Below are 144,179 nucleotides of genomic sequence, written 5' to 3' on the forward strand. Positions count from 1 at the left end.
ACATTGGCACTTCTCCACTACTTGAGACGAGCAAATTTTTCTATCATGTTATCTTTTCTAGTTTTTGAGTTTTCAAAGCCATCCTTAGACTTGGGAAGAAACTTAAAGATCCCAAAACCAAACATGAATGAATCTGCAAAGGGAGTAGGTTTCTGTAACATTTAAATGCATGATGTTTTGTTGGTTACTTTTGATAGACCCCAAGCTCCTTGACATGATGCCCTAGCTCTTAGCTTCATAATCGTGAGGTTGTGGGTTAGGAGCATCTAAGTCCAAATCTCTTGACCATGTAATCAGCCCTCCTTGTTAGCTCTTTTGTTCATTTGACTTGTGATCCTAAGGTTGTGCATTAGGAGCATCTATATACACATGGTGTTTTCAAGCAAGTCTAATTTCTTGACCACATAATCAGCCCTTCTTGGTAGGGTCACCAAAGAAATCAATCTCTTTTGTTCATTTGACTTGTGAAGCTAATCTATTTGCCCATAGGAACAATGCCAACACAACTTTTGTTCATTTTCTAGGCTAACATTTGCAAGGGAGGCATACCCTTGTGGATGTTCAAGTCTAACACAAGGAGAGCAAGAGGGGGCCGGGGGGGGGGGGGGGGGGGGGGGGGGTGCGGGCAGCGCAGCACGTGTGTGTTTGGTTGTCTTACTTAGCAAAAGAAAAGAGGAAAGGAAACCCCAATACTTGGAAAATCTTAGGGTTTAACACTTGGGACTCTTTAAAAATTGGCAAAAGAAATTCTCTACAATGCTGTCTTCTGCCCTATTGTTTGCTGAAATACATTATCATAGTGCAGGGATTGTAAGCTGCTTGTACAAGGTAAAAAGGTTTAATGCTACCCACCTCATAGCATTAGTTGTGGCCTTCTGTCTTTATTTCAAACACATTCACTAGTTTATCAAATTAGAAATGCCAATAAGTATTTTGTCTGATTGGCCATCTATTTACACACAACAAACAAATGCTTCCAAAAATATGTTAAGTACTTTAACTAGGCTGTTAGCCTGAATAATTGTTATTGCCCATCTAGGTTGCTAGACATTCATTGCCATTTGAATATATCGTGGAATACAAACAGATTATTTGCCCTACATTGCAACACTTCGTTCCAAGATGTGGCAAACGCTGATAGGTTAGAAATTTTCCAGGTTCTTGAAAGATGCAGCATCTTCTTCAGCAGAACCCTTTTTAATTTAAAAAGGCCTAGCTTTTTAGAACATTTTCTGTAAAGGATACATGTCATTCCAGAACCAAGCAATGGATCTGTTTCTTTCTTTCTTTCTTTCTATCTTTCTTTGTTACACATGCCCAAGCAATGCAGTAGTGTTGGGCACGGAGATGAAACTCCAGTTTTTCACATTGATACAACATAGCCAGTCACAATGACATGCATGGCTAAGAAGAGGCTTCCCAAATTTCTTTTCTGGGGGTGGCAAAATCCTATTTTTCTGCCAGTTGCTTTTTTTGAAGCACAAGGGAACGATCCTTTTATTGATGAATGAATCATCCAATGTGGATTCTGGTGTGTTCACCCCATTATTTTTACTGAAAGAATTGGTGGAATGTGAGCCATTTTGGCTTGTGTAAGTACTTTGCTTGCCCTGCGCAAATCGATCAACCATTACAGTTGATTGAGGGCAAGTTCAGCCACCTGTAATGAGTAAGCCATTTATGTAGAGGCTTTGTAATGACTATATAATCTGCAGTAATAGCTGGGCTGCAGAATCTTTTGCCTTTTTTACACTTGGCATTGGTTCACCAATGCATTCATCAGTCCAACCTCGCTCTGTAGTGAGAATACGGACTGAATATGTGAACCGTTTTGCATGAGCAGGGCCGCCTTCACTAACACACCTATAAAGAAAGGAAAAGGCAATATTTCAATCTCAACACGTTCAGGCTTCTTTACTTCAGACAGCATGTCATGTTAAGCATGGACCTGCACAAAGAGACAATGTCTAACATACTTGTACTGAGGCATTGGCCATTGACGCCTTAGACAAATGTCATTGAGTAATTGCCTGGTAAATGTTTGCACCACCTTCTTTGAATCTTCCCCATTAGGTGTTTCACCAGCTGCTGCTTTTAAGGCTTCTTTCTGCATAGCTTCTCTTTCCTTCAATTTGGCCAAAGCATTCCGTGCTGCTAATTTCTGTGCCATCTTCTTTTGCGGATTTTGAGCCAGTGCGACTTGCACACCATCTACAAGTACCTCCACAGTGGCAACATTACCTACCCTAGAAGACTTATACTCAAGGCCTTCTGCCTGCTGTTGACATCGTTCTTGAAGTTCACGCACAGGATGCATTGCAAGTGTATCTTGAGTTACCATTGGTTGCAGCAGTGGTTCAAAAACCTGAAAGGAAAATTTGGTGTCATCAAAAGAACATCCATAGAACTTCCGAAGCAAATGATAGATGTGCTGCCTATAATACAATGAAAATCTCAACGCACCCGCCAGACTTCATCTGCACAGAGACCATTATCAAGGAACATTGCACCAGCAATAGATTCTACAATATCCCCAAGAACTTTTGGAGCCTTGAAATCCCCAAGGCCGAAAGAATTGGCACCAGGCTTATCTAGCTCAGCCTTGATGTCTTTCACAAAGTCACGAATCTGCAATCCAACCTCCATTTAGCAAAAAAGGTGATTCAAACTTGTTACAATTAACTATAGCTTCAGATTACTGTGCACAAACGCTTCACCTGAGCTTCCAGAGCTGAAGAACCATGCCTCAAATGAATATGCAGTACATGTTTAACAGCAACACGGGCAAAATTTTCATTGTTGACTGCTGCAGCTCGAAGGTCGGTCAGTCGACCAGGGGGAAGGTCAGTGTACGTGAAGAAAAGATGACGTGTTATGAGATGATCTAAAACAGCATCTCCAACAAATTCAAGGCGCTGATAGCATGGGACACCTGATGCTGGACGTGATGCATGAGTGATAGCCTCCACAAGAAGGCTTCTTTCTGAGAAATTATAATTGAGAGACCTTTCTAGCCCATCAAAGTCAATGCTCCTAATTACAGTATCAGGAACAGTGCAACCTGCTCTTGCCCTTTGTCCCTCCTCTATATCATAATGTGATGGGATACCAATCCAATCCATGAGATGTGTCGCGGCCTTTTGGCCACTTTCTACATAGTATACACCAATTAATGCTTCAACAACATCAGCAAGAGTCTTACTAGATAGAACCCTATAGGAGCTCAAATCCCCTTCAATCTCACCATCCTCTGTACCATCATCTTCATCATCAACCTCATTCTGTTTGTCAATGATCTCTTTCTCTTCGCCATCACATTCCAATCCGTATGAATCATCATCTTTTGTATCTTCATCAAAAACTGGGGGCACCCCAGGAGCTGTCCAGCGACATGGGGCAAAACGGTCAGCTTGGATATATGCTTGAAGGCCTCGATGAAGTGCCTTCTGGTAAAGCACCATATTGCTGACGTTCTGCTGCCTCATGCGAGTGAGCTGCCCCTCATGTTTTTGGGGAAACTTCAAAAACAACCACCGGCTTACCACCCATTTCAAGTAAGCATCACCTAGTAGTTCTGCACGTTCATAGCAAAAAGTCTCTTGACAAGAAGCAGCTGTTAAGGCTTCTAACACCTGAGACAACATGATACAGTCAATAAGAATCTGCTCTTTCATTAAGTACAACTCATCAATAAAAGTGCTACCCATGTAACATCAACTAGAACAACACTCAATGTGTGCTTTATCACGCTGGGATTTTTTGCTTCACACTTTCTGGAATCTTGCTTATATCTTTCACCCTAGTAGAACACATTGCAGAGGAATCCTACACTTCTTAGATTCACCAGAATGTGATCAAGAAAATACCTTTGATGCAGGAATCCGGTAACCAATCTCATGCTTCAGTTGTATGGCCAGCAGCATGCTCTCCACTCTTCTCATGATTGAAGGTAAACGCTGAGCACCTCTAACCAAAGGACCAGGCAAGGGGTGTATTAAACAGAGTTCAGGGGGTAGCATCACATAATATGTCTTATCTTGGACCTCCTCAGTGTTCCCTGCTGCTCCTAACCATTGACAAGCGAAGTCAGGCAATGTTTGCTACTTGCACCCATTTGTTACCTGCTTTCAAAAGGCACAGCAAGCTCCACCAAAAAATATTAAATCTGACTAAAAAACACGAGTCAAATGTACCTTCTGTAGACTCAAACCGTGGAGAAAGAAGATTTTTACAATGTGAAACTCCCCTCCCTCTTATAAGTGGTTGCTTTTTGCATCTCAAATCTCGTCCATATCTGTACAAGAAACAAAAACTAAGTGGAAGAGTGGCAAAGGTAAGCCAAAAACAGACTGACAAATGACCGAGACGTTACTTTTGTTTGTAGTAATCTGCATATGAGCTATACTCTAGAGGCCCAAGGTAACCGTCTTTTCTTGGAAAAGAACTCTCAGCATTCAACTCAAATTGTATTGAATCCACATAGAAACGCTTTCCAGAATGGGCAGCTGTAAGAATTTTTCCAGTTAAATTACTGATATGATGAAAGCCATCTGCCATAAGCAACATTCCCTCTTTAGCAGGAATCTCCATCTCATCCTGTATAATGTCTGTTGAAGGAACCAGACCAGAAGCCTTCACTATATCAAACTCTGCAACTGCTCCCCTTTTACCGTAAGTGGGATGGGGGAGCCTCTGGCCACACGACAAACTTGAACGAAGCTTGGCAAATCCATATTCTCTGCGATCTCCACCAAGAGCACGTTCATCCGTGCCAAGAAAAACATCTGGGCGTGCACGCTGCAGCGGATTCTTCCAAGCATCGGTTGCCAAAGTTTCCTCTATAAGAGACCAATCAATTTGTATGGATGAGGATGATTTCTGATCCATAATAGGAACAAATAAATATGCTTTTGAAGAATCCCATGGTGTTGTAGAAGGTTCCACATCCACATCCAACACGATGCTCATTAGACGGACATGGAAACACTTCAATTTGTCCAACTGCTCAAAGTAAACAAATATCACATCAAAGATCTCACACACACACACACACACACACACACACATCGATTAATGGAAAACAATGACATTAATTATGAAGAATGTACAAGAGTCACACGACTATTGAGTATCACCCCCCTCCTCTCTCTCTCTCTCTTTTGTACTGACCTGAGTTCAAATCTCCCTTTTTATATACCAGATTTCTTCAATTGTGGAAGTTCAAGATTCGTTATTAGGGAAAAGTTTTCATATAGAGGCTGCTTATTGGGGGTCTTCCCATTGGGGATTTGCTGTGTGCTAGCAAGATCTCCATGGCCACTATATTTTTTACACTACATGTGATGAGACCTTGATTCATTTTTTCGTATCTTATCCTATTGTGAGACAGATATGGAACTTTATTTCCCATGTGTGGACCTCGGTGACACAGCATCAAATGGCCATTCGTTCTTGGGTCATGAGCAAGGTGCCTTCTTTGACCACTTTGCATCCCAATCAACTTTACCTTTTTCGTTTTTTGATATGGACTATTTCTCTGGCACATTTGGCGCACTTGCAATGCCTTTATTTTTTATTTGACCTTGGGTATCTGTGGTCATGGTGGCCTATGTTCGAGGATTACTGTTGTGGCAGATTTCTTCCATGGTTTTGGTTGCTGACTTGGTCCCCATGGAAGTGGTTGCTCCATGGTTGCATATTGTCACTCCACTCCTATTGTGGCCCCCTCATGATATTTGTGTGCTGTGTTTTGGTAGCCTTTTGGCTTCACTTGTGATTGCTATGCTTTTCTTTGGGGGCCAAAATGCCTGATGTAAATATTCTCATTTAGTTTAAGCTTCTCCACCTTGAGGAGTGGGGTGGGGTCAGGGGATAGAGAGAAAGTGGCAGCCTTCTACGTCGAGTCCTCAGCTCTGGTTTGGTGTGAGGGATTCAACACTTTTCACGTTTTTCATAGCTTAGGATTGCAGAGGAGAATGAGCACCTGCAGCCCTGGTTAACGTTCCAAAGACCAAGAAGACTTTTTGCGAGGGAAAAGACTGCAAAACGCATACTGTAGACACAGTGACTTAGTAGAAGGGGAAGGACAGCTTATATGCTCAAGGAAAAAGGTGTTATGACCACAAGCAATCAGGTTATGGGGGTCAAACAAAGCCTCTATTCCACAAAAAGGCTAAAACCACCAAGAAAATTGTCTTGAGGCTGCAATGCAAGTCTGCAAACATGTAACACATCATCATATTAAGAGATGCAAGCATTTTGAGATTGGTGGAAACAAGAAGGGGAAGGGAGCCATATACTAATAGTGTGTGGCTCATTTTAAGAGTTCCTACTGTCGTAGTAGTTATATGGCATGATCAATTTTGTTGCAGGTTTCCATGCCTACAGTGTGTGTATGGAATCAGAAACATGATGAGATGAAAATCTGAATTTGTTGATGGAATCCGTTTAGAGAGAGAGAGAGAGAGAGAGAGAGAGAGGTGTGAATCGGTGTGGAGAGAAGAGCGGGAGCGATGGGGAACGCGACGTCGCCGCCTGAGCGCTCTGCCCTGCCGTCCGCCGTCTAACCTCCAGGTCCTGGTCGCCGTTGTTGCCCGTCGGACATGCGGATCCTGGCAGCTGTCACTGCCGTCGGACCTGCCCGCCATCGCCTGTCAGCCCCCTGGCAGAGCTGACTCTTCGCTCGCCCCAGGTACCACCGCCCGTTCACGCCTTTGTTCACGCCTTCGCTCACACCTCGCGCCTGCTCGCTGGACGCCTGCTGCAACTTCGTCGACTTGGTCTGCCCGCCTGCATCGGCGTCTGGCGTCTGCCCCTCCTGTCGAACGCTGCCCTGCCTGACGACCGCCCTGACTGACGTCTGCCCTGCCTGTCGTCCGCCCTGCCTGACATCTGCTCCACCTGTGGTAGACTCCTCTGTGGCCGCGTGCGGGGCTGACACAGCCACATTTACGCCTCCCCCGTGTTTCTCCTGTTACCCGGCACCCCGGGTCATCTGCCCCTCGCCAGTCAGCCACCGTGGTGGTCGACCCAGACTTTTAACGCCTGCAACCTGTTCGTGTGACGTCCTGAGGGTCGTCCTCCGCCGTGTGTGAAACCAGCTTATAGGGGTGCAGATTTCTAACTCAGCCGACAATGACCTGCACTGTGCGTCAGTCCTCCTTCGAGATCAGCTCGTCATACAAGATGGCTGGTTTGGATCTGGATTTCATCGACCAAACGGTGGCAGCACTTGGCCCGGATTCTGATGCTGAGGAGGATATGGTTCCGTGCACTGAAGAGATGCCCCCAGGTCCTGACATCCAGCCTGCGGGTAAACGTACCAAGCATACCTCAGAAGAGATAGGTGTTATTCAGGATCGTTCCTATGCGCAGGTTGCTTCGGATTCTGTGGACTCTCAGGAGGTGGACTGGGAGCATCTGCTGGAATTTGCCAACACTCTGCTTGGCGAATATGTTCAACATAATCAGGAAGCCTTCTCTGACTCTGCACCTGACGATGTTCTGGAAGCTACCGTCGACCCAAAAACTGTCCTACGCTCCTTTTCGCTGTTTTATGATCGCGCTGTGATACTCTTCTTCACTGGTCGAATCCCACTGCTTTCCCGTATTCGCCAATGGCTGCAGAGTCTGCTACAAGGGGAATGTGTTGAAGAGATTTTTGTTGGGTCCCGAGGTTTTTTTGAGGTCCTCTTGAACACTGAGACGCACCGTGCTGCTCTCCTGTCTAAACTGCCTTTGTTTTTTGATCGTCGGTTGGTTCATGTGGTTCCATGGTGCCCGATGGCAGATTTTCAGCGCCTCCTGCAACGTGAATGCCCTGTGTGGGTAGAAGTGGAAAATTGTCCGGCTGTTTATTGGCCGCTATTGAAGGATGCTATGGCCGCTGTGGGCACGGTTCTGGTCCCTCCCAGTCTCAGGGCTGTGAATCGCAACCGCTTGTGCATGTTATGGGATACTGCAAGGAAAAGGCCTGCTTGGTTACGCCTCAATTGCTCTGGCATGCATATGTTACACTTTCGTTTGAAATGGGGCAATTTTGCAGGCCATTGCTTCTCCTCTGGACTGGACAGTTGGGACACTTTATGGCCGAATGCCCAAAGTAGCAACACATTTCAGATGCAGGCCATGTTGCTCCGCCCATGGAAGATATGGTGTGTGATGCTCCGTCGCTGGATACTATCCACCCGCCCCAAGTTTTGGCCAAAGGTAAACAACAGGTTTCGGGTCTGGATTCCCGTGTCACTGATTGGGTTGAAGTACGTGCAAAAAAAAGGCAACAGGATTGTTGCTGGCATGGAGAGTACTGTGCCTACTACCTCACAAGATTCCATGCGTACATATATGCGCAGGAAGGAAATGTTGTCTTCCGAGCGCTCTGCTCCTGCTATGGTTTCCTCAGCCCCCCGTCCTCAGCCCGCCAGGAAAATGTATTCGGATCGTCTAAAGGGTCTCTGCTCCTGCTATGGTTTCCTCAGCCCCCCGTCCTCAACCCGCCAGGAAAATGTATTCGGATCGTCTAAAGGGTCCACCTGCAAAGCTGGCTTTTGATACTAGAGGCAACGTCATTACCCCATGGGACCGTCGTTATCCACGTTCCAACCCCAAGCAAGCAGATATGCCGTCTACTTCCAAATCTGGTCCTCAGAACTCTTTTGCGGTGTTGGCATATTTCTTGGATGAGGGAGTCCTCGACATTCTCGCCGATAAAGTCAAATCGAGGCAAGCTGTGCCTCGTACCTGATTGTGTTTTGCGTACACATGAAAATAGCCATGTGGAATGTGCGAGGAATTTGTTCTCGACACAAGCAACATGCCATGTGGACTGCATTGTATGAGAATCAGTGGGATGTCCTGTGCGTTGTTGAGCACAAGAGTCACGGTGACGCCGGAAAAGTTGTGGATTGCCATGGCTTTCGTTTGTTCTATGCAGGAACACAGGCCATGCATTATTCGGGTGTGCTCATGATTGTACATGCCAAATATTAGCCTGTTCTTATTAAAAATGATGTTCATGGCCGCTTTTTGGTAGTTGAAATTTTATTCGAAGGGGAGATCTTATGGTTACTTGGCCTCTATGCTCCGAATGATTCATTCTCTCGCCGGGAGCTTTGGCAGACTTTGCAGACCTCCTTGTCACTTGGCAGACGGGGCTTCTTCATGGGGGATTTCAATATGTGTGTTGATTCTTCCCAGTCCACATCGGAGCACTCGGTAATGGATGCGCCGAAAAGTCGTATGTGGCATGAGTTGGCTCTTGCTGTTCTTAAGCAAGATCTCTGGTCCTGGCTACACCCGTCTTCTACAGGATTTACTTTCCATTCGGCCCAGTATGCAACAACATGGTCGCGGTTGGACCGTATATATATCATGCAGAATGATGATTTTTTGCCTGAGATGCTCGAAATAAAAGTGTTGCAGCAATATGCCTTGTCGGACCATTTCCCTCTGCAGTTCGAGTTGCTTGCACAACCTATTGCACCTTTCAAGCAATTTCTGGAGAGACTCCCTTTGCGTTTCAACTCGTCCTACTTGAAGCATGCAGTTTTTCAGGGCTATATGCAGCAATTGCTTGATAGATTCTTCTTGGACTTTTCCTCTCAGGGCACTGCGTCACTTGAAAGATTGCTCTCTAATGTGCAGCGGGTTGCTCGGCAGTATGGGATCTATCATGCCTCTCTCTGTCGGCGCCGTCGACAGGCAGCGGAGGACCTGTTGGTTTTGGTTCGCTCCCTGCTTGCGGACACTCCGGATGATGCATTTCTGCTTGCACTGGCCATGCGGGTGGCCGATCTTATTAAAGAATTCCAGTTAAAATCGTATCAGCAGGCCAAATTGCAACATCTGACAGAGACTTTGCAAGATAGTGCATGTCAGACCCATAAGTTCTTTCGAGCTCTCCATGCCTCTCCTGCTCGAAAGAATATGACCAGACTCGAGGATGCAGAAGGCCACCTTATCCTGGATCCACAGACTATTGTGCATATGTGCAGGAATTATTTCCGTGACCTTCTCGGTTCCGCTTCTCCACCTTCAGCCCAAATTACTCAGGCCCGTTCGGTTTTTTATGACCTGGTCCACAATCAGCTTCCGCAGGACATGCAAGCTACTATGGAGTCAGATATTGGTGAGGCAGAGGTTATGGACGTCTTGTTACACTTGCCCAAAGATAAAAGTCCGGGTTGGGATAGTCTCACCAATGAGTTCTTTGAAGCTTTTGCTTCCCAACTGGCGAAACCATTGCAGGCTTTGTTTCAGCAGGTGTGGGAAATGGGGATCATGCCTCCCTCATGGAAACAAGGACTTATTAAACAGCTTCCAAAAGTTCCTTCGCCATCTAAGTTGACACAATGGCGCCCAATTTCTTTGATGGGTTCAATGTACAAAATCTTTTCCAAAGTAATGGCGAATCGGCTCCATAAGCATCTCCCTGCCCTTGTGCACCCTCTCCAGTATGGTTTCATTAAGGGCCGAAATATTCTACATAATGTTTTGAATGCCCAATTGGCCATTGATTATGCCAGGCATTCTAATCAGGAGGTAGTACTGATTCAACTGGACCAGGAAAAGGCTTTTGACTATCTAGACTGGTCTTTCGTTGTTGAACTTATGTCTGCTATGGGCTTTGGTGCTCGGATGTCTCGTCTAATCTACACCATTAGTGCTGCGGCGTCTTTGCGAGTCATGCTGAACGGAGGTGTTACTGAGCCATTTATCCTTGCCCGTTCTGTCAGACAGGGGTGCCCTTTGAGCCCTTTATTCTTTGCCCTTGCGACACATCCAGTTCTTTCCATGTTATCACATATGGCCGCCTCTTCTCAGTTGGCCGGACTATCGCTTCCTACAGGACAACACTTCATTAGCCAATCCCTAGCGGATGATACCTTTATGATTTTGCGTGCGGACAAGGATAACCTTCGAAAAGCATTGGATGTTTGGGGTCTCTTTGGTCAGGCGTCAGGCCTTCGTATCAATGCGCTCAAATCAGCCATTCTAAGCTGCACGGAGTCGGATTTGCAATCCTTGGACTGGCAGGGTCTGGTTGTTCCTCGTGGCTCCATTGTCAGGCATCTTGGATACCCTTAGGATGTTGATGTTCTCCCAAAGCAGCTTCTGCAGTGGATTTCTCAGAAAATGGTGGCTAAGTTTATGTATTGGAAGTCTCAGGCCTGGCCCTTCCATGTTCGCCTCAAAGTAGCCCAGATAATTATGTTGCCAATGCTCACATATTTCTTGCCATTGTTGCCCTGGACTACTACGACTCTAAATGCTCTTACTCAGTCGATTCGCTTCATGCTATGGAAGAAGGACTCATTGCATGCAGGTATTTCCTGGATCTCGTGGTCGCATGCGTGCACCCCCAAACGCATGGGTGGCGGAGCTATTTTAGATCCCCAAACTCACATGCAGACACTTCGTTGGTCTCTTTTCCGCGCCATGTGCTCGGATCATCATTCGTGGGTCGCTATAGCCCGTTATTTCCTTGAGCGCCATGGGCTTCTGCATGGCAATACCCAAATCCGGAGTTCTTGGTGGCATGTTCTTAATGCTGATTCGCGGTTCTCCAGTTCTTCTTCATCGTTGCTTACTCATTTGGTATGTTCCTGGAAACACGTCCTTCAAAAGGCTCAGTGGCATCCAACAGAGGATCGCTTGGCTACTAACTCTTTTCAATTGGAATTACTGGCAATCTCGCGTTTACTTTCGTGGGAAGGTAAACATGAGCTTAGACCACAATTCAACCGGATGGCACGTTTGGACTTGTCTTCGGTTGCAGATGCCACCCTTGCCAGTCGCAATGTGCTTATATCGTTTCGTACAGCTAGGCGGCTTTTCAGGATCCCTCGTGGATATAGGCCTTTATGGGAACAACCTTTGACGGTGCTCCAGAGCAGACAACCCTTTCCTGCTCTTGCTTCGGATCATCCCCGGCAGGATTGGAATCTACAAGGCCGGCTGAATTTGAGCAAAGCTTCTGCTAACCAAGTGTATCATCTTCTGATTAAAGATCATCAATGGCTAGTTACTAAAGCGAATGCTTTGTGGGGATTGCATAAATCCCGGTCATGGTGGAGGGCAATTGTGATGGAGGGCTGGTTGAACAAGACACCCTTTAAATATAAAGTCTTTCTTTGGAGAGATGATTGGGGGTCTTCCGCTTGCTTCAGCTCTTTCCAAGCGACGAATCTCCAATGGCACCTGTTTCTTTTGCACCACTACTATGGAATCCGCCCGCCACCGATTTATTTCTTGCCCCGTCGCTAAGAAAGTCTGGTTATTTTTGTCGGCTGTTTGGCGAGGGGTGGTTGGTATCACCCTGCGCCCCTTTGATTGGGTTTTTGGCCAGCCCAAATACCCTACTCCCGCACAGCCACATATGAAGCTCATGTATCACTTTTTTCGATATTGGGGCTGTTGGCATAACTGGACCATTCGGAATGCTTTTCTGTTTGACTCCGCCTATAATGTTCAGCGGCATATTGTGAGGCTTAAGGGCCTCTTGTATTGGCAGTTAGCTCTTCTCCATCGTTCTGATTTGCTCTCTACGGAGGACTTCCGTCCTTGGCATATGGCAATTTCCTCCGCATCCTTGCCATGACATTGTAACTTGTAGTACTTAGAACCTCTTCACATGATGGCTTGGATTGTCGTCATGTATCTTGTAATCAAGTAATCTTGTATTTTTTTCGTAATTAATACAATTACCTTTTACAAAAAAAAAGAGAGGTGTGAATCATCCCCGCAATCAGGATAGGCTGCGGGATAATCCCATGCCACCTAATGCACGAGAGTTTAAGGGTTTTTAGACAGCACTGTTGTAAGTGGAGGCTATGGCAGTGCCTCTAGAAAGATAATTATGCCTCCAAGAAAGGGGGAAACTGTGTTTGTGTCTAGATTCTAAAATCCTCTCTAGACCTTGGTGATAACCTAGGATATGGTCCAAAGTACCAAGCTCAACCTCACATTTCTCTTTTAATGATTTAAGTAGATCACTAGTGAATTGAGTAAAACTCATTTCATTTTTTATGGGTATTCTACTAAGGGAATTTACTCCAATATTGTATTGCTGGCATTCACTATTTAGCACTCCTACACTCCGACTGGTGGTCACAGACTTGGGATCCGTCTCCGGTGGACGTCTCACTCCAACATTGCTCTGCCCTTGAGCACACTGTACACTCTTATATTCATTTACAGCATTCATTCACTTCAAAGTTGTGTTCTCTCTCTCCCTTCTTCTGTTTGTGTTTGAGTTTTGAGTTTTGGCCTTTGTGCTAGTGTCTGTGTCTGTCTCTTTGTGTTTCTATCATGGTCGTACACTCCGTGTGTCCTCGGTGCAAACCCTAGCAGTTTTCTTCACAACCCCACCCAACCAACGCAACCTATCCCTATAGGTAGACCCTTGATAAGAAGCCTCTATATAAAAACTTTCCCTTGGTAGGGAAGCTTAGCTTTTTGCAAGTGAAGCAATTAATCATGCCACTTGGCTTTACTATCTTGAGAAGACCAAACTTTATTGCTTTGTCAGTCACCCATCTCTTATCCTCGACCATCTTATGATAAACTAGATCACATGATCATTTCAAGAAATCATTTGACCACACAAAAGCCTAGTCCAACCATGGGGATGAAGGCTAGAATGCAAACAAAGAGGAATGCCACTGAAGCCATTCCTCCAAGCTGGTCCAAATCAGCATGTAACTCCAAGGAACCCGAAGTATTGATGGATACACCAAAAAGAATAAACTTCAGATTGACCAAGAATGACAACACATATCATATAGTCCTCAAACCCAATCATGCCATCCTTTTAGGCTAGTAAAGCAACCTAGATGTGACCAAAACCTCATCTTGCAATGAGTTAGCCTCTTTTCAAGAGTCATTGGGATGCCAAGTAGCAAAGTGAAGGATGTCCTTCCAAGAAGGAATCAAGCTTTTGTGTGTGTGTGTGTGTGTGTGTGTGTGTGTGTTACAACAAAGCAATAGCAATATGCACTTTCATTGCATACTGTCAAGATCTACAAAGTGTATACAAGCTAGGACATGAATCGGGATCCATGAGATATCAAGACTAATTAACAATAGCCATTGAAGGAACATGGAACATAATAAGTTATGGAGAGGTTGCACTTCTTGTCTCCAAGACAATTAGGTAGATGATTAGCAAGGACTAATGCAAGCAAACTTGTATTGCAAGTGTCGAAAGCACAACTTGGTTGCCATCCCTTTCACCATATCCAACCATATACCTTCTTCATGTCGATTGAATGATATACTTAGCTAAACCAACCATTGAACCTTATCTGCATGATGAAGGAGGGTGCATGCAATGCCTCCTCCCGGTTGTTGCATAATGATTTAAGAACCAGAGCTATATTGCATTGCTGGCTGCACTGAAGATGATTTCCTGTGGGCCCACAAGAATAGTCCCACGACAGCATTATATAGGAGTGTTTGAGGAATATGAAGGTTTGTGAAATATTCAAAGTGTATAAAAGGCAGCTGCAACTTGGCAAAGGCGATTACTCCCTTCGTAATGCCATTTGAGTTACAACTCACTTCTCCCCCAGGTCATTCCGTGGCATCACCCTGCAGAAATAGTTTTCATAGCAGCAGGGCAGGCCACAATAAATAGTGGCAAGGCTACTTTCTCTCACAAACCAGCCAAGCCTGAATAAAGGTGGTATCATAGCAGCATGTTATCTAAAGGACCAATGCCAAGCCAGCCAGTTTATGGCAGTGGGATTAACACAATCTTGAATAGAGCAGAAATTATAGTCAGTAGGTATTGTGACAGTAAGGTTTAGGTATACAGCAAATGGGACTCCTTTTTAAAGGTATAATGCCTGCCATTTAATCAGAAAAAGCCAGTTCACATGGCACAATTTATTGGTGCAATGAGGGGAGTTTGCATGGTAGTATTCCAGGAAAAACCTTGCAACTAGAGTTACAATGACTGTGTGTGACTCGTTCCATATTTAATCCAAGAAACATGCCACAGAATTGATATGTGTATAGCACCAAACACTTTTGTGCATGAAGAAAGAGTAAACCCACCAAACATCCTGTACCATCATATTTATGGGATCTATGCTTGGGAGAGGTGGAACCAAAGGGGACCACCTCCCAATATAGAGGTAGTCCCATGGTACACACCATTGTTGATTGTCATAGCAAGAGGTATAGATTTGGCTTGGCTTCATGGCCAATTCCCAAAGATTCTGCTTATAAGCATTGGTACAAAGTCATTGGATTATAAGCATGGATCAATTTTTATAGTAGCGCATCTCTACAATCATCAATTTTGTTATGGTTGAGTGGTAAATGACCACAGATAGTCTTTTCACTACTGGTTAGTGTTAGCATTAATCTTCTTAGGCATTGCAGAAGAATAATCTCCCGCCTTTTTTTAAGAGAGATCTTGACAAAGATGCACTTCAGTGATTAGGGCAAAGCAATATTTCCTTCACTTAGCGTAGCCTTCAGTGGGCATAGGACGACTTCAAGTCCTTTTTTCCATCCATCTTTCAAAGTTTGTAACAATTTTTCATGCAGCCCAGTTCCAAATAGGTTCTAAGAGCCATTACATAGTGTCAACCAGTCACACTGGTAATAGTAGCTGGGCTTATGCCTCTTGGCGCAAGTCAATAGGCAGCTGAGAGCTGCATTATAACATACAGCTTGGAAAGCAAGCTCATATCCTCTGGATGCATGGTGTTTTTTCCTGCAGTGTATACAGGGCTTGCTTCATCAAAGGACCATATCCATAGACCTTGTAGTTCTATCTTGTTTTCTGATTTCTAGTATCCATGCTTAGCAAGGCGTAGTCAAGAGACAAGGGACCGCTTATTTGCTTCACGTGCAGGGGAGGATTATTGACAGTATCTACCGACGAGTCAGGCAGAAACTATTATCGATGCTCTAGATTATGCTCATCTGTAATATTCGGACTTTCAGCAAAGTTAATAGGCAATAGTCATCTGCATGCGGATTTGAATATGGGGTGGTAATCTGGTAATGGAATGCCCATTTCCAGCGGGTTCCAACCTTTGATCTTTGATAGCTCATGGTGGATGAGGTAGATCAAGGAGCTATTTTCAAAATAAGTGTATTCACTATAAATCCAATTAGCTATTCGATTTTTATAATGAAATTCTCCTGCATAATTTCTATATGTATCTTTTATCGGTTTGATCAAGTCATTTGTTGTTAGAAACGACTGTGGAGTTAATGTGAGAATGATTCCATATGATATGCCAAAGCCTAGTCTGAATACAAGAAAATACCAAAGCTTAAGAACAGAGCACGACTACTACATGGCACCATACCCTTAAGTGCTACACGTGTGGGCGTGTGTGTTGTCATTGTAGCCATAGTGCTTATAGTAGTTGTGATGGTGGTGGTGGTAATGATGAAAGGAAAAACCTGGACTACTTGAAGGCACATAAATACTAAACAGGAGAATCAACGTAAACCTTTTAGACCATAGGAATCATGCAAGAAATCTGACTGGAATTAGTTGCATAGGAGTGAACAATTTGACAGCGCCTTCAGCCATAACTTATATCAGTTTGGTGTAATTGAAATTATTATCCTCTCTTATTCTTTTATTGTACTTGTGTGCAGTGTTATCCTGTATTGTGTCATATTATCTTTTATAAGAATTGTGGTGACTGTTATATTCTAATAGATTCCAAAACATTGATTGTGTAGTGGTCTTGTTCTCAAGTGCCTTCTTCTAAGAACACGAGCTCTTTTATACATGATTTTGTCTACTTCTAACGTGATAAGCGCCCCCTCCTTGCCAAAGGAATATGTGATGAACAGGCATGTGCATTATGAACACCAACTTTTAAAATAAGAATGTGGACTTTGTGGGCAATGCATAAAACAGACCAGAAAACAATATTATGTACTGACATTGCCTGAGATAACAATACAGCCTGGAGAGCATTCCCCTTGGAAGATCCCAACAAAAAGCAGGCAACATACTTCAAACCTGTGTCAACGAGAGGTCCAATGGGCCATGAAACTCAAGGGAAGCCCTCGTTGTCATTGTGCGGGCAACAAATAACTCCATCTCCATGCACAGGACCTGCAACAAGGGAAAAAGTTGAATGGTGCTACTTAAATGACTGCAAACTTCAGGAATGTGTGAATCTTTACCTCTGAGTCTAGCTCTGCTCCAAAAACCACAGCAAAATCTGAAGTCTGTGTCAAAAGGGCATCTTTTGAGAAACCCAAGTTTGGACATCTGATGTTATACATAAAAAGTCGCGTAACAGATTGTGATAAGCCCTTGTTCATCAAGATCCATTCACCCTGTTATAGAACAAGGTCGTTACCGTTTTACTCAACCTGCTAGAAGACATACTCCTAGCATATGTAATAGGCTAGCAAAATCAATGTAGTAGATAATACAGAAACCCATTCACAAAAAGACCACGCAGGCACTTATATTAACACTAGGCTAGAAAACAATCGGGTGTAAATCTGACATGCGAAAAAACATCTCACTCATTTTGACATGCATTAGTGTGAGCTATTACTTTAAGAACATTTGCCACCCCTTCTGGGTAAAATTCTCTATGGCGTGCTGTGCCAGGAACAGGCTCCCCTTCCTCAGTGCTTTCTAATTTGTCACCCTCCTCATTGCTACCAGTATCAGGAAGAAGAAAATCTGTGATTGCTCCCATCTCATGTAGCTTCTTGCAAGCCTCCAGGCAAACATACTGTGTGATGGAACAACCAGAAGAAGATTAAAAGTTTTAAACATAGGGTAATAAGCCGAGTTTTAAGAAAGCTAATTTTCACATATTAACTTACCTGCTGCGCCAGCCTCATAGAGCTACATACTGGACCTGCTATCTTTTCAAATGGTGCATTGCATGGCAGCTGCAGTTCACAGGAATACTCCACAGACCCGCCATCTTTTTCATGCTTTTGCATCCGAAATTCAGGCCGTAAGATTGAATATCTGATAGCCAGAAGAGAATTTGAAAACATACCATAAGACCTATGATAAATGGCAATGTTGAACAAGGTGATATTTTGTTTGCATCAAAGATGCACTTTTAAGCGACAAAACTAGCCAACTTTTATGAATCCAAGGCGCATGTTCATCTGTTGTTTCTACAAAAGATAATTGTTACCTATATTGGGGACATTACAAGGACTGTGAAACCATACATATACACAGGTGAATATACTGTATTTTCTAAACATCATCAACCAAAAAATTGTTCTCTTTTGCCAGGGAATGTTGCCTCCTAATAGGAGACCAGGGAACTTGTTGCATCCATCTTTCCTTTCAGACAAGAGATCTGGAGCAGATTACATCACTCCAAAAGCTTGAACTCTAGACCTGAACCTTATAAACTCCATGTCTGAGCTGAAGTACAAGGCTACTACCCTCAATGAGTATGCATATAGAGACCACACATAAAGGCAAATCATCTTTGAAGAGACACCAAGGTGCCATGTGAGGCATGGTACCCGTTACAATGTGAAAGATCTTGCTTTAGATGTCATCATGTGAGTGAAAAACATGATGGTATTTCCATCTAGTTAGTATGACTGAATATGCATTGAGTAAAAATTTTCCACTCACTGACTTGTTATTAATGCAATTCTTCAAATGGAATCAGTAAGCTGCACTTCCTGGTTAACAAAACACTTTTGGTCACTATGTGCTATTACTGTAGTCTTTGGAGTTGAATGAGTAAGCTGCACCTTGTGACTAACATAACACTTTTGATCACATGCTACTACAGTCTTTTGAATTGAATGAGTACCTTGAGTATCATGGTTAACATAACAGTTTTGGTCACTATGTGCTTAGTGCTACTACTGTAGTTGTCTATCTAATGCACCCAATACATTCTATCAACTCAACCTTTCTCCTCATGAAAGGATCCCTCTCTGAACAGACTGGAGACAGAGTGAACCCATCCTGTAGCATGCCGCTGACCAGCCCCAGCTGATGCTGCCTGTATCTCTCACCACCAGAGTCCTGTCACCTTCATCATTGCTGCAGCCTCCCCCCTCTTGAAGCTGCTTCATGTAGCTCCAGTCCACAGTTTGCTGCCTCAGCCCCATCACCCCTGACTATGCTACTGGTCCACGGCCTCTTTCCCTTTGTGTTTCTCAGCTCCTGCACGCCTTGTAGCTCCTCCACACAATCCTGCACCACTGCCTGCTGTGGCAATTGCCACAACAACCCCAAGCCAATGCAACTGCTGCCCCTTCCTGCTGTCTGCAACCCCCTCTAGCTGCCGCCCCTGCCAGTCTGGTGCCCTTGCAGCCTACTGGGCTTTTGAAGGCAGATCCACCTCTTCTTCTCACCTTGTCACCCTTGATCTCAGCTGTCTATGTGCTGCTCCCTTCCCTTGCAGCAGCCTTCCCCAAATCTTACAGCTCCCCCAGCAGCTTGCTCAGGATGTCTAGAAGAAGTGCACACAATGGAAACCTCTAGTTTGAGGCCAGCACAACCAAGGTTGCAACACTAGTCAAACATCTGCATGTGATCCTCTCCTCACCTGTCTGCTTCCCTTGCAAACTACTAGGCTTGTGGTAGCAGCTCTGCCTCTTCTTCCTGTCTCACCACTCCTACCGTCACCTGTCCATTCCGCAGCCTTGACATTCTCTCGTCACACCCAACTCCTTCACATTTCTATTGTTATAGGCCTTGGTAACGTGAGAGGTGTATATTTCATGGTGTAGGCTCTTTATTGGGCACCTTTACCGGTAGCTCGGGTGGCCCAGTTAGGGCCAGCCCATTTGTTTCAGATCTCATCCTAGAGCATGTACATACTCCAACCCTTCACTTATAGTATTGGGTCATAGAGTACTGCTAGTCATCACACGTGCCATAACCCGTGCTTGTCTTGCGTTATGGCTTCCATTGCCCATCCATTCATTTTTAAAGTTATCTCTTCACAGTTCATTCTTGTCAATGTTCAAAAAATTGAGTTATTCTACTTCTGTTGCTCATTCTCACATGGTATCCAATGAGCCAATATTGCTGGTTTTGTAGGATTGTAGTGCTGTTTTTCACAGTTTTCAGGTCTCCAATGCTGCATTTTAATATTTTCAGGCTTGCTGCATGGTGACTTGTATCTCAGCTGGGCGACCTGATTTGCTGCTCCCTGAGCTGCTGAAACTCTGTGTTTTCACTGCTGGAGCTGGATATTACTGTGTTTTGCTGCTGCAAGCTCTCGTGGAGGCTAGACGACTTTCTCCCCTGTTGGGCCAGTTGTTTTACATCTCTATATGCTGGAGACATTGCTTTTCTCCCTACCCCACCTGCGTTTCTGCTGTTTCTTTGGCTTCTAGATGCTGTCCCCTACCTGCCTTACAGCTCAAAGATCTTGTCTGCATGGATGGCCTACTTTGGACTTGCATTTTTAGGTTTTTTTCTGCAGAGAGGGTCTCTCCTATTGGTAGGTACGATTTTTCACTACACTCACATCATTGCTATCCCCAACTCTATACTTTGCTATTGCTTGTGTGTGTGAATTGTGTAATTGAGCTGTTGAACCTTCTGATTTTTCAAGCATGTTGACCAAAAATACCCGAAGTATCTCTTAATCTTTCTATTCTCCAGTCCGCTTGGCTTGAGATTTCTTCACCATGGGCTAGTGTTGATCTTCTTAGGGTTCCTTTTTGAGCTGAGAGGATGCTTGGCCTTTGGTTTGCAACTACAAGTTCTTCACCTTTTGCATTGACCATGTTTTGAGCTTCACGGATTCATTCTGCATGTTTGGTTGTCTTGGAGAATTCTTTGAAGGATAGTGGCTTCTTGCATGTTTCATCATGTCTTCTTGGTGGCTGCTTTCTAGTACCATTTGCAGCCACATTTGTATGCTAAAAAGATAAGATGGTGTTGATGCTTTAGTGGTGGTCATGCAGACCCATAGTTGATGGTAACCGATGTAGAGAGGGTGAAACATGCCTTCCTTCTTGGATAGGGTGGTGAATAACCTGACTAAGCACTAATTACAGCAAGAGTAAAATTAACATAGACTAAAGAAACAAATGTTACCACTTAATCTTGGATAGTAGACTCCCAATTGGCCCCAAAATTGGAGAAACATGCCTTCCTTCTTGGATAGGGTGGTGAATAACCTGATTAAGCACTAATTACAGCAAGCGTAAAATTCACATAGACTAAAGAAACAAATGTTACCACTTATTCTCGGATAGTAGACTCCCAGTTGGCTCCAAAATTGGCGCTCCTTGCAGTATTTCTTTAGCTTCCATTAGAATTAGATGAAGTACACTAAGATTTTGCTCCAATCTCCTTCACTACACAATGTCTCTCGCTATCAAAAATGAACAGCTAGCCTTCAATCTGATTTGTCCCTCAATCTAACAAGGAATTGATCTCCAATTGACCATTCACTAGTCAAAATGAACCCACATCCAATTGGGATGGCTAGCTTCTTGAAATCTCTGGCAATTCCTTGAATTCCAACTGCTTACTTCAAGTACTAAGCCTTCAATTTCCTAGCATGGGTCACGAGGTGGCTGGTAAACTTTGATTTCTGCTGTGAAATTAGGGTTTACAGAGGCAAACTCTTGAAGTCAGCACCTCCCAATAGTTGTAATGGTTGTGACTTACTGAGGAACTTTGGGAAATACTGGATAATGACAAACATAGCTAAGAAGAGAGAAATCTCAGATTTCTATTGCAAGAAAGTGCTCAAATTTGCTGTTGCCCTGCTAGAAATGGCTGAATGATTGTACCCCACCATGAATATGAGCCCCATATACAAACACATGGCCTTGTGGACCCCAAAATTGTTGTCACCTACTTGTAGATACCCTATAGCCTGATCAGCTACTAGTGGCAACTCTCTTTGATAGTCTCCAATGGCTAGGTTGATCACCAATGGCTGGAAAACTATAGTAGCAACTCTCTGTCCTCTCCCAGCCTCCACAACATTGGAATGAGGCTCGACAGCCCAAACAACCTTTCCCTCACTTGCATGGGAAGGTTTTGCCAAGTGGCAATCTTATAAAATTTCAGCCATTTAATTACTTTTAAAAAGCACTAACTCTGAGAATTAATTTCAGATTTGGTCCATGCCCAAAAAATTTGTGCACCCATCCACAATTAAAATGGCCAAGCCATTTTGACTCCCAAGTGGTCCTATGCATTAATTGACCTTGAGCTAGTATTAATCAATTAATTAACACCTACTTTCTAGTGTCACCACTTACACTTATTGGCCAATTAAATGCCTAGGCCAAAACCACCACCAATTACTTCACCAATATAACTTATTACAGCTTTTGCCTTTGACACCATGTGACATCTCAAGGTCCTTGGCCATTATTGTGACTTAATTGACTTGCATAACACATGTGCACCTCACATTTACACATTTGATTAATAACTAAATCAAGTGCTATGAAAAAGAGACCTCCCCCTTGAAATCATTGCGATCGTCCCCAATTGCATTGCAATGTGTTTTAGGCATCCATTGCCACTACTTGAAACCGGATACATTTGGCCTTGCATTCCATGCATTGGTCATTGCATACCATAAGGATTTGCACCATACAATCCCATATGCACTGCTTGACCAGCCATTGCATGGAAAATTGATCCACCTCTAAAGTATCTTGAGTGACCCACATTAGCATGCATGCCTTACTATCCAAAAGCTATTAGACTGAACTTTCAAGTTGGCCTTACATAAGCACCAATTGCCCCAATGGCATCATTTTCTTATGCTCATTACCCACATTTGGAACATCATGTTGCTGCATTGGCTCTTTCTTCGGTACATTTAGCTATCCTAGAGCTCATGAAAACGAATTCCTCTTCTTGCCTTTATTGCCCTCCTTTGGGGAGTTCAAAAAAGTGCATACATTGAGGATCATTTGCCAAGTGCACAAACATTTCAGCTATTGTTCTCAGCTCATCCTTAAATTTGTTTTCAATTTTCTCTTCCCCTTTTGTTGGTCATTAGCTTCAAGAGGCCTAGAAGGACCTAGATATTGGTCTTAACCAACATTAGCATTGGTCTAAACCAAAGTTAACTGCTGGCTGTCCATATTGAGTGCCTTGTCTAAGATTAGACATTACATTTCCCGCAACACTTTGTGAATGCTCACTCTGAGAGGCATCATCATTGCTTGATCCCATCTCATTGTATGAAGACATTCTTGCTGTAATGTTCAGCTGATTACAATTTCAACACTAAAGAAATGCTTTTAACTTCCAATTAGGTGCCTTGGGCCCACCAAATCAAAGGAATTGATAGTATCTTGGCAATGGAGCCATGAAACTAGCCTTCCTTCTTAGATGGGGTGGTAAATGATATAATTAAAGCACTAATTACAGCACGCATTAAATTCACATGAACTGAAAATACAGACGTTACCACTTAATCTTGGACAATAGAATTTCGGTTGATCCCAAAATTGGCACCCCTTGCAACATTTCTTTGGCTTCTATTAAAATTGAATGAAGTACACTAAGATTTGGCACCAATCTCCTTCACTACCCAACGTCTCTTGCTGTCAAAAAATGACCAGCAAGTCTCCAATCTGATTTGCCCCTTAATCTAACAAGGGATTGGCCTCCAATTAACCCTTGGCTAGTCCAAATGAACCCCAAATCGCAATTCAGATGGCTGGCTTCTTGAAATCTCTAGTGATTCATTGGGTTCCAACTGCTGATTTCAAGTACCAAGTCTTCAAATTTCTAGCATGGGACCCAAGGTGGTTGGTAAATCCTAATTTTTGCTGTAAATTACAATTTACACTAGCGAACTTTGGAATTTAGCACCTCCAATGGTATTGGCTGAGATTTGCTGAGAGAAGATTTGGGAAAGCAACAAAGAGAGTGTGTTGACAAGAGACAAGGGTAGGATGGCCTAGAATTGAAGAGACAAATGGAGGGATGGTGGAGACTGATCAAGAACCTTAGGCTGTCAGCCTATGCAGACCCACTGCAACCCCCTGTTGCTTCCATAAACACTCCCCTAGATGCCCAGAAGTCAGTCCCACAGCCCCTAATTGTGGCAACACCGCAGATTAATGTGATACCCCCAATGGAGGCAACAACACTAGTAGTCCCTTAGGAGTTACAACACGCTACAATCACACTAGTCTCCCAAATCATTGCCTCATCATGCTGAGCTTCTAGAGCTCAGCCAATCTTAGGTTCTTGACACTCAACAGGTAGAGGAGGCCATGATGGCCTAGGAGAGTGAGTAGGAGATAGAGGACTCACATGCATACTCTAAGAACTTCACCCTACTATTGCTTGCAATAGAGAGAGCGGAGAGGACACATGAGCTAGGAGGTAGCAAAGACAAGCGTGGGCTATAAAGCCATACCAGTCTGAGAGGTTGAGACATGCTCTAGGAGGATACTCTCATGGAATGTACGAGGTTTCGACAGATCACACTTTAGGCAGGTTTGGAGCCTTATGTAATAGGATTTGTATAGAGCTCTAGGAGGGTTGATTGATTTTCTCCTGTTATAGGAGCACCATCTTTCGGTAGATAGGATATCATGATGTTGTAAGAAGCTACTGCTAGGTCAGAGTCACACTTACTACTCCATGGGTGCCATTGAGATTTAAGTTGGAGTATGCATATGTGTTGGGGAGTAGTGGACTCGGTTAGTACAAGGTTAGGGTATTTTGATTCCAAGGAGAGCGATGTGGGCCTTGGTGACAGTGGAGGAGATACTCATTAGTCTATTGGTCATTTACACCCCCAAAATGGCTAGTGAGACGAAAAACAATTTTGGAATACTCTTAGTCTATCTGTGCCATAGGCCGATCACTCGATGGTAGGTGGGAACTTTAACATAGTGGAGGTTCTTGAGGTCAGGAGAGGTAAATGCACAACAATCATTAGGGGAAGAGAGCAGGTTGCTTGGGAGGAGTTAATATTCCACATTAGAGGCTAAGATTTGTGGTTCAAAGGAGAGTTTGGGAGGACTATAGGCTCACTCCAATTCTCCATGAGAGAGAGGGTGGTTGGAGTCACACCTTTCTCTAAGATTGACCGATTTTATGTGGATGACGAGGGCAGCAATATATGCATCATACTTGGCATGACCCTCTTGGACCATTCACCTATTCAAATGCTTCTTTTTGAGAGAGTAGGGAGATTGCACTCCAATGTCCAGATTCTAGAGTAGTTGTTCTATAAGGATGATCTTAGACAGAAAGTCACACAAATTTGGAGATCTAGATCCTTCTTAGTTGGATGGACAACCAATTACTTGAATGAGAGCCTAGAGGAGATTAGTCATTTCTAGCCACCAAAGCATCATTGGCTACCTTATAGAGAGAGGAGAGAGAACCAGGATGCAGATGGACAATTGAGAGGATGCATATTACTAGAGCAAAGATTGATGCCATGAAGGAAGCTAAATCAGAGTACATATTCCACATGAGACCCTCTTCGTGGACTCAATCTAGCGACAAGGCTAACAAAGATTTTTTTCGCATCACTAAACACCCTAGACAAGTTAAGAAACTCAAGAGAGCTGATGGATCCATTGCATAGGATCCTCACGAGGTCAAATAGGTGATCACACAACCCCTAGATACGAGAGAGTCTGACAAAACACCTAGAGGGTGGTTACAGATAGGATGAGTAGATATATCATGGCTCATTTTAGAGAGGAGTTGGAGGAGGCACTTTGGGCACTGCTCCCCAACAAGTGTCCAAGGCAAGATGGCATACATAAGTCCTCCTTTGAGAACTACCGGGATCTTAATAGTAGAGGCCTTCACTCCGCCTTTTAGAGATTATGGCATCAAGGGCTATGCTAGATAGACTTTTTGAGTAGAATCTTGCAACTAAGTGTAGAGAGGCAAGAGAAAGTAAGCTAAAATATGGCATATTGACCTTGCTTCACTCCTTCAAGCTTGCATGCAATAGAGGCATTCATAGAGTAGAGTAGATAGGAGATGTGAGAGAAAGAAAGGACAAGATTTTGATTTTGCAACCATAGGAATGAATTGATTAAGGTTTTCTTCCCACTTAAATATGGGCTTCGTCTTTTACAATTGTGTAGGGATTATTTTTCAAAGTCCCAATGGTCCAAAGCTCTAGTCTGCCTCCAAGATCCTTGCAAAGGTGATTAGCCTTCAGCCCCTGCACCATTGATGTTAGATATTATACACCCAACTAAGATAGGATTGATCCAAGAGTGCAACATCTTGGACAACATTTTCATCTTTAGGGACCGTGGCTTTAGCTAGATCCAAGAGGCAAGACCTTATTGTGCTCCTTCTCGACTTTGAGAAGGTATATGATTGTGTGGATTGGGAGTTTCCAAAGGGCACAATTCTCAAGATGGGCTTGCTAGAGCAATGGGTTAGGGGAGTAGTGGCTCTCTATTCTTGAGCACATAGCCAAGTCATGATCGGTGGGGCAAGGAGATAGATTAAGCATTCATAGATCAATAGAAATAGGGATGTCCACTATCTCCTTTCTTGTTTTTATTTGTAGAGAAGGCCATGAGCTCATTTTTGAGAGATAGATATATAGGTATCCAAGGCATTAGGCTACCCATCCTTGAGTTTGAGGAGTTTCTTCATGCACCGTTTGTTGATGATACAATAGTTTATTGGGATGGGGATGAGGGTAACTTTAGAGCCTTGTAATGGCCATGAAGACATTTTGTAGAGCATCCCAAGTCCTAATAAATTGGCACAAATAATATGGATTTTGGGTATGTGATACTACACTATAGGAGTGGTGACCACATGAGGATTTCATGTGGGTTCCTCGTAGGACTGATGTGAGATATCTCGGATGCCATCTTGGGATTGACATTACCTCATATCAACAATTGCCACCTCTCCTCCTAAGCATTCGACAAAAGCTTCTGTATTGGAGCTCAACGAGACTCATTTGTAGGAAGAGTAGTGGTTGCCAACCAAGTTCTTTTGGCAACCATGTGGTACATCACTTCTTGTTGGGCATTCTCTAGGTTGTGCATCGGTCAAGTGAAGCACCTCATCAAAAACTTCATTTGGTCAGGAGGAGATTAAGGTGGCTTGGGATGTCATTATATAGCCTACATCTCGAGGAGGATTAGGGATCATAGTTCCAAATTATCGGAGCAAAGTCTTATTGGTCAAGCTCATTGTTAGGGCTCTACTTCCAAGTGAGAAGCCTTGGAAAAAACTTCTAACAGGGCTTCATTGGCTCCCCCTACTGCTATCGAAGAGAAGATGAGGCAGTCTCTTCTTTTTAGTCATTATTTGAGATTAGAGTCAACCTGCACTATTGGATGGTGGACACCCTCGTCATGAGGGAGATTCTCTATACAAATCGCTACATCAATGGAGGATTGGTTTGCATTTCAAGAGTTAACATAGGAGACTCAAAGGCAAAGACAACAAGGTCTTAGGGGAGGCAAGGCTATGATTGAGGTTATGCAAATAGAGTCAAGAATTCTAAGAGGCTTAAGCCTCATTCACCTACTACAAGTACTCCATTGGCACCCACGGGCGGAATGGAGAAGATTGCACTTCAATTGGCTTGGGTCTATCATCTAGTATGAGAGACTATTAGACGATTGTTACAAGGCGGGCCTCATGGATCTAGTTAGATATTGAGGGTTCTTGAACTGGAAGACTATGCATGTATACATTAACAAAGGTCGCATCACAAGTTGCTCTTCAAAGAACAAACATGGTGGATGGCATACTTGATGTTGATTCTTGAATTCTTGGAGATGACATCAACAACCTAGAGACCCTAAAGCATTAAGAAGGCAAAGGCACAGAGTTCCAAGGTATTATAGATGGTGAGCTCTAGAGCCACCTAGCCTTCCAAAGGTGTGACAGGTCACAAGACTTCTTTTGGGGCTGCAAGTGATTATTGAGCTAAAAATGCACTATACACCGATTAGCCATTTCAAACAGCCCTGAAACATGCTTAATTAATCGAATTACCCAAAACACGCTTAAGTAATAAAATTACCAAACTTTTATTAAAAGAAATGTGTTTCTAGAGAGTGTCTGCGTCCCATAATGGAAACCCTAATTTGGGAGAACCCATTCATCTACAAATAGATAGGCTTCACACTGCTTAGCCTTGATCTCATTTTTGTAGATTGCTAGTGCTGAAACTTTGCTGTCTACACCCAACACGAAGGATATCTCAATTCAAGTTGCTGTCTATTGTTGTCTGCAGTTGGCACTGGCTTCTAGCAATCTACGACTGCTATCTTGACCTGTTCTGCAGCTGACAATGTGTTTCGAGCATGTTTGATTGCAATACATTCTGCGTTTACTGCTGATTACTGGTTGTCGGCATGTGCTTACTGCACACTTGCCTGCATGGACAGCTGATGTCACTTTCTAGTTGCCATACAGCAAGTTTGCATCATCATTTGGCTGTGTTTTTCCAATAGCAGCACAACCCCAGCTGCCATGTTGTCATCATTGCTGCGTTTTGCTGTTTTCACACTGCTCGGCTCCCATCTGACACCAATCCAACCATCATCAAACTATGCTTGCTGCTGCCAAACATATTTGCAGGCTATCTCCTGCGTTTTGAGGTCCCTAAGAGTACGACACACTCTTCAACTCATAATCTCTGCCCCTATCCTTGAGACATGGGAGTTTGAGGTTCACTATTCACCTTGCATAGTAAGTTTGCTACATTGAGCATTGTATTCATTCATTATTCAGTTTCTTTCATCTGTTGTGTTCATTGTCTCTATGTTACCCTAACCCTAGCTCCGTTTCTTTATTAATGTGTGTGTTTGCTATACAATTGTGTTTGTATTTTATAGTTGAGCATTTCTTTACATGGTATTAAAGCTAAGTACTCATTGGAAAAACCTAGGCCGTTGATCAAAAAGATCGTCTTAAAAAACAGGAACAGTAGAGGAAAAATGACATCAAATACTTCTACACTTAGTCTCCAAAGCAGCCTATGTTGAAAATGGATCAAGAGTGGATTTCATAGCCTACCCCGCAAGGTTTCGACACAAGTGGAGATACTTCAGACTATCCTAGAGAAACTAGACCATATTTGATTATTGACGAGGAGCTTAAGCTAATTATTGCTCATAGAGCAAAGAAGATCGAAGAGCTTGATAGAAGAATTGCACTTCGCGAATAGCTACTCAATGAAGGTACTTATGATTCTTTTTCTTTAGATATTGCATATAAAACTAATGATGTTGTAGGGCCATTGAGACCTCCCTCAAGGATGGGCCCCACATTGAATAAAGAGATCCGGAGTATATTCCAATCTTTCAGACTCCCCTTTCACTCTAGCGTAAGGTACGCAAGTTTTCACTATTGTTTCTACTTCTTTTACTTCTACTCTTTCAACATTTTAGTAAAGATCTTGAGGAAGATAGAGTTCACTTTGTTGACCCAAATATTCTTGAGAGGATGAATTCTTGTATGTTAACACACATAGAGGGGATTATAAGAAAAAGTCTAGAGCCTCTTCTTCCACTTTTCCTTGTTTGAATTTTATTTCTCATGGTTCGAATGGTTTTACTATTTGTTTGCATGTGTTAAGATATGTTCAATGAACTTACTCATATGGATTAACTTATGGTCATGGTTCGCTTTTATAGGGATACACTAATTTAAACAGGGCAGGAGATCTTGATAGTTGGCGTGCCCATGGTGGCTTTATATTCTCTTTAGCCATAGCTTTCATTTCTTGGTTAAGCCTAAGTAGGAGACAATGGTTGCTTCCATAGCCAAAGCAGAGTATCAAGCCCTCTTTGATGGTACCATAGAGGCTATGTAGTTGAGGAGCTTCTTGATGGCATTTCAATTTTCATGTGCTTCACCAACTCTCCTCTACTGCAACAACTAGAGTGCTATTTCACTAGTTGGTAATCCCATCATCATTATATGAACACAGCATGTTAGTATTCACTACCACTTCACCAAAGAGCAAGTCGACCATCCACCTAGAGTTTATGACTTCATTGAATAATTTTGCAATTATCTTGGCCAAGTTGGTCAACCATCCGATTCTTCAGTGTCTTTTGCCGAGAATAGAGGTGAGTGCACCCTTCTCTACTACTTCAAATTGACCGGGAGAGGGTGATTCCCTTTTTTGCTTTTCCTTTTAATTTGAGAGGAGGTGGCTTTCTTATCGAGGGTGACAAGATTTTAATTTTTTTTTTTTCCAAACAATGATTTTTTATATATTTTATCATCATCCGTGTCCTTTAGATGACCATGATTGTAAAAAGGCGCTTGGGAAAGTAAACAATTTTCTTTGAGGGCATTGTCGAAGTAGCACTATTGCGTAACAATTTGCATGAGCATGGTGATTTCTATTGCTCCTTGTATCTACCGCACGCATTGGCATTTTGTTCTTGTAAACATGCATTTGTGCACATTTATCCCTTTTTGGTTAGAAAGTGGTCAACTCTAAATCCACCATATTTGCAGTAGCTCACATAGAAAACTCCCAAGGTAGCCTTCCTTTGCTTGCTCCTATCTTTGTTTTTTGCTTCCCCACATATACCCATAGCTTCTTCACTGCTTTTCCCTTATCACCAACATATACCCACAGCTTCTTCACTGCTTTTCCCTTATCACCAACAACCAGTGGTTGGGATAGCTTGTTTGGTTTGTAGAGGAAATGATGCTAAATCAAACCAAAGATCCAAAGCCCGTTTTTTAAATAAAACGTAAGTCCTATGTGATTCCATCTATCTTTGCGTGTCTTGTTGGGCCTATGGGAAGTTGACATGTACTCTCTGTCCGATACCTTGGTCTTTGTGGTGATCACTTTGGCTTTACTTATAAGATAACCATCACCTCTGCAATCTTGGCACGCCACTCTACAATCGAGGTGCACCCTTTGTCCAATGCCCTTGCTGCTTAAGGGTTGGGGTGCCTTGGGGTAAAAGAAAAGAAAAATTGGGCTTGGGCTAGTATAGTCCCTTTTTGGTTCTAGTTTTGGGCTTGAGAGGGGGTATTGAGTTAAAAATACATTATACACTGATTAGCCCTTGTAAACAACCCCAAAACATGCTTAATTAATCAAATTACCAAACTTTCATTAAAAGAAATGCCTTCCTAGGGATTGTATGTGTCCCATAAGCCAAACCCCTAATTTAGGAGGACCCATCCATCTATAAATAGACAAGCTTCCCATAAATTCAACTTAATCTCGTTTTTGCAAATTGTTGGTGTTGAAACTTTGCTGCCCATACCCCGCATTGATAATATCTCAGTTCAAGTTGCTGCCTACTATTGTTTACTGTTGGCACTAGCTTCCAAACACTCCTAGACTGCTGGTGATTGCTATTCAGCCCTTCTCCACTGCTGGCAACCACTATCTTGACCTATTCTACAGCTGGCAACCTATCTCCAGCTTGTTTGATCACGATACATTCTGCACTTATTGCTAATTACTGTGTGCCAGCCTGCATTTACAGCACACCAGCCTGTGTGGACAGCCGATGGCACTTTCCAAGTGCCATACCATACAGCCTGCCTGCATCATCATTTGGCTGTGTTCTGCTGATCACAGCACCGCCCCAGCTGCCACATCATCATTATTGCTGCGTTTTGCTGTTCTCACACTGCCCAGTTCCATTTGACACTAAATTGACCATCCCCGGGCTGTGTTCACTGCTTCCATGCATATTTGGAGGCTGTCTACTGCATTTCAGGATCCATCTGAGTATGACATACTCTTCAGGCTTCAGCTCATACTCTCAACCCTGGTCACTAAGACATGGGGGTTCAAGGCTCAATATTCAATTTGTATAGTGTGTTTGCTGCATTGAGCATTGTATTCATTCATTAGTCAATTTCTATGTTCATTGCCTCTGTGTTACGCTAAACCCAACTATGTTTCTTTATCAATCTGTGCATTTGTCATACTATTGTGTCTGTATTCTATAGTCGAGCATTTCTATGTAGTGACAAGGAGGTAGCTTGTTGAAGCAGTTGGACATGTTTTATGTGGGTGATTGAGGCACCCATTGAAGGGGCCATGTTCGCCAACTAGCAAGGACCATGTTGTTGGCATAGTGACATGGGACGGGTTTTGGGAACGGGAACGGGAACGGGAATGGGAATAGGAATGGGGACAAGGACAAGGACTAGAATTGCCATTCCCTGCCACCATCAGAGAGGGATCTAACAACGGGACGGGATTGGGATGGTTTGAAGATTGCCTAGAACTAGGATGGGGGGCTAGAAAATGGCCATTCCATGTCACTATCGAGCCTGTCGGATCATGCACTTGTCCTCCAATATATTGAAGCACCAGCCTTGGCCCCCAACCTATGCTCATCTTGAACCCCAGAGGTGTGCAAAAAGATTAGGCAGCTCTAGAGTAGAGACTAGATGTAGAATGGAGGGATTATAGAGGAGGTGGCATGGGTCTAGGAGAGAGAAGTACGATTTATGAGGAGGAGGGTCTTCGAGCAAGGTGACACTATGTGCAAAGAGTTCTTCCAAGTGCATCAGCCCAACACATTAAGTGACCAACTTTGCAAACTTTAAGATCAATGCGAGAGAGTTAGGTCTTACCTTGAGGACATGATTGAGCTAACCGTTAACCTCTATAGAAAAGTTTTCAAGCAGAAGATAGTCTTGGCTTGAGTGTTCCATTGCAAAGAGCAAGAGTGGGATTGTGTCCCATCTTTGGTATGAAGGAGATGGAGCAATCCCTCCTCATACACTTCACAGAATATGAATAGCTCCCAGCCTTGCAATCATAGGATAAGCAAGAGTACCCTTGGAGAGGATGGGCTCTTCATGGCGTTCTCCTCCATTTTTTGGGACGAGGTGACGGACCATATGCAACGTGCCTTTTGGGAGATCTTCAATCCTATGCAATCATAGGTAGTTTGTTTTGCTAGTCTAGTCTATGTCCTCGGGGAGAAAAGGAAAAAAAAGGACTCCAAAGAGGGAGGGAGGGAGGGGGGGGGGGGGGGGGGGGGGGGGGGGGGGGGGGGGGGGAGAGGGGGAATTCCGTTGGGTGGTGGTGATGTGCATATGGAGCTTCCTTAATGGCATCCAACTCACCCTATTGCTAATGGCATATAAGGACCGTTGGCAAATGTCATCGTAGAAAAAGTGTCTCGTTTATGCTAAAATATTCACTCTACACTATGTTGGCAAACTCCAACAAGTGCTCCCAGTCTAGATCTTGAGATTAATCATTCATCACAAGAGTTGCACATAAGAGTGTTCCATGGTCCCATAGTTTCATCTAAAGCATGTTTAGTGTGCTTACCTACAAGCTGAATATTAGAACAAGGCGCCATCTCCTCCATACAAGGAACCATTTCCTCTGGCTCTTCAACTTCAAAGTCTTGACCAAGGGCCTCCACTACTTTGTCAATGAAAGTAGTGTCAAGGTCAACCATTCATTTTGTGTGTGTGTGTGTGTCATCGATATGTATCTTTGTATAGCTTAGCATCTCTTTTTTTTCCCCGCAATGGGTAATTATAGTTATTATGAAAAAAAAGTATAGGATAATAAGATTACCAAGTGCACCCTCGGACTTGACAAACACAAAGGATCAAGAGTTTTGATGGGATTTTATCATGTGGGACTGTGCCTTTGCTGCCAATGTCTCCAATACACTATCTTCAAAGAAGTCCCCCAGCAATGCAAAGGGGTTGGGCCTCTAATATTTGCCTTGTGAGGATGAAGATGCATTTGCCGCCAATGTCTCCAATACACCATCTTCAAAAAAGTCCCCCAACATTGCAAAGGGATTGGGCCTCTAATATTCAGCTTGTGATGATGAAGATGCATTTGCTGTGTAGGAGGTGGAACTTGGATACTTGCAATCCCATGGAGTGATGACTCTACCAATAGCATCAAATGCTGGATGGGCTGGAGGGTCATAGGCGCACTATGGTTGCTGTCACGCTTTAGGAGGCTATAGATCCACTCTCTCTAGGCCACCAACATGTTGGGGCGATTGGCTCAATTGTTGGTGTTGCAATTGCTGTTTGAAGGCTCATGGATCTCTGATAGTAGTAGAAACTCGAGAAATAGGCACATCAAAGGATTTGTCTCAATGACATGAGAAAGTGCAGAGGGGCTCCTGCAAAGAAGGTTCGATAGGTGCTATGGGCATAGAAGTCTCCTTTGATTTTCCCTTACTGTGTGAGGCTTTTGTCCACCATCCCTATGTTTCTAGATCTGTAAAGGAGCTGGTTGCTTGCCTTTGGAAAAAGTGGGCTGAATAATCTATGGCTCAATAGAAGGTGGGGCTGCAGTTTGGTCCTTATCTATGGGCTAAACTACCAAGGTACTTTTTTTGACTAGCCATTCGAACATGAAGTAACCTAGCTGGCCACACGAAAAATCATGGCCGGCAAAAGTACCCCACTTGAGTAGAAACCAAAGAAGCTGCATACTGCTACAATGGAGGTGCAACCAGTTGGGTCTCTTTTTGGTAGCATTCCATAGCATACATAGCCAATTTCTCTTTGTTGCCTTAAGGTCTGGGACACCAACACATGACCCATTACAACTATTGCATCCTTGAGAAGGGTCCAATACAACTCTTCACTTCCACCCATACTAGACATGCCTACTTAAGTAGACATTGGAAATCAGCCATTGGACATCATGAAACAATATGCACCGATGATTTATCAAAGAAAAGAGGTTGCTGATTGAGAAGAAAATCCTATGCCAAAATAGAGAGAAGCACAACCTCATAGAAACCACATGGACTAGCAAACATCTCTTCGACCCAATCAGTCCAAAGAAGAGATGTTAGACATTGACAAATCATGGTTAGCACGGAAATTTGGTTGGTGAAGAAGAGAATAACACCTCACTCATGAAAAGGAGAAAAGGAGTGAACAACCTCCTAAGTATTGACCTATGTATCCAAAATCTCTTCCTCCATGCAAGCAAGAATCACTTGATGATTGTGCTCAACAAAGTCCTCCAAAAGGGAATTTTCAAACTCAAGTAACTATTCCCAATTTCGTTCTTGCAAATCTTGCAAACTAAAAGCAACTTGAGCATACGAGTGAGGTGGAGAATCACCCAAGGCATGGGTCTCTTGGTCGTTTGGGGGGGGCACAGTAGATCATGAAGATGCTTGTTGCATATGACAGATGGCTGAGCATCTTGAGGGAGAGAAACCATCTCATCAATTTAGGGCACCATGCCTTCTTCCACGGACCACAATATCTTCTTCCATATCCATATCTGGATCCAAGGCAGTATTAGCCTAATCCATCTCGTTTAAATTCAGATCTGCCATCAAGGAACGCGAGCAAACATTTGCTGCAAGTCCTCTATTGATGCAAGTGACATAGTCCTGTCAAGTAGGAAGGCATTGCAAACTAGGTGGAAAGAGCAAGACAAGAGATAGGTCATGGGAGTGAAGACACCCGGTCTACAGGGTAGATAGTCAATGAATAGGCAAGGGATGATTGTAGACATTCTCTCTCTCTCTCTCTCTTTGTGCATGGCTCCATAGAAGAAAGACAAAAGGCAGTTAGAGTACAGAGCAGCAATAGGCACTCAAGGCTGCTGGAAAGGAGATGGTGATTGGTGGGGCAAGGTACACAGTAAACACAACACAAGGTTGGGATTAGTGTTGGTGCAAGTCGACATGGTTGCAAGGCTAGCACATAGTCGATAGGACACATGCCATCACTTCTAGGTGGTGTGCACGTACACTCGTGTGTTTGCTTGGTTGGCGTGGTTGTTGACTCTCTCTCTACCTTAGCACCTCTCTCTGAGAGAGATCTTGGGATGAGCGTGCCTCTTGAGCAATTCCACATTGTATCTAGCTTAGACATCATTTTATACTCATCAACTATGTAATGTTTATTGTTTATTTTCCATTTACTTAATCATAGCATTAGATGATAGCTATTTTGGGACTTGGAAAAATTTCCTAACTTTTCAAATGTTACAATTTGATCTCATAGGCTGAGTTGGCCTCAAAATAGGTGGTATGATGATGAGTGCAAAGAGCTATATAGCATAGTATAGGGGACTTTCGGAAACGGGAAAATTTGGAGTTTCGGAGTTTCGTCCAAATTTTGGAAACGGGCAAACGGCGTTTTGAATTGTACACTAAAATAAATACAATATTATGTGGGTATGTAAATATATCAATGCCTACAACAACATGTATCCAAATTTCATACAAAACTTTGAGTCTTCATGTTATATAATTGAAATCATGATTCATTACACATATCACGACTCATAAGTGAAAATTGAAGAGTCAAGACTCAATGGTTGAAACTTAAGACATATTAACACAATTAAGACTCAATTTTCAAAACTTAAGGCAACAAAATGAATTATAATTTATGACTCATGAATCATCTATGATCTAAAGAGTAGTGAAGATTGACATCAAGAACAATGGAACAAGAATCAATATGTATAATAAGTGAAATCAAGATACAATGATACATATAACTATGTCATGTGAATAATCTGTTAAAACTCCAAAGTCCAGTGAGCACTGAGCAACACTGCGTACTAGTCTCTAAACTCTAGTAACTACTAAGTAATAAGTATCAACGTCAATGAACAACTAGCAACTGTAGTCGGACGCATCCCACTCGCTTCCCATAAATGGTTTTCTTTAGTTTTCTAATTACCTATCACAATAAGTTATAACATATAAAATCAGCTTCATTAATTAATCCATTATTACAAGTTCCTTCGGTAATTTTACGGCACAACACAAAGACAAAGAAAACAGCCTTTTAGCAAAACATATTGATTTATTATTTCGCAAAGTTATTTACAATTATTTTCCCCTTTTGCCTATGCAAAAGATAAACCTCTGTTCACAAGAAAATCCGTTATGCCTGCGTAGAAGAAAAGAAGCCCTCCAAGATTTCCCCCCCTTCACTAGTACCAAGGACTCAAGGATCCATTTCTGATTCATGTGAGGGTCAAGTAGTTCAAGAAGAAGAAGAAGAAGAGAAGCAGGAGCAGGAGCAGGAGTGCTGAGTATACCCTGTAGGGACAATCACGATTCAGACGCGCTCGCATTTTCTCCCTGGAGCTTGGACAACCCGCAACAAGCTGCCCCGAAACGGACCACAGGATGCCGAAATGTCGATTTGTAGTTTATGTTTCGGTCCGGCCAAGACGTTTCGACAGCCGCAAAATGTCATTTCAAGGTACTATGCTATATAGACACCTCCAGATCAAGAGAGGACTAGGGTCTATCATAGAGAAAGAGGCTCACAAGCAGATGCGGATCTTGACTTGTCGTAAACGATGGGTATACAAGGAGGCATAACATTAGGATCTGTACCATTTGTTCATGAACAAAGATATAGCCACAGCATGGCGCAGATTGCGAGAGCCACACCACCCCACACCCATTAGTGACCCAAAGACATGGCACTCCTATGTAGAGGGACTGTAAGATATACCACACCAACCATCGATTCCTCACCCACCAATGCCTTGCTCTACCACATCCATTTTCTTCGCACATGATATGATGAGGAGAGCAATTGAGTGCCTATAGCATGGATGATAAAGGGACCGCACAAGTATACAAGGTGAGCACTTCATTTATGCAGTTGACATTTTGGCTCTTCTCCATGCTTTTATGTTCAATAGGGCCCCACTAGAAGGCTTCCAGATGAGTGGACCATGCAACCTTGAGGAGCATGATTGAGCAAGGGAAAATGAGGAAAAAGAGACTCTATTGTTGCTTTTGTAGATTTCCATAAAGCCTTTGATACGGTTCCACAGAGGCTACACACACTAGAGATCCCATTGGACATGATTTGGGGTATCTATGCATTATCTAAGAGAGTGGTGGATCGAGTGAGATGCCCAAAAGGACCTTCAAACATGATCTCTAGTACCATTGGAGTGAAGATGGGATGCCCTTTGTCACCTACGCTCTTCAATCTCTACATTGAGCGATAGAAGATCACATCAGAGGCTCACACATGGAGGTGGCTATTTGACATATTGGCCATACCAACCATGATGTATGGTGCTCCTACTTGAACCCTTGGCTTGGCTACATACCTATGGAAACACATCACCAATAGATCATCCTCCTCTCACTGATGATCCGAGTAAACCATCAGTACTACATGAGATTATTAGAGCTGAGTTTGTTATATCCCTCATGATGACGGAGGCCCTTTTTCACACCATCAGCTTCATACACAAGAGTATGTGACATCCACCTGCCACCTAGATAGACTACATAGGAGAGCCTTCAAGGCCTCTAGGCAACTAGTTGAGGCAAGACAGGAGACTTCATGATATGCACAGGTTGAGCATTGTCTTACATGATATGGAATTGACAAAGACCATCTTCTCCCCCCCCCCCCCCCGCCGCCCACATTTCAATATAATCATGACTCCCCCTTTATGCACCTCTCCCACACAAAGAGGAACTTGGATGCAGCAAGACCTTTACCAATTGTACATACAACATACATGGATTTCACCCGTGCAGCCCCTTCCCCCAAAGATGTACTACACAGAACACTTCATGAAGACTAAAGTGGATGGCTTCATTGAGAGACTTGGATACCTAGATGTATACATGCCACAGGAGAGGTGAGTAGCCACTAGCCAAATCAAGGTATCCTCTCATTAGCTTGAGATTGAGACTCAGAGGGCAGCCCACGTTCCCCCGAGCTGAGTGAATTTGTAGGCTATGCTAGGAGGAGGTGGAGAACAAGGAGTACTACATCTGCAAATGTAGAACCTATAGCACAAGTTAGGTACCGCTTGCTATTTGGAGGAGACACCTTCCTTAGACTAGTCATGGAGTATCCACACTAGTGCCACCTGGGGCCAGTTCTTTGTCGAGATTCAAAGGCTCCACACATCACTACTACAGGTTGACACTACACAGAGAGGGGGACGTCAATTGCAGATCACTGATTTTTTCTAGACAGTGACCACACACACAATACTTGCACAAAGAGGAGTGATAGTCTGGAGAGTTGAGGAGATCAAAGTAGCACACTGCCCCTGGATACAAGGGTATCAAACACAAATGCTATATCAGGGAGAGATGAGGTAGATCCCCCAGTGACATGAGTAGCAACTGACATAGTTAAAGGCCTAGTCTAGATGCTACCATCATACTATTTCACTCGGGATGTATGGCATACTCTATCCACAGATTGGTGGAACTAAATATAGGGATATCATTCAGCCACACAACTAGACATGTACCATCTCATCCCCTCCTTGTATTCCTATGTGAGCACTAGTTCGTTTTGTACATCACCTTAGCTTCTTTTCACAATATATCACTAACCATCTTTTTGCATGTAACACTTTGATATCTAGTGACAATCAGCATTGTACATGGTTTTGTCTCGGCCTCAAAAGGCATCTCTCTCTCTCTCTCTCTCTCTCTCTCTCTCTCTCTCTCTCTCTCTCTCTCTGCACGCATGCACACACGCACACACACACACACGAGATGGACATGGACCACCTCTGTTGGGTATCTCACACGCCTTACTTACGCCTACGCTCATATGGGAGTGTGCGGGTGATCACTAGGACACTGGGGCACTTTTTACTCTCGGTAGGAGAGGTTTTTTCCCCCAGATTATGTGTACTATTTTGTATGTGCTTGTGGTGCACACTTACGGGCACTTACTGTGTTCGGGTGTGAACAGCCCCTTATAACTCTAAGGTATAAGGGTTATCATTTGTACTTTCAGCTTACACTCTATTCAGTACTATTGCATTGGGTGTCGTGCTCAACTCTGTCTCTCACTCTCACACTGTCTACTGCACTTCAGCTGCACCTCGATCCTCTCCCATCTGACATTTGGTATCAGAGCTCAGCTCAGAGCAGTCTTCAGTCTGCAGTCTGCAGCCACCGCCTCCTCAGCCCAGCGCGCCTCCTGTACCTGCGTGCTGCCACCCCTGCCCAGCGAGTCCTCTGCCCTGTGTCTGCCCAGAGTGCCCCTTCGCCTGTCAGTCTGCCTGCGCAGCCTCCCTGCGCTGAGCTAGCCTGTGCCGTCAGCTCCAGCTGCCAGCGCGCCACCTGTCTCCACCAGCCAGTCCTGGGTGCCGCCTCCTCAGCCCAGCGCGCGCCCAGTCCTGCCTGCGCGTGTCACTGGACCTGCACGCCTGTACCTGTGCGTCAGTCCGACTGTACCCAGCAGTCATTACCTCGGGAATCGTGCCCGTCGTCAACACGCAGAAGTAACATTCTGCACTTTTCTTTTACACAGGAGTTCGTGCAACAGGTTCAGGTTCAGCATTGGGAAACGTGCTGAACAGCAGGTTCAGTTTTCAGCATTGGGAAACGTGCTGTGTCTGTCTGTGACACATTGAATGCACATTTTGGGGCTTTTGTAACAGACATTTGTGACAGAAATTTTGGGCAGAAAATTTTGGGGCTTTTGATGTTTTAGTGCTGCTGAGCACTAATTGCACCTTGGGAAGCGTGCATCAATGACAGTTTTTTTTGACAGAGTACCCTTTGCACATTAATTGCAGACTTGTGTTTGCTGCAATTTCTGGAAATTTGCAGATTTCCAGCCCGTACTGCATTGACATTGCTCTATTACCTTTTGGGAAATAATGGCAAATCATGGAGGAGATGTATTCACCTATGTGTCCAAGGAAGACCGATTGGATGGGAACAATTATTCCCTTTGGTCTTTCATGATGAAGAATGTATTAGTGGCCAAAAATTTGTGGGATTATGTCAGTGGAGAGGAAGCACGACCGGGAGTTGTGGCTCCCGCTACTCCTCCTCCAGGAGGACGTGCAAGAGGGCAACCTCAGCCCCCTCCACCTCACCCCGCTCAGCCACTTCCCCCAAGAACTGCAGCTCAGAAAACTTGGGATACACGGGATGCACAGGCTATGTCGCTGATTGCATTGGCAGTTCAGCGTTCTATCATTCCTCATATTCGTTCAGCAGCTTCTTCACAAGAAGCTTGGTTGATATTGGAGCAGATGTTTGCAGGAAAGAATGAGACTCGCATCTCTTTCTTGAAGAAAGAGCTAGAGACTCTAAAGATGAATGAGGGTGATTCTATGCAGGATCATCTCAACAAAATTCAGGACTTGCGGGAGCAACTCATGAATGTGGATGAGTACTACTCAGATGCGCAGCTGATTTCTACAACATTGAATTCACTGCCTCCCTCTTACTTGGCTTTTCATACTGCCTTGAACCTCACTATGAGGATTTCGAAAGAGCCCATCACTTTCATTCAGCTTGTCAGTTTGCTTCTAGAGGAGGAACAAACTAGACGGAACAGTGGTGTGGATGGTATAGCCTCTGAGCAGGCTTTTATGTCAAGGCAGAAGGGTAAAAACAGCCAAGGGAAAAATGCTTCGCAGAGTTTTGGTAGTAGTAACACTTCACAGACAAGTCAGAAACAGGGGGGCACGCAAGCCAAGAAAGGAAAATGCCATTACTGCAAGAAGCCTGGCCACTACATCACTGAGTGCAGGAAGCGCATCGCCAAAGAGAAGAAGAAGGAGTCAGGGATGTCTGTTTCTGCAGCTCCTTCCACTGCTAGTGAGTCCGCGTCCTTTGTTGCAGACAGGGACTATTGTTTTTACACTTGCAGTTATGATGTCTCTTGGGCTGATAGAGCATTTAGCTCTACAGAAGATGCTGACACTTGGTTCTTTGACAGTGGTGCTTCACGGCATATCACATCTCGTAGAGATTTGTTTGTTTCTCTTGGTGCACCTCCCGTTGGAAAGTCTGTTCAGTGTGCTAATAATGCATCATACCCTGTTCGTGGTATTGGGGAGATTCAGCTTACAGCCATTGATGGCTCTATTCTCCGCCTACAGGATGCTTTGTATGTGCCTGGCATTAAGAAGAATCTGCTTTCCATTTCTTCTATGGCACGTTGTGGTTTGCAGGTCACCTTTGATGATGACCGTTGCATGGTCCGTAACAAGGAACACATGACATTGGTCTTGACAGGTTCTTTGTGTCATGGGTTATATGAGTTGGATGCTCTTTCGGTAGATCAGTCTGCATATTTGACATCCACTCTTACTCCTCCTATGTTAGAGGCAGAGTTATGGCATGCTCGTTTGGGGCATGTAAACTATGGCAGCTTGATGCTATTACAGCGTACTCAGATGTTGGATGGATTACCTCTCTTGGAGAGACCTCCTGAGCATTTATGCGAGGGTTGCATTTTGGGGAAAATGCATCGTTTCTCTTTTCCCCGTGATGTTGCTTTTAGAGCAACAGCCAGATTACAGCTTGTGCATTCGGATGTTTGTGGGCCCATGCAGACACAGTCATTGGGTGGTTGTTACTATTTTGTAACATTTATTGATGACTTTACACGTTTGTGCTGGGTCTACTGCTTGAAAAAGAAGTCAGAAGTGTATGATGCATTTTTGGCTTTCAGTGCACTTGTGGAAACTCAGTCTGGTTGCAAGATTAAGACTCTCCGTTCGGACCGAGGGGGGGAATACATGTCCTCTATGCTGAATTCTTATTTGCAGCAGAAGGGCATTATCCATCAGTACACTACTGCATATACTCCACAGCAGAATGGGGTAGCAGAGAGGAAAAATCGGTCACTCATGGAGATGGCCAGATGTATGCTGAAGGCAAAGAGTTTGCCTCATAGTTTTTGGATGGAAGCCGTCATGTGCGCTTGCCACATTTTGAACAGATGCCCTACCAAGGCCTTGAAAACCGTCACACCTTTTGAGGCTTGGCACAGCCGCAAACCTTCTGTTGGCCACTTCCGTACTTTTGGGTGTCTTGCATATGCCCATATTCCACAGGTACTTCGAAAGAAGTTGGACAACAAGGCTGTAAAATGCATCTTTATGGGATATAGCAGCGAAAGCAAAGGCTACAGACTCTATGATCCCGTGACCAAGAAGGTTTTTGTCAGCAGGGATGTTGTATTTGATGAAAAATCAGAATTATCCTTGGCTGGTTTTGATACATATCAGGCTGCCCGTGATGTCTTTGAAGGGCTGCTGCCCATCACATTTGGTGATTCAGCTGGTACTTCAGCAAATGAACCTAATGTTCAGCCAGCTGCTCCTATGGAACATGCAGTAAATCAGCACATTGCTGAAACTGAAATTCAGCAGGAACTTGTACACAGTCAGGAAGCAAGACAGGTGCCTAGATGGTACACGCAGACTATGAGAGATAGTCATTTGGAAACACCCTTGGCTGGTCGTACTCGAAGGCAAACTCGATTGCATGATTCAGCACATTCCATGGAGTTTGTTATGGCAGCATGTACTCATGATAATGAGGAGCCTGAATGTTTTGAGGATGCACGACATAGTGTGCATTGGATGGCAGCCATGCAAGCTGAATTGGATTCTATTCATAAGAATCATACTTGGGATTTGGTGTCTTTGCCAGTTGGCAAGCGTGCCATTGGTACGAAATGGGTCTACAAATTGAAAAGGAATGCAGATGGATCCATAGATAAGTACAAGGCACGGCTGGTAGCTAAAGGCTACGCACCGAAAAAGGGCATTGACTATGAGGAGACCTTTGCTCCTACCTCCCGTATGACGACCATTCGGTCTATGATTGCCTTGGCTGCACATTTTGGTTGGAAAGTGCATCAACTGGATATAAAGACTGCATTCTTACATGGGGAACTTCAGGAAGAAGTGTATGTACAGCAGCCCATTGGTTTTGCAGTTGAAGGCTCAGAAAATTTAGTATGCAAGCTGAAAAAAGCTCTATATGGCTTGAAACAAGCTCCACGAGCTTGGTACGCAAAGATAGATGCCTTCTTGCTTAGTCAGGGGTTTGTAAACAGCCCATCTGAGTCTACCCTTTATGTACATAAAGAGGGGGGATCCATGCTGATTTTGTGTCTATATGTAGATGACCTTTTGCTCACTGGAACACATGCTGATCAGATTTCAGCATTCAAAAATAATTTACAGCAAACTTTTGACATGTCTGACTTGGGTATTTTGCATTATTACTTGGGCATCCAGTTCGTACATGATGCTAGAGGCATTGGATTATGTCAGTCAAGGTACATTGGGCAACTTCTTGAGAAGTTTGGCTTACAGGATTGCAAGCCAGTTTGTACACCCATGGAACCTGGGCTCAAACTGTCATTACATGATGACAGTGATTTGTTTGATATCCATACTTATGCTCCAGCAGTGGGATGTCTCATCTATCTATGCCACACTCGGCCAGACATACAGTTTGCCGTTTCAGTTTTGAGCAGGTACATGCATCAGCCTCGTATGTCGCATTGGCAAGCTGTGAAGCGTGTGTTTCGTTACTTGCAGGGTACTAGAGCTCTTGGATTGCTTTATGCCAAGGGGGGACCACTGCAGTTACAAGCTTACAGTGACTCTGATTGGGCTGGTGATTTTGATACTCGTCACTCCACTAGTGGCAATTGTTTCTTTCTTGGCTCGTTATGCATTTCTTGGCTTAGCAAGAAACAATCCACTGTTGCCACGTCGTCATGTGAAGCTGAGTACAAGGCAGCCTTCACTACTGCAGTTGAGTGCGTATGGCTTAGACGTTTACTTGCTGATTTGGATGTATCTGTTACGGAGCCTACTCCTTTATATACTGACAGTCAGAGTGCCATTGCAGTGGCACGGAACCCTGTGTTTCATGCTCGCACGAAACACATAGAGATTCACTACCACTTTGTCAGAGAGAGGCTACATGCAGGTGATATCAGCCTTGTCTACTGTCCTACCACCAGCAATGTGGCAGACATCTTCACCAAAGCTCTTCCACGAGACAAATTTGAAGCATTTCGCGATGCTTTGAATTTGACGCCCTTTGGTGGCGGATGATCCTTGTACACTTGATCACTCTTCACTCCAGGGGGGTTTGTTGGGTATCTCACACGCCTTACTTACGCCTACGCTCATATGGGAGTGTGCGGGTGATCACTAGGACACTGGGGCACTTTTTACTCTCGGTAGGAGAGGTTTTTTCCCCCAGATTATGTGTACTATTTTGTATGTGCTTGTGGTGCACACTTACGGGCACTTACTGTGTTCGGGTGTGAACAGCCCCTTATAACTCTAAGGTATAAGGGTTATCATTTGTACTTTCAGCTTACACTCTATTCAGTACTATTGCATTGGGTGTCGTGCTCAACTCTGTCTCTCACTCTCACACTGTCTACTGCACTTCAGCTGCACCTCGATCCTCTCCCATCTGACAACCTCACCCCCCTCCCAATATGACCCTGATCACCCCTCCATACACCTCTCTTGCATTGAGAGAAACCTTATCATGTGACAAGATCATCACCAACTACACATACACCATACATGGATTTCACTCCAGAGTCCAGCAGCCCCTTCCCCCAAAAAGATAGCATACTACAAGAAACACTTTGCAAGGACTATAGCAAGTGGCTTCATTGAGAGACATGGATGCCTAGACATATACACGCCTCATGAGATGTGGGCAGCCATTGGCCAGCTCAAAGTCTCCTCTCATCAGCTCGAGATTGCAATAGGGAGAGCAGCCCACATTCCTAGAGCTGAGAGGATCTGAAAACTAAGCCAAAAGGAGGTGGACAGTGAGCACTACATTTCCAGGTGCAAGTCCTACAGTACATCCAAGCTAGATACCCTACATTATCTAGAGCAGACACCTCCCTCGAACGAGTCATGGAGACTCTAGACGAGCAACACTTGGGCCAGTTCCTACTCAAGATTCAGAGGCTCTGCACATTGCTACTGAAGCCATGTGCCCTGCACCGGGCAGCGGGGTGGTGTGAGGGGGGAGTCACATATCACTGATTTTTCAGACAGTGAACACACACTGCAACATCACAAAGAGGGGTGACAGTCTAGAGGGCTGAGGACATCAAAGCATCACATCATGCAGGTCAAGAATGCAAGGTAATTAGACATAGAGGCTACACAAGAGAGACAAGGACGATCTGCAAGTGACACAAGTAGTACTACCTGACAAAGATGAGGGATCAGTCCAAATGTTTGCCACACACTATCTCATCAGGAGTGTATGACCATACCCACAGATCCTGATTGGATGGAGTGTAGAATCATTCACTCACACAGCTAGCCATGTATTGCTCCATACATCCACCCCACCTTCTTGTTGTATCCCTGTATGGGCATTGTATTGTATACCACTTTATATTTCCCTGCTTTGCACTGTATTGCCACTTATCATCATTTAGCAGTCACATTTGATGTACAGTGACGATTATCATTCTACATGGTTTTGTTTCATCACCTGTTTTTGGCTTCAGCAGACATTACTATATTCTTCTCTCTTTCTGTGTGTGTGTGTGTGTGTGTGTGTGTGTGTAATGCTTTATATCAGTATATGGAAAAACCCAAATAAATAGAGCGCACCTTGAAGGACTGAGGTCAAAACGTTACAAAACCCTAGTTCCACTAGACGCACAACATTTGAACACGAAAATGCAATGGTCAATCCTTTCAGGGAGCACACTAGCACTTTTAACAGAGCAGAAATCAGAACCAAAGATATACACACACTCAAAACAATATTCTGAAAGGATGTTAAGGTGAAGTGTTCACCTATCACTAGGTAGCTGAGAACAATAAAAATGCACTAGTCCCACTGCTGAGTTTAAGCTTACAACTGCCCCAGTTGATTCAACTTGATAGACTGTTCCACTAATCATCTCAGCAGAAAGTAACTTTGCAGAACCTTTCAGGTGACTTAGATCTGATCTCTCAATTGCCTCTTTGCGAAGTGTCTCTTCACTGTTTCTTGCATTTCGAAGAAAAGCTTCATGTGATAGATTGTCCCTGTGAATGTAAACAGCCACATCATTGAAACAGCAGCTATGCATTGCCAAAATTGCCAACCAATTCAACATAAGCATAAAATCTATTAAGACCAGAAGCAATGGTGGCCTGAGAATTACCTCTCCAGCATTAAAATATAGTCAGAGCCTGGCATACGCGCACGGCCTCTGGATTGAATATAAGCTAGCACAGTTTTGGCAAGATCAAATCGTATAACAACATTGCATTGCCGAATGTCCAATCCCTCTTCAGCAACACTCGTTGCCACCAATAATGTGACCTGTAAATACTCAAAGGTACAGATTCCAATTCTAATATCCTAAGATGCATAATCAAGCTGCACTAGCAGATTTCTACCTACCCGTCCATCCTTGAAGTTGTTGATAGTTTCTTGCATTTGGCGTGTGCGCATGTCTTGATTATTATTGTGGCCAATCAAGCTTGCACATTTTACAAATTTCAAGGATGGTAATTCTGCAAATACCTATAGCACAGGATTTGAACTCCATTTGCATCACAAAGATTCAATGATTGTATGCAGTTAAATAATTTTCATTCCTTCAAGGGCACAAACCTTGGGTAAAATAAGAGCTGCAACAACCCGCTCTACAAAAATGATTGCACGGAAGTCATCCGTATGCTGGTATCTTAGCAGGATTTTGATCAAAGACTGCACTTTAGGAGTAACTTTCCCTTCAGCCACAGCTGCTCCAAGGATCTCATCAACATGCTCACCACCAGAGACCACTGAGAAGAGCAATACAAAGATCAACTGAAGTGTCGTATACACAGATGCAATCCAAAACATAATATGTTGTCTTATAAATGATACTCCGCATTCCTCAAAAATCATAACAGCATGTATAAACTGATAGAAACCATCATAAAAACAGGTAAAGTTTTATATAAGGCAAGAATGAAAGATGGTCAAAGATACATGGAACAAATAGCTTCCTTACATCTTAGAGGCCTCAAGCATCCAACAAGTTCCTTCAAATGTGTCATGGTGAACACTAGCAATAACACATTTTAACTTTTGATTTGTGGCAGCCTGTTAAAAGGGTTACATCTGTAGGCATAATGGATCTCCTAAAACTGGATAAGCTTGTCTCAAACTCTTCCAAAGTTAGAGTGCACATTTAACAAAAAAGTAGACAGGAGAATGAGAGAGGTAGAAAGGCATGCACGCCACTTCTGCAACATACAAAGCAATTGAACCACAGTTGCGAGAATCAGGAAAATGGATGGAAATCCCCATGTCATCAAGAAAAGGCATGAGCCATACTCCAAATCAAAGCTTTCTAATTTCCAAGTTTTAAAAGAGCTCTACAAAAGGCATGAGCCCAAAGGAGATTCTTGATGGAGTTGGTTGTTTTGGTTTAGAATACAAATTTCATACTCAAAATCAGAGCTTTCTAATTTCCAAGTATTAAAAGAGCTCTACAAAAGGCATGAGCCCAAAGGAGCTTCTTGATGCATGCGAGGATTTTGCAACATTATAAAATATGCTAATCACAAAGAAGAAACAATTGTAGATAAGTGCAATATCCAACAAGGGAGTGATTGATAACTAATTATCATGTCATTCCTCTTCCTCATCCATGTCATAGTCTTCAATTGATGTAGGAAAATCCTCTTCATCATCATCCTCCTCACCACTTGCATCTCGCGCACACCCAGAATTCTGTACACTTTTATCGAAGCCAATATATGCATTTCGAAAATACTCTGACTTCATTTTTGTCAACAAAAATAGGTTTGCATTGACATAGCTTGCAAGTTGATATTTCACCAACCTATGATCCTCCAAAGTAGGAACCAACTTTTGAAGAGTAGAATTTCAATTTCACGCAACACCCCCACATTTTCTTGAAGAAATCTTCCCTTGTGTTTAAACTCCATAAGCTGCAAAATGTAGTGGAGAGTAATATTGATTCCACCTCCTCACCATAAGTTTTTCAATCTCTTGCAATCTAGATTTATCAATCTCAATGGTCCAAATGTTTTCTATCTATTGCCGCAAAAATCTTTCCAATGTGGGAAACATCACTCTCCACATGGAGCCCCAGATTAACAATTGGCAAGCAAAGAAGAAATGAATGCTTCACCTTGGGCCAATAATCCTCCTAGATGATGGTGGTATAGTACAATTGTGCCATAGCTATGCGAGAAGTAGACCAGCCCTCCCATTCTGGAATAGCCACCATCTGTTTCAATGTTGGTCCCATCACATGGAGTTCCTCACTGCTGCATTTAATCTCCAACATCATTCTTCATAATCTGGAGACTACATCTAGGCAGTACATTGCTGGATTTACCTTCTCAAGCCTCAGAGACATCCTGTGTTTTAGTTTCCAGCCTGCTGTCCTGCTCTTCACAGCCATGTACGTCAATCTATTGTATCGACTGGCCCACAGCTGCTACATTTCATCATATTCAGCTCTAGTCTTTACATCCTCATCATCGTCTACTTCAACGTGGTGGTTGCGGTAGGTGGGATCCATCACCAGAAAATGTATGAAGACCTATTAGACACTTCTGATAAATCCCATTGAGTCACTTGTTTCAGTCCAGACAGAATCACAGGATTTGTCCCCCAAAATGTGGAATTTTACCACTTCACCAATCACAAGGTTTTGGGGAACCGTAGCAGCTATTCTGGACTACAGAAGAATTCAAGACAACAACGTATCTAGTTCTATGTGCTAACTGGTAGACTGAAAAAAATGTACCTGGGACAATAGCTGAACATAACACTTGCATTTTTTTCTGATGGCCACAGAGCAACATTTTTGAATAGATAGTAGATTTGCTCCAGATAATATAGATGTTGAACAAACACATAAAGCTGAGCAATTCTTCTAAAAATATACTATAAAGCAATCCTTTTAAACATATACTACAAATCAAATCAAATTCCACATTGTCCCAGAAAACAAATCACAGATCCATCACTCTCAGCTTACCTTGTGTATCAGCAAGTTCACCCTCTTCTACTTCCAAATACGGGCATTCTTCTGTATCAACAGACTTACAATCCTCCTTGTTGTCACTTTTTAAGACAATGACAGCTCCCTCAGTAAGTTGACACTTCAGAAGATCTACCAGCTTTTTCAAGTAAGACTCTTGGAACTTGACATCCAATTGATGGCTCGCTCTCTCATCATTTTGAAGAGCTGTCAGATAGGACAAAGCTACCTGTATCATGCATAAGGAGCTATATTGGATACTCGACTCCTCATTTTCAACAGACCAAACAAAACTAGACAGCAGTTGACTGAAGCTACCTTGTAAGCACACCACTGGCCAAGTTCTTCCAGCGCATAGCAGACAGCTCTTAACTTCTGCACCAGATTAGCAGCTCCATCATTCTCTGTGCGCTCAGAGACACCATAAACGAGGCGCAACTCTTCTTTGGCTCCAGCATCCCGGGCTCCCATAAACTGCCATTTGCTTTTTTTTGAACTAGAAGCAGCAGCTTCTTCAACTGTACTTTCCATCTGCTTGATCTGTTCCCACAAGGATACCAGTAATGCTGCTTTATCATACTGGACAACAGTTTCAAGGGGCATTGGTACATGCTTCTCAAGATCCTTCCGATCTTTGATGGTGCAAACAACTGAATCAAGCTTACTCTCCAGATTGCGGATTTTGATTGCACAATCTTCTTGATTGGACACACCTGAAAAGAATATCATCAGCAAGGTCACAACTTGAGTACCAGTTTCAACCATGAACCTGAGAAAGTGAACTGTAAACGAAGAAATTAGTCACATGTTAAGAAGGTCACATGTTAACAATAACAGGTGTAAGCAGAAGGCTCTCTGTAATCAAAGAAACTAGGTCACATGTTCAGAATAACAGGTTAGGCAGAAGGCTTTCAGGAGTGGCAATTCCAAAACATGATACCTTTCAAATTCACAGGGGATGCTGTCATCCCAAAAACAGCAGGCCGTTTGTCTTTTGGAGTTGTGTGATAAAATTCTGACATGACCAATGAATAGGGATGCTTTTTCACAGCGTGATGGCATTCGTCCAAAATAAGCAAGTGAATAGCATGCATCTTTACAATGCTGTGCCTTAAAATATTCAGAAGTATCTGTGCAGTCATCACTAGAACCTGGAATCGGAGCACATGCATCAGATGCCATAACAAGCACCAATCTTGAATTTACCAAGAAATGGATTGAACTGAAAGGCATCCCTTACATCTTTGGTTTCGAACTCCCGATGCCACCGTCGAGCATCCCAAAAATCTTGCCCCATTTCCCCACAGTAATGACCAACTTGAAATTCAGTCCATTCACGTATCACTTCTGCTTGCTGTAAGAATATAAAATTTTAGAAATCCACTTTCTCTGGTTGGTTGCACACTTACAAAATCTCTTTCAAGCTAAGACTGCCTTACCTATCAGAACCTAAGCTACTCATATTCAGGCAAAAATCATGTACTAGTGCAGGCCTAATTCTTTCATGATCAACCACACCTTATCTGACCTTGTTTGAGCAGATCGTAGATCCTCTATCTTATCATAGATCACAAAAATTTTCTAAATCTTATCTGAAAGTGCGCATATCTGCTGATTGTGCATCTAATTGTGATTCGCAAACAAACGCTGCTGCAAGAATGCTGGCCTTTTGGCAAATGCATACCCCAAACATGACAAAGGAGTTCCAATTTCCTTGATCCAGAAAATCAGTTAACCAATATGCCAGCAAATGCATACCCAAACACGACAAAGGAGTTCCAATTTCCTTAATCCAAAAAAATTGGTTAACCAATATGCCAATGCATAGTTTGAGACTTACTAGCATTTCGTTCCCAAGCCCAAAAAAAAGGTCCACATGAAAATACAAATATTAGAAGCACTACTTTCTAAAATCCCAAAGTACAAACAGGAACCCTCACTACTGCCAAAAAAGTAAGAGCGTTTCATACATACGAGGCCTAGTCTCAAGAGTAGGTTATCCTTCCACTCCTGGAAATTGAACAAACAGCAACAAGAGCTGAATTCTAAGATTCTGATCTGAGAGAGTCCTAATAACTGATTTAACTACAACAAAAACGGCATTAAATGTTTGTAGCCCTAAACACTAAATTGCCAAAAATAGGTTGGCTGATCAAATTACAACTAATTTGCACGTTAGTACTTGGCTAAGACCCAAAAAGCACATTTTCCTGCATCTTCAAATACTTAAGTTTATAACCACAATAGAAGCATTTTGCTCCCAGCATCCACAAAGAGCAATCATCCATCCAGTCAAGTATCATTTTGGCTTTGCTTTTGAAGAAGAATAGTTGTGCACAAAAAATGAAAATCTAAACAATGAAAAGCTTCATGAAAAGTTCCATTGGAGCCCCAAATACCTTCTTTGGCGCAATAGGCGGCGTTTCCTTGGTCTTTCGATGTTTGGAAGGCCATGATCCATGAGTTTCTCGATTCCCTCTCTCTCTTCGAGGGGAATTCAAAGGGGGCTCATTTATTCTTCTTCCAAGGGGGATCCCATTTCCTCAACTTCACAGAGGGTCCCTGCTCATCCTACGGTTCTTCACACACCCTTTACCTTCTTGGGATGGTTGTCATCTCCATGCCATTTCACCCATTAATTCCCCTTCCCCTTACTTCCCAATGCTACCCTGGATCTATGGGTTCCTCCTAGTTCAAGGCTTTGGATGTTTCAACCATGGTTTGGTGGCTAGGCCTGCATATACCTTCCAATATGGCATAATAGATCTTGTGACTTCTCTTCCAAGGTTGAGTTTCCGGTCCTATCAGCTCATCATGTCTAATGTTCTTCTCTACAAGTTACCTTACAAGTGGAATATTGGGATTTCCGGGTTGATCTTCTTCTTCCTCTCTCTCTCTCTCTCTCTCTCTCTCTCTCTCTCTCTCTCTCTCTTCCTCTCCACTGCTACTCACACCCCACCCGAAGAATACTACAACTCATGGTCTACATCTACACAGGCATCCTGCCTTCCACACCTTCCAAGTTGGAGACTCTCTTCCTCCACCTTGCAACCATCTCCACCATCTAGTGTCAAATTGTACCTCCGTTTTTGGCTGCACATTCTCTTCCTCTACCTAGCAACTATCATCTCTATTTGGCATTAGTAGACATCTGTATTTTTCATGCCAAGCGAGCTCTCTCTACCTAGTGACAATGCTCTCCACCTGCCATCAGCCTCTCAAGCTGTGTTTCACAATCTACCACCTCCATGGCATCCGCAACAACTTCAACAGGCACTTGCTACCTTAGACACCTACGTTTTTGCAATTCTTGCTCCACCAAGGGCTAGATTTCCCCCTACGTTTCGAGCAAAAAGAGAATCATTCGACACCATGACCTCAAGGAGACCACTGCAATGTGCTACAAAGATTTCCCCCACCCATTTTCAAGTCCAATGGCTTCCATTGCCATGGCATGTGGTTCTATCGTCCACTCCACCAATAGACAATGATTGTTAGATACTTTCTTCTTGTCACTCCACTCCTTCAAGAGACAGAGGTTGTTCAACTCCTTTTTCGGTTCTACAATCCTCTCCAGTGAGAGACAATGATTGTCTTAAACCCTGGCTCCTTCGGAGCTTCCTATTTCCTTCCCTCCCTTGTCTTGCTCCACAAACAATGACTCCAATGTAGCATTGAGGAAACTCTCTATGATACCCCTCCCTCCACTCACTCTTCTACTCAGGTTCGAGAGGCCACATCTAGGAGCTACCTAGCCTCTATTCCACAGACCCCAATTACCTTCTTCGGCACCACAGATAGTGTCTTCTTTGTCTTTCGATGTCTCAGAGGTTGTGATTCATGAGTTTCTTGATTCCTTGACTCTCTCGGAGGGGTTTCCATTGGGGGATCTAGAGGGGGCTCATATTTCTTCTTCCAATGGGTATCCCATTTGCTCTCCTTTAGAGAGCATCCCTAGTGATCTTGCAGTTCTTCACACACCCTTTACCTTCTTCGAATGGTTGTCATCTCCATGTCATTTCACCCATTAATTCCCCTTCCACTTATTTTCCAATGCTACCATAGATCTATAGGTTTCTCCTAGTTCAGGGCTTTGGATATTTTAGCCATGGCTTGGTGGCTAGGCTTGCATATACCTTCCAACATGGAGTAATGGAGGTTGTGGCTTCTCTCTCGAGGTTGAGTTTCAGGTCCTATTAGCTGATCATGTCTATTGTTCTTTACTACAGGTTACCTTATAGATGGAATACTAGGATTTCCAAATTGATCATTTTCTCTCACTCTCCTCTTTTATGCTCACGTGAGAGGGGGTGTTGAGAAACCATATCATTCGATACCGTTTCCCTCCTCCATTTCTATTTTTGGTTTCCATTTACAACCCCAAAAAGGCTTTTTGGGTGCCTTCCAAGAGAGTCAAGGCACTACTTGAGAAAATTTAGTGAGTGACACTCTAGATAGTCTATGGCTACCATATAGTTGATAACATAGGTCTCATACTTCCATACATGTACATGTATGAAAGTATAACTGAAGTATGATTTAGATCCCCTGGCTGAATCAAAAGTTGCCCTAATTTTTTTCTTAAAAGACTAGAAAAATATAAGAATGATAAGTTGAACCTTAATATGAATTGTAGACATTTCAATAAAGCTTACACTTTGAAAAACAAGCATAAAAGACATTGAAATTTGACAAAGGGGACTATATGAATTTTGAGATTATAATTGACCCACAAAGATCACAAAATATCATGACTCATTGATTCATAATTATAACCAGCCCACTAAGATCATAAAATGCAATGACTCAATACATCATAGTACTCTAGACTCTATAGAGACAAACCAACAAACTGAAGAGACAAGGGTCAAGAGTTCAAATTGTAGACTTGTTGTGGCATCATGCATGTGTTACTCAAGTTGACTCATGAGTCATTTTCATCTCCAGCATCATCCTCCTCATCCTCATCCTCTTCACCCTCGCCCTCACCCTCATCCTCATCCTCCTCATCCTATGGCACACTAGAGGTACTAGCACTCAATGGACCTATTGTCATAGGAGCTAAATATTCATCATCTTCCTCCCTCATTTCTACAAAGCAAGCAGCCTTTCATCATCCTTTTCCTTGTTTAGCATTTCCAAGGTCACTTTTATCTTCTCAAATCCTCTTTCTTTCAACTTGCCTCTACGAAGCACAAATTGGTGTGTATAAAAACAAGCTTCTCGGTATTCTTTGGCTTAAGCTTGTTCCTCTTCTTCGTATAAATGAGAGAAAAAGTGCTCCAATTTCTCTCACATAGTGAAGCACATGTGCCTTGAGCATAGCAATAGGTATGCTAAGCGGTTCGGTGTGTTTTCGGGCCAGGGGTCACAGACCAACCATAAAACCTAATTCGAGGAGTAGAATGCATTGGTGTCTGCTCCAATTGGTGGTACTACATTTTGAGGCCCCACTTCAAGAATGGCACTCTTAAGAATTTCAAAGATATACTCTCTTGACTTCTACTCACCACTTATATCAACTGAGCACAAGATTGTGGAAGCAAACATGTGTGAAACCATTACATTGATAATGGGTCAACAACGTGCATCCATAGTTATCTTTGTGTGTCATACCATATTGATCGTACCATAAAATCCATATGGCACCATACCGTGCGTATCCGTATGGATTCGTACAATAAAACAAGGCCACTTTTGCCGCTGCGTCTGTGCGTCCTCCCGCGTTTTGCTATGCTTTAATCCAGCGTCTTTTGCCTGCATGACACTTTTTGGGGGGGTAGGAAGCCTTGGATACCTCATCTCACCCCCTTTTCCAGCTATGCACTCCCCCCCCCCCAAAGCCCTCCATGAATTCCATTAAACTCGCAACTCTCTTTGACTGTTGACCCCTCGTTGACTATTTGACCCCTCTCTCATCTACAAAGGTTCTCCTCTCCTCCATGCTTCCACACACCAATTCAGCAAGCATTTACCATTCTCATCTTCCTCTCTTGGATCTTGAATTGATTTGTGGTTTGTCATTCCCATCTCCCATCTCCTCTTTCCCGCACCTTCTAATCTCCCATCCCCTCTCTCTCACTCTTGCTCTTTCAGCTTTACCCCAACCCTCCAGCCTCTCCCTCTCTTTCAACTTTCAAGTTTCAAGAGTCGAGACTCAAGCATCTCTCTCTCTCTCTCTCTCTCTCTCTCTCTCTCTCTCTCTCTCTCTCTCTCTCTCTCTCTCTCGTGAAGGTAATTGAATTAAGTAAATATTTTACATCAGACCATCAGGTCAGCTTAGAACTCTCTCTCTCAAAAATATATACATCAGCCCATGCGATCAAGATTCTCACTAAATCTCTTACATTCTATTACATCAGACCATCAGGTCCTCCAAGAAAGTGACGAAAGACTATCAAGACTTTAACACAAGAAGAAAATCACACTACTGGTGTAGAGTGAACAATAGCCAGCTAGGGGGCAGCAATGTCAAGAAGAACGAGGTCACCTGATATCATAGAAGAAATCTGCCATAACACCAAACCTCGAATACGGGCCACATGACCATGGATGCCCGAGATCGAATAAAAAATAAAGGCATTCCGAGTACACCAAATATGCCACACGGTAGTCCATCTCAGGAACTAGAATAGGCAGGAATAATCAGAATGCAACGAAGGCATGGAGGGAAGCTTTCCATTATTCCAAGAACGGGCTGCCATGGGTAGCTGAGTAGCCAAGAGCCACACGCAGGAAATAAAACACCAAATGACCGTGTTGCCATGGGAGATGCCAGTGTTTTCAATGAAAAATTTTACAATGTCTAACCAAGGATGACTCTGTACACATAACGCCTACAAAAGGGCCAACCTCAAGGCTTTCATATGAAAATTAACATCCAGCAAAGCTGCTCCCCCCATTCGTTTAGGCGTAGTCACATGCTGCCACGAAATCCAGACCTGTCCCAAAGAGTTCCCCTTCTTTTTCCACAACATGAACCTGATAGGCTGAACTAGTTCCAAAAGGGACTTCTTAGTCCAAGAAAGCAAAGGCAAAAAGAATGATATCATACTAATCATAATACTTTGAGCAACTTTCAGTCTGACATGTAAAGACCAACCTTGAGATTTCCAGTACATGAACCTGTCATGAATCCCGGAGCCCATCCAATCCAATAAGGCCCGGGGTGTTACCTTCGCACCAATAGGGTATCCCAAGTGTTTAGTGATATTTCCCTTTGAGATCACAATTCCATACCAGCCCAAGACTTGCAGATCAGTCTCCGTACAAGATAGAAGTATAGATTTTTGAGTATTAATATGAAGACCAGATGCCAAAGCAAAAAGATTCCACACCACCATTGCCTGATTAGCATTAGTGCGATCAGCCTTAAGGAACATGAAAGAATCGTCTGCCAAAGATTGACCCACAAGTTGAGTGCCACTGGGAAGAGACAAGCCAACTATCTCGCCTCGGTCAACTAGCTTATCCAGCAAAGAGAGCATCGGGTGAGTGACCAGGGCAAACAACAAAGGGTTGAGAGAGCAGCCTTGCCTAAGGGACTGAGATAAGGCAATTTCTTCCATGATCCCTCCATTAAGAGCAATACGAGCCACAACTCCCTGACCAATAGTGTCAATAAGAGAAACCATGCGAGGACCAAATCCCATTGTAGAAAATAATTGCCGCAAAAAAGACCAGCTAACATGATCAAATGCCTTCTCAATATCGAGCTGAAGCATAATTACTCGTTGTCCTGAAGCTTTAGCATAGTCAATTCCCACTTGAACATTTAAGATGTTATGCATTATATTGTGGCCTTTAATGAAACCATATTGGCGTGGATGAACCAAGTGCGGAAAAACTTTCTGCAATCCATTGGCAATGATTTTGGAGAAAATTTTGTTTAACGAATCCATAATGGAAATAGGTTTCCATTATTTCAAAGAGCTTGGGGAGGGAACCTTGGGCAACAACCGAACGACAGCAATCTTCCAATCTAATGGCATAATACCATAATTCCACACTTGCTAACACAGGCGAGTCAATGGTCTTTAAGCTGCTGCACATTAGCTGAAAAGAGCTCATTAGGAAGCCCATCCCAGCCGGGGCTTTTCCTTCGGGGTAGGTGAGATAGCACTTCCTCCACTTTATCTTCAAAAATATCCACCTTCATTAAGTCCACCCATTCTGGTTTGACCTGGTTGCTTACCAACTCGCAAATATATCGGCGAGCGGTGAGTACAGCATCACAAAAATTCTCTTGTGGACCCAGCAAGGATTTAAAAAAATCAACACACATACTAATGATGGAGGCTGGGCCAGTCACCATTACACCCTCTTCATCCATTAAGCGCACAATATTCTCCCGGGCATATTTCTAGTGCACGCAAGCAAAGAATTGATGGGATTGACAATTATTATCGTATAAAGTCTCAGCTCTGGCCAGCACTTTGTATTTTGCATATTCTTGTTCCTACAAAGAATGAACCCAGCCTTTCAACCATTCAATGCATGTGAGCAAGTCATCATTAGAATCCCATGATTGACTTAGAGACAAGGAGTGGGCCAATAAAGCTTGGGCATTCTGTAATTCAGCTCGTAAGGAGGAAGCTTGCCGAATACCATACTGACAAGATAATTGTCTACCATTATCCCTAAAAACAGCCCATGTGTCCCTCCCTTCAGATAGGACCTTCAAGCTAAAAGAAGCGATCAGTTGTTGAACATATTCCAAAAATTGATTTTGCTGCAGAAAAGATTGATTAAAACAAAGTGGCAACTGAGTAAGAAGGGCCTTAAATACATGAACAGGTCTATGGGTCATTTCCAAGACCAAAGGTTAGTGATCTGATAAGATATGCTATCATTCCACCCACATGTCAATAACTGCCGGAAGAAAGGAATCACTCTAACAAATATATATCCGATCCAATCTCGCCCACGTGTTAGGATGCTACAAAGATCGATAGATATAACCAGATTGTAATGGATACATTCATGACCACATGTCCTGCTTCAAAGATCTAGCTACAAGGGCATCCCAAGCCTATCACTCACGACCATCATAACTGAATACAGAGAAGTAGCCTGATCCCGAGATAGACATGCATTAAAGTCGCCCATGACAAAACCTTGACGAGCCATGGAAAGGTAGTGCAGGTCTTTCCAAAGTTGACAACGTTCCCTTGCCGTAGAAGGAGCATACAAGCCCACCAACCACAAAACCTCTCCCTCATAGAGAATCTCCAAAATCACAAATCAGCCTCAAGGGTCTTGAGAAACCAGCAATGGTTGCACACAGGATTTGACGGCCAACATAACACCAGATTTATATGGAGCTCGACCACTGAGTGAAAAACACAACATAATCCTTATAAACAAAAGAGGATCCAACCAAAGTATGTTGTTTATGCTCCACCGCACAAAATACATCCCACTTTCCAACAAACACAACTTTCCACAACCGATACTGCTTGCTACCTGACGAGATACATCTCACATTCCACAAAGCAATTTTTCATAATAAATCGAAAAAGAGAAAACTACTAAACCACCGCTTTTCCTTTCCCTTTTATATCTATAGCTTTAGCTGCCTAGAACCTTTCCATCTCGCTTCGGATTACATCAACAAGGCCTGCCCTATCGGAGCACAAGAAGGGAATTGATGTTGCTGCGATCGAAAAACATCCCTAGGAGGCAAAAGCCTCCCCTGGGCATCAAAGCGCAAAGCAAAATTGGAATTCCTTTTATCATCCCCCGCCGGAGCACGTGAAGATTTGAGGGTTCATGTAAATCCCCTTACCTTTACGTTGAAAGGTCTGAGTGATGGGGTGTGGCGATGGGTGGGCAGCAGGAGCCACACGAGAAGCTTGTCTTGCATTACGTCTAGCCACTGAAACCCAAGAATCTTCCCAAGAAGACACATTCCGATCAATCGGAATGGAAGTACGCTCAAGACCCACTTGAGAAATCCCCTTCTTACCTTCACCCCGACCATGTTGGGGAAGCATCTCAGAATCAGCTTGAGGCTGCTGAAGTGAGTGGGGAGGATGGTGTTCCTACATATCCATGTCTGAATTTGTAGTTCGCTGCAAAACCTCCGAATTTTTGTCACATTCTGAAATGAAATGGCCCAATTGGCCACATTTGAAACAATGTCTTGCAAAATTACCCCATTTTAACTCATAAACCAAGGTTTGCAATCCTGGCACCTGAAAAAGGATTTTGGTCAAGCAAGGTTTTCCTGTGTCCCAAAGCATGCATGCCCTATTCCGATTGCGGGAAGCCAGCTGAGGCTCTACCAACACCTCACCTAAGGTTCTCAAGACCAAAGGGAAGAGTCTCCAGAGAAGCGCAAGGAAATCAACCACCTCCACCCAAATAGACCATGCCTGCCTCAATACCTCTTGAAATTCAGCCATGGGCCTCCAAGGGACCATGTGAACTAACTGCCCATCCAAAAACAAAGGGATGCGCTACATGATGAAAGACCCCACTTCCGATGAGCGAAAAAACACCTCAAAAAACCCTTTAGGACCATCATAAATTTCTTCAACAGGAGGGGCCTGCACATGCCCTGAAGCATCTTCTTGGCACTGTTGCACATTTACAAGCATAGACTGCAGCCAAGTACAAATCCTTGTGATCAGGGAAGTCCTTCCCGTAAAATAAAGGATGGCTGCCCTCTCATGGAAGGCAGCAATCTGCTGTAGAACCAGTTCCGTTCCCATGACTGCTACTACATGGTCTCCTTCCGAAAAAGAGTTAGCTTTACTCTCATTAACATGTACATAATCGGACATAAGATGGTTGGCAGTGGCCAGCATGAACTGCAGAGACCCATCCAGACCTTGACCAAAAGCTTGGACCTCTAGCCAAGGCAAATTTGGGGGGCATAATAGCGGATCTTCAACCGACATCTTCTAACGTTTGCCTTTCTCACCCCCTACCGTCAGCTACGCGGAATCCTCCGCCAAAGAATCGCTATCTAAATCTGGCAGAACTAGGTCTTTCCCATTCCCGAAGTGCTGGTCGAGAAAGGCCTCATCGATACCATTTGTCTCCTGCAGATTCTCCATCATTGAACTAGATGTTAAGCACGAACTGCTTATCTCCCCTCTTGCAAGCTTGCAGACAACAACTCTCTCTCTCTCTCTCTCTCTCTCTCTCTCTCTCTCTCTCTCTCTCTCTCTCTCTCTCTCTCTCTCTCTCTCTCTGTGCCGAACATCAGCACCCAACGGGTACCCAAGGTGCCTGACAATGGAACCACGGGGAACAACCATTCCCTGCCAGTCCAAAGACTGTAAATCTGACTCCGTGCAACTGAGAATGGCTGATTTCAAAGCATTGATACGAAGGCCAGAAGCATGACCAAAAAGAGTCCAAACATCCAATGCTTTGCAAAGATTATCCTTGTCCGCACGCAAAATCATAAAGCTATCATCAGCCAAGGATTGACTAATGAAGTGCTGTCCAAAAGGAAGAGACAATCCCGCCAACTGAGTAGAAGCTGCCATATGAGATAACATCGAAAGAACCGAATGAGTCGCAAGAGCAAAAAAGAAAGGACTCAAAGGGCAACCCTGTCTCACAGAGCGTGCAATGACAAATGGCTCAGTAACACCACCATTCAGCATAACTCGCGAAGAAGCCTCAATACTAACGGTGTAGATCAAACGAGACATCCAAGTACCGAAGCCCATAGTAGACATAACTTCTGCAATGAAAGACCAGTCTAAATAATCCAAAGCCTTTTCCAGGTCCAATTGAATCAATACCACCTCCTGATTAGAGTGCCTTGCATAGTCAATAGCCATTTGCACATTTAAGACATTATGCAAAATGTTTCGGCCCTTAATAAAACCATATTGAAGAGGATGCACAATGGCAGGAAGATGCTTATGGAGCCGATTCACCATTACTTTGGAAAAGACTTTATACATAGAACCCATCAAAGAAATTGGTCGCCAATGTTTCAGCATAAACGGCGACGAAACTTTTGGAAGCAGTTTGATAAGTCCTTCTTTCCATGAGGAAGGCATGAACCCCGTTTCCCAAACCTGTTGAAACATAGCCGTCAATGGTTTCACCAGTTGCGTAGCAAAAGCCTCAAAGAATTCATTGGTGAGACCATCCATAACCTCCACCTCACAAATATCTGTCTCCAAGTAGTTTGCATGTCATGTGGAACCTGATTGCGGACCAAATCATAGAAAGTTGAGCGAGCATGAGTAATTTGGTCCGAAGGTGAAGGAGTAGAACCAAGGTCTAGAAAATAATTCCTACACATATTCACAATAGTCTGAGGATCAATGACCATTTGACCTTCTGCATCCTGGAGTCTAGTCATATTCTCTCGAGCAAGAGATGCATGGAGAGCTCGAAAAAACTTATGAGTCTGACAAGCATTGTCTTGCAAATTCTCAGTCAAATTTTGCAATTTGGCCTACTGATAAAATTTCAACTGAAACTCTTTAATAAGATCAGCCAAACGCATAGCCAATGGCAGTAGAAATACATCATCTGGAGTCTCCACCAGTAGAGAACAAACCAAAGCCAATAATTCCTCCGCTGCTTGTCGACGCTGCCGACAAAGAGAGACATGATGGATCCCATACTCCAAACAACCCATTGCACATTAGAGAGCAATCGTTCAAAAGAAGCATTGCCCTCAGAGGAGAAGTCCAAGAAAAATCTATCAATCAATTGATGCATGTAGCCCCGAAATATTGAATGCTTCAAATAAGACAAATTGAAACGCAAAGGGAGTCTATCCAGAAATTGCTTAAAAGGTGCAATGGGTTGTGCAAGCATCTCAAGCTGTAGAGGAAAATGGTCTGACAAGGCATATTGCTGCAACACTTTCATTTCCAGCATCTTAGGAAGAAAATCATCATCCTGCATGATATACATGCGGTCCAACCGCGACCATGTAGTTGTATACTGCGCAGAATGGAATGTAAAACCTGTAGAAGAAGGGAGTAGCCATGACCAGAGATCTTGCTTAAGTACGGCAAGAGCAAACGCATTCCACACACTGCTTTCCGGAGCGTCCATCACCGAATGCTCTGATGTGGACTGTGAAGAATCAACACACATATTAAAATCCCCCATCAAGAAACCCCGTCTGCCAAGTGACAACAAGATCTGCAAAGTATTCCAAAGATCCCGGCGGAATAAAGGGTCATTTGGGGCATAGAGGCCAAGTAACCATAAGATCTCTCCTTCAAATAAAACTTCAATCACCACAAAACGACCATGTACATCATTTTTTATAAGAACAGGCTGATATTTCTCATGTACAATCATAAGCACACCAAAATAGTGCCTGGCATGTGTCCCTGCATAAAACAAGCAAAACCCATGGCAATCCACAACTTTTCCTGCTTCACCATGACTCTTGTGCTCAACAGCACACAAGACATTCCACTTATTCTCATGCAATACAGTCCACATGGCATGTTGCTTATTGCCAGAACAAATGCCTCGCACATTCCACGTGGCTGTCTTCATATGTATTCAAAAAAGAAAATCAGGAACAAGGCAAAGCTTGCCTCGATTTAACATTTTATGCTAGAATGTCAAGGACTCCCTCATCCAAAAAATCAGCTAACACGGCAAAAGAGTTCTGACGGCCAGATTTAGAGGTAGACGGTATATCCACTCTCTTGGGGATGGAACGGGGATAACGACGATCCCATGGGGTAATCATGTTACCTCTAGCATCAAAAGCCAACTTAGCAGGTGGACCCTTTGGACCGTCCGTATATACTTTCCTAGTAGGTTGATTCCGAGGAGCAAAAGAAACCATAGCATGAGTAGTATGCTCTGAAGACAACATTTCTTTCCTGCGCATATAAGTACGCAAGGAATCTTGTGAAGCATTAGGCACAATATCCGCCATGCCAGCATCAAACCTTTTATCTTTTTTTGCACATACATATACCCAGTCATTGCTACGGGAATCCAAACCTAAAACATGTTGTTTACCTTTATCCAAAACTTTGGGTGGCTGGGTTGCATCCTGTGATGAAGCATCAAGCACCACATCTTCCATGGGCGGCAAAACATGCTCAGCATCTGAAGTCGGTTGCTTTACTAGGCATTCGGCCATAAAATGCCCCAATTTTCCACACAAGAAACAATGCCCTACAAAGTTACCCCATTTCAAACGAAAGTGCAAAAGATGTATGCTAGAGCAATTAAGACGTAACCAAGCAAGGCTTTTTCGAGCAATGTCCCATAACATACACAAACAGTTACGATTCATGGCCCTTAGGCTCGGGGGGACCAGAACAATGCCCACAACGACCATAGCATCCTTTAACAGTGGCCAATAGACAGCCGGACAGTTTTCCACTTCAACCTACACTAGGCATTTATGTTGAAGCAGGCGCTGAAAATCAGCCATTGGGCGCCATGGCACAACATGAACCAAACGGCGATCAAAGAACAATGGCAGTTTAGACAGCAGATCAACACGATTCTTCTCAAATTTCAACAGCACCTCATAAAAGCCTCCGGGCCCAACAAAAATCTCTTCAACACACTCCCCTTGTAGTAGTAGACCTTGCAGCCGTTGGCGAATATAGGAAAGCACTGGGATCCTACCAGTGAAGAAGAGTATAACAACACGTACATAAAACACTGAGAATGACCGCAATACATTTTTCGGGTCCACAGTGGCTTCCAGAACATCTTCAATTCCAGCGTCAAAAAACGCATCATGATTATGTTGAACATAATCGCCAAGCAGAGTGTTGGCAAACTCCAACAAGTGCTCCCAGTCAACATCCTGAGAATCCACAGAATCAGAAGCAACCTGCACATAAGAACGTTCATGATGATCCATTGTCTCTTCCGAAGTATGCTTGGTGCGTTTGCCCATAAGCTAGAAGCCAGGACCAGGGGGCATCTCCTCTGTACAAGAGACCCGAACAAATTTGGGCTTTGCAAAATTTGTGAAATTTCGGCAAAATTGGCTTGTGCAATCCATTTGGGAGTTATGTTTGATGTCATTTGAGTAGTTTGAGTAGAGAAATTTTGGGGCTTTTAACCATGAGAGTCGAATTGGTGCATACAGATGCATTTGGAGCAAAAATTGCAGCCAAAATTTGGGGCTTTCTCATGTAACTGATGTCTTAGCCTGTGATACAGCTGCAATTGCTTGTGGTGTGTTGTAGCACACATTTTGTACATCTGAAAATTAATTTGCTGATCTGAAATTTCAGCAATGACTTAATTTTGCATTGTTGGTTGGTACTTCTTTGTACTTTGGTCATTTGTGTGACATTTGGGTTCACACTTGTTAACCTTTGAGTCGCTCTTCAGTTGTAAATCATGGCTGGAAGCAGTGATAGCAACAATCTTTTGCACATTAAAAATCTTGAGGGTGTACACAATTTTGCTATCTGGCAGAAGCAATGCTATAATATCTTGGTGCAAAAGAAACAGGTGAAGCCCATCAAAACAAAAGGAGTAAAACCAGTAACCATGGATCATGAGATATGGGATGATTTAGATGAGCTTGCACGCTCTACCATAGAGCTTTCGGTGTCAGACACTTTGCTTTGCTTTTCAACATCGAGACAGTGAAATCTACCTATGATATGTGGCAAAGACTCAAGGAGTTATATGCTCAGAAAAGTGCAATCAACAAGGTTTATTGGTTGAAAATTTTAATGGACCTTCGTATGAAAGAAGGTACAACTATGTCTATACATTTAAATGAGTTTAACTCTATTTTTAGCCAACTGATTGCCTTGGAATTTCATGTTGATGAGGAGTTCAAGGCAACATTTTTGCTGTGCACCTTGCCTAAAAGTTGGGACACTTTTAGAACAGCAATGAGTAATTCTAATTCTATCTAGTATGTTGTTATATTCAGATGTTGAGAGCTCTTTACTCGTGGAGGAGCTTAATAGGCAAAATATTTCAGCAAACAAGTCTTCCAATGCACTACATAGTAGAGGCAAGTCCCAGCAAAAGGGCAACTCTAATAACAAAGCATGCAACAAGTCTTGTGGGAAAAATGTGGAGTGCCATCACTGTGGCAAGAAAGGCCACTTCAAGCGGGGTTGCTTTAAGTGGAAGAAAGAAAAGGGCAAAGGCAAAACCACTAATGATAACAAAGCTGAGAAAGATGACAGCCAACATGCAAAGAAGAGCAGTGTGAAGATAGAGGAAGTCGATGTAGTGAGCCACGAGAGTGATAGTTGGCAGTGATATACTCTTTGCTTCTTCTTCTAGCGCACAATCGTTCATTGCAGATTCTGATGATGACATGCGCACCTGGATTCTTGATTCGGGCGTCTCATTCCATGTAACACCACACTGGGAGTGGCTCTCTGACTATAGTGGTTGCATACATGATGTTGTCCACTTGGAAAACAATTATGCAAGTGACATTGCAAGGATTGGCAGAATGCAGTTGGCATTTCAATATGGTTCAATGTTCACTTTGCATGATGTGAGGCATGTACCCCAACTCAAGAAGAGCTTGATAAGCACAGGGGGCAGCTAGATGATGAAGGCTATCATACCATTTTTGAGGTTAGCAAATGGAAAATATATAAGGGCTCTAGAATTGTTGCCAAAGGCTCCAAAAGTGATACTCTATATCCATTACATTTATCTAGTGTGCATGCTCATGTTGTCGCCATAACCGAGCAGCCAAGTATGTCTTTGTAGCATAGCCAATTGGGACACGTGAGTCAAACTAGAATGAAAGCGCTTTCTCGTTTGGGTTATTTGCCATGTTTGAGATATGCTGATTTTAACCATTGTGATCATTGTATTTATGGCAAGTATGCTCAAACATCACATAAAAAGTCTCTTTTACTAAAGTATTCACCCTTAGTTGGTACATTCAGATGTATGTAAGATGCCAGGGTTGTCTCTTGGGAGAAAAATATTTTATAACTTTTGTTGATGATGCCACATGGAAAGTATGGGTTTATCCGATCCATCGTAAAGACGAGGCTTTGGATAAGTTTAAAAATTTCTTGACACTTGCTGAAAATATAACCAAAAAGACATTGAAGTGTCTTCACTCTAACAATGGTGGGAAATATGCATCTAAAGCCTTTCAAACCTTTTGTGGCAACAAAGTGATAAAAAGAGAGCTCACTGGCCCTTATAATCTGCCCCAAAATGGTATTGCAGAGCATATGAACAGGACTATTTACGAGAAGGTCCGTAACATGCTGTCTTATGCTACATTACCTCATGGATTTTGAGCAGAGACTGTTATGACAGCCGTATACTTAATAAATCGGTCACCAAACAAGTCTTTGGGAAAAAGAGTTCCTCAAGAAGTGTGGTCCGGCGAGACATCTTTGTATACACACTTAAGACTGTTTGGCTACGAGGCATTTGTGGACATACGCAAAGAGTTCCTCAAGAAGTGTGGTCCGGTGAGCCATCTTTGTATACACACTTAAGACTCTTTGGCTACGAGGCATTTGTGGACATACGCAAAGAACAACGCATCAAATTGCAGCCAAAGTCCTATAAATGCATTTTCCTAGGATACGGTGACAAGAGAGAAATGGGGTGTAAGTTATTGGATCCCGAGAAATGGAAAATTGTACGCAACAATGATGTAATCTTCTAGGAAGATTGCATGCATAAACAACTTAAAAAGACAAAAGAAGTGAAAAGGGTTGCATTCCGAGAAGAAATACCTATAGAACAGCAACGAGTGCCTGTTGTATAGTAGCAAATACTTGCTGAAATGACCCTAAAAAGTCCCATTGGAGCAGCCGGAACAAGCAGTATAACATGCTGAACCTTTGGAACAACAAGCTATTAATGCAAATTTGCAAGCTGAATAGCCAACAAACACTGATCATTGGATCTGTAAGTCGACCAAAAATACCAAACAGCTAGATAGGTTTGTTCCTGGTGCAAATCATAGTTGTCACGTACAAAAGGTAGAATACAGTACGGTACGATAAAATACAATACTAAATGGTACCTTATGATTTTATAAGGTACGGTACGATATTAGTACGAAAAAAAATTTAAGATGATTTTTTATATAACAAAAACTGTAAATCAAATAAATGATAGATCATAGAATACATGTTTAAAGTGGAAATAGCCATTTCATTACAGAATAAGATGAATGCATGAGGGTGACCATCGCAATCGCATGGGCTGTGCAAAACATGCGATACAACTACAATCTGATACAAAAAAGAGAGAGACCTATGAATCTATGATGAGGCATCACTATCATCATCATCATCATCATCAAAACCATCTGAGTGCTCATCAAGAGAGTCTGAATATGACTTCTCAGCATCGGATGATAAGACACACTCATACTCATCCTCATTGATGAGGTTACCATCATCATCAAATGATGGCTCCCTAGGTGGCGGCTGTGTAGGCAAGGGGGGATCGTGGATGTCATCATGATGCACAGGATGTGAGCTACTAGAGCCCCGCCTTACATATGTCTGCAAGCCACTCGAACCACCTCTCCTCAATGATGGAGGGCGTAGAATGACCATGCCGCTGCTACCACCTACTCAAAATCCTCACCCATGAGCACGCTAACTACAAGTGTCACGAGTATCTGCTGCTATAAGCTCTCTATAGTGCTCTGCAAAATTCATCTCCTCCTCGTCCACCTCCTAATGTATACTCGGAAAAGTGTCGCCCGTCAACTTGAATGTATCAACATTCACCTACAAATTTTTTTTGCAAGTAAAATGTGGCTGATTATATTACTAAAAAAAAACCGATTACAACACAATGCTCATGCTCGACAAACTAGCTAGAGTTGGTGCAAAGTCATAAATACATCATATGTACAAGCCTCTCAAGGCGGCGAGAAGCCGTTTTTTTGGTGGGGGGGGGGGGGGGGGGGGGGGGGGGGGATATATCGCCGTCTGGGGCTGCCTGCCGCCCCAAGTCCGCATGAAGTGAAAACGGAGCTCCTGACGAGCTCGAGACTCGCTCTGCACCTGGTCCCATCGACCGTGGAGGGAGTGGATGATGGAGGTCCAGAGCTCTGCCAAAGTCGCATGTACTGAAAGTCTCTCCCCGCCAAAAACCTCTTGACAACGCACCTTCCAGATGTGCCATCCAGTAAGAGTCCCTACAATCTCCCATACCTCAAAGCAGTTTGCTGTGAGCTCCGATACCTTGTGGATGGGTAAAGCCTCCAAGCCGACAACTACGTGTGACCCAGTCTCAATGATGAAGATCGTATCATGCATCCTGGCCTCATACAAAAGGTGATAGCCTTGCCTGACTACCTGCCAGCAGAAGACTCCCCATGAGATACATCCAAGGTTGGGTGCAAGGCAGCGAAGAATGCGGTATGCTCCCCTCCACACGAGCTACACCATCCCCAGACGACCAAAGGCAGTGCTTTGGAGTTTCCAGAAACTGCTACGTGCAGCATTTACACCCTCCATCCTTCTGCATCTAGGCTAGCTAACTCCCCACCGCCAGGCCTCCATGTGCCAACAACCATACGAAATACGATACCCTCCTTGGCCTCCAGCTATCCCGTAGGCGGCGCCAAAAAAACCGCCGGAAAGCATCCGTGATGTTGTGCTCCAACCAGTATCTGCTATGCGAAGGCGCCCAATCCGTGTCCTCCTACATCAGTACATGTCTGCCAATCCTGGCTATGTACTCCATGAACCTCGGTGGCTTCTTGGCAACCGCACTGGCCAGGCCATAGCCACTCTCCAAGGTCCCACTCTAGCTCATCAAGTGGCCTGCTCTCCCATATCCAAAGGCGCCACTCCTGAAACTCCTCCCAGAACACATAAGGGTCCAGATGCCATGTCTTCCCCTGAAGGCCAACCACCTAAATGCTCCTCCACGAAAGGACAACTATCCCCTCATCTTGCTGCCCTCTGTCAAGGACCAGACTCCCCCCCTCCTGCACCGTGAAGAAAGTCCCATATGGAGCACCGCCCAATCTACCTGCCACCTATAGGTGGATACCTGTTCGTGAAAATCTAACGGCCCATACCTCACCAGGCTCTACTGGCTCTCGTATCGGAGGGTCAAGCCACGCCTCAAGTATCATTGCATCAATCTCCCTTCTCCTCAGCTCAACTCCTCTATGACAACCTGATGCCTGCTGCAACACCTCCTGGTCCACCATCCTGTACACCTCCTGCCATGTCTTGATGGTACGAGCAGGGCCAGCCTCCCAACTAGTCCACTAGATGTGGGGAGGCTCGTCAATCTGTACCCCATCCCAATCTCTAACTTGGGGGTTCTAAATCACCGGCTGGCGGTCTATCTCCTCCTGGGAAGCTAGGGGGTCTGAATTAGGGCCTTATGGAGGTCATGCCACATAGTAAGTACGCTCCGGAGGAAGGAGGATCTAGGGGGCATGATCTAAGCCGTCGTTGAGATCCATCTCAAGGACAGCCTCCAGTCACCGCCAAGCCTTAGTGTGCACTCCTAGAGACCCTCCTCCAGTAGGACCTTCCACGTCTGCCCTCTTGGTCTGAGACTGCGAACTACAAGATTGGCCAAAAGGGCCAAGCTCCGATACTATGGGTCTATGATCCCAAGCCCTCCCTTTGACAAATGTTGGATGATGGTCCCCCACGCCACCTTGGCTCGAGAGTCCCTAGAACCATCTGATCCGGCCAACAAAAAATTCTGCACTAGACGACAAAGCTGAACTACACAGGATGAAGAAAAGCACCAACACAAGGTGATGTATCAAGCCGTCGCTAAGAGGACCACGTTGACCACTAGGGCTCGGCCCGCCTGGGAAAGGCGGGCACTACTCCAGTAGGTCACTTTCACTGAATAGAGTCAAGGACTCGAAGAAACTGCAGGGCAAGAGTGACGTCGAGTCCCACTTGGAACCCTAGGTAACGGACGGTCTACCCTCTACACACCCATCTAAATCCCAAGTGAACATCCCACTCCGTGCTAGAGTTGGGGTCCCTAAGGAAACCAACCAACTTTCGCCATTTGATTTTCACTCCTACTGCAATGCAAAACACCTCGAGAGCATGTCTCACTCTCTCCAACATCAGCTCATCGTCCTCCATGTAGAGTGTTGTGTCATCTGCATACTCTGAGTCTAACACCTCCGTCTCCTCTCTCACCGGAAGTCGAAATCCATGTAACCCGCCCACACGTGACCTAAGGAAGCGAGACATCACCTCTGCAAAGAGTAAGAACAAATACGGGGCCAGAGGGCAGCCTTGTCGGACCGATCTCTCGAGCCAAAACTCCTCTCCTTGCATGCCACCTATGAGAACCCTATTGGTAGCCGATTTGTAGAGTGCGGAGACACTGCGGATCCATGCTTGGGGGAAGCCCAACCTTACCATGGTGCCCTCTAAGAAGTCCCAGTCAACCCTATCATAGGCTTTCTTGAAAACCAAGAGTAGTACAGCTGATCCTTGACCACTGTACTGGGCCCACTCTGTCCCCTCAAAGAAGGTGAAGACATTGTCTAGGATACTCCTATCCTGGACAAAACCTGTCTATGTCATGAAGGATGTCTAGAAGCACGGGGCGGAGTCACCTACCAATCATCTTGGCCAATGCCTAATAGGCTACTGACAACAAGGTGATCGGTCTCCACTGGGATAGCTCCAACCACTCTCCCCCTTTGGGGAGGAGACTCATAAGACCTGCCGATAGACTCGCTGACATCTATCCTAAGCTGAAAATCTCCTGAAAGGCTAGTAGTAGAGGTTCCTTCACCACCTCCTAGTAGGTATTGAAGAAGTCCTTAGAAAGACCATCCTCTCCCACGCATGTCTGCCCGTCATGTGCATGGAAAGCCTCCTCTAGTTCCTTCTCTATGTGAAGAGGACTAGAAGGAAGCGTCCCATCTCCTCTATGACGAGGGACGGGATGTGGTCCTAGACCTGCCGTCTGCATCGCTATCCTATGGCTACGGCTGTCTCCTGCTGAGAAAGGTGTTTGAAGTAGTCAGTGGCAATCTCCATCACCTCATCTGGGGTAGGGCGAATCCTCCCATATTGATCCCGGAGGCCATGTATCCGCTCTCCAAATGTGTGAGGCTGATGCACCTAGAAAACTCCCATCACATCATGTCCCTCTTCCGCGCCCAAAAGGCTCCTGAGGTGCGGAAGAAAAACTCCGAGCATCTGTCCTCTAGACCGGCAAGGGCTGCTCGTACGCGCACCTCCTGTGCATGGAGTGGAATCCCCTGGTGCCTCCTAGAGTAGTCCCTAAGTGGCTGCTAGGTCTCGCCGGAGCGCTCTCTCCTCCTAGCTTTGCTGCCTGGCCTGTAGGGCTACCTCCTGGTTGATACTGCTCCACTCGGCTAGGACCTCTGTAACCTCCTCTGCGATCCAATCCCTCTTGTTCCACTTCCTAGTCCAGAGCTGCTCAATCTGTCTCTTCACCTCCTCCCTCCTATAGATCAAGTCACGGATCCGACAGGATCGTGTGTCTAGGACAAAGGCTAGGGGATAAAAGTGTTAGGAGAACCGGGCAGTGATCAGACAAAGTGGTGCCAGCCAACTGCCCTACCTGGCCTCCGTGAGAGCATCCCCACTCTCCCACATAAAACCTGTCCAACCGCTTCAGCAAAACTCCGTCTAGCCGCTTGTGGAAAGCTGGGTCGCTCCAAGCATCCCGTGCTTCTATTGCTAGTAGAAAAACCTCCCATGCCTCCTACTCCTCCCTAGTAATATCCTGGTAGTTTTTGCCTTTGCCCTACTAGTCCTCTAAGGCCTCCAGGTTGTTGAAGTCTCCTCAACCAATCCATGAGTCCACCTCTGGGAGTCCTACTACGATCTCCACCCAAAACCTGCTACGTACTCTAACCTCAATAGGGGCATAGACATTGAGGACTCCAAGGTATGAGTCCCCGATATCCAATCTGATCCATAGAACCCTCCCTACCACAATCGTCCCGTGGTCACTACACAAGCAGTGAGATTGGGCCGATAGAGGTGCATACATCTCCACTCTTGCCATGGGCACTGATGGCGTGCTCCCAGTAAGTGTGCGACTTGGGAGTACCTTCCCTACCCAATGGGCTTGGGCGAGAGTGAGTATGAGGGAAGGGAGTGTGAGGCTTGGGCAACCCATGTCTCCCCACCTCCTCCATGTAGGCCGTGCCTCGTGGAGCAACCATCATTTTAGCCTCCCGGCATGCAGGGTTCTCATTTTGAGCGAGGCAGCCGGGCCCCCTGTTCTGAGTTTGAGTCGCCATGACTTCTTATGAGGAAAGGTGGGATATGAACCGTATCGCCCCCGTGGGGCCGTGTTCCAAGATGGTTGATTGTGGATCCTTGTGAGCCCGGAACTCTTCCTCAACTACTCCTATGCACCCGGCCATTCTTTTATACTCCCGGCTCAAGGAGTCTTGTATATTCTAAATCAGTGTTGCCGTTCTTTTATACTCGCGGCGTTACGAGTCTTCTCCAACTCATCTCTTCGCCTCCTCATCTCCTTCTCCTCAGCTTCTTTTCTTCATCTTCCTCTTATCTTCTTTTCTTCAAAATATAACTTGGGCCTTTTGCCCGCATCTTCTTTTCTCGCTCTTTCCACTCCTTCTCGCCTCCGCTTTCTTCCTCTCCATCATCTTCTTCTTCTTTAAGCAGAGGGCCGCAGCCCGTTTCCATCTTCTTTCTTCAAATTAGCTTGGGCCTTTTGCCCGCATCCTCTTTTCTCGCTCTTCCAGCCCGGTTTCTTTACCCTCGCCCCAGGTCCACGAGCTCTGGGCCCGGCTTGTTTATACTCGCCCCAGGTCCACGAGTCTTCTAACCACCATCCGCCCGGTCCCTCGCCCTACTCGGCTTCACCGCGGTCGGCATGGGGCCTTCTCTTCTCTCCTCATCCTCTTGTTACCACCATCCGCCTGGTCCATCACCCTACTCGGCTTCACCACGGTCGGCATGGGGCCTTCTCTTCTTCCTCAAATCTTGTAACCACCATCCGCCCGGTCCATCGCCCTACTCGGCTTCACCGCGGTCGGTATGGGGCCTTCTTTCCCTTCTTCTCCCATCCAGCCCGGCTTGTTTATACTCGCCCCAGGTCCACGAGTCTTCTAACCACCATCCGCCCGGTTCATCACCCTACTCGGCTTCACCGCGGTCGGCATGGGGCCTTCCTTCCCTTCTTTTCCCATCCATCCCGGCTTGTATGAGGGAAGGGAGTGTGAGGCTTGGGCAACCCATGTCTCCCCACCTCCTCCATGTAGGCCATGCCTCGTGGAGCAACCATCGTTTTAGCCTCCCGGCATGCAGGGTTCTCATTTTGAGCGAGGCAGCCGGGCCCCCTGTTCCGAGTTTGAGTCGCCATGACTTCTTATGAGGAAAGGTGGGATATGAACCGTGTCGCCCCCGTGGCACCGTGTTCCAAGATGGTTGATTGTGGATCCTTGTGAGCCCGGAACTCTTCCGTGGCGCGATCCGGCGTCTCCAAGCGCCAAGTTACCCTTGTGCGAGTTAGAAAAACGCGTTACGCGAGTGGTGAGCAAACTGCGACGCGGGAGGGATCAAGGTCGGACCTGCGGCCAGTGGGTTGATATCTGGCCAACTTAGGCGAGCTCTTTCCCGCGCTAGGTGGATGGGGAATCTCGCGAGGGGTCCCGGGACGTATTGCAAACGGCCCGAAGAAACCGCTGCCTCGGCTCAAGATAACTCTGTGCCATAGGTAACTCGAATGGTTGATGAATCCTCATGATACTCCTTTTCAAGGTGATTAACCTCGATCCAGTTTGTAGGGAACCAACTCAATTCGAGTGGACTCGAATTCGATCGAGGGGGGGTATGTATGAGGGAAGGGAGTGTGAGGCTTGGGCAACCCATGTCTCCCCACCTCCTCCATGTAGGCCGTGCCTCGTGGAGCAACCATCGTTTTAGCCTCCCGGCATGCAGGGTTCTCATTTTGAGCGAGGCAGCCGGGCCCCCTGTTCCGAGTTTGAGTCGCCATGACTTCTTATGAGGAAAGGTGGGATATGAACCGTGTCGCCCCCGTGGCGCCGTGTTCCAAGATGGTTGATTGTGGATCCTTGTGAGCCAAGAACTCTTCCGTGGCGCGATCCGGCGTCTCCGAGCGCCAAGTTACCCTTGTGCGAGTTAGAAAAACGCGTTACGCGAGTGGTGAGCAAACTGCGACGCGGGAGGGATATCATGGGGCGTAACGGCCCGTAACGCGACGCGACGCGACGGGGTCATGCTGTGACACGATGGCGTGTTTCCTTGACATGTCTTGCGAGTTGGCTTCTGCTGCGTTTTCAAGGCGCAACGCGGTGCTGGGTGGCCGCGGGCCATGTTTCTTGTGCGGGTTTCGCATGCGGACCCGTGGGACCAGATATGCATCGTTACAGTGAGCTTGTGCTCCTCCAGAAGTAAGATGTCAATCCATCCAGCGAGTGCAGGCTGCAACTCCTCCCGAACAATCAACTTCTTGGAACCACGTGCCCCACTGTAGTAGAGGCTGTTCACATTCCAGGATACAAGATGTAAACTCATAGGGAAACTTGTGACTAACCCAACAGGCTCTGTTCGATGTGGAAGCTGCTAACGAATAAGAGGAACTATGGGGCATGCAAATACGCTTTATTGCAGGTCTGGATGGTGAGCTCCATTCCCTCATGGTAGCCTAGACCATGGGGGTGATAGATGCACCTGGTGGTACCACCAAGGCATCTATCAGCCAGGCTGAGAGGCATGACTCTGTACACTGGTAGAAACGGGCCGCCTGTACCAAGGGCCACTTGATCACATCCATCGAAGCTCTCCACCACGTAGGGGCTCAAATGTGGGACCTCGGCACTAGCCCACCAATTAATGTCCATCATGCAACCTGGCCACTGCTGGGAGAAGAGTGCTAATCCTCCTTCTCCCATCCACCTAGAGATATGGTCTGCCACCTAACTCTTCACCTCCTCCTCTATCTCTATCATCGTCCAATCTCCTATATGAGAGATTTGCAGGAAGAAAGCATAGTTTGGTCCATCCGGTGGCACTAGTAGATGGACCTTGCCACTCCTTGACTTGCGTACCACGAAGATCCCCACATCCAAAGGTAGTGGGAACTCTACGTGCTCTGCAACTCTCAGTTAGAACCACAGACCACTGTAAAAAAACTCATGTGGTAGCAATTGCGGCTATCTCGAGAAGGTGTGACAGGCAGCATGGACAAATGAGCTAGTGGCTATGTGGGGAGGGGGAGTCACCTGTACTAGGTGGGGATCAGGGGAACTGATCAGCAAGGGAGATGGTAGGGAGGGAGAGGGTCAAGGGAAGGTGTGATGGTCGGAGGCACAAGGCAAGTTGGGGGAGGGGAAGGGGGAAGGGGGGATTTGGATGTTGACCCTCAGGTGAGGTGGCCTGTGACGCCTCCATGGGAGGTGGATGTGGATGTCTCTGGTCCTACCAGATGGGCCAAGGAGGAGGGGTTGCAGGGCACTCTATCGGAAAGGCAACACTCACCCTTCTGCTCTCTGATGTCGTGTCTGGGACTAAGGCATTGATTGCGGTGCCCCCTACCATCTCACTCTCTATTGATTCTAGTCTCGTGTAAAACCATCAGTGTCCACCTATGGGCCTATCGACGAAGCCGCCTTAGCTTCGAGGCACATGCAATCTGTTGCCTGATGCCCAAAGTCATGGCAACGCAGGCACTACCCAATCACATTAACTTGCTGCCTAAAAGAGTGTCCGCATCTGCCTCAATCTCCAAGAATTGTGGTATATTCTTTGTATCTTTCACTACTACCTATACCTTTTGGACTCCTGCAGTTATCACTGTGTCCATGAAAGAGGCGGAAAGGACAGTGCCGAAGAGCTAACTGGCGGTACCGCCACTCCGAGGAAGAGTAGGGTGACCGGATGTCTAAGAATCCTGTTATGGAGTGTGAATGCCTCCACTGTGAAGCCACTGTACAAGGGCACTATGTATATGATCCCTTGACCCATGAGAGCCGCCTCCGCAATCTGCGTAGTGCCAATACGCAGCGTAGAGTGAAGCCAGTCCCGAAGCTGGGCCCTAGATGGGGAGTGTCCTACGACCTAGCAAAAAATCATTGTTTCTTTCAACTCCAGCTTTGTGGCACGGACAGCCAAGAGCTGTTGCTCAAAGAGGACGAAGCGCAAGGTGTTTGACTGAGGAGCACTCGCAAAATGCACCGGCGTCTGACCAAGGATTTCCATTGCGCATTCCTGCTGAGAATCTACCAACACACTGTTGTGCTAACAGGGGGGGGAAGTTCCTACAGAGGGAGGGAGCAACTAGCGAGAAGGGAGAATTGTTGTTTTCTGCGCAGGCGGTGGGTCTATCGGACGGGGCTGAGGCCACAAGGCGAAGGAGACAGGGCAGCGCGCGACAAGGATCAAGGCGGGGGACTGGCTCTGTGACCTTAATGTAACATTAAATATCACTTTTAATGTCACACCGATACCAATGTCGGATGACTCAGAAGAAGACGATGAAGCCCGAAGAAAATAGTTTTCCTTCGTGAGCACAAGTGATTCGTTTCTCCTCCCAACCTCGCCTAGATAAGGACTGGCTCTCTCTCTCCCCGTTTCCTCTGCCAGCCGTCCACTTTTGGTGAGTCCTACTATTCTTGGACTCTCTTACTCTTTCCGAAGAAAATAGTTTTCCTTCATGAGCACAAGTGATTCGTTTCTCCTCCCAACCTCGCCTAGATAAGTGCTGGCCCCCTCTCTCCCTGTTTCCTCTGCCAGCCGTCCACTTTTGGTGAGTCCTACTATTCTTGGACTCTCTTACTCTCTAGGCTCCCCTTAACCCCGTTCAGGCGCCCAAGAGCCCGGACGGTCATCCTTGTGCGTGTTCCCCTAGATTTACCTTAATGTCACATTAAATGTCACTTTAATGTCACATTCAATATTTGTGACCTTAATGTTACATTAAATATCACTTTTAATGTCACATTAATGTCACAGGCTCGGAGCCTTGCTTGGCAGTGGGGCGCAGCGAGGCAGCGGGGAGGGAACAACAAGGTACGATTGGGTAAGGTGAGGGCAGCGCAGGGGCTTGGAAGCGTGAGGGGGCTGGAAAGGAGTAGACGCAATAGGCAGGATCAAGCAGAGCAGGAGCAAGCGGAGCGGGAGCGTGCAGGACAGGAGCAAGCAAAGCGGGCACAGCGGCCGGAGCAGGTTGGGCGGCTGGAGCAGGGAGGGCGGGCGTAGGTGAGCTATGGGCAGGAGCAAGCAAAGGCTAGCGCGAGGGTACAGGCGGGGTGGGGGGAGCAGTAGCGACGCGACAGGCAAGAAGCTCTACATTCTCTTCTTTTCAGCAATTGCTTAGCAAAAGGGTTGATGATGCATGAGTGGTCTCATTCACCTACACAATGCAGTGATGCACGTAAGATTGATCATTGTAAATACTAAAGTCTAAATTGTAAAGTATAAACTTCAAAGTTCAAAGTTGAAAACAACCAATTTTAAATGTTATGATTAGGTGTTTAAAGTTTAAACTTTACCTCCTTCGGACTACCCATACTCATCATAGCCCTTATCATGTGTAAGTTCGTGTGGCAATAGACTAGCTGCTCTAACTGTTGTGTGCTAAGCCGATTTCGAATCTTTGTGTGAATGAGAGAGTAGGCACTCTAGTTTCTCTCACATGCATCCCAAGAGCAATATTGGGTAAGGACCCTCCTGGCTAAGGGCTATAAAGAGTCTCAAATGTGTATCCAAAGTTTTGCACCAAAATAAAGGCTTCACAAGTGACTCTCTCCTCCAACAAGTTGAAGAAGCAAAAGCCACATGTGTTGGAAATAAAGGCCCTCGTGCCTTTTTAATGTGCTCAGGTGTGAACACACCCTTAGCACTTGTACTTACGCATATATATCTGTCTAAAAACCTAAAATGGTATACTCGCCATTGTACCCAAAAATCCTGCATACTCTCTACTCTGCTCTCACTCTCTGTCTCTCTCGCTGCTTCAAACGAACACTAACTATCTTGATCTTCATGCATCCCGATCACTACAAACTAGTATCAGAGCAGCAAGGAGTACACGATTCCCAAGACGAAGCAGACCGCAAGTGTTACAGAAGTCCTAGGTGGACTCAACAAGTAGTAGTCGACAGTCGAGAAGTGCAAAAGAGGCAGTCGACTAGTGCAAAAGCGACAGCAGTTGACGAACGACCAGCAGGTGACTAGCAGGGAGCAAGCGACTACAACTGACGAACAACCGGCGGGCGACTAGCAGGGAGCAGGCGAGGCAGCATGGCAACATGGCGACAGACGAACAGCAGATGGGACAGCAACCAGGGCGTGACAGTCAACGAGGTGAGCAGCAGGCGCACGCAGCGGACAGGCTGTCAGTGGTGACAGCAGGTCAACGAGGCAAATTCGACATTTGTCCTTGGCAAAAATTTTTACTTTTCTCAAAGGTTCCCTCAAAACAAGCCTTTTGCTCACTGATGGGAGTTCGTTCGTGTAAGCACAGTCAGGATTTTGGGCAAATTTCTGCCAAAAATTTGGGGCTTTTCTCGGATTTGAGGACCTTAACATAGAACTGGACAATTTGACTCAGAAATTGCAAAATTGGTGCATATTTGCCTGGGAATTTTGGGGTTTTTCACATTTTAGTGAAATTTTTTCAATTTCACCAAAGTTTCTGCACACCGAACCTAAGAAATTTGGGGATTTGTCCAAATTTGTGCGAGCAAGACACAACAGTGATATCTATATCAAAAATTGCAGGAATTTGTGACATTTTGCCTCCGACATTCAGGGCTTTTCATGTACATGCAAAAAATTGGGCTGAAATTTACCTAATTTCTCGACATTGATGCACATTGGACCCCATGCAATTTGGGGCTTTTGATTTGGGCAAAATTTGTGCACCATTTGGTCATTTTATGTACATGAGGGTTTCATTTCATGCAATTTGGACATCTAGCACTTGAAATTTTTGGGGTTTTTTGCTGAAATTGCGCTATTCTGGCAAAATTGGCTTGTTCTATGCATGTCAAAGACAATACAAATGTATGGTTAATGCTTTGAGCACAAAACTCTAGGGCTTTTGACCATGCGTGTCAAAGTTTATGCCTATGGGGACATGTACAACAGAAATTGCAGCTAAATTTTGGGATTTCTCATGTAATGTGATGCATTTGCCCATGGAACAGCTGTAATCAGTTGTGGAATGCTGTAGCACATGGTTTGGTGCTTCTGAAAATTTAATTACAAATCTGAAATCTCTGCTTCTACGTGGTCATTTATACTTGGTTGGTACTTGTTTGTACCTTGGTCACTTGTGTAACAGTTTGGGCCTGTATTTGTTGAATCTTTTGGTCACATTTGTGCTGAAAATCGTGGCAGGCAGCAGTGACAGCAGTAATCTCATGCACATGAAGAAGCTTGAAAGAGCACGTAACTTTGCATTTTGGCAAAAACTGTGCTACAATATCCTGTTGCGAAAGAAGTAGGCAAAGCCGATTAAGACCAAAGGGGCAAAGCCTGCAAATATGGAACACGATGATTGGGATAAGTTAATTGAGCTTGCATGCTCAACCATCGAGCTATCGATCTCTGATGCCTTGGTGTTCAACATTGAAGGTTTGGATTCTACATATGCTATATGGACTCGACTAGAAGAATTGTATGCACACAAGAGTGCCGCAAGCAAAGTGTATTGGCTGAAAAAGCTTCTGGATTTGCGAATGAAAGAGGGTACAGAAATGTCTACTCACTTCAGTGAGTTTAACTCCATTTTCAGCCAGTTGGTTGCCTAGAAGTTCTTGACTGATGAAGAATTTAAGGCTATGTTCTTACGTTACACTCTTCCAAAGAGTTAGAATACATTCAGGACTGCTATGAGCAATTCTAATGTGATTCTTTTGTTTGCTGATCTAGAGAGTGCTCCACTCATGGAAGAAATGAATCGGCAGAACAATGCATCTAGTAAGTCTTCTAGTGCTTTGCATACAAGGGGCAGATCACAGCAAAAAGGCAAATCTGATAGCAAGGGATACGGTAAATCATGTGGTAAAAAATGTTGAATGCCGTCATTGTGGCAAGAAGGGTCACTTTAAACGTGACTGCTACAAATTGAAGAAAGAGAAAGGAAAGGGCAAGAAGACAGATAATAGCAAGAAAGAGAAGAAAGAGGGTCAACCTAAGAAAAGCAATGTCAAAATTAAAGAGGTGAATGTAGTCACTCATGACAGTGACAATGGGAATGCACACTCTTGGTCTCTTCACACTTTGGTGCACATGCTTTAATTGCAGATACAAATGATGACATGCATACATGGATCCTCGATTCACGTGCTTCCTTTCATGTCACCACTCATCGCGAGTGGTTCTCTGCCTATACAATGGTCGACATCATGTTGTCCATCTCGGGGACAACTATGCATGTGATATTGCAGGTATTGGCAGTGTGCAATAGCACTTTCAACATGGTTTTGTCTTCACACTTCAGCATGTACAGCATGTACTTCAGCTCAAGAACAGCTTGATTAGCACAGGGCAAATAGATGATGATGGATTTCATACCACCTTTCGTGATGGGAAATGGAAGATCTGTAAGGGATCTAAAGTGATTGCAAGAGGTTGTAAAACTGATACCTTGTATCCTCTCCATGTATCTAGTGTGAGTGATCATGTTGTTGCAATAACCGAGCAGCCAAGTGTTTCTTTGTAGCATGGCCTGTTAGAACACATGAGCCAAACAGTAATGAAAGTTTTTTCTCCGTTGGGTTACTTGCTTTATCTTCATTATACTGATGTTGAGCATTGTGATCATTGTATTTATGGTAAACATGCACATACGTCTCATAAAAAGTCTCTTTCGCTGAAATCTTCTCCTTTAGAGTTAGTATATTCAAATATATGTCAAATACCAGGATTATTTTTAGGGGAAAAAAAATATATTGTCACCTTTGTTGATGATGCTACACGGAAGGTATGGGTTTACCCTATTCATAGCAAGAATGAAGTGCTTGAGAAGTTTAAAAAATTCTTGGCATTGATCGAAAATCAGAATGATAAGACACTTAAGTGTCTTCGCTCTGACAATGGTGGGGAATATATGTCCAAGGCCTTTCAAGCACTTTGTGACATCAAAGGGATAAAGAGGGAGCTCACTGCCCCTCATAATCCACCCCAAAATGGAGTTGCAGAGCAAATGAATCGGACCATACAAGATAAGGTCCGTACGATGTTGTCTCATGCTGCATTACCCCATGGTTTTTGGGCAAAGGCTGTTATGAGAGCCGTACACTTGATTAATCGATCACCAAACAGGTCTTACGTGGGGGGGGAAGGGGAGAAACCCAAGAAGCGTGGTTGGGCAAGCCACCTTCATATGCTCACCTGACAGTGTTTGGTTGTGAGGCTTTTGTGCACATTCGTAAAGAAAAACGCAGCAAACTTGAGCCAAAGCCCTACAAATATATTTTTCTAAGATATGGTGCTAAGGGTGAAATGGAATATAGATTATGGGATCCTGAGAAAAGAAAAGTAGTACACAACAATGATGTTATCTTCCGAGAAGATCGCATGCATAAACAGCCCGATCAAACTGAGGAGTTTCATCCGAACACGGTAAGTGACAGAGGAAGGCAGGATCGAAGCTCAGCATAGAAAACAGTAGACAATAGAGAGTGAAGCACAACACCCAATGCAATAGACTGAAAGAGTGTGTACTGAAAGTATAAGGTACAACCCTTAAACCTTAGGGTTGTAGAGGGGTGTTCACACCCGAACACGGTAAGTGTCCGTAAGTGTGTGTCACAAGCACATACGAAATAATACCATAAGTCTAGGGGGAAAACCCTCTCCTACCGAGAGTAAAAAGTGCCCCAATGTCCTATTGATCACTGACACTCCGATGTGAGCGTAGGCGTAAGTGAGACATGAGTGAAATACCCAAAAAGCCCCCCTAGAGTGAAGAGTGATCAAGAGGACAAGGATCATCCGCCACCAAAGGAGATCAAATTTAAAGCATGACAAAATGCTTCAAATTTGTCACGAGGAAGAGCTTTGGTAAAGATGTCTGTCATATTATTGGTGGTAGGACAATAGACAAGGCTGATATCACCTGCATGTAGCCTCTCTCTAACAAAGTGATAATGTATCTCAATGTGTTTTGTACATGCATGAAACACTGGGTTCCGTGCCATTGCAATGGCACTCTAACTGTCAGTGAACAAAGGACTAGGCTCCGTAACAGATACATCCAAATCAGCAAGCAAGTGTCTAATCCATACGCATTCAACAGTGGTAGTGAAAGCTTCCTTGTATTCAACTTCACATGACGATTTGGCAACAATGGACTGTTTTTTACTAAGCCAAGGTATGCAAGACGAGCCAAAAAAGAAACAATTGCCACCAGTGGAGTGACGTGAATCATAATCACCAGCCCAATCAGAATCACTGTAAGCATGTAACTGCAGTGGTCCCCCCTTGGCATAAAGCAATCCAAGAGATCTAGTACCCTGCAAATAACGGAAGACACACTTATCAGCTTGCGAATGTGACATGCATGGCTGATGCATATATCTGCTCAAGGCTGAAACTGCAAACTATATGTTTGGCCTAGTGTTGCATAAGTAAATAAGACATCCAACTGCTGGAGCATATGTGTGTATATCAAACAAATCACTGTCATCATGTAATGACAGTTTAAGTTCAGGTTCCATTGGTGTACAAACTGGCTTGCAATCCTCTAAGCCAAACTTCTCAAGAAGTTTACCAATGTATCTTGACTGTGATAACCCAGTACCTCTAGCATCATGTATAAACTGAATGCCTAAGTAATAATGCAAAGACCCCAAGTCTAACATGTCAAAAGTTTGCTGCAAATTTTGTTTAAATGCTGAAATCTGATCAGCATGTGTCCCTGTAAGCAAGAGATCATCAACATAAAGACAAATGATCAGCATGGATCCCCCCTCTTTACATACGTAAAGGGTAGACTCAAGTGAGTTGTTTATGAACCCTTGGCTAAGCAAGAAAGCATCTATCTTTGCATACCAAGCTCTAGGAGCTTGTTTCAAACCATACAAAGCTTTTTTCAGCTTTGCAGACCAAGTGTTCAAAGCCCTCAGCTGCAAAACCAATGGGTTGTTGTACATATACTTCCTCATGAAGTTCCCCATGTAAAAATGCAGTTTTAATATCCAACTCATGCACAGTCCATCCATAATGAGCAACCAAAGCAACCATATACCTGATAGTCGTCATACGGAAAGTAGGAGCAAATCTCTCCTTATAGTCTATGCCTTTCTTCTGCGTATAGCCTTTGGCTACAAGCCTTGCCTTGTATTTATCAATGGATCCATCTCCATTCCGTTTCAACTTGTAGACCCATTTTGTTCCAATGGCTTTCTTCCCAAATGGCAAAGACACCAAATCCCACGTTTGATTCTTATTGATAGAATCCAATTCAGCTTTCATTGCTACCATCCAATGCACACTCTATTGTGCATCTTCAAAACATTCAGGCTCTTCTTCATTAAGGGTGCTTGTTGCCATAACAAACTCCATGGTATGTGCAATATCATGCATATAAGCTTGCCTTCTAGTACGACCAGCCATGGGTGCATCCAGATGACTATCTTTCATAGTCTGTAAATACCATCTAGGCATTTGTCTTGCCTCTTGGCTGTGCATAAGCTCTTGCTGAATTTCAATTTCAGCACTTTGCTGAATATTCAGATCAGCCAATGGCTGATTTTCTACATTTTCCAAAGGAGTAGTTGGCTGAACATCGAGTTCACTTGCTGAATCACCAAATGTAATGGGCAGCAGCCCTTCAAATACATCACGGGCAGCCTGATATGTGTCTAAACCAGCCAGGGATAATTTTGATTTTTCATCAAATAGTACATCCCTACTGACAAAAACCTTTTTCGAAACAGGATCATAGAGTCTGTAGCCTTTGCTCTCACTGCTATATCCCATAAAAATGCATTTAACAGCCTTGTTATCAGACTTTTTCCTAAGTACCTTTGGAATATGTGCATACACAAGGCACCCAAAGGTATAAAAGTGTCAAACAGAAGGTTTTCAGCTGTTCCAAGTCTCAAAAGGTGTAATTTTCTTCAATGCTTTGGTGGGGCATCTGTTCAAAACATGGCAAGCACACATGACAGCTTCCATCCAGAAACTGTGAGGCAAGCTCTTTGCCTTTAGCATACATCTAACCATCTCCATGAGTGACCAATTCTTTATCTCTACAACCCCCATTCTGCTGTGAAGTATAAGTAGTAGTGTACTGATGGACAATGCCCTTCTGCTTCAAAAAGGAATTCAGCAAAGAGGACATGTATTCCCCCCCTCGATCCAAACGGAGAGTCTTAATTTTACAACCAAACTGGTTTTCAACAAGTGCAATAAAAGCCAAGAATGCATCATACACTTCTGACTTTTTGACCAAAGAGTAGACCCAGCAAAATCGAGTAAAGTCATCAATAAAAGTCACAAAATAGTAACATCTTCCCAATGACTTTGTTTGCATAGGTCCACATACATCTGAATGCAGCAACTGCAACCTGGTTGTTGCTCTAAAAGCAACACCATGGGGAAATGAAAAACAATGCATTTTTCCCAAAATACATCCTTCGCACAAGTGCTCAGGAGGTCTCTCCAGCAGAGGTAATCCATCTAGTATCTGCGTACGTTGTAAGAGCATCACACTTCCAAAGTTCACATGCCCCATCCTAGCATGCCATAACTCTGCTTGTATCATAGCAAGAGTAAGAGTGGATGTTAAATACACTGACTGATCAACTGAAAGAGCATCCAACTCGTATAACCCATGACATAAAGTGCCTGTCAAGACCAAAGTCATGTATTCTTTGTCTCTCACTATGCATCGGTCATCATCAAATGTTACCTGCAATATGTGACCTGCAATCCACAACGTGCCAAAGAAAAGATAGAAAGAAAATTCTTCTTTATGCCTTGCACAAATAAAGCATCTTGTAGGCGAAGAATAGAGCCATCAATGGCTGTGAGCACAATCTCCCCAATACCTCTATACAGGGTATGATGCATTGTCGGCACATTGTACAGACTTGCCAACTGGAGCTACATGAACAGATGCAAATAAATCTTTGCGAGATGTAATATGCCTAGAAGCACCACTGTCAAAAAACCAAGTGTCTGCATCCTCAGTAGAGCTGAATGCTCAATCTGCCCAAGAGGTGTCATAACTGCATGTGTAAAAACAATAGTCCCTGTCTGCGACAAAGGACGTAGACTCACTAGCAGTGGAAGAAGCATCAGAAACAGACATTCCTGACTCCTTTTTCTTCTCTTTGGTAATGCGCTTTCTGCACTCAGTGATGTAGTGGCTTGGCTTCTTGAAATAATGGCATTTTTTCTTTTTGGCTTGCATGCCCCCTTGTTTTTTGTTTGCCTGTGAGGTGCCAAAAGTCCCAGAACTCTACGGAGCAATCTTCACTTGGCTACCTTTGCCCTTCTGTCTAGCCATAAAATCCTGCTCAGAGACTATAGCATCCACACCACTATTCCTCCATGTTTGCTCCTCCTCTATAAGCAAGCTGACTAACTGAAGAAAAGTGATTGGCTACACGTCAATCCTCATGGTGAGGTTTAAGGCCGTATGAAAAGCCTAGTATAAAGGAGGTAATGAGTTCAAAGTGATGGATATCATCTGTGCATCCAAATAGTACTCATCAACATTCATGAGTGGCTCTCGCAAGTCCTGAATTTTCAATGTCTCTAGCTCTTTCTTTAAGAAAGAGATGCGAGTCTCATTCTTGCTTGCAAACATCAACTCCAAAGTTAGCCAAGCTTCTCGTGAAGAAGCTGCTGAACAAATATGGGGAATGATTGACCGCTGAACTGCTAATGCAATCAGCGACAAAGCTTGTGTATCCCGTGTATCCCATGCTTTTTGAGCTATTGTTCTTTGGGGAAGTGGCTGAAGTGGAGCAGGCTGAGGTGCCCATGGTGCACATCCTCTTGGAGGAGGAGTAGCTAGAGCCACAACTCTAGATCGAGCTTCTTCTCCACTGACATAATCCCAAAGATTTTTAGCCACAAGTACATTCTTCATCGTGAAGGACCAAAGTAAATAGCTATTTCCATCCAATCTGTCCTCCTTGGATACATAGATGAAAACATCTCCTTCCTGATTTGCCACGATTTTTCAATTACCAAAAAATGCAAAAGAGCAATGTTGAAGCAGAATTTCACTGGAAATCTGAAAATTTCCAAAAATTGCAAGGAATAACTTTCTGCAATTAGTGTACAGAGGTGCACTCTGTCAAAACTATCTTTTATGCACACAGTCCAACGTGCAATCAGTGTTCAACAACACTGTACTTGCAAAATCCCCAAAATTTCCTTGCCTCGGGTTTGTCAAAACAGTCTGTCGTTGACTATAACTACAATGTGTATGCCAATGTTCCCAGAAACCATAAAAGCCCCAAATTGTTTGAAAAATGTGCCTAAAAATTTTGCATCCAATGTGTCCCAAACACAATTCTAAATGTTGTAACTGTTGCGTATGAACCCCTACTTCCAGAAATTTCTGCTGAATTTAAAAAATTTAAAAAAAACGTTTACCACAAAAATCACATGTTGACTGACAGACAATTTGCAGGTGGCGTGGGGGGGGGCAAGCTGACGTCGGAGGCTGGAGTTAGCGGCACTTATCGCATGTTGTCAGGCAGCAAATGTCAGACCGGCCTTCGCATTCAGGCGGCGCTCGGCTAACCTGGCGGGTGACGTGGGGGCATGCTTCAGTTGGCAGGCAACGTGTGGCGAGCTTGACGGCTGGTCAGACAAACGTTTCACGTGTTCGTACAGCAACTAGTGAGCAACGTGGCTACTTCAGACTGACGTCGAAGGGCAGGGGCAATGGCGCTAGGCGAGGAGCTGCTGGAGACGGGCAGCTCTGACGCAAGCATGCACGGTAAAGGCAGGAGCTGCCGCTGAGTCGGGGCACATTGTGGTCGACCTGTCGGGTGCAGGACGACCTGGCTGACGAGCTCCTCTGCTAACTCGTGGTGGCTGGGAGATGAGCTGAACAGAGCTTAGCTGAGCTGAATGGAACCTCTGCTATCAAAGCCAATGTTGCTCTGATACCAAATATGAGAGAGGAAGGCAGGATCGACGCTCAGCATAAAAAACAATAGACAATAGAGAGTGAAGCACAACACCCAATGCAATAGACTCAAAGAGTGTGTACTGAAAGTACAACGTACAGCCCTTAAACCTTAGGGTTGCAAGAGAGTGTTCACACCCGAACACGGTAAGTGCCCGTAAGTGTGTGTCATAAGCACATACAAAATAATACCATAAGTCTGGGGGAAAAAACCTCTCCTACCGAGAGTAAAAAGTGCCCCAGTGTCCTATTGATCACCAATACTCCGATGTGAGCATAGGCGTAAGTGAGGCGTGAGTGAAATACCCAACAGTTGTATTTCAGGAGGAAATACCTTTTGGACAACAAAATGTGCCCGCTGTACAACAGCAAATACTTGCTGTAAATAAACCTGTAAATGCAGAAAATAATGCTAAAAATGATCAGCCAGCTATTGCCCATGATAATGAGCCACTACATGTGCACGAATAGCCAGGACAGCAAGCTATTAATGCTGATTTGCAGGCTGAATTCCCAAGACAGCAAGCTGAAAATACTCACCAACCAGCAAACAATGATCATTGGGTTAGGAGATTGTCTAGGGCTACTAGACAACCTGATAGATTGTGGTGAAAATGATGTGGCTGATTATGTCATGTTGACAGACTGTGGTGAACCATCTTGCTTCAAGGAAGCAACGAAGAGATAGGACAGTAAGAAATGGTATAAAGCCATGTTGTTAGAGATGGAATCTCTTGAGAAAAATGGCACTTGGGACTTGGTGCAATTGCCTAAAGGGCAGAATACACTTCCATGCAAATGGGTTTACAAGGTGAAGGTCACTTCTGGTTTCTCACCAAAGTACAAAGTAAGATTGGTTGCAAAGGGATACAAACAGGAGCATCGGATTGACTTTGATGAGATTTTCTCTCCTGTAGTCAAGATGACTACATTGAGAAAGGAGTCTGTATGGGCTAAAACAAGCACCAAGAGAATGGTATCATAAGTTTGATACATTCATGCAGTCTCAAGGCTTTCATAGAAGTCAAGTGGATCATTGCTTCTACACCAAGAAGGTAGCAAATGGCAACCTGATTATCTTGGTTTTGTGTATTGATGACATGTTGATTGCTGAGATGCTGGCAGGGATACTCATGCCTTGAACTCACTGAAGCAAAGTCTTCATGGCAGCTTTGACATGAAAGATCTTGGTAATGCAAATCACATTCTTGGCATGCGAATACTCAAGAGATAATTCGAAAGGATTGCTCTATCCATCTCAACAGGAGTATATCTCCAAGGTTTTGCAATGTTTCAATATGGAGGGGTAGAAAACAATTGCGATTCCATTGCCTTCATATATGAAACTCAATGTAGAGGACAGCCCTACATCTAATGATGAGAAGGCTGAAATGGCCAAGATACCATATGCTTTAGCTATTGGCAATTTGATGTATGCTATGGTTACTACACGTCCTAACATTGCCTTTGCAATGGGAGTGATTAGCAGATACATGGCAACCCCTGTCAAGAAGCATTGGAAGCAGTGAAAGATATTATGAGATACCTCAAAGGCACAAAGGAGTTGTGCATCTGCTTTGGGAAGCACAAGGCATCTGTTGTTGGTTTTACGAATGCATACTATGCTGGTCATGCGGATTGCAAGAAGTCCACTTCTGGGTATGTGTTACTTTCAGAGGAGTAGCAGTCTCTAGGATCTCCAAGCTACAAAAGTGTTGCATTGTCTACTACAGAGGCAGAGTATGTGGTTGCCACTGAGGCATGTAAGGAGGCTTTATGGCTTTCACGTCTAGTGGGAGAGCTTGGTATCATAGAGTTACATGTTCTCCATTGTGATCATCAGAGTGCTATCATGCTAGTACAGAATCATGTCTTTCATGCAAAGACAAAGCACATACAGGTGAAGTACCACTTCATTAGAGATATACTTGACAACAAGAGCATTGAGCTTGTCAAATTACATACAGATGATAATCCTGCAAACCTCACAAAGGGTCTTCCAGCAGAGCGGTTTACTCATTGCCGATATATGATGGGAGTTGGATAGATATATGTATGTCAGCTTTGTACATACCTCGACTTAGCTGATTCTTTTCTCCTCTTAAGGCACATTGCCTTTAGGTGGGAGTTTGTTGGGAATAAAGACCCTTGTGCCTTTTAAATGTGCTCAGGTGTGAACACACCCTTAGCACTTGTACTTACATGTATATATCTATCTAAAAACCTAAAGTGATGCACTCGTCATTGTACCCAAAAATCGTGCACACTCTCCGCTCTGCTCTCACTCTCTATCTCTATCGCTGCTTCAAACGAACACTAACTGTCTCGATCTTCGTGCCTCCCGATCACTACAACATGCCCTCTCTGATCCGTATAGCATCCTAGCTCCTCCAACATTGCATTGTGGTCATCCACAAAGACCACACAAGTCAAAGAAGCAAGCCGGCCCGAACGGAACTCTCTATCATCCATGACCATCGGTGACTTATAGGCCGGATGTACCAATGCGGCAAAACCATGGATGGGCTTATGCATCCATGTCCATCTCCTCTTTGCTATCTCTAAAAGATGTACATGCTATGTCTCTATGATCAATTTACAAGCACGTGCCTCCACCAATGCTGCTCTAAAGAAGTAAACGAGAAGGCCCATGGTAAACCCCTCGTAACAATCACTCATACATAACACCCCGTAAAAGGAAGGCACGACAATGACAACAGCATGGACTTTTTGCCAAAACTGCTCATTAAGGCACAAGCGCGGCATGGCTTTGGTCTCCTCTGTCTCATGCTCATCCCATTCATTCCATAGAGGGGACACAACTGTCTGACCGCACCTCATAAAAGCGCTCCAACAATAACCACATGTAAGCAAAGGGAGTTGAAGAAGGCTTTTTCAACTCCAGTGTGCTATGCTCACTATACATTGCAAGCATCTTTACCTTTACCGTGAAGAATGTGACAATTGATGTAGCTTTGCGGACCACCCTCTTCACCAACTTGAGCTTCCCAATGTCCTCCATGAGCAAGTCCACACAATGACTCGCACATGGAGTCCACACAATCGTAGGGAACTCGGCCTCAAGCAAACGGCCCATGCACTGACAATTCAATGCATCGTCGATAACAACTTACACCACATTTGAGGGATCCACCTACAACCACAATTTACAAATTACAACTATACTCATTACTAACAATACTTGGAAGTTGGAACTTGGAGGTTAGAGAGAGTAGAAACTTGAGCCTTTCAAGTTTCAACTTTCAACTTTCAACTTTCAAGATTCAAGAATAAAGAGAGATGGAGGTTGGGGACCTTGCAGCCCGGGGGAAAAGAGAGAATCGAGATAGATCATAGATATTAGAGAGAATTTAATTATTTAATATTAGAATAGGGAGATAGATAGTTATGCATAAATCAAATTTCAATTATCATAATGAAAGAAAGTTAAACAAATTTAAAAGGCAATTTGCAATGTATACCTCAATGATAGCTTGTCGAATGTGGTGGTAGATGAATGCGTCTATCATTTTCCTCAATGATAGCTTCTCACAAGTCATGGTGCCAATGACAGATAAAAAGGCCCGAGAGAGAGAGAGAGAGAGACAGAGAAACAGAGAGATGCTTGAGTCTTGACTCTTGCAACTAAGGTCTTAAAAGTGGAAAGGGAGGGAGACTCGAGAGGCCTGAGGGTTAGGGTAAAGCTGAAAGAGTAAGAGTCGCAGAGAGGGGATGGGAGATGAGATTTCAGAATGGCAAATGCTTCGATAGGGTGCAGGAAAGAGGGGATGGGAGATGAGATTTAAGAATGACAAATCACAAGTCCATTCAAGAATCAAGATCCAAGAGAGGAAGATGAGAATGGTATGTGCTTGCTGAATTGGTGTGGAAGCATTGTAGATGAGAGAAGGGTCAAAGTTCAAACAATCAAAGAGAGGGATGCCAGTTGGAAGAAATCCAAAGAGGGCTTTGGGGGGGGCGATGGCTGGAGAAGGGGGTGGGATGAGGTATCCAAGGCTTCCCACCCCCCCAAACAATTCCATGCGGGCAAGCAGAATGCGTAGGAGTAAAGGTGGGTGTGCAAGAGTAAAGACAAATCGAAAGGTCTTCTTTATCTGTCACAATAAGAATATATATCCAAAATTTTGCAACTTTTCAATATGGAGGGGGGAAAAGCAATTGGTGTGCCATTCATAGTAGCAATGGAACAGGACTGCAAAACCAGAACGTGGGGTCCTAAGGAAACGAGAACGAAGTTCGAAGGGGAACAGAAACGTAAGGGGAATAACTTGTACTATATATATAATTTATATATTTTCAATTATTTATTTATATATTTCATAAAAGCTCTTTGAAAAACACATGCACAATTTGCAAGACATGATAGTCTTTTTGTAGAGACTGGCAAGGGCACGAAGATCGAGACAGTGGGTGTTCCTTATTCGTGGAGAGATAGAGAGAGTGAGACAACAATAGCAAAGAGTGAGCACATTTGTAGGTACAATGACAAGTGTACCTTTAGGTTTTTATATAGATATATATACGTATAAGTACAAGTGCTAAGGGTGTGTTCACACCTACGTGTAAGTACAAGTACTAAGGGTGTGTTCACACCTGAGCACATTTAAAAGGCACAAGGACCTTTATTCCCAACAACCTCCCACCTAAAGGCAATGTGCCTTAAGAGGAGAAAAGAATCAGCAAAGTCTAGGTATGTACAAAGCTAACATACATATATCTATCCAACTCCCATCATCTATTAGCAATGAGCAAACCGCTCTGCTCGAAGACCCTTTGTGAGGTCTATAGGATTATCATCTGTATGTACTTTGACAAGCTCAATACTGTCAAGTACATCTCTAATGAAGTGGTACTTCACCTGTATGGGCTTTGTCTTTGCATGAAAGACAGGATTCCGTGCTAGCGTGATAGCACTCTGACTATCACAATGAAGAACATGTAACTTTGTGATACCAAGCTCTCCCACTAGACGTGAAAGCCATAAAGCCTCCTTGCATACCTCAGTGGCAGCCACATACTCTGCCTCTGTAGCTGCCTCTGTAGTAGACAATGCAACACACTTTTGTAGCCTGGAGATCCAAGAGACTGCTCCTCTTATAAAACTAAATACATACCCAAAAGTGGACTTCCTCCAATCCGCATGACCAGCATAGTATGCATCCATAAAGCCAACAACAAATGCCTTGTGCTTCCCAAAGTAGATGCACAGCTCCCTTGTGCCTTTGAGGTATCTCATAATACCTTTCACTGCTTCCCAATGCTTCTTGCCAGGGGTTGCCATGTATCTGCTAACCACTGCCACTGCAAAGGCAATGTAAGGACATGTAGTAACCATAGCATACATCAAACTACCAACAGCTGAAGCATATGGTATCTTGGTCATTTTAGCCGTCTCATCATCAAATATAGGGCTATCCTTTGCACTGAGTTTCACATATGGAGGCAATGGAACCTCAATTGTTCCCCTCCCCCCCTCCATATTGAAACGTTGCAAAACCTTGGAGATATACTCCTGCTGAGATGGATAGAGTAATCTTTTTGACCTATCTCTGAGTATTCGCATGCCAAGAATGTGATTTGCATCACCAAGATCCTTCATGTCAAAGCTGCTATCAAGACTTTGCTTCAGTGAGTCCAGGGCATGAGTATCCCTGTCAGCAATCAGCATGTCATCAACATGCAGAACCAAGATAATCAGGCTACCATCTACTGCCTTCTTGGTGTACAAGTAGTGATCCACTTGACTTCTATGGAAACCTTGAGATTGCATAAATGTATTAAACTTATGATACCATTCTCTTGGTGCTTGTTTCAGCCCAAACAAACTTCTTTTGAGTTTACATACCATCTTCTCTTTCCCTTTTTCAACAAACCCTTCCGGTTGCTGCATAAATGTCTTCCTGCAGATCACCATGTAAGAATGCAGTGTATACATCCATCTCTATGAATCTTATCAAAGTCAATCTAATGCTCCTGTTTGTACCCCTTTGCAACCAATCTTACTTTGTACTTTGGTGAGAAACCAAAAGTGACCTTCATCTTGTAAACCCATTTGCATGGAAGTGTATTATGCCCTTTAGGCAACTGCACCAAGTCCCAAGTGCCATTTTTCTCAAGAGCTTCCATCTCTAACAACATGGCTTTATACCATTTCTTGCTGTCCTATCTATTCGTTGCTTCCTTGAAGCAAGACAGTTCACCACAGTCTATCAACATGACATAATCAGCCACATAATTTTCACCACGAATGAATCTATCAGGTTGTCTAGTAGCTCTAGACGATCTCCTAACCCAATGATCATTGTTTGCTGGTTGGTGAGCATTTTCAGCTTGCTATCCTGGAAATTCAGCCTGCAAATCAGTATTAATAGCTTGTTGTCATGGCTATTCATGCACATGTAATGGCTCATTATCATGGGCAATAGCTAGCTAATCATTTTCAGCATTTTTTTTTCATTAACAGGTTCATTTACAGCAGGTATTTGCTGCTTTATAGCGGACACATTTTGCTGTCCAGAAGGTATTTCTTCCCGAAATACAACCCTACAAACCTCCTCAGTCTTATCGGGTTGTTTATGCAAGCGATCTTCCCGGAAGATAACATCATTGCTACATACTACTTTCCATTTCTCGGGATCCCACAATCTATACCCCATTTCACCCTCGTCACCATATCCTAGGAAAATGCATTTACAGGACTTTGGCTCAAGTTTGTTGCAGTTTTCTTTACGAATGTGCACAGAAGCCTCACAGCCAAACACTTTCAGATGAGCATATGAAGGTGGCTTGCCCGACCGCGCTTCTTGGGAAATCCCCCCCCCCCCCCCCCCCCCCCCCCGCATGCGATCTTCCCGGAAGATAACATCATTACAGCGTACTACTTTCCTTTTCTCGGGATCCCACAATCTATACCCCATTTCACCCTCATCACCACATCCTCGGAAACTGCATTTACAAGACTTTGGCTCAAGTTTGTTGCATTTTTCTTTACGAATGTGCACAAAAGCCTCGCAGCCAAACACTTTCAGATGAGCATATGAAGGTGGCTTGCCCGACCACGCTTCATGCCACAAAGAAACACTTGGCTACTCGATCATGGCAACAACTTAATCGCTCACACTAGATACATGGAGAGGATACAAGGTATCAGTTTTACAACCTCTGGCAATCACTCTAGATCCCTTACAAATCTTCCATTTTCCATTACCAAAGGTGGTATGAAAACCATCATCATCTAGCTGCCCTGTGCAAATCAAGCTCTTCTTGGGCTGAGATATATGTTGTACATGCTAAAGTGTAAAGACAAAGCCATGTTGAAAGTGTAACTGCACACTGCCAATACCTGCAATCTCACATGCATAATTATCCCCAAGATGGACAACACTATGTTAACCCCCTGTAAAGACAAAGAACCACTCACGATGAGGGGTGACATGAAAGGAAACACATGGATCGAGAATCCACGTATGCATGCCATCATCTGTATCTACAAGTAAAGCATGTGCACCAAAGTATGAAGAGACAAAGAGTATGTCACTCCCACTATCACTGTCATGAGTGACTACATTCACCTCTTCAATTTTTACACTGCTCTTCGTAGGCTAACTGTTCTTCTTCTCTTCCTTGCTATCATCTATCTTCTTGCCCTTTCCTTTCTCTTTCTTCCATTTGTAGCAGTCACGTTTAAAATGACCCTTCTTGCCACAATCACGACATTCACCGCATCCCTTGCTATCAGATTTGCCTTTCTGCAGTGATCTGCCCCTAGTATGCAAAGCACTAGTAGACTTACGAGATGCATTGTTCTGCCGATTCATTTCTTCCATGAGTAGAGCACTCTCTACATCAGCATACAAAAGAATCGCATTTAAATTACTCATAGCAGTCCTGAATGTATCCCAACTTTCTGGAAGAGTGCAAAGCAAGAACGTAGCCTTAAATTCTTCATCAATCAAGAACTTCAAGGCAACCAGCTGGCTGAATATAGAGTTAAACTCACTCAGGTGAGTAGACATTGTTGTACCCTCTTTCATACGCAAATCCATAAGCTTTTTCAGCCAATACACTTTGCGTGCAGCACTTTTCTATGCATATAGTTCTTTCCATTGAGTCCATATAGCATATGCAGAATCCAAACCTTCAATGTTAAACAGCAAGGCATCAGAAATCAATAGCTCGATGGTTGAGCATGCAAGCTTATTTACCTTATCCCAATCTTCCTATTCAATGTCTGTGGGCTTTGCCCCTTTGGTTTTAATCAGCTTTGCCTGCTTCTTTTGCAACAGGATATTGTAGCACTATTTTTGCCAAACTGTAATAATTCTCAGCCCGAATGTGACCAAAAAACAGCAAATACAGGCCCAAAATTATCACCCAAGTGACCAAGGTACAAACATACCAACCAGCAATAAATGACCACTTAGAAGCACAGATTTCAGATCTGTAATTAAATTTTCAAAAGCACCAAACCATGTGCTACAACATTCCACAACTGACAACTACTGTTCCAAGGGCATATGCATCACATTACATGAGAAATCCCAAATTTTAGCTGCAATTTCTGTTATACATGTATCCACGGGCATAAAATTTGACACGAATGGTCAAAAGCCCCAAAATTTTTGTGCTCAAAGCATCAACCACACATCTGCATTTTCTGTATCATGCGTAGAACAAGCCAAGTTTGCCAAAATAGAGCAATTTCAGCAAAACCCCCAAATTTTACCAAGTGTTGATGTCCAAATTGCATGGAATTCAATCTGCATGTACATGAAATGACCAAATGCTGCATAGATTTAACCCAAACTACAAAAGCCCCAAATTGCACGGGGTCCAATGTGCATCAATGTCGAGAAATTGGGTATATTTCAGCCCAATTTTTGCATATACATGGAAAACCCCAAATGTTAGAGGCAAAATTTCACAAATGAAAAAGGAATTTTTGAAAAAATAAAGGTTGAACGATGGGTCAACGGACCTACCATGTAGTTCGCCACCTGGTACTTGCTATCGTGTCGCGTGTGGAGGCTGTCAGCAACTGCGTCATGCAGGCTGCTTGCTACTGAACTCGTCAGCGCCTATGCAGCTTGGCACCCTGTCACGTTGTCAACGCCGGTCAGTGTTAGTCGTCTCCTGGTCACGGCTGCCCGCTGCTACACGTCACGACTGCAGCTACCCACTGCCTGCCAAGTCAATGCCTGTTGTCGCATATCAACTGCTGCCCGTCACACACTAATTGATTCACGCCATCGATTGTCTACTGTCTAGACAACCCACTCTGCAACCTGACGTCTACTCCTCAACTCGCCCTCAGCGCACGTGGTCTTCTGCCTCAGCCCAACACACAGGCTGCCAAGAACTCTAGCTAATTGCTGGTCTCGTCAAATCTCAAGAAGCGCACAGAACCTGATGGCTTTGATACCAGTTTGTAGAGACCGGGAGGGGCATGAAGATCAAGACAGTGGGTGTTCCTTAGTGGCGAAGAGACAGAGTGTGAGAGAGAGAAATAGCAAAGAGTGAGCACGTTTCTAGGTACAATGACGAGTGTACCTTTAGGTTTTTAGATAGATATATATATGTGTAAGTACAAGTGCTAAGGGTGTGTTCACACCTGAGCACATTTAAAGGCACGAGGGCCTTTATTCCCAACACTTTTTCATAGATGAAAGGATGGTTACATTGAAATTGCAGGACTTATAAGATCCAAAATAGATGATAATCTAGGATTATACTACATAAAAGAGTCAAGAAGCATCAAGTAACAAGTATAGTTGATAAAATATGGCAACTTGGAATTTGAAAGTCTCTCAAAGTAACCATTGGATCATACATAGTTGCCACTAGCAACAAGACTATCCAAAAGACTATCATCCACATTGTCTAAGAAAGCCATATCATCATCAAAATCAGCATTTGCAAGTTCCAAAGCATCTTGATCATCAACCATATGTGTAGGCATATGTGTCTTCCCATCCTCATCATCAGAGAACTCTTCTTCATCAAGAGCTATAAACTTTTCTGCCTTGAGGGAAGCCACATTAGCAAGCGAATGCAAGTTTGCACTGACAAATATCAAGTCATTCACTTGTTTTGTCCCAAACCTATTCCGCTTTTTAGATGCAACATTTCCAAATACACTCCATAGTTGCTCAATGGGCTTGCACCTTGAGACAAAATCCGCATTGCCAATGTTTGAAGCTCAGGTGTACGTGCCCCATAATCTTCCCACCACAAGGAAACCCCAATCTTAAACTAATCTATTTGTGCATCAGTTGACCCAAACCTTCCTAACTTGTTTTTATAAAAACCAAGCTGATATTTCACCAATCTTCTCTTAGTATTAATGGGAACCAACCTAGAAAGCACTATGTCCCAACCCCGCATTACCTCTTCATCCTTCTCTTGACCACACCCTTGGAACTTTGAATCTAATACATATGTTGCTGCATGCATAGATGAGTCATAAGCATTCCATCTTGCCTCACATAAATCTCAGACTTCTTGATACTTGGCATCATCCAAACCAAGCTGTCCTAGCTTCTCAATCAAGCGATCTGCCCTCTCATAGACCTTTCCAATGCATGGCTCTCATCCATCTGCAATTCACATCAAGCGCATGATTGGCTTCATGACAATATTGATGCTTTTCAATTCATTCCAAAATGCATGATCTTGTATGATGTTCTCCACTGCTATACCAGCCCTTGATCTAGAAGTAGCCCATCCCATCCACTCATTACTTACCACCAATTGCTTCAAGGGTAAGCTTACCTTCTCAAGTCTCTTTGTCATAAGAAAGTTATAGCCAAAGCGTGTCTCAAAGTACTTTAAGATATCTTTTTTAGGTCATCTCCTATGGAACTCACTATGAATGAACTCATGGCTTTGGATGAAACTAATTATATCCTTGCCCTTTTGGATGAAGGGATCAATCCATGACAAGCTACCAATGTCTTTCAACAAATTGCTCAAACAATGAGCAAAGCATGGGCTGAATGTGATGTGCAGATATCTCTCCTCAAGTCTCATACCTGCTGCCCTATTTGTTGCCTCGCCATCAGCAATGGACTGGATTACATTTTCAGCCCCAACTTTTTCAACACCTTCCGCCCATTCCTCCACAAGCTGATCTGCACTTTTTCCTGTACTTGAGGCATCATATGAGAAAATGAATTGCATTTTTCCTTAAGAATAAGCAACCATCCCATGGATGGACCGTTTTCGAGTATCACTCCACCCATCTGCTATCAAAGAGACACCATTCTTCACCCAACTTTCTTGCATAGTTGCCAAAGCACATTCAATTGCAACCTTTTCCTTTTGCAACAAAGTGGTACGCAGTGTCTCATATGACGGAGGCTTATAGGTTTGACCATACTTTGCAATCTCTTGGACCATCTTAAGGAAGTGGGAGATCTTATAGCATTGAATGCGACATGATCATGGTAGAAAAACCCCGCCACAACTCCATCCACCCTGTCCTTTTTACGAGGATCCCAAGTTGTTCCCAAGTTTTATTGCTTGCTACATTTTCCATGATGGGATTTTGAGGATGCAAAAGTTCAAAGTCCCCCATGCATGGCTCCATCACCCATGACTATATCATCAGCTTGTCCGCTAAAAAAATATGCATCAATTGCTTGCTTTTTCCTTGCACATGCTTTGTCTTCTTCACTTGGGTACTTTTCTAAGAGCTACCTTCGCATTTCCGGTGTGGTATTTGGGCAAAAATTTATTTGGCCTCCAATGTCAACATGACATAAGTGTTGCTTCACACGATTGGATCCTCCTGTTTTCAATGGCTCACACCTTTTGCATTTCCATTTCATTGCACCTCCCTTTGATGCATAATGGTCCACTTTCTCAACCTCATCCCACCAACTAGGCTGAGATCGCTTATTGCCCAAAAGCTTTGATCCCTACGAAGCTATGACTTCTACAAATTCAGGAATCAAAAGCATTAGTCGATCCTCCATGAGACTCAGCCTGTTTTGAGAGAGAGAAAGAGACTATTGTGAAAATAAAGTTGTTTTAGAGAGAGAGAGAGAGAGAGAGTTGTAATTAGTAAAAGAAAAGGCCAATAGCTGTAAACAATAAAATATGAGGCTCTAAGCTTGTTGAGAGAGAGAGAGAGAGGAGAGAGAGTGCTATAAAAACAAAGCTAAGATAGAGAGAGAGAGAGAGAGAGAGCTGTAATTATTCTGAAATGGGGGAGAGAAAGAGAGAGAGGAGACTGCAGTCCAACGGACAATTTTCTCTTACCTAGAGGTTGAAACAATGCATGCGAGTCGCAGCACACAACGCCCTACTCCCGACAGTTTGCACACCAATCGCCACAATCCAAACAGCTCGTGGGTCACTTTCGGCAACAGCACCCATCACTTTTTCAACATTACCCTTTGGGGAACAGCAGCATCCACATTCCCCTTCACGTTCCCCGCCCTGCTCCCGACAGTTTGCACACCAATCGCCACAATCTAGACAGCTCGTGGGTCACTTTCGGCAACAGCACCTATCACTTTTTCAACATTCCCCTTTGGGGAACAGCAGCATCAACATTCCCCTTCACGTTCCTGCTTCATAGGCGTTCCCCGTAGCATTCCCCCACATTCCCCACCACATTACCCACGTTCCCCCGGCCGTTCCCCCTTCATAGGCGTTCCCCTGCAGTATTCCCCTATTCCTTTGACATTTTTTTGGTGTGGAACGCGTTCCCACGTTCCCAAGGGGGTGGAATGGTGTTCCCTTGCTACTATGGTGCCACTACCATTACATCCATATATGAAACTCAATAGTTCCTCAAGAAGTGTGGTCGAGCAAGCCACCTTCATATACACACTTGTGAGTGTTCGGCTGCAAGGCATTTGTACACATACGCAAAGAACAACGCAACAAATTGGAGCCAAAGTTCTGTAAATGCATTTTCCTAAGAGAAGATCACATCATTGCTACGTATAATTTTCATTTTCTCAGGATCCCATAACTTATACCCCATTTCTCCCTCATCATGATATCCCAGGAAAATGCATTAAAGACTTTGGCTCCAATTTGCTGTGTTGTTCTTTGAATATGTGCACAAATGCCTTGCAGCCAAACACTCTCAAGTATATATACGAAGATGGCTTGCCCGACCACACTTCTTGAGGAACTCTCCTGACCTTAAAAACTGAGATCAAAGAGAGAGAGGATGGGGCTGTAATTCATGCACTGTCTACATGGAAACTTTATTTGTTGGGGGCTGATATTACAATGCAAATGGAAATCAAACTTTAAGGTAACTTTCGACTCAGGCAAAGTTATCAGAAAAACATATGAGATGGGAAAATTTATCTCTATGTTTCATTTTAGATTGTATATATTGATGGTAAAAAGAATGCTATGGTTGATGCACTGTCATTGTAAGCCACAAAGTTCAGCCATCATGATTTATCACATTGAGTTGGATGCCATAAAAGAGCAATATGTTGTTGATTCGTACTTTGCTAATGTTTATGATCAGTTGTGCAATGTGTAAAGGCATGAGCACTTTGTGCTAAGAGATGGATTTTTTATGATGCTTGGACGACTATGAGTTGCGAAGCAATTGAGGCCTAGAGTTATCACTGAAAGTCATGCTCCTCCGTATGCAGGACATAATGATGTTGATGCCACAGTCAAGGCAATGGAGCATTTCTTTTATTGGCCAGCTTTGAGACATGATATAGAGCAATTTATCACGACATGTATCATATATGGGAAGATAGAGCATGATAGGCAAAAGATGTTGGGCTTGTTGCAACCCTTGCCTATTCTTAATAGACCTTAGCAAAGCATTGCAATGGACTATATTCTTAAACTTCCTAGGACACCTACAAGGAATGATGAGATAAGGACTACTCACTTATATGCCGAATGTCCCAAGCAGAAACCATCCACTAGCTCAACCATCATACCTTCCATACCCTTGGGGCTGTTTGGAGTCGAAACAGTGGATGCTGAGGCCACTTCTATCTCGCTGAACGTCATGACTAGGGCATAAACGAAGCAGGCCAACATTTCATTGCTAGGACCCAGTAACCTAGATGCAGCCTCAATAGGAAAGAAGACCCGTTGAAGAAAGAAAAAGAGGGTCAATGCCAAAGTGATACTAAAAACAAACAGCGTGACCACACTAACAAAAGGGAAGCAAGTGGCAGATGTAGAGGCTGAGACTTCAGTGCCTAAAACCACAGAGAAGGGGAGTGCCAAGGTTGGGGAATACCCATACCCTAACCCAAAGCACCAATTGGAAATAGTGGACAAGGTTAAGAAGTGCTTGCAAGTTTAGCAAATAGGCCAAAATCATTCGGATGAGGAACAAAATAAAGGCTAATCATATGGCACGCTTGTTTCTGCAACATCTCTTTAAGTATCATGGTATGTCAAACTCCATCCTTAGTGATCAAGGCCCTTGGATGACTTGTTTATTTAGGAAGGGGTTATTTAAGAATATGGGTACCGTGCTGAAATTCTCATCATTCTTCCATCGGCAGACAAATGGTTAGTCTGAGAAAGCAAATTCTACATCGTTAGATCTTTTAAAGCGCTATGTTTCAAACCACAAGACACAGTGGGAGCAGTATTTGCCATTGGTTGAGTTTGCTTACAACAATACAGTGCATAGTTCCATTGGTAAAGCTCCGTTTGAGGTAGTTGAGGATGGCAGGAAGGTACCACCTATCTTGCAAACTAAGGACAAGATCTTTGAGGCTCATTGTTATGTGGAAAACTTGGATAGAGTCTATGCAAAGATAAGATATGCACTTCAGAGATCACAAGAAAAGCAAAAGAAGGCAGGTAATCACCATAGACGTGCTTTGCAATTTGCAGAGAGCGATTATGTATTGCTGTGTTTTGAAAAGACAAGGCTAAAAAAGATGAAAGGAAGAGAAAGGTTGTATCCGAAGTTGAGTACAAGATACTATGGGCCCTTCTAGGTGTTGGAGAAGATCAACAATATGACATATCGGCTGAAATCACCTCCACATTGGCTGATACACAATGCCTTTCATCTCTGTTGAGGCCTTTTCATGGTGATGAGCCAAAGGATATGTCTATTGAAACTTGGCATGAGGCTGAGGAGCTAGATGAGATCTTGGTACCCATGAATCTTTGCACATAAGTAAAGAAATGTCAAAGATAAAGTTTCCAAGAGATATTTGGTGAAGTTTTAAAATTATTCGCCAATAGATGCAAAAAGGATGGGACATGATGACTTGGCAGACCATCCTCAATTGTTGCAACTTTACGCAAATGCCTTTCAATTAGAGCCGACTTCAATTCGAGCAAACTTAGATTCAACGGAGCAAGGATCTACAATATTGCCTAATACTCAAGGGAAAAGATAGCACTTCCACTCCTTCAGTTGTGGATAACTCTTGTATATAATGGATCTTGAATGTATTAAGCATGCATCCAAGGTACTGTGTTGATAGTATCTCTACCATGAGGTCACTACTTAGTATGCTAGTCATTGTGAGATGTATGTAGATAAGTTTGCTTGTTACCATGGCTCTAAGACTATACTTTTACATCAATTTGGGATCAGTTCATGATCAATGGAAATGAGTTTTTGCCTCAATGTTGAGACCAAATTCTGATCAACTTCAATCAGTTTGAGAACTATTTATGGTCACTTTTGGGATCAGTTTTTGCATCGAGTGCTAATCAGTTTGAGTGATCAATTTCAGCTTGGTTTTCAATCAGTTTGAGAACTATTTATGGCCACTTTTGGGACCAGTTTTGCATCAGTTTTTGCATTGATTACTAATCAATTTGAGGTCACATTTGTAGCAGTAAGTGATCAGTTCTCAAATCAGCAAGTGATCAGTTTATGATCAGATTATGCTCAGTTTTCAATGGTTATGAGCTGGTTCCATGGACAGCTGCATGCAATTAAATGCCATTGATAATATCAGCCATGGTTTAAGCTGAGAATATGCCTTACTATGGTTGTGGAGTTAGAACAGTTGAGAAACACGAGTAATGGTGCATCCAATGGATTTCGAGCAACAATTCGGGCTAATTCTCAGAGTTATTTGATGTTTATGCTAGCTGGAAATTTTCAGCAAGCTTTGGGGTTATGTGGCATGGTTGGACAATAGTGGCTAATGTTGTGACTATGATGCCTTATGGAACATCCAGTGCAGTATGCTTTTCCTTTGGCACAACGCAATGCAATCGAGAACAATTGCAAGGTTTTCAAGGGGGAGGTATGTCACGGGGACGTGAAATTTTGACAGGCTTTAATGTTGCCGATAACATTTGATTAATTATCAAATGTGCAAGCTTGTTTAGCACATGTGATGCACATGGCAGCTATTTCATGGTAATAGGTCAAGGGCCCCAAGGATGCAATGGGTGTCAAAGGCAAAAGTTGTGAAAAGTTATGCCAGTTGGGCTTTGGGGGTCAATTGGTGTCAGCTTTGACCCTAGCACAATTGTTTAGCTAATAAGTGTCAATAGTGATGTTAGGGACTAGCACTATTTAATTAATTAATGCCAATCTAAGGGTGAATAGAGATTGAGAACCACTCCAAATTGCAAATGGCCTAGCCAATTTAATTATGGATGGACTTAAGTATGCACCTAGGGAATGGTACCACAAGTTTGATGCATTTATGCATTCTTAGGGATATTTCCATAGTGATGATATGGATCCGTTTTTATATACAAAGAAGGCTTGTAATGGTATCCTTATGAGTTTAGTACTTTATGTAGATGATAAATTCATTGTTGGGAGTGCTTATGGTAAGTTGGATGCCTTGAAAAGTCAACTCAAGAAGAGCTTTGAGATGAAGGACATCGGACATGTCTCACATATTCTTGGGATACGCATTACCTGCGATCGCTTTAAGGAGCTCCTTACTTCTCACAAAAGGAGTACATCCAAAAGGTCCTTGAGCAGTTTCACCTACAAGATGCTAAGCCTATTGGCTATTCTTTACCTTCTCATGTAAAGGTTAGTCAAACCGATTGTCTCTAGTCTGATGAGAAAAAGGCCGAGATAGCCAAGATTCCTTATGCATATGGAATGGTTGGGAAATTTGAAGTATGCCATGATAGCCAATAGCCATGACATAGCATTTGCAGCAACAGTTGTGGTATGCTATATGGCTACACTTGGTGGACAGCATTGGGATATCAAGGAATCATGGATTTTTACATTAAATCCACATGTCTAGCATGTCTCAACTCATAGAAACTGCTGCTACAACCGATGCTTTGTTACATGGGAAGGATTCCTACTTCCTAGAGAGTAGGGAGAAGCTAAATAAAAAGTTATTTAAGGCTAAGAAAATGGGCAAATCTAAATATCGACCTAAAAAGAGGCCCAAACAGCAAAAAATGGGCTCGAAAACATTGGCACAATGTAGGAAATTGATAGCTGCAAATAAATGTTTTATTTATGGATAGGAGGGTCACATTACAAAGGACTATCCCGATAGACAACAATCTGGAAAATCAGAAAATCAAATAGATTCTAAAGAAAATAAGCCCAAAACATCTCTGGGATCGGTGCCCGATGTTGTTAGTAATCAGCCCAATGATGATGCTACTAAGTTATGCAGAGCATGGGGCAAAATAAGGGATTAGCATATATTGATTTTCTTTGATAATGGTGCACAAGCCAACTTCATCTTTGTTGACATGGCAGCCTGTCTAGGCATCAGAGAGCAGGAGATGGGACCTATGGGAGAAGTTCGAATGGCATGTAAAGGCCATACAAAGCTTGGGTTGCATATATAGGGATATCTGGACAGCGAAGAGTTCTTCGTTGCTCCGCTTGAGGGTTGTGATGTATGCCATGGTGTCATTGCATGCATGCAATGATTAATCCTCATACAAAAAATATCACTATTTAGCATAAGGAAAAGGTACTTACAATTTATGTAAAATTGAAAGATAATCTGTCGTTGTATCTACAGGTGCCATTTCTAAAGTAATGAAAAATCGTCTTTCAACATACTTGGTTTTTACTAAGGATAAAGATGATAGTGAGAATGTTGGGAACATGTATAAGTCACAACAGGATCCCATATCATTTCTAATAATGTATGTTGATTGCTTCTCTCAGTTACTTCCAAGGCAATTATTACCTCAAAGGCCAAAAGATCATGGCATAGATCTTATCCCTAGAAGAAGTCCACCTAATAAGCCAGGCAGAGTCGGTGTAGCCCAGTAGGAGAAGATTATGAGTTAGGTGTATTGGAGCTCATCTAAGAGTGAAGAAGTTCAAGGAGGAGTGAATGTGAGTGTGACGGCTGGAGAGAGAGTGAGAGAGAGAGAGAGAGAGAGAGAGAGCAAAGTCAAGTACAATTCGATAAGAGTGTACCAATAATGTGTTGGTACATGTATAATGTGCGTATACTATACATGGAGGTTAAACCGGGCCTTTATCCCAACAACCTCCCACTTAAAGGTCTGATGTGAACCTCTAGCCAACTCCCACTAGTCGTATGCAATGCTCGAACTGAGCTTTACTTAGACCTTTAGTGAGAATATCTGCAGGGTTATCTTGTGTTCTGATCTTGGTCAATGTGATTTGACCATCCTCCAAAATCTGTCTAATGAAGTGATATCGCATATCTATATGCTTTGTGTGTGAATGATACATGGCATTCTTAGTCAGATACACAGTACTCTGGCTATCACATCCCAAAACTGCAGTACCCATAGACATGCCAAGACCCTCTACAAGTCTGCTCAAACATATAGCTTTCTAAGAAGCTTCAGTAGCTAATATATATTCAGCTTTAGTGGTACTGAGTACAACGATGTGCTGTAACATGGAGCACCAAGATACAACCCCACCAGCAACTGTGAAGACATACCCGTTGGTGGACCTACGAGTGTCCAAGTCACCTACCATGTCTGCACCACAATAACCCTACAAACTAAGTGCACCTTGCCTATAGAAAATACACTTTCTTTGTGTACCCTTTAGATATTGAAGAATACACTTGACAACCTCCCAGTGTGTTTTGTCAGGATTTGACATAAACTTGCTAACAACTCTCACTACATCAACAATGTCTAGACGAGTAGCAACCATAGCATACATAAGAGAGCCACAAGCTGATACATAAGGGACTCCCTTCATAGCATTTGCTTCCACGTCATTCTTTTGGGCCGTTGCCTTTGCTAAGCTTAAGATAAGGAGGTAAGGGTACCCCAAAAGGCTTAGCTTCAGCCATGTTAAATCTATCTACTATCTTTTCAATGTACTTTTCTTGAGATAAAAATAGCAATTTCTGCATTCTATCTCTACAAATCCTCATGCCCAAAATATGCTCTGCATTCCCCAAATCTTTCATGGAGAAGGCTGATTTCAGCTGATTTTTGAGAGCATCCAAGCTAATCTTTATTTTCCCAGCTAGCAACATATCATCCACATACAAAACAAGTATGATGGGGCTGCCATCTGTATCCTTTTTCATGTACAGGCAATGATCTGCATGGCTGCATGTAAACTCATGAGATAGAATAAAAGTGTCAAACTTTTTGTACCATTGTCATGGTGCTTGCTTCAGCCCATACAAGCTACGTTTTAGCTTACACACCATTTGTGCTTTTCAAGGAACTACAAAGCCCTCGGGCTGTTTCATGTAGATTTTCTCATCAATGTCACCATGCAAGAAAGTTGTTTTTACATCCATTTGATACAGCTCCGAGTCCAATATAGCAGTGAGAGCAAAAAGCACACGTAGAGTGGTCATCTTCACAACAGGTAAAAAGACCTCTTGGAAGTCAATCCCTTCCTTTTGTACATACCCTTTGGAAACTAGCCTTGCCTTGTACATGGGTTTCCCATCAACTGTCTTTACTTTATACACCCATTTGTTTGGAAGTGGCTTCCTTCCCTTGGGTAGGGACACAAAATCCCAAGTATCATTTGCATATAGAGATTTAATCTCTTCCTGCATAGCTATGCATAGCTAGCTCCCACTTACTGCTGAACTCACATGACTTAGCCTCTTTTTATGTAAGAGGCTCACCCTCATCTGTAAGCATCACATAATGCAAGGAAGAGTCAAACCTATGTGGTTTCCCTCTTACGCGTGTAGACCTGCATACCCAATGGTCGACGTTTTCAAGAATTGGGTCTACATTTGGAGCTATATAATTTTCAGCATTTATTGGCTGTTGTAAGCCATTTTCAGCATGTTGTTCAAGCTGTACAGCACCTTCATTTTCATTACCAGAACCTGCATTTTCATAATCAGCAAGCCTATCTTGCTGTTCGTGACCTCCTTGTGCTCCTATTTGCTGTCCATCATCATCTAGCTCAAAAATAACTGCTGATCATCAATTTCAGCCTGTGGTACAGCACCATGAGGCTCATTTTCTGAAGTAATAGGTGGCTGCAAACTCTGAAACTTCACCTTTTTCATACCTTCATTAGAGGCTAAAGTACCTTTCAGCAATTTTGCCTCATTAAACACAGCATTACGGCTGCGAATAATTTTCTTGGACTGAGGTAACCACACTCTGTAGCCAAATTCACCCTCATCACCATAGCCCATTAAATGCCTTTGGTGGATTTTGGGTCAAGTTTGTTCCTCAGCTCATCCCTAGCATGCACAAAAGCATCACAACCAAATATGCATAAATGGTCCTATGAGGCCAATTTGCCAGACCAAACCTCGTCAGGGATGCCATTATTTAAAGACTTGTTTGGAGAGCGGTTGCAAATGTGAACCGCAGTTTCGAGTGCCTCTCCCCAAAATTAATGAGGGAGATTAGCAGTGGACAGCATGTATTGCACTCTTTCACATAAAATCCTATTATATCTTTCAGCCACCCCATTTGAAGAAGGACTATAAGGGGCTGTAAGCTCCCTCTTAATACCATGCAAGTCACAAAAGGACATGAATTCAATCGATGTGAACTCACCCCCATTATCAATTCTCAACCATTTCAACTTTCTACCTCTCTGAGTGGTCACAAATGCATGAAAAGTTTTAAAAACAGTAAACACTTCACTTATCTTTTTCAACAAGTATACCCAAATCTTCTTGGAACAGTCATCGATAAAGGAGACAAAATATGCAGCACCACCCAATGATTTCACGGGCATACTACATACATCAGAATACACCAAGTCCAAGATATTGGACTTACGAGAGACACCAAAGTAAAAGGAATTTTTTATTTGCTCTCCAAAAGTCAAGTTTAGAGCCTTTTCCATCAACTCTCTTCAGAGAGGTAAGGACATCAAGTTCTTTTTGGCTCATATAGCCTAATCTCTTATGTCATAACTCCAAGTGGCTGCAAATTTCAGCAACTACAAGAAACTTGCCATTCAAGGCTTTATAGTGCAAACAATACAAAGTGCCCTTCTTGGTTCCTTTTGCAATCAACATGGAACCCTTTTTCACTTTCCACAAACCACCACCAAACAATGTGGTATAGCCATGCAAGTCAAGCTACCAACAGATAGTAAACTCTTTTTAATGCCAAGCACATATCTAACATCTTTCAACACAAGCTCTTGACCATTGTCTAAACACAAGTGTATAGTGTCAATCCCATCAATGCTGCAAGCATGGTTATTTCCAAGATACACCTTTCCATAACTGCCTATATTAAACATAGCAAAACACTCCAAGCAAGGAATTTCATGGAAAGAGGCACCAAAGTCTACAATCCAAGACTAAGTGACACCATCATCAACTGACAAAAGTGCTTCAATCACATCAACCTAGGTAATTTGCATATCCTACAAGTAATATACAAGGGCATCATAATCAACGGCACATAATACATCAACCTCTGTATATGAAACCTCCTCTATGACCATACTAGAGGCCACATTTGCCTTTTATTGCCTCAAATGCATCTATCTTATCTTCCTTCTTTTTATCTCCTGCATTCTTCTTTCTCTCTTGTTCCTTCTTGTAATACTTGCAATTAGGTTTCTTAAGGCCCTTCCAACCACAGTGATAGCAAGTAATCTCACTATTTTCCTTTCGTTTGCTCTTGCTTCCGTTTCTCTATCCTGCATTTGCATTTTTCTTTTCAGCCCTATCTCTTACATTATAAGCTGAGTTATTGCCTTCTCCACTAGACATACGTCTAATTTCTTCATTCAAGATAGAACCCCTCACCCCACCATGTGAGAGATTGGGTTATTGCTGAGTGAAACCACCAAGGTTTCCCAAGGGTCAAACAGTGTCATGATTAAAAAAATCGCCCTCAACTTATCATCAAAGTCCAAATTTGCATCTTTGAGCTGATTTAGAATCCTTGTAAATGCACTCAAGTGCTCAGTTGCAAGCTTTGACTCATCCAGTTGCATATTCACCAACTTGCTCATTAAATGCACCTGATTAACAGGTGTGGTGATCTCATAGGTAGTTTTCAGCTTTTCCCATATTGCATAACCTGTATCTAAACCCTCAATGTTTGTGAAGATATCATCAGTGACACCCATCTTTATGTAAGCCACAGCCTTTTTACTTACTTTGGCCCAATCTGCATCAGACATTAGTGCCACCACACGGGCAAAAATTGTAGAAATTTACCAAATTTTGCACAAATCCCCAAAATTTCAAGTCCAAATTTGCATAAATGTTAACCAATCTAGCCTAGCTGAGCAAAATTTTGCCAATACATGAAAAGCCCCAGATTTCTGGGATCCAATGTCAAGAAATTTTCCTCAAAATAGCAAAATTTTGATTAATTTGGCAATATCCCCAAATTAATTGAGGTTACCACACGCAATGTCTACAATTTTTCACTTCCAAACCACTGACAGACTTAAGCAATGTCAAATCCAGGAGAAGCCCAATTTTTCCGGCCAAATTTGCGACCTAAACCCTAAACCCTCAACCTGCCAGCCTGGGTTGCAACCTGGCAACTGGTGTCTTCTCACCACGCGTTGAACCCGTCTTCCATTGCCCATCTCGTCACGCATGTTGCAACCTCACGTGACACCTGTCTGATTGTCCACGCCTGTTGCACGCTATCCGCCAGTCGTCGCTTTTGCCCGTTGCCAGCTCCCATTGACCCTGCCAAGTTGCCCACGCTTGGTCGCCACACACGCCACTTGATCGACTGTTTGCGATAGTCCACACCCGCCTGTTGGATGCCGTCCCTTGGTGGAGACTAGTCACGCTGGTCAGCAGCGTAGTCGCTCAACTCCAGTTTAGTCACGAACTCCAATCGAGTCCCTGCACGCCTAACGATCTTATACCGTAAGCTCTGATACTAGTTGTTGGAGCTCAACTGAGAGTGACAGAAATTTGAGGAGAAGTGAGCGTGAGAGTGTGATGGCTGGAGAGAGTAAGAGCAGAGTCAAATACGATTCGATAAGAGTGTACCAACAATGTGTTCGTACACAAAGAATAAAATGCATTTATACTTAGGGCACGTAAGGGTGCATTCACATGTACAATGTGCGTGTACTATACATGAGGGTTAAACCGGGCCTTTATCCCAACAAGGTGAATGAGCTATTAGAAAAAGGATTGATTTATCCCTGCTCATCTCCTTTTTGAGCTCCAATGCTTTTAGTATAGAAAAAGGATGGTTCATGGCATATGTACATTGATTATCGTGCTCTAAACAAGATCACAATAAAGAATCACTTTCTGATTCCTCGTATTGATGATGTTATGGATAGATTCCAAGGGGCAGCCATATCCAACCATATAGATTTTAAAAGTGGGTATCATCATATATGCTTAGACTAGAAAATATGCCTGAGACAACTTTCAGGACATCTTTTGGATTGTATTTCTTATTATGCCGTTTGGACTTACGAATGCTCTTGCCACTTTTAACAGATGATGGATCGCATATTTAGGCCACATAGAGGATTTGTGGATAGTTTCTTTGGTGCCATGACTGTCTATTCAAAGAATGAGGCATAGTATAGAAGGCACTTGACATTGTGTTCCATGAACTGCATGAGCATAGACTGGTTATCAATGACAAGAAAAGTGAATTATTATTGCATGAAATCCACTTTTTGGGGCATATTGTATTGGCTAATGGTATTCGTATGGACCCTACAAAGGTTGAGACAATACAATCATGGCCACCTTTGAGAAATGTACATGAGATTCGCAGCTTTGTGGGTTTATGTTCTTACTATAAGAAGTATGTACGCGAGTTTGCTGAAATTGCATCTCCATTGCATGCTTTGCAAAAGAAAGATGTGCCATTTACATGGACAGCAACGGAAATTTCAACATTTGAAAAGTTCAAGAAAAAGATGACTTCAAATCATGTGCTTGTCTTGTCCAATCTAAGAAAGTCATTTGTAGTTCAATGTGATACATGTGGTAATAACAGTGGAGTTGTTCTTATGCAGAATGGCTATGTTATAACTTATGAGAGTCGAATTCTCCACGGTGCAAAGAAGAATTTGCATGTCTATTTGCTTGTAATCCATGTGCTATCTATGTGAAAACATTGTTTTCTGAGGGGTGATTTTATAGTGCTAACAAACCATCAAACTTTGAAGTACTTTCTAACGCAAACAAAGTTGTCAGAGAAGCATATAAGATGGGCAAATTTTCTCTCTATGTTTCGCTTTCAGATTGTACATATTGATGGTACAAAGAATGTTGTAGTTGATGCACTATCACGTAAGCCACAAATTTTAGCCATCGGAATGGTTTATCACACTAAGTTGGATGCCATGAAAGAGAAACGTGTTGTTGATTCGAACTTTGCTAATGCTTATGATCAGCTTTACAATGGCCAAAGGCATGAACACTTTGTGCTAAGAGATGGATTTCTAATGATGCATGGACGATTGTGTGTCACAAAGTAGTTGAGATCCAGAGTCATCACTAAAAGTCATACTCCTCCATATGCATAACACAAAGGTGTTGATGCCACGATGAAGGTAGTGGAGCGTTTATTTTATTGGCCCTCTTTGAGACATGATGTAGAATAGTTTGTTAAGACATACATCGTATATCAAAAGGTAAAGTATCATAGGCAAAAGATCCCGAGTTTGTTGCAACCCTTGCCTATTTCCGATAGGCCTTGGGAGACGCATTGTAATGAACTTTATCTTTGCGCTTTCTAAGACACCTATGAGGAATGATTGGATATAGACTATCATTTGCAGGTTTAGTGAACAAGCCCATTGTATTTCGATGAGGAAGAAAATAAAGACTGATTGTATGGCACGATGCTTTTTGCAGCACATCTTTAAGTATCGTGGTATGCCAAAGTCAATCGTTAGTGATCGAGACCCTCGGATGACCTGTTTATTTTGGAAGGGGTTGTTTGAGAATATGGGTACCACACTGAAATTCTCGTAATCCTTCCATCCGCAAACAAATGGTCAGTTTGAGAAAGCAAATTTCATAGTGTTACATCTTTTGAGGTGCTATATTTCAAACCACAAGACACAATGAAAGCAACATTTTCCCTTGGTTAAGTTTGCTTACAACAACACAATGCATGGTTCCATGGGAAAATCTCCATTTGAGATGGTTGAGGGTGGCAAGAAGTTACTACCTATTCTCCAAACTAAGGATAAGATCTTTAAAATTGATCGTTATGTAAAAAACTTAGATGCAGCCTTTACAAAGATGAAATGTGCACTTCAAAGTTCGCAAGAAAAGCAAAAGAGAACAATTGATCCCCACAAACATGCTTTGTAGTTTACAGAGGGTGATTATGTATTGCTGTGTTTTGAAAAGACAAGGCTGAAAAAGATGAAAGGAAGAGAGAGATTATATCTGAAGTTGAGTATGAGATACTATGGGCCCTTCCAGGTGTTGGAGAAGATTAGCGAGGTGGCATATTGACTGAAATTACCTCCACATTGGCAAATACATAATGCCTTTCATGTCAGTTTGTTAAGGCTTTTTCATGGCGATGTGCCAGAGGATATGTCTGTTGAAATTCAGCCTGAGGTTAAGGAGCTCAATGAGATTTTGGTACCTAAGCAAATTTTGGCACATAGAAAAAGAAAGGCCAAAGGTAAAGTTTCCAGGAGATGTTTGGTGAATTTTCATAATTATTTACCAATGGATACCAAATGGATGAAAGAGAATAACTTGGCAAACCATCCTCAATTGTTGCAACTTTACCTAGATGCCTTTCAATTAGAACCGACTTTAGTTCAGACTCTGTCAAGTTCAGCAGAGCAATGATCCGGAGTATTGCCTGATGCTGAAGGGGAAGGTAGTACTTCCCCTCCTCCAGTTATGGATAGCTCTCATATGTGGTGAATCTCAGATGTATTCAACATGCATCCAAGGTACTGTGCTAACAGTATGTTTGCCATGACCCATGAGGTCACTACTTAGTGTACTAGTCACTGTGAGATGTATGAGCCTCACCCGAGCACTAGAAATATACTTTTGCATTAGCTTGTGATCAATTTGGTATGAATTTTACCTTGATTTTGAGACAAAATTTCTGATCAATTTCAGCTCGGGTTTTTATTAGCTTCAAAACGTTTATGGTCACCCTTGGGATCAATTTTGCATCAGTTTTTGCATTAATTACTAGTCAGTTTTGGCAATGAGTTTATTATCAATTTGGGATCACATTTGCAGCAATTTATAATCAGTTCTTCTTAGATCATCAAGTGATCAGATTATGCTCAATTTTCAATGGTTTACATGTGGTTCCATGGACAAGGCATATGTTAAGATGCCATTGACGTTTTAGCTATGGTTTATGCTTAGTTATACTATGGTATGGTTTGGTTTTGCCAGATGAGTTGAGCTCATGAGAAATAGATATGTTACATGACAATCTAGCAATGTTTTTGAGATTCTTTGTGAGTTTTATGTTATGTTATGATTGGTTGGTAATTTTCAGCATGTGTTGGGCAGATGGAATGGTTGGGCAACAATGCGCAATGTTATGTTGACTATGATGCCTTGTGGAAATTACATTCCACTGTTTTGCTTTTGATGCATCTGGCAGTGCAATGGAGAACAATTGTAAGGATTTCCAAAGGGAGGGCTATTATGAGGACATGTATTTTTGAAACCTCACTTAGCATGTGGATTAATTCTTAATCACATGGTTAAGTAAATGTTTCACATGTGGGGTGCAACTGGGGTTAGAGTAAATTTACAAGCTTGGGGCCTGAGAAAATCACGAGATGTCAAAGATAAAAGTTGATATAAGTTATGTCGCACATATACTTGGTAGTATCTGGTGCCAATTATTGGTCTAGATCATTTATGTGGCCGTAAGTGCCAGTTGGTGACACTAGAGAAGTGGCGTTTAATGGTACCTGACACCAATCTAATAGTCAAAGATAGCGCAAAGACACTCAGAAATGGAAATTGCCTAGCCAATTTAAATATTGGATAGTCATATTATTTTTTTGGACATTGAAATAATTATTAGATTAATTTTGAATATCTAAAGACTGAAAATTAATATTTAACTATGGATAGTACTGGAAAAACCATTTAGCAAGGTTGCCACTTGTCAAAAATGCCCATGCAAGACTAAAAAACGTCTTTAGAGACTGGAGAGAACCAAATTTTAGTGCATTCAGCCTACAAGAGAGAGGAATGAGATGTTACTCATCTAATCTACAGCCATTGGAGGATCTTCTGAGGCAGCCAGGGACAGGAGAAGACCAACCAACAGCAAGTGATAGCATTTACAAGCTATTGAGACAAGGCAGCAGTAGTAAATGATTGATTTTTTTCAATTCTTTGCATCTACAAGCTATTGAGACAAGGCAGCAGCAGTAAATGACTAATTTCCTTCAGTTCTTTGTCAAGAAAGTCTAAATTCTCTCTTTGCTCAACATTCTCTCTCATCTCCCGACCTTTCTATAACCTTGCTTCAAAGATTACAGCATTGAGATCACCATAGGCTGAGAAATTTCAGATTTCCTTGCTATAAACCCTAATATGCAATAGAAATTAGAATTTAGTAGCAACTTTGAGAAGAGTGCTAGAAATTAGAAGTTCCAAGACTTGGATTCACCAAGGCTGAAGCTGTTTTCAATCAAATTCAAGTGAAGGGACCAGCAAATCAATGATTTTGGGACATTTTCCATCTCCATCAAAGCAAGTGAAGCCAATTGACTGCCTGAATCAAGGAAGAAATCAAATTGAAGACTTGCTAGTTATTTTGGATAGCAAGGGGAGTTGGAATACTAAAAGGGCTTGGAAAAATCCCATTGTACATCAACTTCTTATTTAACTAAGTTAAAGAAATACTGAAAGAGGTGCCAATTTCGGGGCCAACAGGGTGTCCAATGTCCAAGATTGTAAGTTGATTTGCATTTCTCCGTTTTATAATAAATATTGCTGCTACAACTAGGTTGTAATCAGGGAATTACCACCCATCCACAGAAAAAAGGCTGGTTTCATGGTTCTATTGCCAGGATACCACTCAATCCCTTGATTTGGTGGGCCCAAGGTACCTAATCGCAAGCCAAAGCTTTATGCTAGTGTTGATTTTTACTCTTAGCTGAGAAATTACAACAATATGTTTTCATACAATGAGATGGACTCAAGCAATGGTGATGCCTCTCAATATAAACATTCACATGGAAATGAAAGAAATGCAATGCCTGACCTTGGACAACAAGGCTTAAACCATGGAGAGCAAGCTGAAAATGTTGTTGTTGGGCAAGATGCGCGGCCTTCAGGGCATAAGGAGACTAATGACTAGCAAAGTGAAGAGGAATTGGATGATCAATTCAAGAATCGAATGAGAACAACAGCAAATGTCTTTATTGAATTCGCAAAGGATCCTCAATTTACCCACTTTATGAATGCTCCGAAGAAGGACAGCAAACGCAAGAAGAATAAGACGTCTTCTACACCTTCCGCACAACAAGCTTGACCTTGGACAACCAAGGCTCAGACCATGGACAGCAAGCTAGTTTCACCTCGAGCCAAGGGTACTAATACCTATCCACCTCCTTCACCCAAGGATAGACAAGCTTAACATTGTGCTTGCCATTGAACTTCCGAATGGTCGAATTCTTCAACATCATTGCATGTTTCTTCTTGCCGAGAGATGCAAAGACCATCTGAAGGGAAATGAATAGTCGTAGAAGACGTATGGGCACATCAAGGTGGCACCCCATGAAAAAAGATTGAAAGTAGCTAAAACATGAGCAAAGGTTGGCAAACGCTCTTGCTCAACCCATTCCAATCCTCCATGAAAACTCACAATGGTGACAGTCAAGTAGTGTCTGTTGGAGAAGCTCACATGTGTGACCAACAAGCTATCGTGAATGGAACTCCACGGAGGTGAGGGAGAGAGAGAGGAAGAGGGGGGGGGAGAGAGAGAGAGAGAGAGAGAACTTGCAAGTATACACAAGCTGAAAGATAGATTGATAGTGATAGATGGAAAAGAAAAAACGGAAGGTCTTATCAAGGAGGCACTGTCTAATCCTGTACAATGATTCTAGAAAAGGAGATACATAAATGAGAGAGGTGCAACATGAGGATGGTCATGACGGTCTATTGACAAGCTCAAGGACCCGATGTAAGACATGGTTTAGAGGTGTATGCGCATGGCTCAAAGGCTAATCAAAAGCCAATGTGACTCGAAGGCACTAGACACATGACCATAGACCAAACACACGAAAAAAGCTTTCGAGATCAACTCAAAGGTCATGCGGTAAGTGGTTACAATCCCCCCAAAAAATATAGCTCCTAATAGAATCTCCTGCTCCTGCTGAGTAGACAGCATTATTGGTGGTGTGTGCACGCGTCACACTGTTGGCATCAAGGGCGGCATCACTAGAGTTGAGGCAGGCATGTACAGATGCAACCATCTTCCCTTTCAACAATGAAGGAGCTGTAGCAATGGCACATGCAAGCATATGGAGATGGCGATAGCAGCACAATCCAATCCTACGTGGCTCTGATACTAGGTGACCCACATGCTATGGTGAATGGAACTCCATGGAGAGGGACACGCTCTGATAGCCCAAGTATGAACTTTCACTTTAAATCCACAAAGTCACCTAACCATCCTCTTTGTCACAACCCTTTACTCTATCTCAATCTGCCTAGAATAGTCTTCTTCATGATTAAGCCACAAATGTGCCACCTCACCTCAATCACATAAACACTCTAGCTCACAAGTACTGTTAAAGTAACTACATTAAGGTCAATAAAGCTGTTTTTCTTGCCATCAGATGTTACAAAGCCATCCCAAAGTTGATGTCCTTGTAGTATAAGCTTGAGCTCTTAACAACGAGGTGGTGGTTTCAAGCCTTTTTGGGAGCACAATTAGTTGGACACACTATGTTCACATGCTGTGATCAAGTAAATCTACGCTCTCTTGCCACTAGAACACTTAATTCTCCTCCTCCTCAATCGGTTCACCAAGGAGGACAATCCCAATGCAATCAAGCTCCATTGTTTCATTCGATTTATAACCTCTCCTATCCACGAATAGAGCAATCTGAGCATGGATCTTACCTTGCTCACATCATAGTCACATGAAAGTCGGTTTCATGGCTTACAAATTTGGGGAACACAATGTTCTTGTTGCCATTCCTGTTCTACAAACATGCATAGTGAGATGAAGCTCTCTTAAGGTGTATGGGGATGAAATTCTAAACTTAAATCGTCCTTAATCATACGAGAGTGTTGTGCAATGCTATATTGAAATAGTTTTATGTTTTGGGCCTTGTATCCTCTTATGCTGCAAGTTTGTCAATATATCACAGGGGCATGGCATTCCAAATATTTTGGATCCTCATTCCAAAAAGGAGTCTCATTCCGTGTGACCATGGCTCACATGCCTAGTTTTTGAAGGGGAGGACCCCCCTTGCAAAAATTCAGGTCTGTCTTTATTTAAAACATTCTACTTAAAAGTATCAATGATGCAATGGAGTATGCTAAGTACATGCAAGGTGAACAGCTTCTTTTGGACATCAATACGGAGAAATCACACTATATAGTGCAGTGGATTATTTGATATAAGTCACAAAGACCTTAGAATTTGGACAAGGCTTGCAATGCTCTAAGTCTCAAGGGCAATAGCACACCTCTCCCACCCATGCATAGATGTCAAAGATTTATGCACACTAAAAGAATTACAGAATTACTACATGAAACAAAGGAGTAGCAGGGATTTGACCAATGTGAAAGGGTACTACAGGTGTGACAGAACAAACAGAACTGTTAAGAGTCAATGTTAGGAATCCTCCAAAGTTTTCAACATGCTTCCAACCAAGGCACATCAAAATAGCAGTTCAACAACATCTCACAACTTGAGCTCAAGGCTAGATGATGCACCTCTTTCTTCAGACTACTCAATCAGAAAGAAAGTAACATGCCATTTGATATTCAATAGCTATGGCTTTCAAGTTAAGGTGAAGGATATTTCAAAAACTTGATGCAGCTTACAAGCTTCAAACAAAGCTAGGGACTTTGATTGTATACCACAGGCAGAGTAAACAGCTTAGCCAAACTCAAAGTAATTTGTAACCTTGGCTTTAAAACCCTTTCTCTATACTTAGAAAACCTATCCTTATTTATGAAAAAGAAGAAAGGTTGAATCCATTACAAACCACACCGAAGTACAAGTTGTGAAAAGCAGAAAAATACAATGAAATACAGAGTCTCACAGAGTTTGTAAAAATGAGGAGCATGTCATAAAGAGAAGAAAAGTAGAATTTGTAAAGGCAAACCAAAAAAAGGTTGCCAATACTGACAGGTCTAAGAAGTGCATGAATAAGCCTCTTCTGCCTCAAAGACCTCTCTCTAGCCACTCAAACAACATGACAGACATGATTGAATTTAAAGTAACATCATACCTGGTAAACTAGTGGCACTTTAGGTACCAGAAATACAGCGAGCATTTTCTTACTTTGATCTCGCATTTGTTTGTACTTGCTTTTCATCAGAAGAACTGCAATAAGAGTTTTTCCAGCTCCTGTCTCCAAAAATGCAATGGTGTTCTTTACTTTGGCTTGCTCAAGTACTTCCAGCTGATACTTTCGAGCCTGTTCTTCTGCAAGTTTCCCCTTTCTTTGATCCAATGTACTCTCTAAGTCGTTGACTGAACCATGCTCCTTTTCCCTTTCTTTCTTGCGCTTTTCTCTTTCAGATCTTTCCAGCTCAAAATCTCGAAATCCACGTCGATAGACTATTCTTCCACTTCTGTCCCTTTGCACATACATTTTCTCTTGATCCCTTTCCCAGCAGTTTTCCCTTTCACGCTTTCTGTCACTTCTTGTCCTGTCTACTAAAATATTGAATCTTCTTGCAGAGGAGGTTCTACTTCTCCCCTCCAGATCATTCGCCCGTAACCTTTTTGATCTCTCATGAACCTCACCAGGTGATCTTGACCGTTCCCTTCTACGAGAAGTGCCATTCTGCCTGACTGAATTAGATTTCCTTTCCTGCCTCTCTAAGCAACGATCTTTTTGCGACCCTCCATTTTCCTGTGCTTTTTCATCATTCTGATATCTTTCAGAAGGCATCCTTCCCCTGCTTGTTTCTTTATCCCTCCACAAACCGCCCCCTGTTGCTTCATGTCTCTCCCTGTCCCTATCTATATCCCTGTCCCGGTTCCAGTCCCATTCCCTGTCCCTGTCCTTTTCCCCATCCCTGTTCCTGTCCCTGTCCCAACTCCTGTCCCTGCGATCCCTGTCCCTGTCCATCTCCCTGTCCCTATCCCTGACCCTGTCCCTGTCCCTGTCCCTGTCCCTGTCCCTGTCCCTGTCGTTGTAACTGTCCCTGTCCCTGTCCCAGCAGTCTTTATAGCCTATCTTAACAACTTCCATCTCTGTTGAATCAAAAACCTCTCCACATCCTTTCGATGGACCGGTTCTATTACTAATCTCTGTTACTTGCAACCCTGATTGTGATCCATTTGCTTCCATCCCATACTCTGGCTGCTCGTTCAGCAATTCTTCTCTAGACATGCACTTCATACCATTTTCCACATGCAGTTCAGCAATTCTTCTCTAGACATGCAGTTCATACCACTTTCCACATGACCTCATGGCTTATCCAATTACAAGGCATTGTATAAATGTGGCCCATTTCACTTTCTGCATTGAATACCAAATACATTCCTGTGAATAAAGAAACTAATAGCTTTTCTTTTTTTTAAATGAAGAAGCTTAAATCAAATGAAAGTATTTACATCAGGCCTTCCGACCAGCCATTAAAAACCATGAAAATCCCAGCAATTGCAAGTCAAGCCAAAAGGCTACCAAAACATAGCACACAAATATCTTGTAGGCAGCACTTGAAGTAGAGAGAACAATATCGGGCCAAGGAGCAGCCACATCGAGGAGGACAATGTCCACCAAAACCATTGAAGAGATCTGCGATAACAACCACCCTTGAACATGGGCCACATGACCACAAATACCTAAGGCCAAATCAAAAATGAAGACATTGCAAGTGCGCCAAATGTGCCAAGGGATGATCTCACTACAAAGTGGACAACGAACGCATCTTGCCCAAGACCAAAGAACAGGCAAGCGTCCATTAGCGAGTCACAGAGGTGACAAGTCCACACACAGGAAACAAAGCTCCAAATTTGTCTTGCTACAAGGCAAGAGATGAATAGATGAATCGGCATCTCATCACATGTGCAAAAGATACCTTGACCCCATGACATCTTGTGAGCACAGCACATAGCACATCCCCAATAGTGAAAACCCCCGATAAGCAACCTCCATATAAAAACTTTTCCTTGATAAGGAATCTTGGACTTCCACGCTGTTGAGAAACCCTTCACCCGCAGTTTGTGTTTTTGCATTGTGCATTTAGGGTTTGCAGCCCCAAAAATGGAAGCCCCCCTAAACTGACTGTGCCGATTTATAGGCCACTCTCTCATTCATTCCTTACAACTGATCCTTCAGTCCGTCACTCCCACTCTCTCTTCATCAACCTTCTGACACTCTCTCTCTTCCATCATCTCTCCTCTCCTACCACCATCTCCACACTCTCCTGGCCCCAGCCTTCATCTCCAGTTGGCTGCGTTTATGGTGGCAGTGTGCTCCTCTTCAACTGGTGTCTATCCTCCATTGTTGGCGACAGCGTCTTTTGTGCTCCTACACCTTGCGTTTGGAGTCCACACTCTCTTGGCGTTAGTTTCCACCCTATCTGGCGTCATCCTGCACCCTTCTAGTGGCTCCACCCTCTTGTGTTTGGCTGCCAAGAAGGTTCCTCACCATCTGGCATCTCTCTCCAGCAAGTGTCACCTTCGTCAGAGATAGTTGCGCCTTGCATTTGGTTCCTGGCTGCTTCCCACCCTTCTAACGTCACTCCACAACTAGCATTTCACTCCAAAAGTTGTCTTCATCTGCGTTTTCAGCATCTAGCTCATCCTCACCACCTGGCAACACTCCCAACAGCTAGCATCACCTCATCAAGCTTGCGTTTGCACACGGAGGCTTCATGGGCTATCTCCCTACTCGTAGGTACCGCTCTTCATCCCTGCGTTTGCAGATTCAAAGGCTCCTTACCCTTCGACGGCAGTCTCCCTGCTCCAGGCAACACCTCCTCATCCTAAATTTGCAGACTTAGAGGCTTCTTCAACAGTCTTCCTGCACATTCACTTCATCGATCATCTTTCATCATCTTCTGTGTTACTTTTCTCTCTCAGTGTTTGTCGTACACACTCTTGTGTTTTCCCTCGCAAACCCTACTGTCTCTCTAATCACTTAGTCATTTTGACATGGTATCAAAGCTGGAGGTACTCAGAGAGCCACAAATATCTTCCTCATCAAAGGAGACAAAGACCGGTGGCAGGTTTAGCATCAACATTTGATTTCTCTATCATTTCTGCTACACATTAGGAGATATCCTTTTTCTCTCTCCCACCCTCCCTTCTCCAGTTTGCTACCCCGATACCATGGCATCCCCACCCATAGATTGCCCTTCTATTGGGTGCTACTACTATGGTATGAATGGTCATCCCACCAAAGACTGTCAACTTCGACCTTTGCTCCCCACCCCCCACCCCCCGGAGTATATGTCTCCCACTTAACACTTCTTGTGCCACCTCTCCTTTCTGGGCCACAGAGATCATTCTACATTGGCTATCAGAGTATTATGCTCAAGGCAGTAAGTCGCAACTAACGCGCACTAAGTCCTTTCAAGCACATAGAGGCTCTAAGACCTTGTGAGGTGATGAGCCCTCCTAGAGACCAACCCACTGCGCAGAGGTTTTCCCACCTACTTCCAGATACAGTGGCTTCCACGGCCCACATCTCCTCCATAGTCCACTATCCTGAGAGCCAACGACTATTCCCCACCCTTGGCTCATCCTAAGCCTCCTTCCCCACCCTCTTCCACTCGGGTTTGAGAGGCCCCTTCTGGGTGCTTTTCGGCTTCTTCTTCCGAGCCCCAGATACCTTCTTCGGCACGACCAGCAGCACTTCCTTCATCATCAGATGCTTCGCAATCCGCGAGCCATGAGTGGTTGGATACCCTTTCTCTCTCAGACTAGGATTCAAAGGGGGATTTTCTTACTTCACCCTCAGAGGGGGCTTCCAGTTCTTCTTTGGCTTCAGAGGGGGCTCCCACTTCTACTCCTTCCAATTCAAAGAGGGACCCTATGTGCCATGAAGTTCTTCTCACACCACCACCTTTCACTTTTGAGGAGTGGCTCTCCTTTGAGCAATCGTTTCCTCTACTCATGCCCAAGATCTAGAAGATCTACCTAGATCGGGGCCCTTGGGTCTTCAGCAATGACTTGGTGACTAGGCCTTCATAGTCTTTCCAACATGGAATCACGGAGCTAGTGGCTTCTCTCTGTTTCGGGTTCTTCATCTCATCTAGTCCCCTGACTATCTTAAAATGTCTCCTTTCAAGTAGTATTCTCAGATTACAAAGTGGATCTTCTTCGTCCCTTGGTCAGCATGGCGCCACCTCCCGAGATCGAGTATGGGCATATCCTTATGGTTCTCAACACCACACAAAGTCCGACCTTCCTACTATGCATTGCATATTTTCATCATCTTTTTACTAGGGCACTTGGACAAGTGAACAATTTCCCCACGAGGGACACTGTCCAAGTGGCACCTACTGCATGAGCATTCTTCAGCATGTAGCATTCCATCTCCATCTCACTCTTCTCTTGTTCCCCTTTTTGGGGCTAAGAGGGGATGTTGAGAAACCCTTCACCTGCAATTTGTGTTTTTGTGTTTTGCGTTTAGGGTTTGTGTTTAGGGTTCGCAGCCCCAAAAAGGGGCGCCACCATAGACTAATTGTGCCTATTTATAGGCCACTCTCTCATTCATTCCTTACGGTTGATCCTTCAATCCGTCACTCCCACTCTCTCTTCGTCAATCTTCTGACACTCTCTCTCTTCCATCATCTCTCTCTCTCCTCTCCTACCACCATCTCCACACTCTCCTGGCCCCAGCCTTCATCTCCACCTTGCTGCATTTATGGTGGCAGTGTGCTCCTCTTCAGCTGGTGTCCATCCTCCATTGTTGGCGACGACCTCTTCTATACTCCTACACCTTGCGTTTGGAGTCCACACTTTTTTGGCGTCAATTTCCACCCTATCTGGTGTCATCCTCCACCCTTCTGGCAGCTCCACCTTCTTGCGTTTGGCTGCTAGGAAGGTTCCTCACCAACTGGCATCTCTCTCCAGCAAGCATCACCTTCATCAGAGGCAGTTGCACCTTGTGTTAGGTTCCTAGCTGCTTCCACCCTTCTAACGTCACTCCACAGCTGGCGTTTCACTCCCAGAGACTGTCTTCATCTGTGTTTTCAGCATCTAGCTCATCCTCACCACCTAGCGTCACTCCCAACAGCTGGCATCACCTCATCACACTTGCGTTTGTAGACGGAGGCTTCATGGGCTGTCTCCCGGCTCGTAGATACCACTCTTCATCCCTATGTTTGCAAATTCAGAGGCTCCTCACCCTTCAACGGTAGTCTCCTACTCCAAGCGACACCTCCTCATCCTGCATTTGCAAAATCAAAGGCATCTTCGGTAGTCTTCCTACACTTCAGGGCTTCCTTTGTGCTATGGCACCCTTGTATCACATTTCACTTCATCAACATCATTCATCTTTCATCATCTTCTGTGTTACTTTTCTCTCTTAGTGTTTACCGTACACACTCTATGTTTTCCCTTGCAAACCCTGTTGTCTCTCTGGTCACTTAGTCATTTTGACACACGCCTAGAAAAATCTATCCCACCATTTTCCTATGGAATGATGAACATGCCATACTTTATTGGCTTTCTCAATAACCCATCTCTTGTCCTCTACCATCTTATGATACATCTAATAAGCTGATCTTTTTAAAAATCATCAAATTTCATAAACATCCAATCCTGCCAATGTGAAGAAGGTTAAAAAGCAAGCAATGGAGTATACTACTCAAGTTGCTCTTGTAAGCATGACCAAATCTAGCTATAGCCTCAAGGCAATCGAAAGTACTAGTGAATACAACGAAAAGAATAAAGACAATGTTGCCCAAGAATGACAGAATCTTGTACTATCTACAATCCCAATCAAGCCATCTAATTAAATCCCTCTCGCTATCAAGCTAATCCAATAGCTTGAAAGTCGCCAGCACTTCTTCTTGTGATGAAAGCATCCTTCCCATAATCTACGAACGAGCTGATATCCGTTGCTGACTCACTGAGAACCACACACGAGACACAAAACTCCAAATCTATTGAGCAATAAGGCAAGAGACGAAGAGATAAAGCAATGTCTCATCGCATGTAGTGCAAAATACACAATGACCACAAGAGATCTTGCGAGCATGCAACACAATCCCTGTTAGAAGACCCCCAATAAGCAACTCCATATGAAAACTTCAGCCTAATAAGGAATCTTCGACTTCCAAAGTTAGGAGAAATCTTTCCTATCACTTCTTTTTGCTATCTCAAATATGCCATATTTTATTGGCCTTTCAGTGACCCATCTCTTGATGTCAAGATACAAGGGTTGTAAATTAGGCAATGGAGAGTACCTCAGAAGCTGCTCCTGTAAGCAACGACCAAATGTCATGATAGCCACGAGACATCCGAAAGTACTAGCAAATGCACTAGAAAAAGAATAAAGACGAGGCTACCCAGAAATGACACCATCATGGACTATCTACAACCCTAAGCAAGCCATCTGATTAAACTTATCTCACTACAAGTCTTTATCAATCCAATCCAACAACCTAGCGGTAGCCAGTACTTCTCCTTGCAACGAATTCTCCTCCTTACGAAGATCAGGAGAGCGACAAACTACAAAAGTAAAATCTCTTGCTAGGATGCAATCAAATTTTTTTTTTAAAAAGACAAGTAGACCTTGATAGGCCTCGTGAAATTCAGAACATGCCACCAAGAAACTTGAATAATTGCGCGAGCATACGAGGTACTGATCTTTTCAATGAAAAATTTTAAAATATCTCTCCAAGGATGACTCTGCACACATAAAGCCTGCAAAAGTGCCAATCTCAAAGCAACCATATGGAAATTAACATCTAATAAAGCTGCTCCCCCCATCCTTTTAGGAGTAGTCACATGTTGCCAAGAAATCACACCTAGCCCAAACGATTCCCTTTCCTTTTCCACAACATGCAACAGATAGGTTGAGCCAATTACAAAAGAGACCTCTTAGTCCAAGGAAGTAAGGGCACAAAAAATGAGACTATACTGATCATGATGCATTGAGCAACTTTAAGTCTCACATGAAGAGGCCAACCTTCAGATTTCCAATATATAAACCGATCATGTATACGCGATGACATCCAATCAAGTAAGGCGCAAGGAGCTACATCCACACCACTAAGATGATCCAAGTGTCGAGTAATATCTCCTTCAAAAATCACAGCTCCTTGCCAACCTAAAGTTTGCAAATCACTCTTCGTACAAGAAATCTATGTAGATTTTTTAGCATTGATATGAAGCCCAAAAGCTAAAGCAAAGAGATTCCACGTAACCAGTGCTTGATTCACATTAGTCCAACCAGCCTTGAGAAACATAAAGAAATCATAAGCCAGAGATTGACCCAAAAGTTGGACACCACTGGAAAGAGACAAACCGACAATCTTGCCTTGATCAACCAACTTATCTAACAAAGAGAGTATTGGGTGAGTGACTAAGGCAAATAGCAAAGGACTAAGAGGAAAGCCTTGCTGAAGAAAACAAGACAAGGCAATTTCATCAGTGATCCCCCCATTAAGTACAATACGTGCCACAGCATCCTAACCAATGGTATCAACAAGAGAAGTCATGAGAGAAACAAGCCCATGGCCTCTCTCTCTCTCTCTCTCTCTCTCTCTCTCTCTCTCTCTCTCTCATAATAGGTAATTGTATTAATTACGAAAAAAGTACAAGATTACATGATTACAAGATGCAGAATGGCTCTAGGCCATCATGCACAACCTCCCCTTACAAAGATCAAATAACTAAAAGAGTACCAACATCATGGCAAAGCAACAACAAAGATTGAAGAGACCAAGTCCCCCCTAGAAAAGAGATCAGTGTGCTGAATAAGGTCAAGCTGCCAATGTAGAAGACCTTTCAACTCGAGGTGAGCTTCCACCCCAAATGCAGAATCAAAAACAAAAGCATTCCAAGTTGTCCAATTGTGCTAGCAACCCCAAAAATGGAGGAGCGAAAACAGAATCTTCATGTGTGATTGTGCCGGAGAGAGGTATTTGGGCTAAACAAAGACCCAATGAAAGGGGCATAGCGATGGCCAACCACATCCCGCCAAATAGCAGATAACAGGGACAACTTTCCGTGTCAAAGGGTACGAAAGAAAACGATGGCGAGAAGTTTCTGTAATGGTGAGACAAAAAAAACAAACACCATTTGAGATTAGTGTTTTGCAAGCACCGCGGCAAGAGACAGCTCACCAACCATGACTCTTCAAAGGAAGACTTTACTTTTGTACAATGTCATATTAAACCAACCCTCCATAATAGTCATTTTCCACCAATGCCGAGATTTGTGCACAACTCAAACAATATGGCTCCAATGACCAGCCAATGGTAGTTCTTAATGATAAGATGGTATATTTGATTAGCTAAAGCCTTTTCGAGCTGGAATCGACCTACAAGGTCCAATCCTGCCAAGGACAATCAAGAATGAGAGCAAGGAGGATTCTCTAGGATGGAGTGTCGTTGAAAGGTGGTCTTACAAGTCCCTGTAACCTCAAGGAATGAGAAAAAGCCTCCTAGCAGTGCAAAAAAAGGCACCAACCCTCGGCGAGTCACTAATGTCATCATAAACCGAAGATAATTCTAGTTGTGCCATGCAATTAAATTTAGGGCAAGCCTCTTGCTTCCCATCCCACAAAATCAGCTTTGACACTACCAATAATTCCATCTAAAAAGAATTAGCAGCCAAACGATCCTCCGGGTGCCACTCCGACTTTTGCGCTCTCTCTCTCTCTCTCTCTCTCTCTCTCTCTCTCTCTCTCTCTCTCTCTCCAACTTCATGAGATTGTATCAGCTAGATATCCCTATTTGTTAGCTAGAGCTCTCATTACTTATAGTTTTTAGTTGTTTTGTGCTGTTCATTACATTTCCATTTACTGTTCTTTCCAGATAGTTGTACCATCATGCAAATGATTGTAACTAAAGTGTCATAGGTCATTTTGACATTTTGCAACCGTTAATATATCATATCATTTCTCTATGCATACACACATGCGTGTATTGGTTGACTTGTAGAATAGCAAATGTACAAGGGGCTGTCCAGCCAGCAAACAAAGGCCATATACACAACTTAAAAAACAAACTAATATGTCACGTGCTAACTACCAAAAAAACAAAAAATGTACTAAAGCTTAATCTAATATGACAATGGATACTTCTAGCACAATCAAATTTCAGAAATAAGAGCATTTCTTCTCTAATATGCCAAAGATCAGTTATCACGTGAAATGAAACAAACTAGGATGTTCCAGCTACACCTTGGCACTTCATTGCATTTTCGCAAACATGCAGCTGATTATAGGCTGGTGTTTGTCTACCCATGGGAAAATATCCTCAAACCTGCCTAGCTATTAGACACAGTATGAAAAGATAAGGGGAAGTCACGTCACATATACAAAAACATACCTGCCATGGGCAATCTTATGTGCCACATCATATCAACTTTGAATTGCCTAGCAACCACAGCATCTTGGGCTATCCTCACAGGCAACCTTGCCATCCAATTAAATTTATTACACAACTTCTTTTCTAACCAATCAAACGAACCTAGAAGTAAACCTCAGCTTGGATAGAGAGGCTTGAGACAGCAACTCCATGTGTGCACCAGTGATCACGAATGAGCTAGGGCAGTCACCAACAGAAAATGCACCCTAGTATGTTAAAACGCAGGTGAGACAGGTCAGAATGATGACCAGCAAGCAGGTGACAGCTTATGGTGAAGGCAATGGGCTGGTCAGCATCAAAACACAGTCCTCTTGCTGTTGGCAATGTCCTCCACCAGGGCATCAGCTAGGTAATGATGGTGACAGCTGATGTGCAAGGTTGCCATGGGCTGAAGGTTGAATGATGAATAATTAGGGGCCCCAAGTGTTTCCCACCACTTCACCCCTTGGTGCACCCTTGCCACATCCTTTGCAACAAGGCATGCATATCCACATGCCTCATTCTTATACATGTCCAACTCATCACATAAAACACCTTGCTTTGCAAGATCATGAAGAGAGTACCTCTCAATCACATTCACCCAGCCTTCATGCACTTCACTATCACCACCTGGATTCTTTGCTCTCCATATTGGATGCAAAACATAACCAGCTGCATGTAAAGGATCTTTAGAATAGGTGCACGTATCTTCAAAATAGGCTTTGGATCCTCCCAAAAAATGACATCCAAAATGATACTAGCCACTTGCATTGCTTCATCACTGTGGCATTGTCTCTTCTTGGTCCAATCTTCACTCACAACCATTGTGTCACAAGCCATTATAGCCCCTTTTATCTAGTAAGTTTGCCAACATAATGAACATGTAAGCAAGCCTACTTGATTGGCTTTACTAGCTCCTTTTTGTTGAATTTGCGATACAATGCTAAAATTGTATGCTAGTGAGTTATGAATGTGACAATCTTTGTAGCATTAGGCAATATAGGGGCAATCCAAGACAATTGGCCGATATCCTCAAATAGGATATCCAAGTAATGATAAGTGCACCTGGTAAAGAAAATGTTAGGCCATTGTAACTCTATTAATTCTCCAATTCACACACAATTTGTTGTATTAATCATATACTCTAGGACCACATTTTGCAGATCCAAGATTGCATCTTTCAATATCTCAATAGATATACTCTTCAAACTTGTGTCCTACTGCCTTCATGAACATCGAACCATGTATGGAAGACACCATAACATCAACAATGGGTCTATGATGAGAGTCAAACCATCCAGGCATGTCTCCTTTACATGTGCAAGTGGCTACTAGCATTTATCCATACCATAACCTTTTAGCCCAAGAAAATGAGCTCTTATGCGAGATGGGCCTTCATCCCAAGTGTACCAACACCACTTGCATGTAAATTGCCCTCTTCCACATTGCTTCACAATTGTTACAAATTCCCATTCCCCATTTTTCTTTCTTCCCATTTGTATCGACCTGAAGCAAAAGAATGGGGATGAAGCTTCATTAGATGAAGACATTACAACTAATTTAGCTTGCTGAAATGTCAATTCCAGCTGTAAAATCAGAAATCCCAAAAAATTTTAAGCTGACACTGAAGGGGAAAAGAGTGTTGCTCAAGAATTTGAGAGTTTAGTGGCTGTTAATGTTAGAAATTTCTGAAAATTTCAGAAATTTCAGACTTCTAGTCAGAGATTTCAAAGATTCTTAATCTAGCACTGAAGGGAAAAAGAGTGTTTCTAACAACTTGAGAGTTAAATGGCTGTTAATGTCTGAAATGTCTAAAAATTTCCGGATTTTCAGACTTCAGTCAAGAAATTTGCAACAATAATCAGCCACTCAGACTTGAGAGCCGAGGTGTGGTCGAGGGGGGGGATATGATGGTGTGTGTGGAGAGAGAGAGAGAGAGAAATGTGCTTTGTTCTTTGCTTTGGCCACTCATCCCATTTTGACGATGTTGCCTAGCTTGGAGGCTAATGGCAAGATGGTCTGCCTCTCTCTTTCTTCACAAGAATAGTTGGTTTGGCTGATAGCACCTTCATGTGTGTCAAAGCTGACCATGATAATATACGAAGAGCAATGGATACATGGGACATGTTTGCCCTTACTTCATGGCTTCGTATTAATGCATCTAAATCGGCCCTTACTAGTTGCACTAAAAATTATCTTCACGCCTTGGGCTAGCAAGGTGAGGTCCTACTTAAAGGCATTGTTTGCAAGCATTCACACTATCCTTTGGGGGTGCATATCTCACCTAAAATGCCCTAATGGACTGGATCCTCAAGCACTATGGAAAAGTTTGTATATTGGAATTCCAAGCTTGGCCTTTCCATGAAAGATTGAAAAAAGCTCAAATAAGTACCAATGGTTTCATATTACCTACCCCTAGCTTCCTTGGTCAAAGTCTTACCTACAGGAAATCACTCAACCCATCTAGCTTTTGCTTTGGAAGAAGGATTCTACATGGATGGGCATATCTTGGATCTCCTAGCACCATGTTTGCACTCCCAAAAGAATGGGGGGTGAGCCCATTCTTGATTTGGAGACATGTCATTGTTCTAGGATTTGTGTGAGGGTCGGCAGCCCTACTCTTTGATTGCCAGGTTTTTCTTAAGGCTCAAGGTATCAAGCATGGAAACACGAATATTTGTGCTTTATGGTCGCATATGGTTAATGCTAAACAACCCTTTCATCTTAAACTTCCATGCTTTTGAAACATTTGGTCCATTCTTAGAAATTGGTCCTTGCTAAATCTTCTTGGTACCCCACCTCCAAATCGGGAGCCGGCAAACTCCTTCTCACATGGCAAGGGAAACAAGAACAAAGGCTGATGATAAATAGAATGGCATGCATGCCTAGACTTGGTCACAGTTGTTGATGCTCTTCTACCTACAAGCATGACTATCGTGTCTTTCAGATTAGTTTGACGCTACTTTTGTATTTCTAGAGGCTATCATCATTTATGGGACTCAATTTCAACCTCCTTACATGCCATGCATTCTTTCCCCCCCTTTGGACCATGATACCCCTTGGCCAGATTGGATGATTAACGGTTGGCTGCATTTGGGTCGTGCTTCAGTCAATCAAATATCCCACTTGCTATACACGATAAGGATCGGCTTGCCCAAAAGTACAACATCACCTAGGGTCTCCAAAAAGGTCAAACATGGTGAAAATCTATGGTGATGACAGACTAGCTCAACAAAACACCTTGAAAATACAAGGCCTTCATCTACCAAATGTTAACTAGTGCTCTTCCTCTTTGCTCTACACTCCACAAGCATCGGAGTTCCAATAGCCAGTGTTTCTTTTGGGAGACGTGTGTGGAAACCTCTCGCCATTGGTTCCTTTCTTTTCCCATGGCGAGGAAGGTCTAGTCACTACTATCACCCAATTGGCCACGAGTGATCAAGCTACCAATGCTTCCAAAAAACTAGGTCTTTGGACATCCCAAGTTCATGGATCCTATACAAGCTAATATGAAAATGCTCTTTCACTTTCTACGCTTCTAAGGTTGTTGGCACATATGGACTATAAGGAATGCATCCATTTTCAATTCTTCTTCAATAGTGCAAAGTTATATAGAGGTCTCTTCATTGGCAGCTCAACATGATTGAGTCAACGGATATTCTCCCTTGACAAGATTTGCTTTCTTGGCACACGCTGCAGTTTCTAGACAGAAACAACGTGTGTAAAAGATAAGAGAGAGGGGAAAAACAATAAGAAAAGCTTACTCTTCAACTTTGGGGCAATCAATATCAAGGCTGAAGGTTGAATCGACCTATTGCAGATTCCATGAGCAAAATTTCCATGTATTGGGAGAGGGAAAAGATATGCAACAGCAAGGAGATACTTTCCTAGGTAAAATCGTCAAGTATATATTTTGCTAGGCAACAGCCTTATTGGCAAATCATAGTGTTTTCTACTTTTTCCAACCCGTCTTTTCATCCCCCCCCAAATTATGTCAAGTATGAAACACGATTTGATACTCCTATTTCATAAGTTTTTCAAACATCTAATTGACCAATTAGACACATCTAATAAAAGCTATGTCTCGCAGTATTGATTCCTCCTTCAGATGAAACAACCCACATGTACAAACTACCACTTAAGTAGTGAAAGATACGCTTCACTACCTTCCAATGCTTAGTGCCTAGGGTATACTATGCATAAACTTGCTCATCTATGAGACTACAAACCAAATGTCAAAACTCGTAATGCATAGAGGCTCAATTTCAAACCTATCTCCATACTAGTAGCAATAGGCTTGCAATCTTGAAGTCCAAATCTCTGCAATAATGCCTCAATATACTTTGTTTGACACAAAGTATACCTCCATCACACTGCATAAACTAAATGCCTAAATAATGATGCAATAGGCTCAAATCGGACATGTCAAAAGTTAAATACAACTCAACATAAACCACAATGATCAAAGGCACATCACCCTCATGTCTAAAATATAACGTGCTTTCAATGGGACTATTCTAAAAACCATGTGCAATCAAGTATACAAGTATCTTCTTATACCAAGCCTGAGGTGCTTGCTTCAAATCATACGAACCCTTTTTCAATCTACATGTTTTGTTTTCTTGTCCTTTGTGCACAAAACCACAAGGCTAAAAAACATACACTTCATCATGTAGATCGCTATTTAGAAATGTAGTCTTGATGTCCAATTGATGTAGATTCCCACAACTACAAGCTACTAATGCACAAATGCTATGAATAGCTGTCATATAGTAAGTGGGAGCAAAGGTCTCATCAAAATCAATGCCCTTCTCTGGAGCATAACCCTTTGCCACAAGTCTAACTTTGTCACAATCAACACTATTATCTAGCTTGCGCTTTAACTTGTCAATCCACTTGGTACCAATGGCCTTCTTACCAAGAGATAAATGACATAAGAACCAAGCATCATTTTTGACACTTGCATCATACTCAGATTGCACAGCAACCATCCAATTTTTTGAATTTTCTACCTCTTTCTTCTTAGCCTCTTTTGCAACCAATTTGAAACAATCTTAATGATATGATCTTTTTTATTTGAGCAACATTTGTTGATGTTTGCTTATTAACAAAAAAATATATTTTTCTTTACTTTTCTAACTAGCCACAAAACCTTGGTCTACAAAACACCTAATGAACCTATTTTGCCTAGATTGTTCTTCTTCCAACAAAACAAAAACCAACTCATCAAATGACAAAGCATTCAGATTTTCTTTCATCATTAAGCGAAGAGTAGATGCAAAACTCTTATAAGAATAAGGAAGACCATTGAAAACAACATGTACAAGTAAACTATCTAGCAAAGTCTCATAGGTAAGCAACAAGGGCCTCATTTCTTCCTTAATACAAGCATGCAAGAATATTCCAAGCATCCTTAGTTGTCTTACATGAGCAAATATGTGAAATCACGATACGTTTAACAAACACGAGGACATCGTTCAATTCCATGTACAATGTTCCAAATCCCATTTGTAACCAATACATGGCACATCATATAAGCCCACAATGGATAGTTGGTTCCATCAAACTTATCCTCAATAGCCGATATAAGAAATATATCATTGTTTCCACCCATGGCCATTGACTATACTTGAGCAAAAGTTGCCTGCATAGAAAAAAATATGCCAAAAACCAACTCATGTTATGTAGCACAACATAAATATGACTACAAGGGCTCTTATCTACAGAATTGACTGACATTAAAAATTCTACACAAAAGGATGAAATAGCCTATACAGTATTGGCACTAGTGCAAATGGAGGTTAAAATGAACTCAAATCAAAAACCTAACGATGCATAGCTCTTACAAGATTATCCACAATGTTTGTCAATCTGCAAACCCTCATCATATTTTATTCCAATCAAGGGAAATCAAGCAGAGAGGATTGAGAACTCTACCTAAAAGGTCGCAACTCGCTCTGATACCAATTGTTGGATTCAAGGTTGCAAGAATACAAGTACACAGCTTGGAGAAGAAGAAGCTTGAGAGACCACAACTCAAAGACTATTGAGGGGTATCAATAGAGAAGATTTACAAGGCTGAGTATGCCCTAAAAGCGAATAGGGATATATACAAGGCCGAGAGGAGGGGAGGGAAAAAAGTGCCTAGGTGGTCCTAAGTGTGTTTACACATATCACTACCAAAATATGGCAATAAAGATCAAAGGTAAAGCTTCTAGAAGACATTTGGTAAAGTTTTAGAACTATTCACCAAGGGCTGTCATCAATATTTTCAAGATGGATCTGACAAGGAAGGGGACCTTGAGTCACCATGGGGACTTCTGTAAAGAGTGCCACTAGGGTGTCAAAAAAGGCTTCTACTGCTAGTTTGTTCTCAGTTTTGATTTTTTCCTTATCTCTTCTCATGTACCTCTAGACTCATTCAAGTGCTTTCCTCTTGATCGCATCATTCATTAGGGAGTTTTTGTATGTACTCAATAGATGGAATCAAAAGGGCTTCAATCTCTAGAGGACTCTCTTGCCAACATTTCTTCTACTTCCTTCTTTTCAACATCTTTGAATTCAGCTTTTACTCCACTAGGAAGAGGAAAATATTCAGTTCTAAAGGTATTAAAAATCATTCTTCTGAGAATCCTGGATGAAAAACAGTAACTTGGCAGACCATCCTCAACTATTGGAGCTTTACCTCGATGCTTTTCAATGGGAGTTGACTTTAAACCGGCTCAACTGAGCAAGGATCAAGATCATGTCGAGTCCAAAGGGCATGAAGATCGAGACACGCAGTGCTTGCTAGCAGCAAAGATAGTGAGAGAGAGAGTGTGTAGAGTAGTCAGGAGAGTGAATACAATTTTTGGATACAATGACAAGTGTACCTCTTTAGGTTTTATATATATATATATATATATATGAAAATACAAGTGCTAAGGGTGGAGGGCTTTATTCCCAACAACCTCCCACCTAAAGACAATGTGCTTTAAGAGGAGAAAAGAATCAGCTAAGTCTAGGTATGTACAAAGCTGAAATACATATATCTATCCAACTCCCATCATCTATCGGCAATGAGCAAACTGCTCTGCTAGAAGACCCTTCGTGAGAAGGTCTACAAGATTATCATCTGTATGCACTTTAACAAGCTCAATGCTCTTACTGTCAAGTACATCTCTAATGAAGTGGTACTTCACCTGTATGTACTTCGTCTTTGCATGAAAGACGGGATTCCGTGCTAGCATGATAGCACTCTAACTATCACAATGGAGAACAAGTAACTCTGTAATGCCAAGCTCTCCCACCAAACATGAAAGCCATAAAGCCTCCTTGCATGCCTCAATGGCAGCCACATACTCTACCTTTGTAGTAGACAATGCAATATACTTTTGTAACCCAGAGATCCAAGAGATTGCTTCTCCTCTAAAGGTAAACACATACCCACAAGTGGACTTTCTACAATCCGCATGACCAACATAGTCTGCATCCGTAAAACCAACGACAGATGCCTTCTACTTTCCAAAACAGATGCACAACTCCTTTGTGCCATTCAAGTATCTCATAATACCTTTCGCTGCTTCCCAATACTTTTTACCAGGGTTTGCCATGTATCTGCTAACCACTCCCACTGCAAAGGCAATGTAAGGACGTGTAATAACCATCGCATACATCAAACTGCCAACAGCTAAAGCATATGGTATCTTAGCCATTTCAGCCGTCTCATCATTAGATGTAGAGCTGTCCTTTGCACTGAGTTTCACATATGGAGGCAATGAAACCTCAATTGTTCCCCCCCCCCCCCTCCATATTGAAACAATGCAACACCTTGGAGATATACTCCTGCTCAGATGGATAGAGTAATCCTTTTGACCTATCTCTGAGTATTCGCATGCCAAGAATGTGATTTGCATCACCAAGATCCTTCATGTCAAAGTTGCTATGAAGACTTTGCTTCAGTGAGTCTAGGGCATGAGTATCTCTGCCAGCAATCAGCATATCATTAACACGCAAAACCAAGATAATCAGGCTACCATCTGCTGCCTTCTTGGTGTACAAGTAGTGATCCACTTGACTTCTATGGAAACCTTGAGATTGCATAAATGTATTAAACTTATAATACCATTCTCTTGGTTCTTGTTTCAGCCCAAACAAACTTCTTTTGAGTTTACATACCATCTTCTCTTCCCCTTTTTCCACAAACCCTTCAGGTTGCTACATATATATATCTTCATGCAAATCACCATGTAAGAATGCAATCTTTACATCCATATGTATGAGCTCCATATCTTCAGCTGCAACCAAGTCCAAAATGGTTCTCAAGGTAGTCATCTTCACTACAGGAGAGAATATCTCATCAAAGTCAATTTCATATTCTTGCTTGTACCCCTTCGCAACCAATCTTGCTTTGTACTTTGGTGAGAAACTAGAAGTGACCTTCATCTTGTAAACCCATTTGCATGGAAGTGTTTTCTGGCCTTTAGGCAACTGCACCAAGTTCCAAGTGCCATTTTTCTCAAGAAATTCCATTTCTGACAACATGGCTTTATACTATTTCTTGCTATCCTGTCTATCCATTGCTTCCTTGAAGCAAGACGGTTCACCACAGTCCGTCAACATGACATAATCAGCCACATTGTTTGCACCAGGAATGAATCTATCAAGTTGTCCAATAGCCCTAGATGATCTCCTAACTCCTACAGCCCCAAAATTCTATGCCTTCATCATCAATACTTACGTTTTGCAATTCGATCAAATTTCAAGCTGCATTGACTGCATTTAATGAGGCTGCCTCCTGTGTTTTGATTCTCAGTATCTGTATTTTCAAGTTTTGCATCTTTTGTAGGCTAGGCAATAGTATTTACAGGTTGTTTACGATGTTTGGCCCTTTTCTAGCTGGTTTTGGTTGATTTCACCTTGTCTGATCAGATTTCCTCCTCTCGCAACAAGCGTTTTGTGATCAGTTGTCTCTACATTGCATGTGAACTCATGCCAAGTACAATCTATTTTGTGTTTTAGCATTGTGTTTTGGTTGTACTCTCTCTCTCTCTCTCTCCAAATGGCACCCCCCTTCTATTCAATTGATGATAAACTTCATGGTCTTGATTACCTAACATGTAGTGCTGTTATGAAAGCATGGTCTATGCAAAAGCAATTATGATACATGGTTTCAAGCACTATTCAGCAACCCTAGTCGTAGACCACAATAAATATGAGAAAGTTGTGCTTCCATGGGATTCAAATTATGCTCATGCATATTTTTCTCTTCTTTGATGCGTTTCTAAAGAGGTTCTGCCACAACGATTACATCCTACAAGATAGCTTCATTGGTGTGAGAGAAACTCCAAATGTTGTACGAGGCTTCATCAACTCTGCATGCAATGGCCCTCTATCCAATCTTCCTTACTTCATGTTACATAGGTACAAGATCAACTTCGACACATGCCATCCACACTTCCAGAGACTCATCTTGTGGAAACCCTACTCTATAAGCTTCCTCTGAAGTTTGATGGTGTCAAAAATGCTTTGCAGACCTAGACATCATCGATGCCAATTAGTTTCACTTATATGACCTCGATGCTACTTGAGCATGAAGCATCCTTGAGGTTACAAGGGAGGTTTCTTTCTCAATATGATAGGCATGATGGAACATTTGCAATTTCAAAGAGGAGTGACAGGAAGAAGAAGCCAAAGGCCAAGTGCTATCACCACAATAAGAAGAGACATTTGTGCAATGACTCATTGTTGTATATGATTGTCTCACAACTAGATATATGAATTAATTTTCCGAGCATACTTCTAAGTTTTCTCTTTGCAGTGTTTTTGGGTTCTTCAATTTCTCTCTTTTCTTGCAGTCTCTCGTGCTGTGCAACCTATTACAGCAATCTTCTACGCTTCCATCACTACACCCACTTCAGACATTGCCAACAATTTTCGGATTATTTTTATATATTATGTTCTAATTATTCTAGCTGAAATTTTTCAATAAGCGCTTGACGATAGCATGAACAAATATTTCAAGAGCCCAGCCCATCACAATTGAATTTGGGGCTCGATTTGACTGAGCAAGGGTCAATTGAAGGCCAATCCCCTGTCAAATTACGGGGCAAATTGGTTTCATAGCTTGCTGGTCATTTATGACAGCAAGAGGCATTGGATTTCGAGGAGATGGGAGCAATCCCAGTGTACTTTTTCCAATCGCAATACAAGTCTATCAAATTAAGAGGCAAATTGGTTTCAAGGCTTGTTGGTCATTTATTGGAGCAATCTCAGTGTTCTTTTTCCAATTGCAATACAAGTTAAAGAAATGCTGCAAGGGGAGCTAGTTTTAGTGCTGTCCAAAATTAATTTGGTAACACTTGTATTTCAATTTATGTGAATTTATTGCTTGCTGTAATTAGTTTATAATCAGGTCATTTACCACCCTTTCAGAGAAGGGAAGCTAGTTTCAATCTACCTTCTAGTAATGGGAGTCCCTAAAGACATAAATCGCATAACCATAAAAGCACCTAAAGCGTCATCGTTGAAGTAGAGGTAAACATGTTCATTCTATGGTCTCGTGTAGTTCTTACGCCAATTGCATGTGTTTCAGTTTGAAACTAACCCCTACACGAGCCGAGACTTCGATAGTTTGGCGCTTTTGCATTGGTTGCTCCTCATTGGTTGAGCTTCACACCTCGGACCAACATGGAGGCTTCTTCTCACAAGACCGAGTTACAAACTTTGAGGCTACCATGAAGGCCATTCATTTCACGAGTTTTTAGCTCCACATGTGCTTCATTCTTTCTTCTTTGGGTGCTTCTCCTCCTCCCTTCAACATCAACCTGTTGAGGTGAGAGGAGGTGCTTACGTCACCTTCCACCATCCCATGGTGAGAGAGGGAGATATCCTTCTCTTGGTGCTTACAAGATCTAGGTCCTTCTATCCATTTACTCATACCTTTGAATCATGATCCTTTTGCATCTTGACAATCATGCTTGTAAAAGGACGCTTAGGCAAGTGAACAATTCCCCTATGAGGCACTACTCAAGTAATGCCACTAACTTGTGCATAGCATTCTATTTGAGCATAACACTTTGCATCACCCATGCATTGGCATTTTGTTAATGTCATACGAAGCAGTTTGGATGGGGGAAAACCACCATTTGTAGACACACATCCGAGGATGAAAACTCTTGCACTGCATACACATGTTCCTCTTTTACCTCGTCAAAGGAGTGGTTGAGTTGGATCTACCATTATCACAATACCTCAAACTGTGGTAGTCTATAGTGGTAGATAATTATGGCAGCTATAACCTCCCTCACTATACCTTGTCACCTAGCCTTGCCTTACATTCATTCTCTTTATGAAGGATGCTCAATTTCCCCTCTTACTGTCATCAACAGCCATTCTTTTCATTTAAAGACCCTTTAAAAAGGGCTCCTTGAAACAAGATATCCATCACCTCTATGGTTATGGTAGGCTGGTGGGACCTAGGTAGCCAATATGTACCCATTGGTCGATACCCTAGCTGCTTTGGTTGGACATTTCACTTATAAAATAGAGGAGATGTGACTTACACACCCTATCAAGCACCGTCCTATTTGGACTTGAGAGGGAGTGTTGAGCAATTAATATTAGGGTTCACACTCACTCATAATTACATTCCATTAACAACTAATGTAGTCCCTCTAAAATAGCCCCAAAAAGCAATTAATACAAAATTACCAAAAATAAAAAGGCTTATTTTTTACAGTAGGATAAATGCACCCCCAATCCTCTATAAATGGGAATCTTGTGCTTCTGCATCCTCAATCCCTCATTCCAACCAGCTATCCTCAACACTCTTAGTCTACCACTACTGCCCGCACCCCTTCCGAAGGACATTGTCACTTCATGGAGATTCTATGAGTGGTGACCTGCTGCCTACACCTTTCCAGCCAAGCAACCTGTTTTGGAGAGCTTTCTCTAGCCACCCACCATTTGCCACACTTGCAGCAGCTGCCTTCATCATAGGACTAGCATATTGCTGCTGATGGTCATTTCAAAGCTATTGTACCTGTATTTACAACCACAACAGGCTGCCTGCTGGTCTAGTTTTCAGCTACTGCCATTATCTACCCTAGGAAATCTGTGTTTTGCTGCCATACAGCTGCCTACACTGCCTACTACTAACTCAATCGTCTGTTAGCTTTATCCCCATGTGTGAACACGCATTTTTGCGTGTAAAAGTGCATGTTTAGGTATGAACACCTTTTACACCACTTAATATTAAATAAGGATCAAAGGTGTAAGTGGATACCTTAGCTTATATATTCAGACCCTATCACTTGTACTTTCATCTCACACATCTCATCTATCACTATCAATCTATCTTTCAGTTTGTGTGCTTGCAAGAGCTCTCTCTCTCTTTTTTTTTTTTTCGTAAAGAGCTCTCTCTCTCTCTCTCTCATAAAGTTCCATCCACCACAAGCTGCTGGACCCGCTCCATACCCAACAGTGGTTTCAAAGCCGGTTCTGCTTGCCACTATCCCTCACCTGTTGTTCATGGTGCTTCAGCTGCTATAGTAGGAGGAGGAGGAGGAGGAGGAGAAGCACCTGCCTTGACTACCAAGTCCCGCAGCCACATGTTCAACTACACGCTCTCCACGTGTGATCTTCTTCCCATCTCTACTCTACTGTGACCAAGCATGCTCCACGTGGCATCCCAAGTCTACCCACATTGATATTCAAATCTGTTAAATGACTCTACTCCATCCATTGCCTACCTGTCCATTTCAAAGCATTGTAACCAATCACCAAGTACACCACTACCTTCAATTTGTTCAACACCCTGTACCACGTTGCCTTCAAGTCTGTCCTGGTCAACAACTTGACAAATGACTTGTCACATCTCAATCTACAAGTCGTCTCCTTCCCAAACGCTAGCAACCTACCACAATTCCTGCTTGGCGCCACATGACTTCGTCATCCATGTTCAACCCGTCGAATTAAATTTCAAAAATTAATCAAAAATTTAAAAAATATTACATTTAAAAATAAAAATAGAAAAATGTGAGTGAAATTACACTGGCCAAGATCACGCATGTACTAAGACCTTTCCATCGCTTATTAAATAATTGTGTGGAATTCTCTACCTAGATATTAATCCAAAATGAGTTGTATTTCTTTTTTATTTTATTTCCTTCTAATTCACAAATGAGCTATATTACTAGGGGATTTGTAACCACTTTATGCAGGACCTCTGAGTTGATCCCGAAAGCTATACTCATGTATTCGGCCCCTAGTCATGTGCCCAGTGCATCTAAGCCATGCTTACTCTTGATCAATCTCTAAGCCATGCATACGCACCTTTGAACCATGTCTTACTTTAGGTCCTTGAGCTTCTCAATAGACCATGTCATGACTTATCTCATGTTGTCCCTCTCTCATTTATATATCTCTTTTTCTAGAATCATTGTACAAGATTAGACACTACCTCTTCAAGATAAGGCCTTTTCTGTTCCCCTTTCATATGTTTCGTGTCACGGGTTCAATCTCACCCACTCACCCATGACTAGAAGGGGGTTTGTTAGCTTTATCCTCATGTGTGAACACATATTATTGTGCGTAAAAGTGTGTTTAAGTGTGAACATCTTTTTCACCACTTAGAACTCAATAAGAGTCAAAGGTGTAGGTGGATACGTTAGCCCATATATTCAAGCCCTATCACTTGTACTTTCATCTTACATATCTCATCTATCACTATTGATCTGTCATTCAATTTGTGTACTTGCGACTCTCTCTCTCTCTCTCTCTCTCTCTCTCTCTCTCTCTCTCCACATGAAGTTCTATCATAGCTTGCTAGTATATCTCTTTTTCTAGAATCATTGTACAAGATTAGACACTACCTCTTCAAGATAAGGCCTTTTCTGTTCCCCTTTCATATGTTTCGTGTCACGGGTTCAATCTCACCCACTCACCCATGACTAGAAGGGGGTTTGTTAGCTTTATCCTCATGTGTGAACACATATTATTGTGCGTAAAAGTGTGTTTAAGTGTGAACATCTTTTTCACCACTTAGAACTCAATAAGAGTCAAAGGTGTAGGTGGATACGTTAGCCCATATATTCAAGCCCTATCACTTGTACTTTCATCTTACATATCTCATCTATCACTATTGATCTGTCATTCAATTTGTGTACTTGCGACTCTCTCTCTCTCTCTCTCTCTCTCTCTCTCTCTCTCTCTCTCTCTCTCTCCACATGAAGTTCTATCATAGCTTGCTAGACACGTGCACTCCATATCCAACATCATTATCAAACTTCATTAGACAGCATGTAAAGGCTGCTGAATATTATCAAAATCCAATGCATCACCCCAGAGATCTTTGCTATAAAAACCCTAAATTTCTACAAACATTACGATTTGACAGTCACCTTGGGACCGTGCCAATTGGTGAAGGTATCATACACTAAATTTAGCACCTGAAATTTATATAATTGTCAAGGAATTTAGATGCCAACCCATTCATTGTAAATCGGAGCATCATTTGGCCAGTTGGTGGTTCCATTTGTGCAAGTCCTAGGTAAAGAATCAAGGGGCAATTGGCCCAAATTGATTGCTGATTGTTGCTACAACACGAGGCTTTTGGAATAACAAACGAGATCGTAAATCTCAACTTGTACTCATTCCATTAGCAATCAAGTTAAAGAAATACCAAAAGAGTCACCATTTTTGGGGCCAACAAGGTGTCCAATGTCCAAGATTATTATTAACATAATTTGTGCATTTCAAGTTATATTCATTTGCTAATTGTTGTAATTAAGTGCTTAATCAGGGAATTACCACCCTTTCCAAGAAGAAAGGCTTGTTTTATCAACAGCCCTTGAGTTTGGTGATTTCAGCCTTGTTCCCACGAGATACTGCTGCATTTCGGTATTTTTAGCAAGCCACCCTATTGGTCTTGAGCTTCCAAAGCACACTTCAATTGATAGTTATCACCTTCTTCCTCTTTGACAATTTTCAAACTTAATGCTTCATTCCATAGACCTAACAATGACGGCTATGAATAAATGTAACAAAATATAAGCATCCCACAATCGATGGTATATGCGTGGGACAACAAAATTCACTATAAACAAGTTGCAATTTCTAATCAACTCACATAGATGCAACGGAAGATCAAGTATCGTATCTTTGTTGTTAAGACAAGACAATTCGCCATAGTTTAGATGACTCAATCGAGCATGCCACAACTCAGTGTCATCAACCACCTCTGCATCAACTACTAATCCTCTGATGTTCTCCTCTCACATGAACGATGGAATCCAAGAAATAGAGTCGATTCTAAATTTATATGACATGTCTATGATCACAATAGCATCCCCATCACTACAATCATGCACACAACATCTGTCCGTATGAAACTAAACCACAAAACCAACACAAGCAATGGCTAAAATTATAGG

At 43.1% G+C, this 144,179-nt stretch overlaps 1 protein-coding gene and 2 pseudogenes across 3 annotated transcripts; 1 reads left to right on the top strand and 2 right to left on the bottom strand.

The window, feature by feature from the left end:
• Nucleotides 1-860: 860 nt before the first annotated feature.
• Nucleotides 861-120,344, bottom strand: DCL1 (dicer-like 1). Of its 3 annotated transcripts, none has more exons than XM_087682899.1 (20): nucleotides 119,511-120,344; nucleotides 50,937-51,050; nucleotides 50,637-50,847; nucleotides 50,015-50,409; nucleotides 49,694-49,925; nucleotides 47,302-47,474; nucleotides 47,089-47,211; nucleotides 46,847-47,007; nucleotides 46,494-46,727; nucleotides 17,827-17,977; nucleotides 17,550-17,732; nucleotides 17,167-17,322; nucleotides 17,000-17,095; nucleotides 4,373-5,001; nucleotides 4,194-4,294; nucleotides 3,867-4,057; nucleotides 2,718-3,632; nucleotides 2,464-2,628; nucleotides 1,977-2,365; nucleotides 861-1,863 (listed from the first exon to the last, which is right to left on the bottom strand). In XM_087682899.1, the coding sequence occupies exons 1-20, from the start codon at nucleotides 120,177-120,179 to the stop codon at nucleotides 1,701-1,703; spliced, it is 5,451 nt and encodes a 1,816-aa protein (XP_087539025.1). In that variant the 5' UTR covers nucleotides 120,180-120,344; the 3' UTR covers nucleotides 861-1,700. The 3 variants fall into 3 exon arrangements, with proteins under 3 accessions (XP_087539025.1, XP_087539024.1, XP_087539023.1); XM_087682898.1 differs by having other exon boundaries at nucleotides 3,867-4,060; XM_087682897.1 differs by having other exon boundaries at nucleotides 863-1,863; nucleotides 3,867-4,066; nucleotides 119,511-120,343.
• LOC148032250 (large ribosomal subunit protein eL42-like) lies at nucleotides 5,392-6,302 on the top strand (annotated as a pseudogene).
• Nucleotides 97,578-101,758, bottom strand: LOC148032251 (uncharacterized; annotated as a pseudogene).
• Nucleotides 120,345-144,179: the final 23,835 nt, after the last annotated feature.

The sequence above is a fragment of the Lygodium microphyllum genome, chromosome 8, assembly GCF_053477565.2.
Source record: "Lygodium microphyllum isolate KBCC chromosome 8, Lygodium_microphyllum_v1.1.10, whole genome shotgun sequence".
NCBI lineage: Eukaryota > Viridiplantae > Streptophyta > Polypodiopsida > Schizaeales > Lygodiaceae > Lygodium > Lygodium microphyllum.

Coding starts and splice junctions, on each gene's coding strand:
- DCL1 (XM_087682897.1), bottom strand. CDS start 120,179: ATGCCTTCTGAAAGATATCAGAATGATGAAAAAGCACAGGAAAATGGA. Junction 50,848..50,936: donor GGGAGTTCGAAACCAAAGAT/GTAAGGGATGCC, acceptor CTCCGATTCCAG/GTTCTAGTGATGACTGCACA. Junction 17,733..17,826: donor CTATGAGGCTGGCGCAGCAG/GTAAGTTAATAT, acceptor TCCATCACACAG/TATGTTTGCCTGGAGGCTTG.